Source organism: Pleurodeles waltl, chromosome 6, assembly GCF_031143425.1.
Source record: "Pleurodeles waltl isolate 20211129_DDA chromosome 6, aPleWal1.hap1.20221129, whole genome shotgun sequence".
Classification (NCBI taxonomy): domain Eukaryota; kingdom Metazoa; phylum Chordata; class Amphibia; order Caudata; family Salamandridae; genus Pleurodeles; species Pleurodeles waltl.
Genome location: NC_090445.1, coordinates 903,600,835 through 903,745,013, shown reverse-complemented (window position 1 = coordinate 903,745,013; position 144,179 = coordinate 903,600,835). Strand labels below are relative to the sequence as shown.

Sequence of the window (144,179 nt, the reverse complement as noted above, 5' to 3'; positions counted from 1 at the left end):
GAAGCTACAGAGAAGGAACACAACAAAACTTTAAGACAAGTGTGTTGTTTCTTAATGCAGTTTTAATACTAAATACTGAGAAATGTGAATTCAACGACAAAACTAAAAAGTTCTTAAGTCATATCTTTCCTGATGGAGGCATGACACTGATCCAGCTAAGGTTCAAGTGTTGTCAACTGTCAGTACCCCACAAGAGGTTTCCATGTTATGTTCATTCCTTGGCGCGGTTAGTTACTGTTCCAGATATATACAAGATTGCCAGTGTGAGGGCTCCATTGAGAGAGCTGACAAACAATAACGTTTCATGTGACATGATTAGCAAATGTAAGGAAATGCCTCCTTGGCATGGTTACCCCCTGACTTTTTACCTTTGCTGATGCCAAGTTATGATTTGAAAGTGTGCTGAGGCCTGCTAACCAGGCCCCAGCACCAGTGTTCTTTCCCCTAACCTGTACCTTTGTTTCCACAATTGGCACACCCTGGCATCCAGGTAAGTCCCTTGTAACTGGTACCAAGGGCCCTGACGCCAGGGAAGGTCTCTTAGGGCTGCTGCATGTCTTATGCCACCCTAGGGACCCCTCACTCAGCACAGACACACTGCTTGCCAGATTGTGTGTGCTGGTGGGGATAAAATGACTAAGTCGACATGGCACTCCCCTCAGGGTGCCATGCCAACCTCACACTGCCTATAGGTATAGGTAAGTCACCCCTCTATTAGGCCTTACAGCTCTAAGGCAGGGTGCACTATACCATAGGTGAGGGCATAAGTGCATGAGCACTATGCCCCTACAGTGTCTAAGCAAAACCTTAGACATTGTAAGTGCAGGGTAGCAATAAGAGTATATGGTCTGGGAGTCTGTCATGCACGAACTCCACAGCACCATAATGGCTACACTGAAAACTGGGAAGTTTGGTATCAAACTTCTCAGCACAATAAATGCACACTGATGCCAGTGTACATTTTATTGTAAAATACACCCCAGAGGGCATCTTAGAGATGCCCCCTGAAACCAGACATGTTGCTGGCCACATGTGGAGAGTGCCTTTGTCACTCTGTGGCTAGTAACAAAGCCTGTACTGGGTGGAGGTGCTTCTCACCTCCCCCTGCAGGCACTGTAACACCTGTCGGTGAGCCTCAAAGGCTCACCCCCTTTGTTACAGCACCCCAGGGCACTCCAGCCAGTGGAGTTGCCCGCCCCCTCTGGCCACGGCCACACTTTTGGCGGCAAGGCCGGAGGAGATAATGAAAAAAACAAGGAGGAGTCACTGGCCAGACAGGACAGCCCCTAAGGTGTCCTGAGCTGAGGTGACTCTGACTTTTAGAAATCCTCCATCTTGCAGATGGAGGATTCCCCCAATAGGATTAGGGATGTGCCCCCCTCCCCTTAGGGAGGAGGCAAAAAGAGGCATCTTACCTCTAAGGGCAACCCTTGGACTCTGTGCATGCTATTTCTTACTTTGAAATAGTACATACAGAGCCAACTTTCTACAGCAAAGTTTCAAGAGAACTAAACAAGCTACAGAAAACATCACTGAAATGGCATATCATGATCCAAAGATACATGCCAAAGTTGTGTTGGCAGTAGGCGCTATCCTTGCATAACACAGTAGACAGCTCAAAGATGTTTTTGGCCTGTGCAATTAAAGCTTTGCTGAACATGCTTATGCAGTGGTGTGGGCTTGTGAACATTTTCATGTGTTCCTGTATGGAAAAGCCTTCATGCTTGTGAAGGATCATCAAGCACTGCCATCTTTGGCAATCCAAAAGCAGATTCCTCCGAGAACTGAACATTGGGGTTTCCAGTTTCAAGAGAACAGCTACACAATTGTGCATCATCTAGAGAAAGATCAAAACCCTGCTGACTACTTCTTAAGAGTGCCTATACAATGTCAATGTACCCCACCTAAGACTGCTGAAGCCAACATAAATTTCATTGTGAAGTCAAGCACACCAGCTGCCATTTCATTGGAACAAATTGTCACTGTTACGAGTCAAGACTGTGAAATGTTAACATTAAAATACATTACACAACTGTCATGGAATCGACATACTCAACCTCTTACCAGTGATGGCAAATAACAGATACAAATGTCTCCAAGAGAACTGCACAAGATACAAGACAGAATTATCCAGAGGAGTTCAAGAATAGTCATTCCAGAGAGTCTGCGACAGCAAGTCATTGAAGTAGCCCTTGAAGGATATCATAGAATAATTGCCATTAAACTAGCTTTCTGAGATAGATTCTGGTTTCCTCATCTAAATGAGCAAGTCAAAAACTCATCTGTGTTACTGTCAATCATCGAAAACTACTCAACACCTCTTGAAAATGTCAGAGTTGCCAAAGCATGCCTGGGAAAGTATTTCTGTTGACTTTTTCAGTACACTTGACTGGCATCAGCTGATGGAGATTGTGGATGAATACTCTCAATTCCCATTAATTGAAGATCTCTCATCTATCACTCATGACAGGGTCATTGAGCGATTAGATGGGATCTCTGCCACAGTGGGGCATTGCTACGATATTGAAAAAGGACAATAGCCGATCAGTCAATAGCAGATACTTCCTCAATCTGCTTGAAGTGAAGTATCAGAGCAGCACACCTCTTTGGACACAAGCTAACAGCCTTGTTAAACATTTCATGTTTAGGTTAAAGAAAGCTGTTCAGAATGCTACATTACAGAAGGTCAACTTCAAGACTGTCTTGAATTATACTTTGAGCTTACCGTTCAACTCATCACTCAACCACACGTGAAAACACTGATGTTCGAATAGAGCCTTAATGACCAACTGGCTTCAGTTGACTAACAACATATAGAAAGACATACAACAAACTCGAGTCTAAAAGAAAATGAAGGCCTATGTTGACATAAGGCATTTTCTTAACACAATGAGATCAAGTGTTTGTCAGCCCAGACAACATAAATCTGAAACTGCTTTGGGTGCCGTGCCATTTCATGTTGTAACCAGCAAAGGGAGCATAGTGACTGCCCAGCATCCCAGAAATCTATCACACGAGATTCCTTGCACTTCAAACATGTGGCTCAATGCTTGTTAGACACTGTCAATATAGAGACTGGCTCAGCAAGAACAATTGGAGATTTCTGAGACTGACGAACAAGTTACTTACCTTCGGTAACGAGGTATCTGGTAGAGACTCGGGGGGTCATTCCAACCCTGGCGGTCGGTGATAAAGCGGCGGCCAACCAGCCAACAGGCAGGCGGTCAAAAAAATGGAATTCTGACCCTGGCGGGAACCGCCAACACAGGCCGCCACTTTAACACTCCGACCGCCACGGCGGGACAGACAAACAGCGCGGCGGTCACCGCCAACAGACAGGCGGCAGACAATGTACCGCCCACCCTATCACAACTCACCAATCCGCCACCTTTTCCGGGGCGGGAGCCCCGCCGATAAAAACACGGCGGAAACAGACTACGAACAGGAAAGCGCTCACCTCTACACACTCCACGAGGACGGAGGACAGCATGGAACCCAAATTAAACATCCTACCAGCTATTGTCTACCTGCTCATCTACCACGAGTACGAATGCCGGCGCAGACGACAATGGTGAGTACTGCACCTACGACACAGGGGAGGGGGGAGGAGGAAAGCTTACGGGCACACACATATGCCATACACCCACCCCCCCACCCCAAATACCTACACACCAATGCAGAGCAACAAGTCAAAGTGACACCCCCCAAACCCACCGGGAGAATGCAAAGACACAAATAAAATGATCTTTAAAATATATGTATAATATAGCTCCATTGAAGTTATGGGGAATATGCAATATGAAAGATACAAAATAAGGAATGAACATAGTAAAAAATATATACATAGGCAATAAGTCCTGCCCATTCTGTCAAAGTTCCATAGTCCGTGGGCCAATGTGCACAAACACAGGGGCAAAGCCCACACAGGAGACCAGATACCATTGGAGAGAACACTGCTGGGGCATCAGATGATAAAACTACAGGCACCTCAGGGGGAAGGGAAGGGGGGGCACCTCAGCCACATGAGTCCACGACGCCAGATCCACGAGGGGCCTCCATGCCCACTGTGCCAACCTGGGGAGTACAAAGCCACAGTCTCACAAGTCTCTACAGTGGGTGGCTTGCCCACTGTGCCATCCTGGGGAGTGCAAAGCCACAGTCTCACAAGTCTCTACAGTGGGTGGGTTGCCCACTGTGCCATCCTGGGGAGTGCAAAGCCACAGTCTCACAAGTCTCTACAGTGGGTGGCTTGCCCACTGTGCCATCCTGGGGAGTGCACAGCCACAGTCTCACAAGTCTCTACAGTGGGTGGCTTGCCCACTGTGCCATCCTGGGGAGTGCAAAGCCACAGTCTCACAAGTCTCTACAGTGGGTGGCTTGCCCACTGTACCATCCTGGGAAGTGCAAAGCCACAGTCCATCAGATGGATTACCGACTCCACTGTTAATGGAGTAGGCATGGTGCCCAGAGTGCTTCGTGAAGCCCTGCTCGACACAGAACCGGCACTGTCAATGGGCCAGCGGTGCTTGAGACGGCGGTGGCCAGCGGAGCGGTGCTTGACAGGAAGGGCCCAGCAGAGCGGTGCTTGAGACGGCGGTGGCCGGCGGTGGCCAGCGGAGCGGTGCTTGACAGGAAGGGCCCAGCGGAGCGGTGCTTGACAGGAAGGGCCCAGCGGAGCGGTGCTTGACAGGAAGGGCCCAGCGGAGTGGTGCTTGAGACGGCGGTTGCCAGCGGAGCGGTGCTTGACAGGAAGGGCCCAGCGGAGCGGTGCTTGACAGGAAGGGCCCAGTGGAGCGGTGCTTGAGACGGCAGTGCCCAGCGGAGCGGTGCTTGAGACGGCGGTGGCCAGCGGAGCGGTGCTTGACAGGAAGGGCCCAGCGGAGCGGTGCTTGAGGCGGCGGTGGCCAGCGGAGCGGTGCTTGTCACGGTGGGCCCCTGTTCAGCGGTTCTTGTCACGGCGGAATGGGGCTGGTGGGGCCCTCCTGGGCAGCTCGCCTGCTGCCTGACTTCTCCGCCCTGCTGCCCTTGCCCTCCTTCGCTGAAGCTCTGTGGCCCTTGCCTCCCTTTGATGATGTGGCAGGTGACGGGGCAAGGCTACTGTCCTTGGTGGCAGCCGTCTCAGGCTTGTCGCGCCGGCCCTTAGTTTTTTTTGTCCTCTTCCCAGGGGGTGGGCTGGCTGTCCCCTTGCTGCTGGCCGATGTTCCTGCCCTAGGAGCTGGTGGACTCCAATAGCCCTGCACTATGGTCATAGTAGATGCAGGGCTGGTGGTGGCTGAGGTGCTTTTTTACTCTTACCAGATGGAGGGGGTGGGTCAGTGGTTGGAACGAGGTCAAAGTTGGAAAGGAAAAGCACTTTGGAAGGACAGGGACGGGTAGGTGTAGTGGGTATGGGAGTGGAGGAAGAGGATGTGGTTGTAGGAGAGTCAAGTGTGCTGTCTTTGGGTGCAGGTGCTTGTGACGGAGGCTGTGGTGAGGTGGATGGCTGTTGGGTGGGTGGCTTCCTGCGTTTGTGTGGTTTGGAAGAGGGGGTGACAGACACACTGGGAGAGGACACAGTGGACGTGTAAATGGCAGTGGGGTTGGTGACTGCACGTGTGCGGACTGTAATGGAGGGTGTGCTGGTGATGGAAGTACTGGCTGATGGTGGTGTGCATGCAGGTGTGAGTGGAGACGTCACAGGGAGGGAGGAGGGAGATGAGGAGGTGGGGGACACAGAGGTGGTAGTGACTGTTGGCATGTCTGCATCTGGATGTTGCTTGGGTGAATGCTTGTGGGATCTGTGGTGCTTATGTCTGGATGAGCTGCCCTTGGGTTTAGAGGTGTGTGCAGGCTGGTCTGATGGTGTGGATGGGATAGGCAGAGGAACAGGAGACTGGGACTGGGTGGAGGGAGTCAGAAGAGGGAGGCTGGAGACAGGGACAATGGCTGCCGTCAGTGCTGAGGCCAGAGCGTTGAACGATCGCTGATGGGCAGCCTGACCCGAATGAATGCCCTCCAGGTATGCATTGCTCCGATGCACCTCCCTTTCTACACACAGGATGGCATTCAAAAGGGTAGACTGCCCAACAATGAGCGTCCTGAGGAGGTCAATGACCTCCTCACTGAGGGCAGCAGGGGTAACTGGGGCAGGGCCTGAGGTGCCTGGGGCGAAGGAGATGCCCGCCTTCCTGGGCGAGCGGGCACGGAGCGAAGGCTGAGGGGCTGCTGGGAGGGCGGCGCTGGTGCGCTGGGTGGCGGCTGTACCTGTTGTGGCTGTGGGCACGGATGTTGCCGCCACCGCAAGGGAGCTCCCTTCCGAGGACTCTAAAATTTGCTCTATGAGACATGGACCTTTGTGATACTGTCTATTTATCATATTAATTTATACATGGTTCTATAAGAGGGGACCCTCACTGTGTATTGTGTGTGTGTGTGTGTGTGTGTGGGTTTTATATTGTGTTGGGTGTGTGGGAGTGGTGTTAGTATGTGTATCAGGTGTGTGTGTTTCAAAATGACCAATGTGGCTGAGTTTTCTATGTGTGTGTGTATTTTGAGCGCGGCGGTGTGTACCGCCAATGGAATACCGCGTTTGAAAGACCGCCGCGTGGATTCGTGTGTCGTGATAGTGTGGGCGTATTTCTGTTGGCGTGACGGTGGAGGTTTGGTCATCGCCATCTTTTCGCTGACCTTTGGTATGGCGGACTTTTGTGGATGTTGGGTTTTTGGAGGTTTGCAAGTTGCGGGTCAGAATGACCGTGGCGGTTTACCGCGGCGGTGTTATGGCGGTCTTCTGACCGGCGGTAAGCGCCTTTTACCGCCGAGGTCAGAATGACCCCCTCTATCTAGCTGCAGATTCCTTACCTTAGAATTCACTGGCGTCAGCTTCGAATCCAGAGTTTTTTCTGAGCAGTACCCTGCGCGCGCCTTCGGGCGGCGTAGTTCGGATCCACGTGCGCCGACCAGCTCCGCGTGCGTCGTCAGAGCAGTCTATGACATCACGGTTGTCTATATAGATGCAGTCTCAGCGTGCGTACGTCAGTTCTTTTCCACAACTTCCCACGCCAGGAGCGCAGAGTCATGGAAGAAACAACAGTTCTGGATTTTACCTCTTTGACTGTTTGAAGTAACAATTCTTTCATGCCTTTAAGAAAGGCAAAAATGCCAAAATCATATGTATACATATGTATATATATATATATATATATATATATGAAAGAAAAGATGTCCTGATCTGCGTGTTACGGCGCACTTAATTCTCCGGTGGTGCTGGTTTGAGGCAGGACAACCATATTTTCAAAAAACAAGATTCTCTTTCTGTTTTAGCAAGAGAAAACCGCACTCTGTCGTTGTGCCAAAAATACCTTAACTTTTAATACATTAGTGAGATCATAAACAAACAAACAGGAATCCCCTGACGCGTTTCGGTCTCACCAGACCTTGTTCACAGGTGTTTCCTGTGTGCTAATTTCGGCGCTTAAAATAAAGTACTCCAAAGTAACAGAAAAAATACTCAAGTTACACCACTTATCAAGAGTTACTCCATAACATCACTAAATATATATACTTTAACAAAGAAAAATTAAACGTTTTTCTATATACATATTTACCAAATTGTAACAGTGTTTTGACTACAATCCAAGGTGTTTTTCACTGAGTTCCACATTGCATTCTGGTATATGTAGTTTATAGCATTTCATTAAATCAAATTATATTTAACCCCTTCCCCGCCACGGACGTAATGGTTACGTCCATGGCAGCGCCCGTGTGGCGCCATGGACGTAACCATTACGTCCTGAATGCTGCCCTCGGGAGAAGCGCTAGCGCTCCTCCCGAGGGCCGCCCCCCCACCCCCCTAGGTCAGAGCTGACAGGGGAATCCCTTCCCCTTCAACCCCCGACCCCCCCCCCCACCCCCCCTGTGACGTCAGCGCGCGCGCGCGCGCGCGCTGACAATCACACAACCTCCCCCATCGCGCTGGAAGCAGAGCTTCCAGCGCGATCGAAAGAGAAATGCTCAGCATTTCTCTTTCGATCACGTGGGGGAGGCCCGGAGGGGCTTCAAAGGGAAGGAAATGTATTTCCTTCCCTTTGAAGTCTCTCCGAGGGTTTCAAAAGCCGGATTGCTTGCAATCCGGCTTTTGAAACCCCACTAGACACCAGGGATTTTTTTTTTTCTATGAAATTGACAGAAGGGAGCGACCCCTTGGGCAAGGGTCGCTCCCAGGGGGTCATTTTTTTTTAAGGCCTTTTCTGCCCCCCATGGGGGTAGATCAGCCTATTTTTATTAGGCCGATCTGCCCCCACGGGGGGCAGAAACCACTAGGCACCAGGGATTTTTGTTGTTGTTGTGTTTTACAGATGGGGAGTGTCCCCTTAGGCAAGGGTCGCTCCCCTGGAGGGGCAAATTGTATTTAGGCCATTTCTGCCCGCTTTGGGGGCAGATCGGCCGATTTTAGGTCAATCTGCCCCCAAGGGGGGCAGAAACTACTAGGCACCAGGGATCTTTTTTTTGCGCCGTCACGCAAGGGGAGCGACCTTGTAGGCAAGGGTCGCTCCCCGGGGGGGGTGAGGGGGCAAATTTATTTTAGGCCATTTCTGCCCCCCCTGGGGGCTGATCGGCCTATTAGTATTAGGCCGATCTGCCCACAGGGGGGGCAGAAACCTCTAGGCGCCTGGGCAAATAGTTTTTTTGTGTTTTTTTTTTGTTTGTTTGTTTTTTTAGAGATGGGGAGCGACGCATTAGGCAAGGGTCGCTCCCCTGGAGGGCAAATTGTATTTAGACCATTTCTGGCCCCCTTGGGGGCAGATTGGCCGATTGTAGGTCAATCTGCCCCCAAGGGGGGCAGAAACCACTAGGTACCAGGGATCTTTTTTTTGCGCCGTCACTCGAGGGGAGCGACCTTGTAGGCAAGGGTCGCTCCCCGGGGGGGGGTGAGGGGGTCAAATTTATTTTAGGCCATTTCTGCCCCCCCTGGGGGCAGATCGGCCTATTGGTATTAGGCCGATCTGCCCACAGGGGGGGCAGAAACCTCTAGGCGCCTGGGCAAATAGTTTTTTTGTGGTTTTTTTTTGTTTGTTTGTTTTTTTAGAGATGGGGAGCGACGCATTAGGCAAGGGCCGCTCCCCTGGGGGGCAAATTGTATTTAGACCATTTCTGCCCCCTTTGGGGGCAGATTGGCCGATTGTAGGTCAATCTGCCCCCAATGGGGGCAGAAACCACTAGGCACCAGGGATCTTTTTTTTGCGCCGTCACGCAAGGGGAGCGACCTTGCAGGCAAGGGTCGCTCCCCGGGGGGGGTGGGGGGGGCAAATTTATTTTAGGCCATTTCTGCCCCCCTGGGGGCAGATCGGCCTATTGGTATTAGGCCGATCTGCCCCCGGGGGGGGCAGAAACCTTTAGGCGCCAGGGCAAATATTTTTTTGTGGGGGTTTTTTTTTGTTTGTTTGTTTTTTTAGAGATGGGGAGCGACGCATTAGGCAAGGGTCGCTCCCCTGGGGGGCAAATTTTATTTAGACCATTTCTGCCCCCCTTGGGGGCAGATTGGCCGATTGTAGGTCAATCTGCCCCCAAGAGGGGCAGAAAACACTAGGCACCAGGGATCTTTTTTTTGCGCAGTCACGCAAGGGGAGCGACCTTGCAGGCAAGGGTCGCTCCCCGGGGGGGGTGGGGGGGACAAATTTATTTTAGGCCATTTCTGCCCCCCTGGGGGCAGATCGGCCTATTGGTATTAGGCTGATCTGCCCCCGGGGCGGCAGAAACCTTTAGGCGCCAGGGCAATTTTTTTTTTTTGTGGTTTTTTTTTTTGTTTGTTTGTTTTTTTTAGAGATGGGGAGCGACGCATTAGGCAAGGGTCGCTCCCCTGGGGGGCAAATTGTATTTAGACCATTTCTGCCCCCCTTGGGGGCAGATTGGCCGATTGTAGGTCAATCTGAGCCCGTCTGAGCTAGAGGCCAAAATACACAGGTAGGCACTGTTTTCTATGAAAAAATGTGATGTGTCCACGTTGTGTTTTGGGCCATTTCCTGTCGCGGGCGCTAGGCCTACCCACACCAGTGAGGTATCATTTTTATCGGGAGACTTGGGGGAACGCTAGGTGGAAGGAAATTTGTGGCTCCTCTCAGATTCCAGAACTTTCTGTCACTGAAATGTGAGGAAAACATGTTTTTTTAGCCAAATTTTGAGGTTTGCAAAGGATTCTGGGTAACAGAACCTGGTCAGAGCCCCACAATTCACCCCATCTTGGATTCCCCTGGGTTTCTAGTTTTCATAAATGCGCTGGTTTGCTAGGTTTCCCCAGGTGCCGGCTGAGCTAGAGGCCAAAATCCACAGGTGGGCCCTGTTTTCTATGAAAAAATGTGATGTGTCCAGATTGTGTTTTGGGCCATTTCCTGTCGCGGGCGCTAGGCCTACCCACACAAGTGAGGTATCATTTTTATCGGGAGACTTGGGGGAACGCTGGGTGGAAGGAAATTTGTGGCTCCTCTTAGATTCCAGAACTTTCTGTCACCGAAATGTGAGGAACATGTGTTTTTTTAGCCAAATTTTGAGGTTTGCAAAGGATTCTGGGTAACAGAACCTGGTACGAGCCCCGCAAGTCACCCCTCCTTGGATTCCCCTAGGTCTCTAGTTTTCAGAAATGCACAGGTTTGGTAGGTTTCCCTAGGTGCCGGCTGAGCTAGAGGCCAAACTCTACAGGTAGGCACTTCGTAAAAAACACCTCTGTTTTTTTCCAAAATTTAGGATGTGTCCATGTTGCGCTTTGGGGTGTTTCCTGTCGCCGGCACTAGGCCTACCCACACAAGTGAGGTATCATTTTTATCGGGAGACTTGGGGGAACGCTGGGTGGAAGGAAATTTGTAGCTCCTCTCAGATTCCAGAACTTTCTGACACAGAAATGTGAGGAACATGTGTTTTTTTAGCCAACTTTTGAGGTTTGCCAAGGATTCTGGGTAACAGAACCTGGTCCGAGCCCCGCAAGTCACCCCTCCTTGGATTCCCCTAGGTCTCTAGTTTTCAGAAATGCACAGGTTTGGTAGGTTTCCCTAGGTGCCGGCTGAGCTAGAGGACAAAATCTACAGGTAGGCACTTCGCAAAAAACACCTCTGTTTTTTTCCAAAATTTAGGATGTGTCCACGTTGCGCTTTGGGGTGTTTCCTGTCGCCGGCGCTAGGCCTACCCACGCAAGTGAGGTATCATTTTTATCGGGAGACTTGGAGGAACGCTGGGTGGAAGGAAATTTGTAGCTCCTCAGATTCCAGAACTTTCTGCCACAGAAATGTGAGGAACATGTGTTTTTTTAGCCAAATTTTGAGGTTTGCAAAGGATTCTGGGTAACAGAACCTGGTCCGAGCCCCGCAAGTCACCCCTCCTTGGATTCCCCTAGGTCTCTAGTTTTCAGAAATGCACAGGTTTGGTAGGTTTCCCTAGGTGCCGGCTGAGCTAGAGGCCAAAATCTACAGGTAGGCACTTCGCAAAAAACACCTCTGTTTTTTTCCAAAATTTAGGATGTGTCCACGTTGCGCTTTGGGGTGTTTCCTGTCGCCGGCGCTAGGCCTACCCACGCAAGTGAGGTATCATTTTTATCGGGAGACTTGGGGGAACGCTGGGTGGAAGGAAATTTGTAGCTCCTCTCAGATTCCAGAACTTTCTGCCACAGAAATGTGAGGAACATGTGTTTTTTTTAGCCAAATTTTGAGGTTTGCAAAGGATTCTGGGTAACAGAACCTGGTACGAGCCCCGCAAGTCACCCCTCCTTGGATTCCCCTAGGTCTCTAGTTTTCAGAAATGCACAGGTTTGGTAGGTTTCCCTAGGTGCCGGCTGAGCTAGAGGCCAAAATCTACAGGTAGGCACTTCGCAAAAAACACCTCTGTTTTTTTCCAAAATTTAGGATGTGTCCACGTTGCGCTTTGGGGTGTTTCCTGTCGCCGGCGCTAGGCCTACCCACGCAAGTGAGGTATCATTTTTATCGGGAGACTTGGGGGAACGCAGAAACTACTAGGCACCAGGGATCTTTTTTTTGCGCCGTCACGCAAGGGGAGCGACCTTGTAGGCAAGGGTCGCTCCCCGGGGGGGGTGAGGGGGCAAATTTATTTTAGGCCATTTCTGCCCCCCCTGGGGGCTGATCGGCCTATTAGTATTAGGCCGATCTGCCCACAGGGGGGGCAGAAACCTCTAGGCGCCTGGGCAAATAGTTTTTTTGTGTTTTTTTTTTGTTTGTTTGTTTTTTTAGAGATGGGGAGCGACGCATTAGGCAAGGGTCGCTCCCCTGGAGGGCAAATTGTATTTAGACCATTTCTGGCCCCCTTGGGGGCAGATTGGCCGATTGTAGGTCAATCTGCCCCCAAGGGGGGCAGAAACCACTAGGTACCAGGGATCTTTTTTTTGCGCCGTCACTCGAGGGGAGCGACCTTGTAGGCAAGGGTCGCTCCCCGGGGGGGGGTGAGGGGGTCAAATTTATTTTAGGCCATTTCTGCCCCCCCTGGGGGCAGATCGGCCTATTGGTATTAGGCCGATCTGCCCACAGGGGGGGCAGAAACCTCTAGGCGCCTGGGCAAATAGTTTTTTTGTGGTTTTTTTTTGTTTGTTTGTTTTTTTAGAGATGGGGAGCGACGCATTAGGCAAGGGCCGCTCCCCTGGGGGGCAAATTGTATTTAGACCATTTCTGCCCCCTTTGGGGGCAGATTGGCCGATTGTAGGTCAATCTGCCCCCAATGGGGGCAGAAACCACTAGGCACCAGGGATCTTTTTTTTGCGCCGTCACGCAAGGGGAGCGACCTTGCAGGCAAGGGTCGCTCCCCGGGGGGGGTGGGGGGGGCAAATTTATTTTAGGCCATTTCTGCCCCCCTGGGGGCAGATCGGCCTATTGGTATTAGGCCGATCTGCCCCCGGGGGGGGCAGAAACCTTTAGGCGCCAGGGCAAATATTTTTTTGTGGGGTTTTTTTTTTGTTTGTTTGTTTTTTTAGAGATGGGGAGCGACGCATTAGGCAAGGGTCGCTCCCCTGGGGGGCAAATTTTATTTAGACCATTTCTGCCCCCCTTGGGGGCAGATTGGCCGATTGTAGGTCAATCTGCCCCCAAGAGGGGCAGAAAACACTAGGCACCAGGGATCTTTTTTTTGCGCAGTCACGCAAGGGGAGCGACCTTGCAGGCAAGGGTCGCTCCCCGGGGGGGGTGGGGGGGACAAATTTATTTTAGGCCATTTCTGCCCCCCTGGGGGCAGATCGGCCTATTGGTATTAGGCTGATCTGCCCCCGGGGCGGCAGAAACCTTTAGGCGCCAGGGCAATTTTTTTTTTTTGTGGTTTTTTTTTTTGTTTGTTTGTTTTTTTTAGAGATGGGGAGCGACGCATTAGGCAAGGGTCGCTCCCCTGGGGGGCAAATTGTATTTAGACCATTTCTGCCCCCCTTGGGGGCAGATTGGCCGATTGTAGGTCAATCTGAGCCCGTCTGAGCTAGAGGCCAAAATACACAGGTAGGCACTGTTTTCTATGAAAAAATGTGATGTGTCCACGTTGTGTTTTGGGCCATTTCCTGTCGCGGGCGCTAGGCCTACCCACACCAGTGAGGTATCATTTTTATCGGGAGACTTGGGGGAACGCTAGGTGGAAGGAAATTTGTGGCTCCTCTCAGATTCCAGAACTTTCTGTCACTGAAATGTGAGGAAAACATGTTTTTTTAGCCAAATTTTGAGGTTTGCAAAGGATTCTGGGTAACAGAACCTGGTCAGAGCCCCACAATTCACCCCATCTTGGATTCCCCTGGGTTTCTAGTTTTCATAAATGCGCTGGTTTGCTAGGTTTCCCCAGGTGCCGGCTGAGCTAGAGGCCAAAATCCACAGGTGGGCCCTGTTTTCTATGAAAAAATGTGATGTGTCCAGATTGTGTTTTGGGCCATTTCCTGTCGCGGGCGCTAGGCCTACCCACACAAGTGAGGTATCATTTTTATCGGGAGACTTGGGGGAACGCTGGGTGGAAGGAAATTTGTGGCTCCTCTTAGATTCCAGAACTTTCTGTCACCGAAATGTGAGGAACATGTGTTTTTTTAGCCAAATTTTGAGGTTTGCAAAGGATTCTGGGTAACAGAACCTGGTACGAGCCCCGCAAGTCACCCCTCCTTGGATTCCCCTAGGTCTCTAGTTTTCAGAAATGCACAGGTTTGGTAGGTTTCCCTAGGTGCCGGCTGAGCTAGAGGCCAAACTCTACAGGTAGGCACTTCGTAAAAAACACCTCTGTTTTTTTCCAAAATTTAGGATGTGTCCATGTTGCGCTTTGGGGTGTTTCCTGTCGCCGGCACTAGGCCTACCCACACAAGTGAGGTATCATTTTTATCGGGAGACTTGGGGGAACGCTGGGTGGAAGGAAATTTGTAGCTCCTCTCAGATTCCAGAACTTTCTGACACAGAAATGTGAGGAACATGTGTTTTTTTAGCCAACTTTTGAGGTTTGCCAAGGATTCTGGGTAACAGAACCTGGTCCGAGCCCCGCAAGTCACCCCTCCTTGGATTCCCCTAGGTCTCTAGTTTTCAGAAATGCACAGGTTTGGTAGGTTTCCCTAGGTGCCGGCTGAGCTAGAGGACAAAATCTACAGGTAGGCACTTCGCAAAAAACACCTCTGTTTTTTTCCAAAATTTAGGATGTGTCCACGTTGCGCTTTGGGGTGTTTCCTGTCGCCGGCGCTAGGCCTACCCACGCAAGTGAGGTATCATTTTTATCGGGAGACTTGGAGGAACGCTGGGTGGAAGGAAATTTGTAGCTCCTCAGATTCCAGAACTTTCTGCCACAGAAATGTGAGGAACATGTGTTTTTTTAGCCAAATTTTGAGGTTTGCAAAGGATTCTGGGTAACAGAACCTGGTCCGAGCCCCGCAAGTCACCCCTCCTTGGATTCCCCTAGGTCTCTAGTTTTCAGAAATGCACAGGTTTGGTAGGTTTCCCTAGGTGCCGGCTGAGCTAGAGGCCAAAATCTACAGGTAGGCACTTCGCAAAAAACACCTCTGTTTTTTTCCAAAATTTAGGATGTGTCCACGTTGCGCTTTGGGGTGTTTCCTGTCGCCGGCGCTAGGCCTACCCACGCAAGTGAGGTATCATTTTTATCGGGAGACTTGGGGGAACGCTGGGTGGAAGGAAATTTGTAGCTCCTCTCAGATTCCAGAACTTTCTGCCACAGAAATGTGAGGAACATGTGTTTTTTTTAGCCAAATTTTGAGGTTTGCAAAGGATTCTGGGTAACAGAACCTGGTACGAGCCCCGCAAGTCACCCCTCCTTGGATTCCCCTAGGTCTCTAGTTTTCAGAAATGCACAGGTTTGGTAGGTTTCCCTAGGTGCCGGCTGAGCTAGAGGCCAAAATCTACAGGTAGGCACTTCGCAAAAAACACCTCTGTTTTTTTCCAAAATTTAGGATGTGTCCACGTTGCGCTTTGGGGTGTTTCCTGTCGCCGGCGCTAGGCCTACCCACGCAAGTGAGGTATCATTTTTATCGGGAGACTTGGGGGAACGCTGGGTGGAAGGAAATTTGTAGCTCCTCTCAGATTCCAGAACTTTCTGCCACAGAAATGTGAGGAACATGTGTTTTTTTTAGCCAAATTTTGAGGTTTGCAAAGGATTCTGGGTAACAGAACCTGGTACGAGCCCCGCAAGTCACCCCTCCTTGGATTCCCCTAGGTCTCTAGTTTTCAGAAATGCACAGGTTTGGTAGGTTTCCCTAGGTGCCGGCTGAGCTAGAGGCCAAAATCTACAGGTAGGCACTTCGCAAAAAACACCTCTGTTTTTTTCCAAAATTTAGGATGTGTCCACGTTGCGCTTTGGGGTGTTTCCTGTCGCCGGCACTAGGCCTACCCACACAAGTGAGGTATCATTTTTATCGGGAGACTTGGGGGAACGCTGGGTGAAAGGAAATTTGTGGCTCCTCTCAGATTCCAGATCTTTCTGCCACAGAAATGTGAGGAACATGTGTTTTTTTTAGCCAAATTTTGAGGTTTGCAAAGGATTCTGGGTAACAGAACCTGGTCCGAGCCCCGCAAGTCACCCCTCCTTGGATTCCCCTAGGTCTCTAGTTTTCAGAAATGCACAGGTTTGGTAGGTTTCCCTAGGTGCCGGCTGAGCTAGAGGCCAAAATCTACAGGTAGGCACTTCGCAAAAAACACCTCTGTTGTCTTCCAAAAATGTGGATGTGTCCACGTTGCGCTTTGGGGCGTTTCCTGTCGCGGGCGCTAGGCCTACCCACACAAGTGAGGTATCATTTTTATCGGGAGACTTGGGGGAACATAGATTAGCAAAACAAGTGTTATTGCCCCTTGTCTTTCTCTACATTTTTTCCTTCCAAATATAGGAGTGTGTAAAAAAGACATCTATTTGAGAAAAGCCCTGTAATTCACATGCTAGTATGGTCACCCCGGAATTCAGAGATGTGCAAATAACCACTGCTCCTCAACACCTTATATTGTGCCCTTTTCGGAAATACAAAGGTTTTCTTGATAGCAATTTTTTACTCTTTATATTTCAGCAAATGAATTGCTGTATACCCGTTATAGAATGAAAACGCACGTCAGGGTGCAGCTCATTTATTGGCTCTGGGTTCCTCGGGTTCTTGATGAACCTACAAGCCCTATATATCCCCGCAACCAGAGGAGTCCAGCAGACGTAACGGTATATTGCTTTCGATAATCTGACATTGCAGGGAAAAGTTACAGAGTAAAACGTAGAGAAACATTTATGTTTTTTTCACCTAAATTTCAATATTTTTCTTTTTCAGTTGTTATTTTCTGTAGGAAACCCTTGTAGGATCTACACAAATGACCCCTTGCTGAATTCAGAATTTTGTCTAGGTTTCAGAAATGTTTAGGTTTCTGGGATCCAGCATTGGTTTCATGCCCATTTCTGTCACTGACTGGAAGGAGGCTGAAAGCACAAAAAATTGTAAAAATGGGGTATGTCCCAGAAAAATGCCAAAATTGTGTTGAAAAATTGGGTTTTCTGATTCAAATCTGCCTGTTCCTGAAAGCTGGGAACCTGCTGAGTTTAGCACCGCAAACCCTTTGTTGATGCCATTTTCAGGGGAAAAACCACAAGCCTTCTTCTGCAGCCACTTTTTCAAATTTTTTTGAAAAAAACACAATTTTCCCTGTATTTTGGCCAATTTCTTGGCCTCTTTCAGGGGAACCCACAAAGTCTGGGTACCTCCAGAATCCCTAGGATGTTGGAAAAAAAGGACACAAATTTGGCTTGGTTAGCTTATGTAGACAAAAAGTTATGCGGGCCTAAGCGCGAACTGCCCCAAATAGGCAAAAAAAGGCATGGCACAGGAGGGGGAAAAGGCCTGGCAGCGAAGTGGTTAAATATATGTCATAAAATCTTGTTTCAGCGACTAATGGAGACTTCAAAACAATTTCTGAGGTGTGTTAACAAAATATAGGGGCCCTCATTAGTTTTTAATTTATATTCACATTGGATTCATATTCATGTATTGCATGTTACCTACAATAGCACAATCCCCAAAGTTTCTTCTAAACAAGGCCCTCGCTTGAGGTTAACACACCTCAGAAATTGTTTTGAAGTCTCCATTAGTCGCTGAAACAAGATTTTATGACATATATTTAAAAATAATTTGATTTAATGAAATGCTATAAACTACATATACCAGAATGCAATGTGGAACTCAGTGAAAAACACCTTGGATTGTAGTCAAAACACTGTTACAATTTGGTAAATATGTATATAGAAAAACGTTTAATTTTTCTTTGTAAAAGTATATATATTTAGTGATGTTATGGAGTAACTCTTGATAAGTGGTGTAACTTGAGTATTTTTTCTGTTACTTTGGAGTACTTTATTTTAAGCGCCGAAATTAGCACACAGGAAACACCTGTGAACAAGGTCTGGTGAGACCGAAACGCGTCAGGGGATTCCTGTTTGTTTGTTTATGATCTCACTAATGTATTAAAAGTTAAGGTATTTTTGGCACAACGACAGAGTGCGGTTTTCTCTTGCTAAAACAGAAAGATATATATATATATATATATATATCTGTACAAAAAAATATACGCAGAGCGGGGAGGCTTGTGTGGGTGTAAGGAATCTGCAGCAAGATAGAGTCTCTACCAGATACCTCGTTACCGAAGTAACTTGTTCATCTGATAGAGACTTCTAGCTGCAGCTTCCTTACCTTAGAATAGATACCAAAGCTATAACCCCTGGCGGTGGGTCTGAAGGAGATTTTTACACTAGGAAGTCCTGCAAAACAGACTGGGCAAAATGCCCCTCTCTTCTCAACTGGCTATCCAGGCAGTAGTGTTTTGCAAATGTGTGCAAAGAAGCCCACGTTGCAGCCTGACAGATGTCCACCACCGGTACGCCACGTGCTAACGCAGTGGTAGCAGCTTTCCCCCTAGTAGAATGAGCTCTCAAGCCCTCGGGAGGCTGCTTCTTTGCCAAAGCGTAGCAGATCTTTATACAGAGAACGACCCAGCACGAAATGGATCGTTTCTGCACCTCCCGACCCTTCTTTGCACCAACGTACCCCACAAAGAGTTGGTCGTCCACCCGGAACTCTTTAGTGCGGTCAAGGTAGAACAATAACGCTCTTTTTGGGTCCAGCCGATTGAGACGCTCCTCTTCCTTAGAGGGATGCAGTGGTGCAAAGAAGGTGGGCAGGGTGATACTTTGACCCAGATGGAAAGGGGTCACCACCTTGGGGAGGAAAGAGGCACGAGTTCTTAACACTACCTTGTCAGGATATATCATGAGATAAGGTGGCTTTGAAGATAAAGCCTGCAGCTCACTCACTCTCCTGGCAGATGTAATTGCCACCAAAAAGGCTGTTTTAATAGTGAGAAGCCGGAGAGGACAGTTATGCAAGGGCTCAAAGGGAGCACACATAAGGAAGGTAAGAACCAAATTAAGATCCCACTGGGGCATAACGAAAGGCACAGGCGGGAACAGATGCACAAGCCCTTTCAAAAACCTCTGTACTATAGGTGATTTAAACAGAGAAGGTTGATCGGGCAACTGAAGAAAAGCTGATAAGGCTGCAAGATAAACCTTGAGAGTCCAAGGAGGAACCTGGCTGGGCGAGAGACAATATAAACAAAAGGATGTTAGACCGAGAAGAAGAAAGAGGATCAATAGACCTCTCTGTACAATATGAAACAAAACGTTTCCAACGGCAGGCGTAGATCGACTTAGTAGAGGGACGCCTGGCTGCCAGAATGACATCACTGACCTCGGGAGGGAGGTCATAAACCATCAACTGTCGCCGCTCAATCTCCACGCATGAAGACGCTGAGTTGACAGGTTCGGGTGGAGAACCTTCCACTGCTGCTGTGACAGAAGATCCTCCCGAGGAGGCAGCCTGATAGGAGGACCGATGCTCATTTTGAGAAGCTCTGGATACCAAACTCTCCGTGCCCAATCCAGAGCCACTAGGATTACTTGGGCCCGGTCGTTCTTGATTTTCTTGAGAACTCTGGGCAGAAGTGGTATAGGCAGAAAGGCGTACAGGAGGCCTGAACTCCACTCGCGCCAAAAAGCATCGCCTAGCGATAGCCCCCTTGGAAACTCCAATGCGCAAAACTGCTGACCTTGCACGTTCTCTACGGAGGCGAACAGATCTAACCAAGGCTCTCCCCACTGCTGAAAGAATCCTTGCGCCACCTCCGGATGGAGACACCATTCGTGATCCTCTAAGCATTTTCGGCTGAGCTCGTCTACCCTGGCGTTCAGAGAACCTGCCAGGTGTTGAACCACCAGGGTCATGCCCTGCTGTTCCAGCCATGTCCAGAGACGTAAAGCCTCTTGACAAAGGGTCCATGACCCCACACCGCCCTGCTTGTTGCAGTACCACATTGCAGTAGTGTTGTCCGTGAACACCTGCACCACCTTCCCTTTCACAACAGGAAGAAATGCTTTTAATGCTAGCCGGATTGCCCAAAGCTCCAGCAAGTTGATGTGGAGCCCAGATTCCGCCGGAGACCAGTGACCTCTGATCTCCACCTCCCCCAGATGGCCGCCCCATCCCAGAAGTGACGCATCTGTCACTACCGTTCGATCTGGATGGGGAAGGGAGAGGAGTCTGCCTTTAACCCAATCGCAGTTCACTAACCTCCACTGCAGATCTTTTGCAGTCCCCTCCAATATCTGAACCACGTCGGTAAGATTTCCCTGATGCTGTGCCCACTGGAACTTCAGGTCCCACTGCAGAGCCCTCATGCGCCATCTGGCATGCTTGACCAATAGGATGCAGGAAGCCATGAGTCCCAACAGCCTCAGAGTCTGTCTCACCGAAATCCAGGATAGAGGCCGAGACATCGGTATCATAACCTGAATATCCTGGACCCGCTGTTCGGGAGGATAAGCCCGATACTGCACTGTGTCCAGAACAGCTCTGATGAGAGTGAGCTTCTGAGAGGGAGTCAGGTGTGACTTCAGCACATTTATAGTGAATCCCAGCGAATGCAGGAGGTCTGTCGTCGTCTGGAGGTGGGTGACGAGAGCCTGGGGCGTAGAAGCCTTCAACAGCCAATCATCCAGGTAGGGGGAAGACTGAAATCCTTGACCTGTGCAGATGAGCTGCCACCACCGCCGTCACCTTTGTGAACACCCGAGGGGCACTGGTGAGACCAAAAGGAAGTACGGTAAACTGAAAGTGCTCATGGCCCACCTTGAACCGCAGGTAACGCCTGGGGGCTGGCAGGATAGGAATGTGGAAATACGCATCCTGCAAATCCAACGCTACCATCCAGTCTCCTTGGTCTAGGGTAGACAAAACCTGAGCAAGAGTGAGCATCTTGAATTTCTCCTTCTTGAGGAAGAGATTGAAGTACCTTAAATCCAAGATAGGGCGAAGGCCTTTGTTCTTTTTGGGAATCTGAAAGTACCGGGAATAACAACCACCGCCTACTTCTGATATCGGGACTCTTTCTACGGCTCCCTTGGCCACGAGAGCCGTAACTTCCTCGCGGAGCAAAGCTAGATGGTCCCCCATCAGCCAGTCCTTTGTCGGAGGGATAGAAGGAGGGAAAGACTGGAAGGGAAAGGAGTAGCCCTTCCGTATGATCTGCAGGACCCACTTGTCCATGGTGATGGAAAGCCAGTGAGGGAGATTAAAACGAATCCTCCCTCCAACTGGACGGACGTGATCCCGCAGAACCATACTAGGAGGGCTTAGGCGCAGAGGAGGGGGGCTGTGTGGCCGCCGACCTCTGGTCAGACCCTCTGGGTCTGATGGTACCACAACCACGTCCTCTTCTGGGATGTTGTGAAGCCTGAGGACGGTGGCTGAACTGTGGCTGGCGTGGTACCACGCCCCTTCCGAGGCCTCGAAAGGGGCGAAAGACAGTCTGCTGTCGTGCTGGCGCTGAAAGGCCCAAGGATCTGGCTGTGGCTCGAGAATCCTTGAACCTCTCAAGCGCGGAGTCTGCCTTTTCGCCAAAAAGGCAAGAGCCATCAAAGGGCATGTCCATCAATCTGGACTGGACATCCCCTGAGAAACCAGTAGAACGTAGCCAGGCATGGTGACGTAGGGCCACTGACGATGAAATCGCTCTGCCCAGCGAGTCGGTCGTGTCCAAACCACACCGGACCTTAACAGCCTGGGTGAGAGTGTCCTGTACGCCCTCCGGGACCTAGGGAGGCACCTGTGCCACCGTATCCCATAAAGTATGGATCTCAATGCCAGGCTGGTGGAAGAAAACATCTTCTTCTCAAGCTGATACTGCCTCTTGGATTGATCTGGACCGAATTGGCTCGGTCAAAGTCGGAGTCGACGTCGTACGGCGTCGCTCCGGCTCCTGATCATCTGGAATAAGGATGGGGCTGCCACTGGTGGGCGCCGGTGGTGGAATCGTTGACGCCGGACCCGGCGCCGAAGGAGGTCGACTGTGAGGCATTGAATCCGAAGGGGCCCCTGCTGACCCTGCGGGGCCCAAAGACCCACCCAAGGGTGCAGCCTGCTCAAAAACAAGATGCATGGCCTCGTAAAACTCTTATTTGAGCGGGGTCGATCCGGTCCCCGGAAAGGGGGGGAGGGGGAAGACGTGGAGTCGACCCTGGCGACTGCTGTGCAGAACTGCGCTCGGAACGTCGACATTCCCTAGATGCCTCTTCGGCCGACGGGCATGACGAAGACGAAGTCCGCTTGGACTTCTTCTTCTTGGGCCTCTTACCGTTCAGGTGACCTCAAATGCGAGGAAGAGGACTTGGGGCTCAGGGAGCGGTTCCGCAACCTCCTCCTACTGCGGGACCGTGACCTCCGCGGAGTCGCGCCGACCGAAGACGAATGTTGGGCCGCAAGAAGCTTAAGGGATCTCTCCCTCAAGGCCTTCGGTGCCATGGCCCACGAGGTGGAATCGTGGTCCTTTTCCAGGCACCAACATGGTGCGATGACATGCACCACACGGCTTGAACCCTGTCTTTCTCGAAGAAATGACTTCAAACAGTTAAAAAAGCGTTGACAAACCGTCAAAGAAGGGTAGCTCTTTCCGGAACTGCGCTTAACCGGCATGGAAGGAAACGAACTAACGTACGCGCACCGAGACGGCGTCTATATAGACAACCGTGACATCACAGACAGCTCCAACGACGCTGACGACGCACGCGGAGCTGGTCGACGCACGTGGATCTGAACAACGCCGCCCGACGGCACGCGCATGGTACTGCTCAGAAAAAACTCCAGATTCAAAGCCGACGCTAGGGAATTCTAAGGTAAGGAAGCTGCAGCTAGAAGTCTATCAGATATTGCTCCCACATCACCAAAGCAGGTCTTGGATACTGATTCCCAGTTTCCAAAGACAGCATCCAGACGAGTCAAAGCACCAATGCAGCTCATTGAAAAGTTATAATCTGTATATGTTGTAAAACGTAATTTTTTATGTAACAGAGGAGGGGGATGTCATGTCTTGTGAGTATGTTTGATGGAACGTTTTTGGATCCTGAAAGACTCCACAGAATCATGAGGTACGTTTTAGAATGTGACAAAGGGAAAGAAGGGTTAGAAAGTCGAGTTTGTGCTTACATGCTGAAAAATAAAGACACGTTATACACAGCTCTGTATGCTATGTAGTCATTGGAAGGTACCCAGGCTGTCCTGTGGCCAATCTCTTCCCTGCCACATCAACACGTTTGCTCACCTTATCAGGAGGTGGTGCTTCCCATGAACACTGATGCAGCTTTTTTTTACATGCTGTAATTGCCACTAGAATTCTGCCGCTGAGTGTCCTCTGACGTAAAGGGTGCCAAGGCAAGGGCCTTTATTTTCTCTGAATCCTATGCATAGGCACCCTTGATTTAACTGGATCCTTTAAAAAAGGTGATACTTTAGGCACGGATTCTATCGTTGCCAGGTATTGGACTGTTCTATCCTGGAACGTGTTTCCACAAGGAAACGTTACTTCCTCAGTGGTGTGCATTGGTAGTTTGTGAAATTCTATTGCCCTTTGAATTATGTTAAGATACGATGAGGTATCATTCGGTAGGGATGCCTTAGCTGGGACATGTGGTTCGAAGTCAGTGTCTGGGAGGACCACATCATAGTTGCGCCATGGGTCAGGCTATGTGCTGTGTCACCTAGTGAATCAGTCATAAGTCTCATGATCTGAGCGATCTCCTCTCCACATTTCTTGTGTAGGAGAGGATGCCCTGGTGCGTGGTGATGATCAAATTAATTGCATGGGGCTTGTGGCCCCATGCTAAGAAGCTACCTTTGTTGGTAGTGGCTTAAACATCCAAATCTTGTGCTTTAGATGTCCCTTTAGGACTCTTCTACAACCCCCCTCCAAATAGACCTTGTGGCTCAAAAGGGAGCGCAGGGGGTGGGGAGTGGTGGAAATCATATAATCCTGTCTCTGCTACAAGGAATGGTCTCAGTGTCTACCAAGCATGAGGACTGTGACGTGGAAGGGCCAATTTATGTTTAATCTTTTTGGCACAGGGAGGGTCAATTGTACTGGCAGCCCTTGGAGTGGTCTTCACCCTGGGTCCAGTCTGGGGGCACTTGGACTTACTCACATGCTGGACTTTTCCCTTGCTCAATCCATCGGAGGTGATGTAGTGCGGGTTGGTGATGGCACCCCTCTCCACGAGTCACCTGTGTCTAGCTCAGGCTAGCCCTTGATCTTGTCTGCTTCTTTGTGTCCTCTTATTTTTGAAAGAGGTTGCACAAAGCACAGTCCTGTTCCCTGTGCTCTAACAACAGACCGATTACAGACCTAGCGTGAGATATAATACAACTATTCAGACATTCCTGGAGAGCACCTCCCGAATAAAATGTCTTTTTATTAGCCTCCATTACCCCAAGACAAACATTTGACAGGGGTGGAAAGAGAATGTGGAAGTAGACTGCTTTCATTCTGTTTACACGGTTCTAACATTTGCAGGAATAGTGTGTTCTTCTCCGTTTGTTGATTTTCGATCCATAAGTCATCCTTTCCGTATGGGTGTCAAAAACTATAGAGCTCTGACAGTTTGTCCAAAACAGGTAGCAGGAAAAAAAAAAGAAAAAAAAGGAACCGTCAAACATATGCATTGCCTCAAGGAGATATGACGTCCACCATAAAAAAATCTTCAAGAATCCCAAAAACCCAACACTAGATGGCATGAGCATCTACAGCCAACACATACTATGAACAATGAATTCTTAACTTAAGGGATGAAAACAAATGATTATTCCAACCCCCAGAGTACTAGTGTTGTCAGACCATAATCTAAAAGGTGTGGCAGTTCCAATAGGGAGATCTCTTCTGCAGCAAAGAAGCATCTGTTTAAGAACAGTGAAGCAGACATGCTGCTGTCCTCTAACAGTGAAAAGTATTCATTTGGGACCACCACGTTGCCTCAATTTCCCATCAATAAGGGACCTCTACATCCTTGCTGGATAAGCCTCGTGCTTAAGCAGAATTAAATAATACTTGTGGGTACTCCTTTCTGACATTCACAGTTTCCAGTGTTTTTGTCTATGTAAAAGACAAAAGCATGAGCTTTTATTTGCCACCAAGAAATTATTTTTCCCTTTGGAGTTGCAATTGCAACCCCCAATGAGGGACTGCATCTTGCTGTCAGTGCCCAGAAGACAATGCTGAATTTTATTACCTATCACACCACACAGATACAGGCCTGGTTAGCTAGTTGCAGAAATAACTAGTTTTTATTTACTTTCAGTAACTATTTTACCGGTGGATACTCCGATACAGTAAATTATTCCCTTAGAAATGCTAGGTGCCATACTGCATCCATCGTATTCTTTAGCAGTGCTTCTCTGTGAAACTAGGTGTAGCTCCACATGAGTCCGTAGTACTAGTCTTCTGCTTTCACACATTTTGAATAATTATATATGCGCGCAGGCAACATCTAGAAACCTTACAATGTAGGATTCTACAGACCAGGGCGTTGAAAGAGGAGTGAGGAACCTGCTATTTACTAGAAAGTGAATAAGATAAGCAAGATCATTGGCTGGATACTTTTGACAAAATTTCTCACCTTCCAAAAAGTTGAGGATCAGGTGTGTACTCAGATGAGGAAATCATGCGAATTGGTAAAGAGACCCTTCTGTCAGACCTGGCTGTCAAGGCAGTTGTACTTCATGAATGTGCAGTGATGCCCATTTTACAGCCTAGCAACTTTCCAGAATCCACACATTCAGATCCTTGCCAATGCAGTTATAGTGGTCTTGGTAGAATTAGTCTGCAGGCTTTCTGGAGGTCCCTCGGGGGCCAGCAACATCAATGCAGAGGATGCATCTGGTTAACGTGATCTTCTGCACCACCTTGCTATGTTGTTTTTAAAGAATCCCATAAAAGCCATTCACAAACAATGATCCTCCATGTAGTGAATGTAGAAAGCTCAAAGCCAGTTGAGAATAAACCAACTGGAGCTTCTTTTCAAGCATGAAAAGCAACAAAAAAACCTGTGGAGCAAGACTGAACATAAAAGACTGTCAACTTTGGTACCAAAGACTCAGACAACCTTTGTGCCTAACTTCTCTGAAAGTTGCAGGGTAGTTGGACAGAGCTCCTCTCACAGAAGCAGCACACGTGATGGCTATAAAAACACCACTTTGAACGTCTGTAGACAGTGAACAATTCTGCTTTGGCTCAAATCACATCCTTCAGTAATGCTAGCTGAGCTCAAAGCATTTCTTTACAGTGCTGGCCCCAAGAGTATACAAAAAATGTGATAACTAAATCAAATACATGCTTAGATCATAAACCTGTACAAATAAACAGCTTGCTTCAGTGGCAGAGAATTATTTTAGAGAGCTGTACTGTAAACTAGCAGTCAAAGGGTTTGAGCTTCAGGAGCCTGGGCCAACCTTTTAAAAAAACAAAGTAAACCTGAAACCTTATTACACTCAACCCAAATACATTCTGGCCATCAGGCAGTAGGAATTCCACACCCATATAACATGACTGGTTATCAGAAGGTTGTTCTGCTGGTCAAGCTACCACCAGTCTCCTGACATGAGATTCAGGATCCCAGTACAGCACAACAACGTTGTTGCAGTAGCACATGGTGAATGCTAGGCTTTTTTTTTTTCTTGTTGCAGCTCCCCCCTCACCCCCACTCACCCCTCAACCAACCAACCAAAATAAATTACAATTGGAAAATCCTTTAGCATCCTCTGTAAGTCCCTAGTAAATTGTACCACTGGTACCTAGGGGCCTCTGGTGCCAAAGAGCATCCCTTAGGGCTGCAGCACAAACTGCCACCATAAGGGACCCCTCATCAAGCACATAACAGGCTGCCAATGCAGGCTGTGCGTCTTGGTGCAACCAAAAGTGAAACAGGACGTCACACATCCCTGTGTGCTATGTCACCTAACACTGTATGCGATATGAATAAGTCACCCCTATAGCAAGCCTGACCGCTTTAACCCCCTCGGTGCCTTGGACAAGGTGGTCTCGTCCAGGCACACAGCCCACCCCCCACAAGTCGAGGATGGAAGGGGAATCCCCTTCCAACCCCTCGGCAATATGATGACGTCGGCGCGCTCATAGCCCGCCGACGTCATCAGAAGCTGCTGAGGACGCGCTGGAAGACATTTGCTTCCAGTGCGTCGGCAAGAGGACTTTTAAAGGTAAGTTTCTCTCTTTTGAGGGTTTTGGGGAGGGGGGGGGAAAGGAAAGAGTTTTTCCTTTCCCCCTGTGCCTGTTTTCAGTGGATTCCTGGTCCACGATCCCGGGCGGGGCCAACGATCGTGGACCAGGAATCCCCACTAGGCACCAGGGTTTTTTTTTTCAGGTTTATTTGCGGGAGCGACCCCTTGGGCTACGGTCGCTCCCATGAGGGGCTGTTATTAATCCTATTTCGCCCCCCCCCCCCGTTCCCCCAGGGCAGATCATCCGTTTTATCAAAAACCACTAGACCACCAGGGATTTTATTCTTCTTTATGATTTTGGGGAGCGACCCCTTGGGCAAGAGTTGCTCCCCTGGGGGTCGATAACTAATCCTATTTCGCCTCCCCCCCCCACCCCCCTCCGGGGGCACATCAGCCATTTTTTCGGCCAATCTGTCCCCCGGGGGGCTGGGGGATTGGGGGGTTCGAAAACCACTAGACCACCAGGGATTTTATTTTCCGTATGTTTTTGGGCAGCGACCCCTTCAGCCCCCCCCATCCCGACCCGGGGGTCAAAACCCACTAGAGCCAGGGATTGTTTGGTGTGTGTGTGTGTTTTGAGTGGTTGGGGGCACCCCTTGGGCAAGGGTCGCCCCTCCCCCCCCCCAAATGGGGGAAGTTAGTATATGCCATTTCGGCCCCCCTTGGGGTCAGATCGGTCAATTTATTTTACACCCATCTGCCCCCAAGGGGGGCGGAATCCACTTAGGCACCAGGGAGAGTGGGAGAGGGTGGGAGAGGGTGGGAGAGTGGGAGAGAGTGGGAGAGGGAGAGGGACAGAGAGACAGAGAGACAGAGAGAGAGAGAGCGAGAGAGAGAGAGAGAGAGTGTGTGTGTGTGAGTGAGTGTGTGTGTGTAGCACCTTTGGCAAGGGTCACCCCACCCCCCCCCAAAACGGGGCACGTTACTGATGGCCATTTCTGCTCCTCTTGGGGGCAGATCGGGCTATTTTTTGTTTTAGGCAAATCTGCTCCGAAGAGGGGCAGAAGGCACCAAGATGTCAGAGATTTTTTTGGTTCCCTTTGTTTTTTTGTGTGCTGGGGGTGTCCCCTTTCACAAGGCCCCCCCCCCCCCCCCCCCCCCAAAGGGTGGCAAATTACTGATGACCATTTCTGCTCCCTTTGAGGGCCGATCGGGCTATTATTTTTTAGGCCCATCTGTCCCCAAGGGGGGGCAGAAGCCACTTAGGCACCAGGGACAATTTCCAAGTTCTTGGTGGCGGAGTGTTTGTCAACTGGCGAAGTATTTGTATTTGTTATTATAACAGTTTATTTCTTCTTTTTGTTCTAGTTCAAAGCTTTTGCTTCCTTTGCTGTGGATCCTTGCGGTTTTGGCAGTAGTTGTCCTGGGGTTTGCATAGTTGATTGTTTTAGGTAAGTGAAAGCAATTTTCTCCAAAAGAGTATTGCTGACATGCATGAATTACATGTTTGTAGGTGGTGTACTAAATGTAGTATTGTGTGTGAAATTGCCCTTAGATTTGGGCACAATGATATTTGTGTTGTCATATGTCTAATTTGCTTTTTTCTTTTTAGTGGGAGATCATTGTTGATTGCTATGTCTGTGCAGAGTAGTTGCTGGTGAGTAGCTTTTTCAGGCAAGTGAGTGGTAAAGTTTTTTTTTGTACATAACTCTTTGTGATAAAGCTAAACTTTTTTTATTACTTATTTTAGTGCTGGTGGTTGTTGGCAATCCATTTGTTGTTAGTGAGGATCATGGCTAGCCGCAGAGTGACCGCTCAGCAGGTTGTTGGACTGCTTTTGAGTCTTCTTCAGACCATGATTACGAGACGGACTCTGCATCTGAGGCAGAGAAGGAAGTGAGAGATTCTGGCAGTGAGTTTTCTGTCCAAGAGGATTCTTCTGATGAGGAAGCCGATCTCAGTGCAGATAAAGGGCCTGTTTTAGAGGAGGACATTGATGTGCCAAGAGTGCAGCAGCCTGAGGCTGGAGGGTTTCCCATTAGAAGATGTGAAACCTGGTCTGCCCCAAACATGGAGCAGCCAGTTACCTGCATTTACTGGTCTCCCAGGATGTAGAGTCAATACGAAAAACTTTTTGCCTGTCAATTTCTTTCACGTGTTTATGGACAATGTATTTTTGGAAGAGATTGTGGAGCAGACTAATGTGTATGCGGAGCAATATTTGAGGGACAACGCTGCCAGACTTAGGCCTCAGCCTAGAGCTACTCAGTGGGTTCCCACATATCTGGAAGATATGAAATAGTTTTTAGGTTTGACTTTTTTGATGGGGTTGATAAGGAAGCCATCACTTGCTTCTTATTGGTCTACTAGTCCCTTGATGGCAACAGCTATATTTCCTTCAACCATGACTCGTAATCGCTATTTGCTTCTTCTTCGTATGCTGCATTTTGTAGACAATTCCCTAGCCTTGCCTCGAGATCACCCTGATTGTGACCGCCTTTTTAAGATTAGGCCGGTCATTGATCATTTTGTATATCAGTTTTCAGAGGTCTATGTTCCAGGCAAAGAGATAAGTGTGGACGAGTCTTTGGTCCTTTTCAAGGGGCGTTTAGTTTTTAAGCAGTACATTCCTAGTAAGAGGGCATGGTATGGGATTAAATTGTATATGCTGTCAGAAGGCAGTACAGGATATGTGTAGAATTTCCAGGTCTACACTGGTAGGGATTCCAGTACTGACCCTCCTGGTTGTCCGGCCACTTTTGGCATTAGCGAAAAAATTGTGTGGGAACTTGGTAGACTGTTTAACAAAGGTCACCATTTGTACGTATATAATTTCTACACTGGAGTGCAGTTGTTCAAGGAGTTGTTCAGAGTGGACGCTGTTGCTTGTGGAACAATCCATTCTAAACGGAAAGGCTATCTAAGGGAGCTTGTCATTAAAAAAAAAAAATAACTTGAGGGGATAGTGCAGTGCCTTGCGGAATAATGAGCTGCTAGCACTTAAATTTTCAGACAGGAGGAATGTGTACATGATATCTACCATCCATGCTGAGAGTACGTCCCCTGTGACTGTTTGGGGTCAGGTTGCTGAAGTGCGCAAACCTGCGTGCATTTTGGGCTACAATAGGCACATGGGTGGTGTTGATAGAGTAGATCAGAGGTTGGAACCTTACACTGCTCTGCGTAAGTCTTACATGTGGTATAAGAAGTTGGCCCTACATTTATTTCATTTAGCAACTTTTAATGCCTTCATTGTGTTCAAGGATTGTTCACCTGAGTCAAGGATGACATTTGTTATATTTCCGGAGTCTGTGATAGAGAGCCTTATTGTGGTGGAACAGGCAAGAGTTCCTAGAGTAGCAGTGGTGAAGGATGTGGCTATATTGAAAGATTGCCACTTCCCAGATGACATTCCTCCCACTCCGTAAAAAGACTTACCCACTAAGAAATGTAGAGTATGTGCCCGAAGAGGTATCCGGAGGGAGAGCCGGATGTACTGCCCCGATTGCCCTTCAAAGCCTGGGCTCTGTGTGCCCGGCTGTTTCAGAAATACCACACTAAGAAAAATTGAGGAAATACCGTGAGCGTAAACTGCCTATTTTATATTTTCGTATGTTCAGTTTCACGGTTTGCATTACTGTCATGTATTTGGTTAGAGCTTTTTACTTATTTTAGAATGTTAGTGGTTTCTTTGTTGTTTATAAACGGGGAAAAAAGCGATGGCGGTGTGCGTGGGGTGGCGCTTGGCTGGCGGTGTGCGTGGGGTGGCGCTTGGCTAGCGGTGTGCTTGGGGTGGCGCTTGGCTGGCAGTGTGCGTGGGATGGCACTTGGCTGGTAGTGTGGCTGAGATGGCACTTGGCTGGTAGTGTGGCTGAGATGGCACTTGGCTGGCGGTGTGCGGCTTGGTTGCCGGTGTGCATGGGGTGGCACTTGGCTGGCAGTGCCAGCCAAACGTCAGTCCACACACTCCCATCAGCTAGTGTGACTGCTGTTTCAGGTAGGTGGGCGTATGTAAGTGATGTGCCCTTGAGTGGCGCTGTCTGTCAATGAGAGTTTTGTAATGTGCTGGGCCCGTGGCTGGCAGCGTGAATGGTCTTGTGCAGGTCATGTATGAAAGGTGTATGAATGGACTGTAAAACGGTTGGTGCATTGACGCGGCTTTACAGCTCACGAGCTGTGAGTCATTGGTTCATTTTTTGGGCCTTTGTTATTAAAAGTGCATTTCACTTTTGTGAAATCTCGTTAATAAAATTTTAATCTACTGAACCATCGCTCACCCTTGTGCCAAATCCAACCAGTATGTGTGGTACAAATGACAAAACCTGCTCCACTGTAATCAGGTGTCGCGGCACACTTGTGACACGCTAGGTGTCTCAGGTGGGACCCCGATGAAGCATGCCACCAACTTGATTGGTGGATAAGGGGTCTTTTTCACATAACCTAAGTGCGTTTCTTTTCACAATTTTAGTGTTTGGCACATCATGGACGTACGTGGACACATCAAAATGATATATTGCAAAACTACCTGTGTTTGGAGGGGGCACCTATGTTTTTGGTCATGGGTGCAGCCTTCATCTAGGAAAACCTACCAAACCCAGACTTTTTTTATTTTTTAAACTAGACAACACAAGGAGTCCAGGGAAGTGTGGCTTGCATGGATCCCCCAACATTTTCTTACCCAGACTCCTCTGCAAACCTCAACATTTGCTTAAAAAACTAATTTTCCTGACTTTTTAGTAGGCTCACCGCTCCAGAACAAAATTCCTACTCCCCAGCATTCCCCTCAGTCTCCCAAGTAAAATGACACCTCACTTGTGTGGGTCCCCAAAGCTGAGTCAGCCTAAAGATGTATAAAAGAAGACTATGTACTTTCCAACTTGCTGTGCTATCCCCTCTATCTCTACAAGTTTTTGGCCATATTCTGTTGCAGGCACCTGGCCCACCCACACAAGTGAGGTATCATTTTTATCAGGAGACTTGGGGGAACGCTGGGTAGAAGGAAATTTGTGGCTCCTTTCGGATTCCAGAGCTCTTTGTCACCGAAATGTGAGGAAAAAGTTAATTTTTTTTAGCCAAATATCGGTTTGCAAAGGATTCTGGGTAACAGAACCTGGTGAGAGTCCCACAAGTCACCCAGTTTTGGATTCCCCTAGGTCTCTAGTTTTCAAAAATGCACAGGTTTGGTAGGTTTCCCTAGGTGATGGCTGAGCTAGAGGCCAAAATCCACAGGTAGACACTCTGCAAAAAAGAAAAAAAAACTACGTTTTCTTTGAGAAAATGTGATGTGTCCGCTTTGTGTTTTGGGGCATTTCCTGTTGCAGGCACTAGGCCTACCCACACAAGTGAGGTACCATTTTTATCTGGAGACTTGTGGAAACATAGAATAGCAAAACAAGTGTTTATTGCCCTTGTCTTGCTCTACATTTTTTCCTTCCAAATATAAGGTGTGTAAAAAAAAAAAAAAAAGATGTCCATTTGAGAAATAGCGTGTAATTCACGTTAGTACGGGCACCCCAGAATTCAGAGATGTGCAAATAACCACTGCTCCTCAACACCTTATTTTGTGCCCATTTTGGAACTACAAAGATTTTCTTGATACCTATTTTTCACTCCCTATATTTCAGCAAATGAATTGCTGTATACCCGGTATAGAATGAAAACCCACTGCAAGGTGCAGCTCATTTATTGGCTCTGGGTACCTGGGGTTCTCGATGAACCTACAAGCCCTATATATCCCCGCAACTAGAAGAGTCAAGTGGACGTAACAGTATATTGCTTTCAAAAATCTGGATCTGCAGGAAAAAGAGTAAAACAGAGAAAAATGGCTGTTTTCTTCACCTCAATTTCAATATTATTTTTATTTCAGTTATATTCTGCAGGAAATCCTTGTAGGATCTACACAAATTACCCATTGCTGAATTCAGAATGTTGTCTACTTTTCAGAAATGTTTAGATTTCTGGGACCCAGCATTGGTTTCACACCCATTTCTGTCACTGACTGGAAGGAGGCTGAAAGCACGCGCGCGCGCACACACACACACACACACACACACACACACACACACACACACACACACACACACACACACACACACACACACACACACACACACACACACACACACACACACACAATGGGGTAAGTCCCAGTAAAAGGCCAAAATTGTGTTGAAAAATTGGGTTTTCTGATTCAAGTCTGCCTGTTCCTGAAAGCTGGGAAGCTGGTGATTTTAGCACCGCAAACCCTTTGTTGATGCCATTTTCAGGAAGAAAAAAAAAAAACACAAGCCTTCTTTGGCAGCTCTTTTTTCCCCCATTTAAAAAAAAATGTCACTGTATTTTGTCTAATTTCTTGGCCTCCTTCAGGGGAGGCCACAAAGTCTGGGTACCTCTAGAATCCCTAGGATGTTAGGGAAAAAAAAGGACACAAATTTGGCGTGGGTAGCTTATGTGGACAAAAGGTTATGAGGGCCTAAGCACGCCCTGCCCCAAATAGCCAAAAAAAGGCCTGGCAGCGAAGGGGTTAAGGCAGGGTTTCATTATATTAAATGTGCGGGCATATCTGCATGAGAAGATATGCCACTGTTAGGTTTGTCAATTCTCAGACATAGTAAGTGGCCAGGAAACCCATTTCAAATGGTGCTGGACACTTGTCAAGACGAGATCACCCAGCTACATGACAGCTTCACTAAAAAATAGGAATGTTTGCTATCAAACATTTTATTGGTGAACCCACACTGATGCCAGTGTTGGAGTTACCAATACATACACCCAGAGGGCACCTTAGAGGTGACCCCTGAAAACCTACCAGCCTCTGGCGTGCTTGCTGACAGGTTTCTGCCAGCCTGCCATCCGAGACACTGATCTAGGCCCCTAGGGTGAGCACCTTTTGCTCTCAGGAAGTCTAGAACAAAGCCTTTCTGGAAAGAGGGTGTGACACCCCCTCCCACAGGAGGACCTGCTGATTACCATAAGGCAGCAAGCCTCAAAGGGATGCCACCTTTGAAATGTGTATCTGGCTCCCCTTACACAAATTCTGGGACTGGTTTATGCCCACTTTCCACAGGAAGTGGACATCTAGTGACCAAAGGTTAGTAGCACATTGGCTACTAACCTACACCACTAAATTTAGTATTTAAGGAAGCAGATCCTGACCACCTAATAAGTCCAAGGACCCTGAAGAGCTGAAGAAGAGAAAGCAGCAGCTGACCTGGTACCTACTCCTCCAGCCTGTCTTCATCTACCGAAAACCTGCACCCAACTCAACACATCCTGCAATTGTGGCACCTGAAACCTGCAAGGACTGCCTGCCTTCGAAAAATACCCAAGATCTCTAATGAAAAGCAGGCCTGTTCTCCGGCAAATTCCAAAGAAAGAACTCTGAAGCCTCTGGAACCACCAAAACCAGACACCTGAAGTCACCACTGCACCCACCGTCTACGACCAGAGTTGAAGTGGACTACCAGTGCCAACAAGGTTCCCCAGTCCCCCAAAGTCCAAGTCGATAGTGGTTTCACCCCTCCTTCTGCACACAGCTCCATGTGACACCACCCACCCCCCCCCTACAACCACTCCAGTAAGAAAAACCAGACCTCTGCACCAGTCACCCCCTGAGCTGTGGCGAAGAGGACCAAAAGTCCATACCTGCGCCCAACATTGTGAGACCTGAGCTCCGCTGGTAGTTCAGCCTGACTGACTTCCTGGCCAGAGCCTGCAGGCTCACTTATCGCAAGGCCTGTTCTCCATTGAAATGCATTGGGCACCAGATGCTGCTTTGCACCCTGCCACCAGTGGTGTACTGCTGGTGCTGCCTAGGATCTTGCCCACTATTCACCTTAACTCCTTAAAATTGCTCTTGTAAGTTACTGTACTCTGTTTGCAAAGCTTTTTTTTTTTCCTCCCATAAGATAACATAACAGAACTCCAAAAATGCACTGCATCCACTTTTGAAAGTGAAAAAGAATTCCTATTTAAAAACATACTTACCTGAACGATTTTTCTTTGATGCCTAAACATATGGAAAATGTCACTTACCCAGTGTACATCTGTTCGTGGCATGTTGTGCTGCAGCTTCACATGCTATGCAGATCGATTCTGACATCTAATGTCGGGCTTGGTGTGTTATAAGTTGGTTTTCTTCTAAGAAGTCTTTTGGAGTCACGGGATGGTCCTCTTGGTTCCATTGCGCATGGTCATCGACTCCATTGTTAGATTGTTTTCCCGCAGAGGGTGAAGAAAGGAGTGGTAGAGTATATAAGAGAAAAGAGATGTCCATGCAAATGTAAATAAATATGTACAAATTTTTTAACAAACTACTACAGGCTTCCGGGGGGGGAGTGAGGGTGCATGTGAATCTGTAGAACAACATGCCACAAACATATGTACACTGGGTAAGTGACATTTTCCGTTCAATAGCATGTGTAGCTGTAGATGCACGCTATGCATAGATTACAAAGCAGTTAGTCCTCCCAAAAAAGCAGTGGTTAGCCTGTAGGAGTTGAAGTTGTTTGAAATGTTCTTAGGACAGCTTGTCCTACAGTGGCTTGTTGGTGTGATAACAGTGTTTAGTAAATGTGAGGGTTGACCGTGTAGCTGCTTTACATATACCAGCCATTGGTATGTTACCCCCCCCAAAAAGCCAATGTTGCACCTTTCTTTCTTGTAGAATGTGCTTTAGGAGTGACTAAAAGTTGTCTTCTTGCTTTGATAGAACATATTTGTATACATCTGACAATCCATCTTGCAAAAACTTGTTTGGATATAGGATTGCCTGTAGGTGGTTGTTGGAAAGCTACAAAAAGGTGTTTTGTTTTCCTAAACTGTTTAATTCTGTCTATGTAATACATGAGAGCTATTTTAAGATCTAGGGTATGAAGAGCTCTTTCTGCCACAGAACCTGGATGTGAAAAGAAGACTGGCAATTCCACTGTTTGATTGAAAAGGAGATACTATTTTTGATAGAAATGTTGGATTTGTTCTTAGTACAACCTTATGTTTGTGTACCTGGAAAAAAAGGTTCAAGAGTGAATGCTTGTAACTCACTTAGTCTTCTTAAAGAAGTAATAGCCACAAGGAAGGCAACCTTCCATGTTAGAAATTGAATTTGGCAAGAGTGCATGGGTTCAAAAGGTGGTCCCATTACAATATTTTAATTCCATGATTAAACTGGTGGTGTTCTTGGTGGAATGATGCATTTTATCCCCTCCATGAAGACTGTAATAACAGGAATTCTGAATAAAGAGCTCTGTTGAATTGTTTGTAAAGAACGAGTTACTTACCTTCGGTAACGACTTTTCTGGTGGATACATTAGCTACCTGTGGATTCCTCACCTGATGAATACTCCCATGGCGCCAGCATTTGACGGAAATCTTCTTACTAGTCTCTGCACGTCGACGAGGACGTCACTCTAGCCCACGCGACGCCGTCTGACGTCATACAGGCAATAAGAAGTCCTCACCGACGTGCCGATGACAGTACCAACATTTTTTACGTGCATGAGAATAATAATAATAACCCAATGCAATGAAAGAGCAAAGCAACATCTCTTAATATTGTAAATCACACAACATTGCAATAAAATAGCTGTAGATTTAATATAACCTTTTTTTTTTTTTTTTTTTTAAACAAATAAATATATTTATACATACGAATCATGTATATACCCAATATATATATAGATTTATATATAAATATACACATATATACAAATATCATACATGCAAAATGTATTGCAACTTTGAAGACCAAAAGGAGCACACTCAAGGATTGCTTGGAGAGACCAAAAAGGCAACGGGGAGGCGGGTGGGACCGTGAGGAATCCACAGGTAGCTAATGTATCCACCAGAAAAGTCGTTACCGAAGGTAAGTAACTCGTTCTTCTGATGGATACAACTACCTGTGGATTCCTCACCTGATGAATAGAGTCCCAAAGCAGTACCACGCCCGGCGGTGGGTGCCTAAATGGTCAAACCAAGAAATCCTGCAGCACTGACCGTGCAAAATGACCGTCCCTTCTGACCTCAGAGTCCAAACAGTAATGTTTCACAAAAGTGTGAAGGGACGACCAAGTTGCGGCCTTGCAGATGTCAACCACAGGAACACCCCTGGCCAAGGCCGAAGAGGCCGACTTAGCTCTGGTGGAGTGAGCTCTAATGCCCTCAGGCGGATCCTTCTTTGCCAAAGAGTAACAGATTTTAATGCAAAGAACAACCCACCTGGAGAGTGTTCTCTTGTGGACTGCCTTTCCTCTCCTCTTGCCCACGTATCCGACAAACAGCTGATCCTCCAGCCTGATATCCTTCATTCTGTCGATATAGAAGCTCAACGCCCTTTTTGGGTCCAGGCGATGTAGTCTTTCTTCCTCCTTTGAAGGATGAGGCGGAGGATAAAACGTGGACAAAGTGATTGTCTGAGCCAAATGGAAGGGTGAAACAACCTTCGGAAGGAAAGCAGCCTTGGTCCTCAACACCACCTTATCCCCATAAAACGTTATATAAGGGGGTTTAACCGATAAGGCCTGCAACTCAACTCACTCTCCTTGCAGATGTTATAGCTACCAGGAATACTGTTTTAATAACCAAATACCTTAAGGGGCAAGAATGCATAGGCTCAAAAGGGGACCCCATAAGGAAAGTCAGGACCAAGGACAAATCCCATTGAGGCATAACGAATGGTTTTGGAGGATATTGATTCAGAAGACCTTTCAAGAATCTGAGAACAATAGGGGATTTAAATAACGATGGTTGGTCTGGAAGACAAATGAAGGCTGACAAGGCCGACAAATAACCCTTAATGGTAGCTACTGCACAACCTTTCTGCGCTAGAGACAGTGCAAAAGACAAAACATGTGACAGATGAGCATGTAAGGGATCAATCTGTCTCTCTCCACACCACATAACAAATTTAGACCACCTATTAGCATAGATAGATTTAGTGGAGTGTCGCCTGGCCGCTAAGATAACATCCACTACATCAGGTGGGAGAGAGAAGGAACTCAGGTTGCCCCGTTCAATCTCCAAGCATGTAGGTGCAGACTCTGGAGGTTGGGGTGTAAAACCTGCCCCTGCGACTGCGAGAGGAGGTCTGCCCTGAGAGGGAGACGGAGCGGAGGGCACAGTGAGAGTTGGAGAAGGTCGGAGTACCATACCCTCCTTGGCCAATCCGGAGCTATTAAGATGACTTGGGCCCGGTCTTGGCGAATTTTCCTCAACACTCGAGGAATCAAGGGTATGGGGGGAAACGCGTAAAGCAACTGGTCGCACCAGGTTATCTGAAACGCGTCCCCCAACGCTCCCTGCATCGGATACTGGAGGCTGCAGAATAACGGGCAAAGCGCGTTCTCCCGAGTGGCAAACAGATCTATCCGAGGAAACCCCCACATCTGGAAGATTAAACAGACTTGATCTGGATGGAGACGCCACTCGTGGTCTGCCGAGAATTGACGACTGAGACTGTCCGCACGTACATTCAAGACCCCGGCCAGATGATTTGCCACCAAGCAAATCTGATGGTCCTTTGCCCAGGACCATAGCCGAAGAGCTTCTCTGCAGAGAAGGTACGACCCTACTCCTCCCTGTTTGTTTATGTACCACATCGTGGTAGTATTGTCCGTCAGGACCTGTACCGACTGACCACGAAGGGATGGGAGGAAGGCCTTGAGAGCCAAACGTACAGCCCGTAACTCCAACAGATTGATATGAAACACCTGTTCCTCTGGAGACCAAAGCCCTTTGATCTCCAGATCCCCCAGATGAGCTCCCCATCCTAGGGTGGAGGCATCCGTTATTACCGTGGCCACTGGTGGCGACTGCGCGAACGGCTTCCCCTGTGAAAGATTGTTGCCCGCAATCCACCACTTCAATTCCACAGCAGCATCTCTGGAGATCTTGACAGTACCTTCTAAATCTCCCTTGTGTTGAGACCACTGCCTTCGGAGGCAACACTGAAGAGCCCTCATGTGCCAGCGAGCATGCGTGACCAACAGAATGCAGGAGGCGAACAGACCGAGCAGACGAAGGACCTTGAGGACTGGAACTACCGCTCCATTTCGAAACATTGGAACCAATTCCTGAATATCTTGAATCCGCTGAGGCGGAGGAAAGGCTCGACTCAATGTTGTATCCAGTACTGCCCCTATGAACAGGAGGCGCTGAGAGGGCTCCAGGTGAGATTTGGGCACGTTCACCGAAAAGCCCAGGTCGAACAACAACTGGGTTGTTGACTGCAGATGATGCGACACAAGCTCCGGGGACTTGGCTTTGATCAACCAGTCGTCCAAGTAAGGGAATACTGCTATCCCCTTCCTTCTGAGCTCCGCCGCAACCACGGACATCACCTTTGTGAAGACTCGAGGTGCTGAAGGAAGACCAAACGGGAGGACCGCAAACTGATAGTGCTGCGACCCTACCACAAACCGGAGATACTTCCTGTGCGACTTGAGTATCGGGATATGAAAGTAAGCATCCTGCAAGTCGACAGACACCATCCAATCTTCCTTGTTCAACGCCAAAAGCACCTGTGCTAGGGTCAGCATCTTGAACTTTTCCTGTTTGAGGAACCAATTCAAGATCCTCAGATCCAGGATTGGTCTCAACTGACCATCCTTTTTGGGAATCAGGAAGTATCTTGAGTAACAACCTCGACCCTTTTCCTGCTCTGGGACCAACTCTACCGCGCCCTTTGAAAGGAGGACTTGAACCTCCTGTTCTAGCAACAGGAGGTGTTCTTCTGAACAATAAGATGGGCGGGGCGGGATGAGGTGCGGGAACTCCCGAAAGGGAAGGGCGTAGCCTTTTCCCACAATGCCGAGAACCCAAGTGTCCGTTGTGATAGACTTCCACTTGTGGAGAAAACGCTGTAATCTTCCCCCTACAGGAGAGGAGTGAGTGGGAAACGGTGGAAGCCTAAGGCTGCTTCCCCTGCTGCACCCCTCCAGAGGACGAGGAAGAGGCAGAGTGCTGTTGAGAGGCTCCTCTGGTACGGACCCCACCCCTCCCCCTCCCTCTAAATGACCTATAGGGGAGGGAAGAGGCGGGTTGCTGGAACCTCCCCCGAAAGGAAGAGGAATAAGAGCCACGCCCAAATCCCCGAAACCTCCTGAAAATTCTAGAAGAGGCAGAGGAAGAAGGAGCTTGCAGTCCTAACGATTTGGCTGTGGCTCTGCTCTCCTTAAATCGTTCCAAGGCTGAATCTGCCTTGGCTCCAAACAGTCTGTCCCCATCAAACGGGAGGTCCAGCAGGGTCGACTGCACATCCGCAGAGAACCCTGAGTTTCGGAGCCAGGCCTGTCTTCTTGCCACCACAGCCGTGCCCATCGCCCTGGCCACCGAGTCGGTCGTGTCCAGCCCAGACTGGATAATCTGGGTCGCGGCAGCCTGGGCGTCCGAGACCACATCCAAAAGACCCTGGGGAAGCTCCGTGAATGAAGACGAAATATCATCCATCAGCGCATGGATGTACCTCCCCAGAATGCACGTGGCGTTGGTGGCCTTCAACGCCAAACTGCATGACGAAAATATTTTCTTGGACTGCGCATCCAGTTTCTTGGAGTCTCTGTCTCCAGGCACCGTCGGGAAGGAACCAGGCGCTGACTTTGAGGAACAGGAGGCTTGCACCACCAAGCTCTCCGGCGTAGGGTGTCTAGAGAGAAAGCCAGGGTCAGATGGTGCAGCTCGATACCTCCTGGCCACAGCCCTATGAACGGCCGAGGAAGACACCGGCTTCTTCCACACCTCCAACACCGGATCCAGCAAAGCCTCATTAAATGGCAAGAGAGGCTCAGCTGCAGCAGAGGCCGGATGCAATACCTCTGTCAGCAAATTCTGCTTTGCCTCTGCCACCGGCAAAGGCAGGTCCAAAAAGCTCGCTGCCTTCCTCACCACAGCATGAAAGGAAGCAGCCTCCTCCGTATATTCCCCTGGAGATGAAAGGTCCCACTCAGGGGAAGTGTCCAGCCCACTGGCTGTATCCAGACCATGCAGTCCGTCTCCAGAGTCCTCAATCTCTCCCTCCTCTAGGACTCGCTGGTACTCTTGCTCTTCTAAAAGACGGAGAGCACGCCTCCTCGAATGAAGTCTCTCCTCGATACGCGGAGTCGACATGGCCTCCGCCGACGTCGAAGAACGGCGCCGATCTCCAGAAGCATCTGACGCCGCGTCCGGCGCCACAGGCAGCTTCGGCGCCGAGGCAGGAGCCGGAGGACGAGGTCTTGGAGCCGATGGACCAACCGGAGTCACAGGGCAAAATCCTGACTTCGACGGAGGGGCAACCTCCGGGGCCGAAACATCCGAAGCCACCGGAGCGGCCACCGACGCCGGCACCGGCGCCGAGCCCACATTCCCAAAAGGGAGAAAGGGCATAAAGGGTGCCGGCCGAAGAGGCGCAGGATCACCCAACGAAAAGGCCAAGGGCCCCGAAGGACCAGCCGGAGCAGCTCCTGGAGCCATCTGCTGAAAGATGGTATACATCGCATTAAGAAACGCGGTACTATCAGCTCCAGGAGTGGGAAAAGCCGGATACTGGGGTGCCTGGATCGAGGGCGACCCCGACGCCGGCCTCGACGCCGGAGAAAACACAAGAGGCTGCACCACCTCAATCACTGACGCCTGACCAGGTGAAGTCGGTGACGCCGGAGAGGGCAACGGCGTCGATGGATGCGGCGTGACCGTGGGGCTGACCTCCCAAGTCCTCCGACGCCGAGCCGAAGGTGACCTCGAACGAGACTCCTTGCTGGAGTGACGTCGTGAGTCTCTACGGCGCCGGGAGTCTCGATGACGCCGGTGAGACCTTGGCGAAGAAGACTTCTTATGATGTTTCTCCTTCTTTGACTTTGCCATAAATAACTTGGCCTCGCGCTCTTTGAGGGCCTTCGGATTCATGTGTTGACATGAATCGCATGTCGAGACGTCGTGGTCGGAGCTCAAACACCATAGACAGTCGGAGTGAGGATCTGTAACTGACATCTTGCCCCCACACTCTCGACAGGGCTTGAAACCCGACTTCCTCTGAGACATTGTTACCGCAGAGAAGACTACGCAGCAGACAATACACTGTAACCACGAAGGTAACAGTAACTCCCTCGAAGATAACCGTTTCGAATGCACGGAAAAAAGGGAACTGTCATCGGCACGTCGGCGAGGACTTCTTATTGCCTGTATGACGTCAGACGGCGTCGCGTGGGCTAGAGTGACGTCCTCGTCGACGTGCAGAGACTAGTAAGAAGATTTCCGTCAAATGCTGGCGCCATGGGAGTATTCATCAGGTGAGGAATCCACAGGTAGTTGTATCCATCAGAATATGCAGATATTGCTGCGAGATGTACTTTTAGAGAAAAAAGCTAAATTAGATTTTTGTAAATGAAGTAACATAAAATATCTTGTATTGATGCTGTAAGTGGATCTATGGTTTTAGATTGACAATAGTAAACAAATATTTTCCACTTGTTTGCGTAGCACTCTCTAGTAGTGGGTTTTCTTGCTTGTTTAATGACTTCCATACATTCTGATGGAAGTTTTATGTATCCAAATTCTATGGACTTCAGGAGCCAAATCGCTAGATTGAGAGCATTGGGATTAGTTTGGATGCCTGACTTTACCTTTGTTTTGTGTCAACAAATCTGGCCTGTTTGGAGCGAGGTACTACAGATCGGTCCAGTAGGGTTGTGCACCAAGGCTGTTGTGCCCATGTTGGTGCTTAGAGAATCATGTTGAGTGATGTTTGACACAATTTGTTGACTGGAAATGGTGAGAGAAGGGGGGGGGGGGAGAAAGAGACGGGAGGAGAAGAGCGTAAGCAAATATCCCTGACCAATTGATCCATAGAGCATTCCCCCTGGATGCGAAGTTACAGCATTTTGGGTTTTCTGTTGCGAATAGTTCTTAGTCTGGTGTTCCCCACTTTTGAAAGCAATGGGGGGGGGGGGGGGGGTAGGGAGAATATCCTATTTGTGTTTGTTGGTGATTTCTGCTGAGGACATCGGTCAACGGTCCATCCCTGGAATGTACTGTGCTATTATGTGAATTTGATTGTGAATTGCCCACTTCCAAATTGTTTGGGCTAGAAGGGATAGCTGAGATGAATGTGTCTTTATAAGAACATTCTTCTGTTTGAGAAGAGGTTGAAGTGATTTTAGAGCAAGGAATACAGCTAATAAATTTAAGTGGTTTATATGGAGCTGTTTCTGTCTGACATTGTCCTTGAAAGGTGTGATTGTTTAGGTGAGCTCCCCAAACCAATCATGAATGCATCTGTTGTGATTATGGTCTGGGGCAGTCTTAAAACGGCAGCACATTTAAGTGCTGTTGTAGGAAGTTGGCTCTGTATGCACTATTTCAAAGTAAGAAATAGCATGCAGAGTCCAAGGGTTCCCCTTAGAGATATAGTGGCAAAAAGATCATTCTAATGCTCTATTTTGTGGTACTGTGGTCGAGCAGTAGGCTCATCAGAGGGTAGTGTTAAGCATTTGTTGTAGACACACAGGCAATAAATGAGGAACACACACTCAGACAATTCCAGGCCAATAGGTTTTTATATAGAAAAATCTATTTTCTTAGTTTATTTTAAGAACCACAGGTTCAAGATTTACAAGTAATACTTCAAATGAAAGGTATTTCACTCAGGTATCTTAGGAACTTTGAAACACCACAATATCATGTACAGTTTTAGCAAAAATGGCAATAAGCTATTTTAAAACTAGACACCGTGCAATTTTCAACAGTTCCTGGGGGAGGTAAGTATTGGTTAGTTTTGCAGGTAAGTAAACCACCTACAGGGTTCAAAGTTGGGTCCAAGGTAGCCCACTGTTGGGGGTTCAGGGCAACCCCAAAGCTACCACACCAGCAGGTCAGAGGCAGTCAGGTGCAGTGGTCAAAGTGGTGCCCGAAACACATAGGCTTCAATGGAGAAGGGGGTGCCCCAGTTCCAGTCTGCCAGCGGGTAAGTACCCGGGACTTCGGAGGGCAGACCAGGGGGGTTTTGTAGGGCACCGGGAGAGGGAGGGGGGGGGAGGGTGTTTGGAACAAGTCAGCACAAAAAGTACACCCTCAGTGGCACGGGGGTGGCCAGGTGCAGTGTGCAATGGGTTTCAATGGGAGACCCAGAGGTCTCTTCAGCGAAGCAGGCAGGTGGGGGGGGGGGGGGGGGTCTCCTCGGGATAGCCACCACCTGGGCAAGGGAGAGGGCCACCTGGGGGGGGTTGCTTCTGCACTGGAGGTCGGATCCTTCAGGTCCTGGGGGCTGCAGGTTCAGTGTCTTTACCAGGCATCGGGTTCTTTGAAGCAGGCAGTCGCAGTAAGGGGGAGCCTCTGGATTCCCTCTGCAGGCATCGCTGTGGGGGCTCAGGGGGGTGGGTGTCAACTCTGGCTACTCACAGGCTCTCAGTCGCCGGGAAGTCCTCCCTGTAGTGTTTCTCCGCAGGTCAAGCTGGGGGCGTCGGGTGCAGAGTGGAAAGTATCACGCTTCCGGCGAGAAACATGCAGTCCTTTAAAAGTTGTTTCTTTGTTGCAAAGTTGTAGTTTCTTTGGAACAGGGCTGTCCTCAGGAGTTCTTGGTCCTTTTAGATGCAGGGTAGTCCTCTGAGGCTTCAGAGGTCACTGGACCCTGGGGGAATGCGTTGCTGTTGCAGTTTTTCTTGAAGTGGGGAGACAGGCCGGTAGGGCTGGGGCCAAAGCAGTTGGTGTCTCAGTCTTCTCTCTGCAGGGCTTCAGGTCAGCAGTCCTTCGTCTTCAGGTTGCAGGAATCCATCTTGTTTGGTTCTGGGGGCCCCTAAATACTCAATTTAGGGGGTGTTTAGGTCTGGGGGTTAGTAGCCAATGGCTACTAGCCCTGAGGGTGGCTACACCCTCTTTGTGCCTCCTCCCTGAGGGGAGGGGGATACATCCCTAATCCTATTGGGGGAATCCTCCATCTGCAAGATGGAGTATTTCTAAAAGTCAGTCACCTCAGCTCAGGACACCTTAGGGGTTGTCCTGACTGGCCAGTGACTCCTTGTTTTTCTCCTCTGGCCTTGCTGCCAAAAGTGGGGCCGTGTCCGGAGGGGGGCAGGCATCTCCACTAGTTGGGATGCCCTGTGGCGCTGTAACAAAGGGGGTGAGCCTTTGAGGATCACTGCCAGGTGTTACAGTTCCTGCAGGGGGAGGTGAGAAGCACCTCCACCCAGTACAGGCTTTGTTACTAGCCACAGTGACAAAGGCACTCTCCCCACATGGCCAGCAACATGTCTGGTGTGTGGCAGGCTGGCAAAACTAGTCGGCCCACACTGGAAGTCGGGCATGTTTTCAGGGGACATCTCTAAGATGCCCTCTGGGGTGTATTTCACAATAAAATGTACACTGGCATCAGTGTGCATTTATTGTGCTGAGAAGTTTGATACCAAACTTCCCAGTTTTCAGTGTAGCCATTATGGTGCTGTGGAGTTCGTGTTTGACAGACTCCCAGACCATATACTCTTATGGCTACCTTGCACTTACAATGTCTAAGGTTTTGCTTAGACACTGTAGGGGAATAGTGCTCATGCACCTATGGTATAGTGCACCCTGCCTTAGGGCTGTAAGGCCTGCTAGAGGGGTGACTTATCTATGCCATAGGCAGTGTAAGGTTGGCATGGCACCCTGAGGGGAGTGCCATGTCAACTTAGTCCTTTTCTCCCCACCAGCACACACAAGCAGTGGGTCTGTGCTGAGTGAGGGGTCCCTAGGGTATCATAAGATAAGCCCTTCCCTGGCATCAGGGCCCTTGGTACCAGCTACAAGGGACTTATCTGGATGCCAGGGTGTGCCAATTGTGGAGACAAAGGTACAGGTTAGGGGAAAACACTGGTGCTGGGGCCTGGTTAGCAGGCCTCAGCACACTTTCAAATCATAACTTGGCATCAGCAAAGGCAAAAATGTCAGGGGGTAACCATGCCAAAGAGGCATTTCCTTACAGCTGTGATTCCACCATTGATGGGACACGTGTTTGGCAGTCCAGCAACACTAGATCTTTAAGTTGACCATTTGCCTGTGACCATTGTTGTGCAAGGCACTGTTGTAAGGGCCTCAAGTTTAATCTTGCATGTGGGACTATTGCTATGCAAGATGCCATCATTCCTAAGAGCTTCATGACAAATCTCACGGTATATTGTTGATCTGGCTGTATAAGTGGGATTAGATTTAGGAAAGCTTGTATCCTTCGAGTGTTTGGATAAGCTAGAGCTAGGTGAGTATTTAGGATAGCACCTAAATACGGTTGTATTGTGCTGGTTGAAAGCAACACTTTTCGTAGTTTATAGAAAATCCTCGTGCATGCAGTGTTACTATTGCGTAATGTGTTTGTTTTTGGCATTGCCTGGATTGATTTTATTAGCCAACACTCTCGGATCTGTTACACCAAAAAGGTAACACTTTGAACTGGTAGTGTTTTCCATGTATGACAAACATGATTCCTTGAGCTGGGTGGATGGGTATGTGAAAATACACATCCTTGAGGTCTAGGGGTATCATAAAGTCTTGTTTTTGTAGCAGTGGGATAACATCTTGTACCACCATGTGAAAATGTTCTGATAAAATGTAAAAATTGAGGGGCCTAACGTCTAATATTGGCCTGATGGTGCCATCTTTTTGGGAATTAGAAGTATACTGAGTATACTCCTGTTGATACTGTGAACTAATTATATTGCTTGTTTTAGTAGTAGAGATTGAACCTCTTGTAACAGAACTGTATGTTCTGGGGATAACTTGGGATATCTTGTAATATTTGGAGGGCTATTTATCAATTGTTGGTAATAGCCATTGTGGATAATTGATAATACCCAGTTGTCTGGTGAGTTTGCCAATGTGAGTGGAATTGCTGTAGTCTTCCCCCCCACAGGAGACGTGTGGTGTGGAAGGGAGGAAAGGAAGTCACTGCTTTGGTTGTGATGTTTGTTTAGAGGTTTGGAATCTACCTCTGGTGTAGAGGGACATATGGAGGCCAATACTCTAGAAGTAGAGGTCTCCAAACTTTTTAATGCCGTGCCCCCCCAGTTGAAAAATAAAAATCATGGGCCCCCCTCAGAATTTTTCACAATTATTTTATAAACATGGAAATGTGTAAATATGTCTAAACCTATTTAAACATTACAGTTAAGTACTGTTACCTTTTTAAAACTGCAATAACATGCTTCTGCTTAAAAAAAAAAGCCTATTATCTGTATATTTATTTTGACCAGAGTCTACCCCCCCCCCCCCCAGGATCACTCGAGGCCCCACTAGGGGGGCCTGCCCCCCAGTTTGAAGACCTCTGCTCTAAACCCACCTTGTTGGTACTGGGTTTGATATATTGGTCTTGTTTGTGAGAGTGAAGCCTCTGAGGGTTGAGGTCTAAAACCTCCACTAAACTGAGGCTTACTAAATCTCCCCCCCCCCCCCCCCCCCCCCCCCCCCCCCAAACCCCCCTTATATGGTGTAGTATACAGAGCACTATTGTACTGACCACTGCTGGGCTCAAAAAGTGTGTTTTTTTTGGTTTGTTTTTTTAAATCAAAAGGCATGTTTAACACAGCCTGTTGGATTTCTGGTTTAAAACCAGAAGCGCAGCCACGCAGGTCTCCTGATGGTAATGGGTGTGTTAACGCTCCTTGCAGCTGTATCAGCAGCATCAAGGGCAGACCTTACCTGATTGTTACTGATGGCTTGCCCTTCCTCCACTACTTGTTGTGCCCGCTTTTGGGAGGTGCTTGATGATATCCTGCATCTCATCCCAATGAGATGTATCATAATGGGCTAGTAGAGCTTGATAATTAGCTATTCTTCACAGATTTGCCGCTTGAGACGCAACTCTTTCCTACAGCGTCAAATTTCCTGTTCTCTTTATCAGGAGGGGTGCATCTCATGAAGACGGTCTATTTGCCACACTAACCACCACTTAATCTGGAGGCACCGGATGGGTATAATATAATCCGGGTCAGAAGGTGTAGGCTTATATTTCTCTTAAATCCTAGGTATAATTATTCTGGATTTCACAGGCTCATAAAAAAATTTGGTCTGCGTGTTTCACCTTGCCAGGCAACATTGGGAGGCATTGGTACCTAGAATGTGTTGAGGAAAGTGTACTAAACAAACAGAATCTTCATCCAGTGGTTCAGTGCGCATTGTTACCCCATGATATGCTGCAGCCCTGCCGATGACCTTGTATATGGCGGTATCTTCAGGCAGAGATGGTTTGGATGGGTAGGCATCTGGGATGGGATCAGGATCATCAAGATCCCATGGATCTACAATGTCTTCTTGCGAATAAAAAAGTGTGTTGGAGAAGGCATTGGTGGAGGACTGGTGTAAGGAGAGACAGGTGTGGAGAAGAAAACTGAGGAGGTACTGCATTCTTTTTGCTTTTGCACTTTAGCTTGGGGCTGTGCAGTGCCCAGTTCTTCTTGGAACAACTGTTTATAGAGGAGGTGCTGTAATAATTCTCCCCGTTTTATGGATGTGTATCCTAGACTGTCTCTCATTCATGACTTGTAGAATAGGCTCAATGTCTGCCTCTTCCTCAGAGGTTTTATGGCTTTGTTTTTTTTTTTTGTTTTTTACTGTCTTTGTTCCTCTGTGTAAATTGTCTTTTTCAGTTCTGAAGTTTGCTGCTTTTTCCGGTGTCGAAAGTGCCGTGGTAGGACTTTGCTCTGAAACTGCCTTTTGAATTTTTGGATGTTTGTGTGGGGGTGCAGGGGTAGACATACTCACATGCTGGCCTGCTCTGATGGGTCTGTCTTCAGATTCCTGCTCCGAGTGTCTGATAGAGACTGCTGCTTGCGCCTGCTCTTCTTTGGTGATGCTGAGATGTTCTGCTCTTCGATGCCATTTCAAGCCTTCTTGCTCTTCGATCTCTCAGAGTCTTTCTTGATTGGAACGCTCAACAAGCCTCACAGTTTTCCTCCAGATGGTCTGGAGAAAGACAGGTTGCAAACCAAATGGTCTGTGTATGGGTATTTGGCGTGGCACAGAGGGCAGAATCGGAATGGAGTCCGATCCATCAGGCTCTCCACGCAGTCGGCCCGAATTGGGCGCACACTCCGAAGGGCGAATTAAGTTACCATCAGACGGGACTACCGGTTTGATGCTAGATTGAGAACGCGATCGAGACAATACCGACGAAAGGGAAGGTTTTCTAAACTTTTCCGAATCGAAATCTCAGAGCAAGAGGAAACGCGTCCTAACCCGATGGCGAAAAAAAAAATAACAATGGAGTCGAAGACCATGTGCAATGGAACAGAGGAGTCACTCGATCCCGTGACTCCAAGACTTCCTCCAAGAAAAACAACTTGTAACACTCCGAGCCCAACAGTAGATGTCAGAATAGATATGCATAGCATGTGTATCAGCAGGTACACATGCCATCGAACATAAAGATACTTGCTATATATATATTTTTTTTAATGGGGGGGGGCAGAGAAATCGATCTCCTTGGAGTGGTCTGACTATTGCGTATTTGTAGATGTCTTGCACGTTCAAGTGTTAAGCTTAAGGCTGCTCGACCACACTACCTCCAAATAGAGCACTTTGTGATTGCAAAGCCAGCCCTGTCCACTCATTGGGTAACTGCTAGACTCCTTACATGGTATTAACATCACAAAAGGGAGAATTTCCTACAGCAATTGTGTGGACAAGGACCTGCAACCACCTTCCCCATGAATAAAAGGCTTTCAAGGTAAGCCTCTGCCACAGTGGTTCTTCTGACTAATGGTCAATAGGTTTTGTATCAGCTACATGAATAAAAATGACTGCTTTGGTTTTAATAGCTTAGTTTCTAGTACTGCCATCTAGGAAGGTACGTAGCTACAAGCACTAGGCATCTGCCATAACTGCCTAGAGTATCAAATTTCGTAAAGGCGGTCCTCCAAAAAGCAGGCTTATGATCTATTAGGCTCACGACAGTCATCTGTAGCCCGAAAAAAAAAAAAAAATGCCCGTTATCTGGTTGGCTGACTTTTATGAAATAGTTTAAAAGTATGAAAAAACTGAAGATCGCTTTCTGATTGAATGTTGGCTACCTGACAGCATTTTGATTAAAAAAATATATATATTTAACTACCTCCAGAGGATTCAGAAGCATTACAACTCTATGAAGGTTCTAATGCTAGCAAACCTAACCATCTGGAATTCAACACTTTCCTGCCCAGAACATCAATAGTCAACACGGTCACTGGCCTCTAACCTTAGACTACTACACCAGGATCCAGAGAAATGATCTCCCATTGAATCATTTTGACACTGGGACCATTAGTGAGACAATACTAATCCTAGAAAAGGGAAAATAATTTTACTCTAGATTAGTGACAAGTATTCGCTTAAATAATCTATGAAAGAGACAAATGAAAGCAAGACACAAAATAAGGAGCATCTCAACGGAGTACACATCAATTCAGACCCTAATAAGTACGTATGCGCTCTGGAAGCAGCTCTCATTTGCTGAGACAGCACTACTGCACAACCATTCTAGACCGAAACACACTAGGGAAATTGCAAGCACAGCAATGACGTACAATATTAAAATCATAAGTGCACAAGCTTCCCTTTAGACAAAAAAAAAAAAAAATCAGCTTGCAGCTGCACTGGCCAATAAAATTCAACTAGGCTTCCTCTCAGAAGTCACCTAGAAGGTAAGGTTATGCTCAAATGCTTATGAAGCATAGTCAATACTACCATGCACATGGTAAAGAACCCATAGGGGAGGTATCCAAGGGCATACTGATTTCCATGCAAGGCAGCATGCATCACACGAAGTTCAGGGCTCCTTTTCATCAGGTGGTTTCATTCCTAAATGCCGTACACTGGCAAATTTAAAATACAAAGAATGTCGAGCTGGAAATATTGTGAAAATGTATTTAAAGGGAAGTAATTTCCCTTATATCAAAAACATTGGAGGGCGTTTTACTGACCTTCACAGAAGCCCATAAAGTGAAAGGGGTGACATGAGTAACCGAGGAAACATGGGGACAGATTAGGAATCTGAACAGTCCATCGAAGAACATGCTCAGATGAATTATAGGACAACCCCTAGGAGGTTGGATAAACTCAAAGATCCTCCTCTGCAACATATGCCCACAATATGCACAAATAAGAATGTATCCCCCTCACTTAGCCAAACATTGTACATTCATTCAAGAGCAGGGGAACTTTGGTTTCTCTCATGAGCATACACATCTGCTAAGCTGGTTGAGGGGTTTATTACAAGGTCAAAGGAAGCCTAGCTGAACCCAGAAAACCAGCCAAAACAAGGAGTCTGAAATGGGGATAAAGCTCAACTGTTTGAAACTATTACATCCTGGTGCTGTGGCAACGATAAACAACAGTAATAAAACATTTGAAAAACTAAACGTTTGAGGTATTAACTGCACAGAGTGACTTTAAGTTGACTAATTTTTAATTACTGAGCAAAAACCAACATCAGGCAGTGTGAAATATACACTACATACATGAAGAAATTGGCTGCATCCGCAACATGGTGGCCTGGGTAAATGTAAACCTCCTCAATAACTGGCAACCACACTTAACAGTTCACAAAGTAATTTTTTTAACTGCTCATATGCCAATCCTTTAGTTTCACCAATTACCCCAATTTATTAATTGAGGATAATTACCCCTCATGAAAAATATGAAATTAAATGAGTTAATCTTGAACAGAGTTATGGGGAAGAATAAACATTGTTGGTTATGCTTTTTATCACTTAGAAGATATCAAAGGGACACTGCCACAAGTCAACATGACATCTATACAAAATTTACAATCCTGAGATTTAGTTTCCTCTTAAAATATTTTGATACAATATGAACAGAGCCACACCCCATTTCAACGCCAACCATACAAACATTTGTCACACAAAGGATAACAGCATCACCAACTTGTTACTTCCATAGACACTGTAGTAGGTCAGTTGTACATTTTCTGAAATGTCGAAGACATGCTGTACTGTTACACCGTTATGTTCTCAAAGTTAAGGACTTACGAAATTAAGATGAGCCATTAGCCCATGAGCCTTTTAAAATATGGTGAGGCTAAACTGTACTCCACTTAAAAATAAATAACACACTCCCTTGGATATACACACATACAAAAATCAAGGTACAGACTGTTGTGTAATTGCAGATTTTTTTTGAATGAAAATCATACAATGACTTGAGGGACCGAACAGCATCAATTCAGAATGAAGGTTAGCTTGCTCAAAAATATTCGAGACACTGTTGGTAAAAGCTTAAAAAGTCCTATTTGGAGTGATCACAAACTTTAATAATGGTGATAAAACGTGACCTTACTCAACAAGCGATAAAAATGCTGTCATGTCCCCATATTAACACGAGTTTAAGACATCAAGGTTAAAAAAAAAAAAGCCACAAAACAAATCATAATTTACCAAATTTAATGACTGGCATCTACTTAAATTTTTTGCATACAAACAGCAAATTTGTTAAAATAATGCTGGTTCACACATAACAGCTACCTAAAACACTATTAGAATAAAATTAAAACAATGGAAAATATTTACACTTTTGAAAAGGAAGAATTCCCCCCCCCCCCCCCCCCCCCCCCCCCCACAAGTGGAGGGGAAAAAAAAGCTTAAGAGCAACAGCCCCATGTCCCTTCCATACCTCAAACTGTCTAGGAATAGAATCAGACTGAAATTGCTAGTCTGCCTTCAATAAGTGCACATATTCATTTACAAAAAAAAGGCAAACTGAAGTCTATTTTCTTGTTCTTGCTCTGGTTCTCTTCATTTCAATGTCAGGAGTAACTTTTCTTTCATTTGACAGCCGCCGCTTTTCTCTTCTCAGTCCTCTTGCTTTTAAAAAAGTACTGTCACTAACTTCTGCAAAAAATAAATAAAAATATAATATATATATAAAACGGAGTACATAAATCATTACAATGTTAAAAGGTAATTACTGTTCCACATTGCGACCTTATATTAAACATAGCAAGACATACGGTCATTTGGGGTGTCACATTTACTGTAACCAGTTTAAGGCAGGTCCGAAATGAAGAATTTCCTCTGAATGGATTTGAAAGAGTTTTCTTGACTTCCCATCTCTAGAATTCCGTCCCCCATACTAACTAGCCACTCTCCAATTTTTCAATATACTTCTGACCTCACACTGCACCCAATTTCCAAAATCGTGTCCTCTGAAACCTTACTTTCCCATGAGTTCTTAGTATGCCTGCCACAAATTCTTTCCCCTTCAGTTTGTCAAAAACAAAACAAAAAACCCACGTTTGAAATTATTCTCAGCACAAGTTCAAGCTGTATAAAGACCTTGCTGTGCATAATCTCATCTACTGGTTGGGTCAAAAAGCAGAAAACTGATAACGTTTCTTACTCTGGGTTAAGTTTGACAGTGAAGTCGACTCAACTCCACAATGCCCCCAACGTGACCACCAACTAATCGTCAAAAGAGGGGGTGGCAAATGAATCTAGAAGACAGAGAAGCGGTAAAAAACAAGTAATGAATTTGTTTATTTTGTAGTATAAAGTGTCTAAGATGCACATGCTATGCATAGCAGTATTTACCTCTCCTACTTGGGGGGGGGGGGGGGGGGGGGGGGGGGGGGGGAGACTAAAGAGTAAATGGATAAGATAGGCCTGCAGCTACCTCTGTGTGGCAGTCTATACAATAGGGTCAAAAAAGTGTTCTGGAGACCACGTTTCTGCCCTGTACATTTCCTCTGCCAATATGTTGAACATGAATGCCAGTGTGAACCTTTTAGTGGAATGAGTATTGGCCCTTGCATCTAGTCTCATGGGTCCAGTTTTCTCAATATTTCTGTAACTGTCCACTCCTACGGCCTGCAGTGAGTGGCCCTTGAAATACGGAACTTTTGAGTCTCCTGTATAAAGTACATGAGCACAACAGATTACCAGATACCCTTGTTTACAGATCGGTCTTCCTCTTGCACCATCAGTGCTAGCAATTCTCTACCCAAGAGATGAAATAGGTACTAAACCAGTCTAATGTTAGCGATGAATGAATCTTTGATTAAACAAATTTCTTAAGCGCACTACTCACCCGGTAGGGTCTCAAGGAGCATTTACTGGTCAAAAAGCCATGTTGATTAAAACAGCTTAAAAAATTACACAAAACTAAGTACATCCCAAAAAAAGTGTGTGCAGTTAAAAGCCAAACAATGAGTGAATCTAAGAAAATCCACCAAATCAAAGTTAATTTTACTGGTCACTCAATTGCCAGAAAGTTCAGTCATTGCTGCACAAAGGAGGGTTCCTCACTTACCAGAATCTAGGGGACACATACTTCCATGTTCAGATAGATTTCGAACATAGGTAATATCTGTAACAGTGCAGCTTCAAAGTCCGCCAATTTGCAGGGGGGTGTCCCCAACACTCCATCCTACCAGAAGGCAGTTATTCCATGGCAAGATACTTTCCAATTGGAAACCAACAGTGGCAGATTTTTGCAAAGTGAAAGCGAACAAATCACTCGTAGGGCTGCTCATTGTGTATACTGTTGAACTCCATCTGTCAACAAATGAATCTGGTATAGCATGAGCAGCAGCTACAGAATCATTGACATACCTACTTAGTGCCACTGCCAGATATCTGCATCTTTCTCTGGTTAGGAGCAGACATTACACAGTGGCAGGTAAGAAACCACTGCGGAGTAGCTGAACAGCCGATGTCCATTAAAGGATGTGGACACAACCCAGAACTTCAGCGCCATCCTCGGCCATTTTTTTTTGGCTGGAGCAGTTGGTTGGAGGAGGCATAAGTGCCTTTTCTCAGCACAAAGCCACTTTGACTTCCCCCACTTTTTTTTAAAAAAAGAATAAGTTGGCAGGTCTGATCATAGAAGGCTGTGGTAAAGTCACCCAACACACTACGCAAGAAGTGCAGCAATTCTAGATCGGAGGACCCAGCCTTAAGACTTAATTTCTAGATTTACCCCCTTACTAGCCAAGTAAGGCAACTAGATATTACTAGGGATGACCGTGAATTACAGGACTTTGCCAAATAAGTCATGTGTCTTAATTTAAGACATCCTGGAACTACAAGTTGTCCTGGAACTACAGCAACTCATGCAAAGAAAGCTGAACCAACCAGTGCTTATAGCAGACAAAATGACCTAAGCAGTACATCGCCAAGCAGTTAAGTCAGAAAATGCCTGGAGTGGAAAAAGGGTCTGGAGGAGATTGTGAAGCTCCTCGATGTGGACTGTTCTCTGCCTCGACCTGTTTTGTTGATTGTGATAAATGTCAATGCCTCTACGTCGGTAAACATCTCAAAGGCAATCTCCTATGGAGTCTCAACAGTGACATGGTTGACAGCGAGAATCGTGGTGGTGAACTCAGTTGCGAGAGGTCTTGCTCTTGACACCGATGAACCCAGTCTCTACAGTGAACATAGTTTCCTCGCTGGCGAGTCACAGATGGACAGGCAACATGTATGGGACATACCTCAGACGTTGTCCAAGAAATTTGCCGTTTTCTGTCTGGGACACTCCCCAGATACAGATGAGCTCTGGGAGAGGTATGAGCATCTCCTTGCTCCGAGGTCCCTCTTACAGACTGCGCCTGTTGCTTTCTCCTTTCCTCTGTTCCATGGAGGCAAATCTTCTCGGTCTTAGAGGGAGCACCTGAGGACATACTATTCAGTGCTTAGGACTATGAATGGAAATCCCCTATGAAAGAATCTGGGGTGTTACCAACAAATTTGGCAAAGCAAGTAGTGGCCGAAGCCACTTCCCATCACAATGTTATGAAAAGGTACTACAACAGGACGTGCAGTAGAAGTCTTCAGGTGGTAGGCGTATACCCTAACTGCCATTTGCTCTGTAGTTTTTAAGAGATTTACGGCTTATACTAGCAGACATGCAATTTGAGTGCCAGGTTCTGCTCCCAGAAACTGGATCTTTGTGGTGCCAATGATTTCTCCCCGGTGAGAGAGAAACCCGTGGATGCTTCAGCTTTTTCTCTGGCTGGCACTTTGACTAACCAGTCAACCAACATGGGAACACCTGATGACCTCTCCTGAGGTGAGAGCGCTTTGGTGAATATTCTTAGGAAGGATCTGAGCTCACAAAGGGGGCACCGTGAACTGATGATGCTGACCTGCTACTGAGAAACAAAGCTACTTTGATGAATAGGGATGTGGAAGTAGGCACCCTGAAGGACCAGGGAGGTAAAAAATATATACAGGGAGTGCAGAATTATTAGGCAAATTAGTATTTTGACCACATCATCCTCTTTATGCATGTTGTCTTACTCCAAGCTGTATAGGCTCGAAAGCCTACTACCAATTAAGCATATTAGGTGATGTGCATCTCTGTAATGAGAAGGGGTGTGGTCTAATGACATCAACACCCTATATCAGGTGTGCATAATTATTAGGCAACTTCCTTTCCTTTGGCAAAATGGGTCAAAAGAAGGACTTGACAGGCTCCGAAAAGTCAAAAATAGTGAGATATCTTGCAGAGGGATGCAGCACTCTTAAAATTGCAAAGCTTCTGAAGCGTGATCATCGAACAATCAAGCGTTTCATTCAAAATAGTCAACAGGGTCGCAAGAAGCGTGTGGAAAAACCAAGGCGCAAAATAACTGCCCATGAACTGAGAAAAGTCAAGCGTGCAGCTGCCACGATGCCACTTGCCACCAGTTTGGCCATATTTCAGAGCTGCAACATCACTGGAGTGTCCAAAAGCACAAGGTGTGCAATACTCAGACATGGCCATGGTAAGAAAGGCTGAAAGACGACCACCACTAAACAAGACACACAAGCTGAAACGTCAAGACTGGGCCAAGAAATATCTCAAGACTGATTTTTCTAAGGTTTTATGGACTGATGAAATGAGAGTGAGTCTTGATGGGCCAGATGGATGGGCCCGTGGCTGGATTGGTAAAGGGCAGAGAGCTCCAGACTGACTCAGACGCCAGCAAGGTGGAGGTGGAGTACTGGTTTGGGCTGGTATCATCAAAGATGAGCTTGTGGGGCCTTTTCGGGTTGAGGATGGAGTCAAGTTCAACTCTCAGTCCTACTGCCAGTTCCTGGAAGACACCTTCTTCAAGCAGTGGTACAGGAAGAAGTCTGCATCCTTCAAGAAAAACATGATTTTCATGCAGGACAATGCTCCATCACACGCGTCCAAGTACTCCACAGCGTGGCTGGCAAGAAAGGGTATAAAAGAAGGAAATCTAATGACATGGCCTCCTTGTTCACCTGATCTGAACCCCATTGAGAACCTGTGGTCCATCATCAAATGTGAGATTTACAAGGAGGGAAAACAGTACACCTCTCTGAACAGTGTCTGGGAGGCTGTGGTTGCTGCTGCACGCAATGTTGATGGCGAACAGATCAAAACACTGACAGAATCCATGGATGGCAGGCTTTTGAGTGTCCTTGCAAAGAAAGGTGGCTATATTGGTCACTGATTTGTTTTTGAATGTCAGAAATGTATATTTGTGAATGTTGAGATGTTATATTGGTTTCACTGGTAATAATAAATAATTGAAATGGGTATATATTTTTTTTTTTGTTAAGTTGCCTAATAATTATGCACAGTAATAGTCACCTGCACACACAGATATCCCCCTAACATAGCTAAAACTAAAAACAAACTAAAAACTACTTCCAAAAATATTCAGCTTTGATATTAATGAGTTTTTTGGGTTCATTGAGAACATGGTTGTTGTTCAATAATAAAATTAATCCTCAAAAATACAACTTGCCTAATAATTCTGCACTCCCTGTATATATATTCCCTGCATCAGACGACCCAATATCTGCCTCCATTTACCAACCTTTATTAAGAAGGCTGGAATAGAAACATTGATTCCCTTTGGGATTTGGGGGGCAGTTTCTATGGCTCCTTTGGAAAGGAGCATGACTATGCCTATGTGCAGCTCCTTCAATTTAGGAGGACGCTCTCTTGGTGGTCCAACTGGCGGACTGATTAAATGTCTATGTATAGCCTGAGCTGACAATTTGGAACACACACTTGTCTGATGACCAAACAAAAAGGGAGAACGAGGTGGAAGTCAAGGTATCTTCTCATTACTGGTTCATACATGTGAAGAACCTTTTTCTTCCTGCAGATCTCTCATTAGCTTGCCTTTGATGTAGATTAAAGGAATATCCTTGATTAGATCTAGATTGTCTGAGGGTAATTAAGGCATCCCTGACCTCCATACTGAGTTTATCCAGCTCTGAAATTATCTGAGCCACGACAAGTAGAATTCCCAAATCTGCAATACTTTGCCGTCAGTTTTAAGGCCTTGCAGAGCATCATCAGCATGTTTACCAAAGAGTTACCCATCAAAAGCGTGTGAGAGAACTTAGATTGGACATCAGTACAGAAGGCTGCGGATTTTAACCATCCTTGCTACTCAACTGGCAAAATCCTGTATTTAAAATCATCCACTACTGCATCAATAATGAAAGACTAGCTCCCCTTCTTTTGAATAACTCTTGCAGTTCCCCCATCCTCAGGAATAAGATTCAGTAATGACCCCCCCCCCCCAAAAAATAGAATCACCAATGGTCTTCGGTATGCTGCCATAGAGTTAATCTGAGCCCAAATTGGCAATATGTTTGCTATCCTTGCCTGACAGACTAGGATGACAAGCAAGGTTGTCTTGGTCTAGGTCTTGGTTCTTCTTTGGGCCGCTGAAGCAGTTACTGAATTCGATCTAGCATGACCAGTGAGGCAAGCTGGAGCTGAATACAGAGCCTTGTATTTCTTTTCCAGAGAGGATCACAGCTGGAACGGTAGCAAGTGTCAGTCATTTCAGACCAGACCAGACAATAAAATTGGTATGATTGAACCATTGTGATTGCTCTTTAAAGACAAAGAAAACGATGGTGATCTACCGAGGTCATTGGTATGTTGAATTTCTTGGCTGCTCTTTCAATTAACAAATGAAATTTAGATATTATCTATACAATCTAGTAGAATTGCCCCGTTTGCACTTGGGAACATTTTTTTGTCCATTATCATTCCTTACATTACTATCTGGTGGCAGTTCACTTTCCTCTACTCATATGCCAGAATAGGTTAAACCACTAGAGTAAACATCCATGTCTTCTGTGGACCGATCCCCATTGGCGGAGGAGGTGGTAGTGCTGATGACTAGCTATGAAGAACTAGCAAAGTTGGGGAGGCGGAAGCAGCAGATAATCCCATATTAATGTTATTAGCTGGTCCCTGCGGTAAGAACTTCGAAGTACCCATTTGTTGAAATGTTGTTGGACTACAATGGTCTCTAAAAAAATCTAGGTGGTTTCTACCAAGAATCAATTTAAGTACTTCCAGACTAACTCCAGCTGATACACATATGCATTATACGGTTCCTCACTATCCATTGCTTCCTCTTCAAAATCTGGGGCATATTACATCAAACTGCGTTGGGCTGGAAGCTGTCAGTGAGGCATAATCACCAACCTCTTCCCGGTTTGAAAGCATTAATTCATCTGGTAGCACATACACGACCTTTAAAAGGCTGGAAAGACATTTCCTCCTGTGTTTGACTGCATAGTTCTCAATAGCGATGTCGTTGGAATGTTTTGCCGCGTATGGTACAGTAGTAGTCAGTCCCCCTCGCCGGAATGGCCACTGATTGGGGAATAGGAGCACGGACTAAAAAATGTTTCTAGATAGTGGGCACATGGAGTATCTTCTAATGGGAGGACTCTCCAGTTAGAGCTATCCATCATAGTAGACTGATCAATGCTGAGAATCTAACATGCGAGTCTTTTAAGGGCAAGAATCCTTTCTGCGCATCTCAGCTTTGCTAAAACATCCAGCAAAAGTTAAATTTCAGCACAACATAAAGGCACTACACATGCTGGATCACCTGCAAAGTCTAGTTTAGGATGAAAAGTGACAGGACTTGAATACGCTGGTCTTAAGTATTGGTTAAAAAAGTGAGCATGCTCCCGGTCCACCTGATGTGGAAGAAAATGCTATTTAGTCCGCATCATCTGTGGTTCAAGCAGCAGTAAGTATCTTCATGAGATTTATTTTTGCGTTTCACCTCTCTTCTGGTACGGATACCTAGTCTCATCTGAAGCAGGTGTATTACATGTTAACTAATCCAGAGTCGTATGCTTCTAGAACAAGGTAGACATCTGCTCGAGCACCCAGGTTGTACCACTTGGCTGTCATTTGTGAACACTAGTGGTAGATTACTAATACAGTGTAAACATGTTAAAGCATGTGGTGTACCTCAGTATCACTGAACCAATAACAAATGACGGGGCAAAGAAGGCTGCCATTCTGAGCGTGATTTGGTTTGAAGACTCAAGAACTCAAGACAACAACCAGGGAATAACGATGCATTCTTCTGGCTTGTACGGGAATTAGAAAACCTGTAGAATTTAACGTGTAACTAAAATCCCGCTGGAAAACAAGAGAAATGTTCCCAACCTTCCTGAGAAGGTGACTGGGACAGTGAGAAAAGAAAACTAATTCAAGAGTGAAAGTGTCCAAACCAGTGACATTGGCTGCAAAGTAAGAGGTCAGGCATAAAAAGCTTAAACAAGTACATACTGGTAAAGTGTGCGCAATTTTCTAAACCGACAACACACAAAACTAGAGGCAGAACTAGTAGCAGTACATGAAAACATTCCTTTTAGAAAGTGTGCAAACCTAACATTTCATGGCGCAACCTGCACTGAACGTTTAAGTATTAACAATGTAATTAAATTCTTACCCATTTTAGGTTTTTTGGGAGAAGTGTTACTCTCCGTCAATGTGAGAGCAGGCTGTGGTTCTTTGCCAACTTTTGGTTTTCGTTTCTTTGCAATTTCGTTTGCAGGAGACGGCACTTCTGGACTTCCAGGTACAATTTTAGCTTTACTTTTGCCCACAGTTTTAGTACTTAAAACATTTTGTTCTCGAATAGTGGTCTCACTCATATTTTTCACTGGGTCCTCTGGCGCCGCATCTTTTTTTGTGGCACTCTCTCTTACATCAACTGCAGTTCTGAGAGCTTTAGACTGACGGGAAGCTCTTAGCAAAACCTTTGTGGGTAAAGACTCCAGCTGCTTTTCAGTTTCGCTTACTAATAGAGTTGCAACTTCCTTACCAGTGAGTTTTCGTTTAACACCACGTCTTTGATCTTCCGATGGAGTTTCATCAGTTTCTGGCAAAATACCAGCTTGTCCTCTCCTACTGACACGTGTAGATACAACTACAGTAGTGGTCTCAGTTCTTCTCAAACTCTTTTTGTTGATCAGTTTCTCCTGTGGAAGCTTTTCTCCATCACCACTGATATGATTGCTTTGATTGGTTCTGCCCCGTCCAATTTGGCGACTGCTCTTTTCATTTGCCGTGGATGTTTTATCAAGCAGAAAGGTGGACTCTAAATCACTTAACGTGCTAGTATTTGCTGAGGAAGATGCCAATGACTGTGAAGATGTATTATCTGTCACTTGCTTCCTTCCAGTTGGTCGCTTTTTTGTAGATTTTGCATCAGTGTTTGATTCTGCTATCTGGACGTTTACAGTATTTGCCTCATTTCGTTTACTTCGTGTTGTAAAGGAATCATTTACTGTACTCTGCTTGGCGACCGTCTTATTTTTGCCTTTTCGAGGGGTAGCTGCAGTGGACATAAATTCTGGTCCTTTTGGCTTCCCCAAGGCTGCATTTTCTTCATCTTTTACAGATGTTTTTTCCGCCGAATATTGAGTATCTAAACTAGTTGCTTTGATATTTGAAGAAACTGATGCCTTTGGTGGGGACATTTGAATTAAAGGCTTAGGTTGTTTTCCACGTGCAGTTTTCCTCTTACTCGAATACTTCTCTGCATGTGTTTCTTCAGTGAGTGCTTCTGCAACAAGGACGTCTGCAACACATGCCACGTCATATGAACCAGAACCGATTGAGTTGCTCTGAGAATCATGTAAACGTACTGAACTAGACAAGTGTTCCAATTTACTTCTTCCTCTACGAGTATTAACTATTCCCGATTGAGACACTTCCTCCACTAGTACTTTGTCTTTTACCACAATGCCATTAGGCACACCGTCAGGCTTCTCTTCTGTTGAAACCTCGTTAGCTGTCCTTCTTGACCTGGCAGTTCTAATCCTATTTTGATATTTTTCTCCAACTGCTTGCTTATCTTCGGTATTTTGGTTCTCAATATTTGAGCTTTCTACTGGCACATCTGCAGTCACATTTTCCTCTTGGGCGGGCTTCTCAAACTCACTAACTGTACTCCTGGTTTCATTTTTCCTCCTTCCCCTGGGACTAGTGGACACATTTTTTTGCATTTTAAGGTCTTTGGATTTTTCAGCTGCATCCTTTTCCACAAATAGTTCAACTGTAGACAGGGTAGACTCCCTTGAAGGAGAGGCCTTATTTGCTTGTTTCCCTCTAGCAGTTCTAGTCCTACTAGAATTTTCAGTTTGAATCTCTGTTGTCCGACTCCCACCAGCCAAAACTTTAGTTGCTGCAGGGTCACTGACTGAAATGTGCAGGGTTTCTAATTTGTTCTTTCTTCCTCGTCGTTGATTTATTAATCCAGACACTTCAACAGCAACTTCTTTAGTTGATGCATTTGTAGTTATTTCTGTCAAAACGCTCTTACCAATCCTTGTTCGTTTTTCAGAAACAAGCTCTTTGACAGAAGATGGAAGATTACTACTTGCCACTCTACTTCTGGTTTTTTTTGCTGGAATTAAGGTCTCTTCAGCTTCCACTGCAGGACTTTCAGCGGACACCATTACAACATTGGGCAGTTCAGTTTGTGTCTCTTTTGCACTTTCGGGATTAGATGGTGTAACATCAGTCACGAGAGGGTGCCACTTCACAGACTTCTTCACTTTGGCAGGTATGCTTGGCTTCTCTAAACTGTTAGTTTGCTTCTCCGAGTTATTTGGAATAGGCTTCTCCAAGGTTTGCAAACCTCCTATACTTGCAGTTTGCGTTCTGAGCCTCCGAGTTGATGGCAACATTTCTATAGTCTCTTTATTCTCCACGAGCAATGCTTTGTTTCTACCTCTGGTGGATCTTTTAGAATCTTTAACTTCCATTGGAATTTCATCCTTTTTCCCATGAACCCTTGGAGTTGCAGGAAGGTTTCTGACATCTGCATTATTAACCCGTTTTCCTCTACCTGTTTTAGTCGGAGCTACATCTGCCACTACCTGGTCTACAGCAGTAACATTTTCATGTAAAACTTCATGCGAAGTATCCTGTCCCGACCGGCCCTTAAGAGCTCCTCTTAATCTTCCTGTGCCACGTTTTAACACTGCTTTCTTTGTGACTTTATTTAGCAAGGAAATGGGCATCTCCAGTAGCGTGGGTGCCTTTTCAGTAGGGAGCGATTCCATGACTTTTACTTTCGGATTTTGGGCAGGTTGTCTTTGTTGCAGCGTGGATGGAGTTATTATTTTAACTAATTCAGAGACTATGGGTACATCCATTTTACACCGACTTCTTCCTGATCTTAAAGGAGCTTTGGCAGTTTCTTTTACAGCAGGCTTCTTCAAACTTCCAGCCACAGAGGTTGTTGCTTTTCCGAAGGCCTTTTCAAGTTCTGCTGCCAATTCTTCATTTTTGGACGTGCTTGAATCTAAAACGTAAACACAAATGATTACAAGCTCACTTTAGAGTTTCTACAATTTCCTAAGAGTTCCTAAGAATTAGCTCTTTAGAATGTATTCCGTCATCTAACTACTTTTAGTGCTTTACCCATCTGTCATCAACTATCGCTTGGAGCACCAAAATCTACAACATCACACTGAGGTTGTTCGAAGGCATTAACCCACACCCAGGGTCTAAATGGGGGGGAAATACCTGGAAGTGCTAACAATCATAACGCACGTATAGTTGAGCCACAGTGTTAACCCATTTACACCTTCCTAATTTTCCTACAAATATAAACTTTAACAGTAGGCGCTCAACCCCGAAACGCAACTTAAGAAACATCCATAATGCCAACCCAGAAAGAGGGAACGTGAAAGTCTAAAGCTAATCTGGCAAGTCTATTCCTGAATGAGGCATGACCTTCCAAAACACCGGCTTCAAAAACCTGAATTGAAACAATAGACTGAATACATATTTCAAGGGGCTATGGATGAAGGGAAAAAACCGACACAGCCTGAATAATCCTCCAGCTACAAAGAAGCATACAGTTTAGTTTCTAGTATGGCTGTGCAAATCGTACTGTTTATTAGCAAGATCTCCTGTGTACCCCCCGGGTCTATGAACTAACCAGTCTAGTTGAGCTGAATGAAAAAAAAAAAAGTAATGGACTCTGGATGATAGCCAGCCTAACAGGTTGTTACAATTGTAACAGGAAACCATAATGGGTTCCCAGTTGCCTAGATCTCAACCCTTTTGTCCGAAGCAATGGTGTCAGAGAAGCAAACTTTCATATCTGGTACACAAGGGCACCAGCACAGAGCAAGCATGTGTATAGAAAGCCCCACATTACACTGCTGAAAAGAACAGCATACTTCAGACAAAAACATTCACCCCTTCCATGACAAACTTTAAGCTCATCTTTGTTTCATATGTAGTAATGACCCAGAAACTTACTCTAATAAAACCACACAAGAATCAGGAAGCAGTAAGGTGCAACTAGACTTGTGAACGGCACCACCCAAAGCTCCACAGAACATGTGCATGGGCGTCTAACACGGAATGTACTGTGAAATTTGATCAGTTAAGTGGTACAATTACACAGGCATCAGAAGCGGTTCCTGGGACTTGAACATTTCATAGGTTTCCTCTTATAGCACCCAGAACAGGAGGCTTTCCCAAGTCAGAATGCAACATCCACTGGTGTTGTGCAAAGGCGGCATTCGGGTAAACCCATTTGCTGGTTGTATGTCCCAGCAACTGATGGATAGAAAGCTGCACGTGGAGCAAGCTGACTAGACTACAGCTGTGCACACAACTTACCAAAAGTACAGCCGGTCTCCACTAGTGTTGTCAGTCTTTGCCACATCACAAGGCTTAGATAGCGAGCCTAGTAATTGGCTGGAGTTTTAGGATGCTAAGTAGTTCCCTCCCCCCTATACCACTGACAAGAGGCAGAGCGAGATCCAAGAGTGCTGATCAAATCACCTCATTCAAAACTTAAACCAGTTGTCATACTACTTTGCTGAAGTGCAAAGCATACTGCAGCCTCTGTTCTATACAGAAGTTACAATTTTTTTTTAAATGAGGATCAAATAAACTATCTACTCAGAGGGCAGTGGGAACTTCAGAAAAGAAATACCACTGAAAGCATGTATTTTACGGCAAGAAACCTTGTATTCATAAGCAACATACTGCTTTGTGAAGCAGCTGAGGGGAAAAAAAAAAAAAAAAAAAAAAAAATGACTTGGTCACAGATCTTTTGACTAAATGACACAGCAGGCAAAAAACTCAAAACAAGAAAGTGCCCTGGAATGTTTCACCAAATAAGATCAAACTGCTACCAGCTACTCCAGTGCTGAAACCCAACTGAGGAAGACTAAGCTCTCCGCTAGGCTTTGACGAAATTAACATGATCGATTTGCACAAAATTATGCCAGTAAAAGCAATTCTATATCAGGACCGGAGGCGAGGATTATGCAGATCTTTCTTCACTTGTTATTAATTAGCAAGTTCAAAGTTAAACACAATATGAACAGAAAAACTACAAGTTCCATGAAGCCGCCGCCATGGTAACCAGCATCCAATGAGGACCCTCCAATCACGTCCATATAAATATTCCCAGGTGCGTCAACCGTCCTCTTTCTTCACTGCTACGAAGTCAGATAAGTGCCGTTTTTCTGCCTCTGAGTAGAGTTTGGTTTGAAGTTAATGTTTGTTTGCTAGCGTGTTAGCCTATTTGCTTTCAGGGCTTCGCACGTTGTTTTCCTTCGTTTCTATTATTATTTATAAATACACGTCGGGCCCACTAGAGGGCGCCAGAGGTGTATTTTTGCAGCGTTTTTTCGGGATTCGAGTGTTTTAAACTCGACGCTCGAAATTACAAAGGTTTTTCCAATTTTATTCACAGTTGTTTGTAACAAAGTTGTAATTGCTTGGTTTTCCCTGCCCTGTGACACCTCATTGGTAGGATATTACCCCGAAGGGAAGTAATTTTGTTTTTTTCTTGTGAAAATAATTTATAATACGACAGAGGGGGTAGGGAATTACCCTTTATAAAATCTATAGGGTGTTTTCTCTGTCATTATTTTGTTTTCGTCTGAACCTCAGTATGCACTCCTCTCAGGAACATGAACCTTTCACCAACATGTCCCCAGGGGAGGGTCCCTCGCACAGTGCCCTTCCCCCTGGGATGGACGCTTTGTTTTCACAGGCAATTTCACATGCGTTGGCCCCCCCTTAGGGACACCGTCGCTAAACTAACGGAACAAGTCTCCAAGGGGACGGGCATGTTTGGTATGACGGGAGTGGAAGGTACTACCTCTACCCTTCCGGCTCCCAAGAAACAGCGCAAGCGCGACGCGGGGCACCTGGAGGATAGTGAATTTCTATCTCACTCCAAGAGTGCGCGCGCATAAGCGTTTACCCTCCCGGGAGGGCCGTTTGCCCGGAGCAATGGGTGATTTCAGTCACCACCTATGGAACCCTGATAGCGGGTCACCTAGAGGCATCTTAGAAGGTTCAGACGACGGGTCCTCTGAGGCTGATGACTCAGGCCGTCCTTGGCGTCCTGGCGCTTCGATACCAGATCCTTCGGAGCTGGGGGATTCGGACTCTGATATGTTTGAACCGGAGGGTATCTATCACCCGCGTTCATCAGAGTGGCATCCTGACCACAGGGTGGCCGACTATGTGGCCAGCAAGATTAGGCAACCTTTGGACAAGGAAGTGCGTGCCCGTTTACGGGCGGAATGCCCACGCCCTTTTCTTTCCGATAAGGTTGCTTTTACTCCGGAAATAGACCCGAAAATGTGTACATTTTTTGCCAAGTACACTAAAGATCCCAAGAAGGGAATCGACCGCTCCTGGAGAGCATGCCAGGATAAACTTCTTGATATACTGTGCCCCCTCACTCAGATTATGCAATTGGCGGAACGCGCCAAGCAATCAAACACTCCCCTTCAAACAGACATTATCGCAGGGTGGGCCCAGAGAGCAGTCTGTCTTCTGGGCAATGCGAACTGTGCCATTTCGGCAGAAAGACGCAGGTCTTTATAAATCAAGATAGACCCCAAATTAGGGGAACTTTCTCACTCTGAGGCAGGGGCTGTTGCCCAGGGCAATTTATTTGGTGACCCTTTTGTTAAGGAGTTGGGCAAATTCGTGGCTACGTTTTCGGCTCTCGATAAGGCCCAATCATCCATAAAAAAGATTTTTCCGAAGAAGGTTTTTGGCGGGGCCGGGCGAGGCAGGGGTCGCTCTTCCGGCCGTCCTTACCAACAAGACCCCGGTGCCTCCCGAAACAACGGCTGGCGTGACGGCAGACAGGGAACTTTCTTCCCCAACAGGGGAAGAGGGAGAGGCAGATCCTCTAGGATCGCACGTGGAGCAGCCAATGCCCCAGGAGGTCCCTCTGGTAAGGATTATCCTTTTTTCCCCTCGCGATTTCGGAGGGAGATTGCGTTTTTTCAAGAACAATTGGAGGCGCATTACATCAGATGCATGGATTCTACAGACAGTATCAGGGTTCCAGATAGAATTCTGGGGTTCCCCGTGTCAGGATTCTCTGCCAACACCGATAGTGTTCTCAGCAGAAAACTCCAGGCTTATAGACTTGGAAGTTCAAGATCTTCTGCACAAGGGCGCCATATCCTTAGCGTCCCTTCACCCCACAGGTTTCATAAGCAACATCTTCTTGGTAGAAAAGAAAGACAAGGGGTTTCGGCCTGTTATCAATCTTCGGGCCTTCAACGATTGGGTAATTTACAGACATTTCAAAATGGAGGGTATTCATATGCTCCGAGACCTCCTCCTGCAAGGGGACTGGATGGTGCGTCTAGACCTCAAGGACGCATACCTCACAGTCCCTATATTTCCCCCTCATCGCAGGTTCCTGCAATTTTTCTGGAACGATCAGGTCTTCGAATTCACCACTCTCCCTTTCGGGCTATCCTCAGCACCGTGGTGCTTTACCAAACTCCTCAAACCGGTTGTGGAAACCCTGAGATCACAAGGCATACGTCTCATCATTTACCTGGACGACATCCTTTTAATGGACCAATCCAGGTCTCAACTGTTATTCAATCTGAACACAACTATTGCTCTGTTCCAGGATCTGGGTTTCGTCAATCAGCAAAAATCGGAGCTCTCTCCGACCCAGTCATTAATCTTCCTCGGTTTCCGCATAGATTCTCGGTCAGCGTCCCTCAGTCTTCCGACGACCAAGATATCCAAAATAAAAAAGGAAATCAGGAAAGTCCTTCGTCGCGACAGCATCTCGCTACGGCAATTAGCCAGAGTGGTCGGTCTGCTTTCTTCCTCAATTCAGGCCATTTTTCCAGGTCCCCTGCATTACCGGGCCCTACAGCGCCTGAAGGCCTTTCACCTTCGTCGAGGGGTAACGTATTCCGAGCTCATCTCCCGGTCTCAGGAGGCAAGCACGGAACTACGTTGGTGGCTGGATCACATGGAGGCATGGAATGGCAGAGCCATTTTCGGGGCCGCCCCAGACCTGGTAATAGAGTCGGACGTCAGTCGCCAGGGATGGGGAGCTCGATGCGGGGACATCTCGTTTGGGGGACGCTGGACCCCGCAAGAACTGACCATGCATATCAATTGTCTGGAGCTCCTTGCGGGATCGTTTGCGATCAGGTCTCCGACGAGGGACAGGGTCTCATGTGTAGTGCTACTACGGATGGACAATATATCGGCGGTACAATACATAAATCGCTTAGGGGGCACACGATCGAGAGCCTTAGCGGAATTGGCAAAGGATTTTTGGCATTTTTGCCTTCAACATCAAGTCTCGGTGACAGCGGAATATCTCCCAGGAGCCCAGAATGTTCTGGCGGACTGGAATTCCCGGTTTCTCACGGACTCCAGCGATTGGCAACTACATCTTTCGATTTTTCAGGCGATCATGGCCCGTTGGGGTCCTTGCTCAGTAGACCTCTTTGCTTCCAGATGGAATGCTCATCTTCCCCTATACTTCAGCTGGCGCCCGGATCCGGGAGCAGCGGCAGTAGATGCGTTTCTCCAGCACTGGGGGACGCTTCAGGGTTATGCTTTCCCACCTTTTCTTCTTATCCCGCGGGTCGCAGGTGCGACGTCAGGAGGCGACAGTGATTCTAATAACCCCCTGGTGGAGATCTCAGGCGTGGTTCCCAACTCTACTGGAACTCTCTTGCGAGTGCCCTCTTCGTCTCCCGGTTTTTCCATCGATCCTCAGGGATCCGTCGGGGCTTTATCACCCCCTGGTCCTTCAGGGTCATCTTTTCCTCATGGCCTGGAAGATTTCAGGCATCGTTGGCAAGACTACCGACTTTCGCAAGCAGCTAAAAACTTCATTGCGCAGGCATGGGCCCCTGGGACATGCAAGCGCTATAGATCTGCATGGAACAGATGGGCCAGTTGGTGTGTGGGCAAACACTGATCCCGTGGGGGCCAGTATTACAGACATCATGAATTTCCTAGCAGAATTAGCGGAGTCTGGTCTAGCTTATTGTACGATCAACTCTTTTCGTTCAGCCATCTCTGCGGGCCACCCCCCTCTGAACAATCACCCTATTGGGGAACACCCCTGGATTTGTAAACTTCAAGGGTATTAGACTCTCTAGGCCTCCTCAACCCAGATACGCAGAACTATGGGATGTCAACACAGTTCTTAATCTGTTAACCTCTTGGCAGGATAATCACCTTCTGTCGAGAAAGGAATTGTCCGCCAAATTAGCCATACTTTTGTGCCTCATCTCATGTAAGCGGGTATCAGAGCTCTGGATGTTTCATCTCGAATCTTTACCCCAGAGGGAGTCACTTTTACTATCTCACGGAGAACGAAGAATCTTACCAGGTCAGTATCCTATCCAGCTTTCCCTGATTCACCAAAATTATGCGTCGTTAGATGTCTTAAAGTGTATGAAGAAGTGACCGTGAATCTTAGGCCTGCAGGAGAAAATCAATTATTGATTTCTTTAAAGAAACCATTTAAGGCGGTTTCTTCTCCTTCCATTGCCAGATGGGTCAGATGGATCCTGTCTGAGGCAGGTATTAATATTCAGGTGTTTGGCGCCCATTCGACTCGAGGAGCCATGGCTTCAAAGGCTGTACAGGTGGGTGGTAGATTAGAAGACATTATGCATGCGGCTGATTGGTCTTCTGAATCTACTTTTGAACGTTTTTACTTTAAACCAATTCATGATGCAGCCTCTCTGGTGGTGAGTAAGCTTAGAACCTGCATAATCCTCGCCTCCGGTCCTGATATAGAATACGAAATTTCCTAGCTATCGTGAAGGAAAGTTTCAATTCTATTAAGGACAGGAAGCTAGGAAATTTCGTATTCACATAACTGCATGTCACTCACAGCAACTGCACCAGAACGGAATGCATGCAGTTTGTGTGCAGCGCTTTTGTTTAAATGCACCCATGTGGCAAAAATGGAAGACCACTTTCACGCTAAAATCTAGTGTGAAGAGACAGATCTTGCAGAAACTAATTACGCAAATTTCGCACACCTCGGCCCCTCCACTGTTTTGGATGAAGATCATGTCATAACCGAAAGTAGAATGACTACTGGTAATTTATGGTGGCTTTCAATGTTAATTGCTGTATTACAATCCTGCTGCCAAGAGTCCCAGCTACACAATTCGAACACTGGAACCAAAGAAAGACAGTGGTGCACGTCAGCATTATCATATGTGCCTAACGGTTCTGAATTGGGAGGCAGGTAGGTGTGAAATGTGCAGCGACTAAGAATGCTTTTGCAATGGTGAAATGAGCTTTGAAGCCCCGAGAATTTTTTCTTGGCAAAGGCATAACATTTTGAGAGGGCTATCTAGAAACTATACACTTCTGAATCACCATGGCCAAAGAAAAAAAGGATCGAGACAGACCTGTGACGACTGTTGTAACAGAGCCCTCAGGGGATCCAGACCAGTCTGAAAAAGTCATCCTTTTTGCCCTGATGACCCCTTTTTTGAGTGATACTGGTGGTTACTGATTGGACCCGGAGCACGGCAAACAAGGCGGGAGGAGAGAGGGGGGGGGGCACTTTCCTACAAAGGGCATAAGGACCAACTTGGATGGAACAAGTCACTAAGCTCCTTACCAACAGACACAGGAGGGTGAGGATATCAGGTAGTGCAAATTTAAGTGTGTAAAAAAAAAAAGGGCAGTGAATGAGTGCTTAGAAGAGCAGATGTCGATTGAACGACCTCTGGACTAAGACATCATGCATGGTTAGCAAGGTAATACAGACCAGAATGCTGATATGGTCCACCCACACTGTAAGGGAGTTCACTAGCAGAAGGACAGCTGAACAACTGTCTGGCCCAATCTATTATCTTCAATGCCTTCAGGCACAGTCAAACCAATCTCACGCCACCTTGCTTAAGGTAATGTCTGCAAGGACCTGGACAGACTGCGAATGGAACACCAGAATGGCTTGAAGGTCATGCAGATTGCCTTCTACTCATGTCGACCTCCATGGCCAAGACATCCCCACTCCAACCGATCAAGGAGAAATCGGTCACCACCGTGGCCAATGCGGGCTGCAAGCAAGATGCTGTATCAGTCTGCACTGCAAGTTCCAATTTGCCTGTGTGAAGATGTTAAAAAAAAAAAAAAAGGGAAGTCTTGGGCCCAATGAATTCAGAGGCTCTAACTTGCGTGAGGAAAATGGTGGATGCAGCAGGTCAGCAGCCCCTAGGTATACTTGGAGGGAGAGTATATCCAATTACCTTATGAGGGGTTACATAAGCTGGTGGTGAGATCTGGGTAAGGTGATGGAAACGCACAAGCCAAAAAGAAAGGAGATCAAAACTAGCTGAGGCTATTATACCCCCAAGGAGCCAGTCACCACAGAAGAATGCATCTCCCTCCCACCTCACCTTTTGCAAAGATAAGCACAACTAGGCATAGCAGTGAAAATCCAGGTTTGGTCAAATATCATGGGTATAGTGCACACCCTATTACTTATGCTCTTTGGCCTCCACACCATCTGTACTGGCTCAGCTTTAACCATTAACTGGCCATTATGCAGGCATCTGGCAGTATATTTGCTATCCATGAAAGCAGGTTGCTCTTCTCAGGGCAAAGCAGCAAAGTGTCATGCAGGGCCAGATACGCAAGCCTGTAGAGCAGAGGAATTAAAGTGGCCCAACGGTAGTGCCTGCACGAGTCACCTGGCATTTCGTAATTAAAAGGGTGGAAAAGATCAGGAGACCAAAAAGCGTCAGAGCAATCCTCCAAGACCCAGGATATCACACTCAGTTTGGATGAGTGACTCGCCTCAGTGAAATCAGTGCCAAGAATTGACTTAATGACTTTGCCATCATCCAATGAATCTAATTCCAAAATGTGCTTTTTGCAGAGTTCACTGATTTCTCCAGACGTAGTCCACGACCAACTGCAGTGATACCAACTTTAACAGCCAGATAAGAGCCTGAATAGAAATGCAGTAAATTAGAAGCGTTCCCGGCCGAGCTTTCAATGCAGGTGACACCTGTGGCACTGCAAGGTGGATATATGAAAGTATCCATCCTGCAAGTCTAGATACACTGTTCAGCCTCCCAGGTCCAGGGCCTATCAGCATTTATCTCCGTGCTCTTGCTCACAAAAGCTTCCCAATCAATGGCATGCATTTTTGTAGCCCAAGAGATCCCCCTGCAGCAGAAAGGCCAGATGCTCTACCAATTTTGTTGCTAGTGAGGGGGTAGACTGAAAGGAATCTTAATGTAGGACATGGCCCCTTTGAACAATCAAGAAGGCCCATCTACTGGACAGCATTGATTGCCAACCTAGGAGGAAATAATAAACGCTGCCTCTCACCATTAGGGCATGGGTCATTCAGGACAACCTAAAGAAGCTTTGCAAGATTATCTGCATGGGATTTTGAGACCTAGTGTACCAGTCATGTGCAGGGTCTGCTGGTGCCATGTCCGCTGACCCCAAAAGGCGTGGCACATGGCATATTACCACCTAGGCAAGCTGCCATTGTTTACAGGCTGTAACCGCTCCTAGAATGGTCCCTGCATTTGTTGAACTGATGGAGAAATAGTTACCCCAGGACTCAATAACCCACAAGGAACCATCTTTAAAACTTCTCAGCGTGGATTTAAACCTTTTCCATGAGTATGGACCAGCTAACAGGCATGTCCATCAGTGATTCTTCAAGGCTGCCTATCAGGCATGCCTTAGAAGAACCACTTGTGCCAACTACTCTGTCAAAGCATTCCATTGTGTCCACACCTTTGCAGATAACTCATTTGCCGAAATAATCAATCTTTTTGGGTTCTGTATCAGTAGGAACGGTCATAAAAGGTTTAAGACAGGGCAACTGGAATAATATGCTTAAGCGGCTGCAGCGATTTTCGCATAATTATATAGATTTGACACAATTCCCACATATTCCATCATCTGCCCCATAATCGGCAGTATTAACAAAAAAAAAAATTCTAGCTCAAGAGGTTAGAAAGTTACTTAAAATGCAGCAACATGTGTTGACGCGCAATCGAAGGCCCTTTAACATTACTGGTCAACTTTCTGGGGCTTATTGCTATATTTGGGTGTTGAGGGGCAGCCAATATCCAGATAGTGTCCCCAAGTCAAAATGATAAAATAATGAAGTAATACCATTACAAAATGTGCCGAATTAAGCTATTTAATTGGCCTCTTGCTACAATTTATTCAACCCCGACGTATAATTTGACCATCTCCTACCCAACAATTCCAGTGGCCCTGGCCTTATGGTTATGATTACTTAAAGCCTTCACAATTACACTTTAGGGTAGAATTCTTTATAAGCCCTCTGCGGCCAGCTGACTAATTAGCATACAAGAAAAATGTAGCCATTTAGAAGAGTCACTGATTGAAAGGAAGGGCGCCACTGTCAGAGAATCTCAGAACATGTGCCTTAGCCTCAAGGGAAGACCACTGCATTTCTAGTATTTCAACTGCCATCAGAACCACCACCAAAAATGAGGCACTCCTCTGTTGGTAGCCCATGTAGATAATCAAGCTCCGTTTCATAGGTGTGAAGCCCACTAGCCTTTTTTTAATGTCAAAGTATACAGCATAATCAGTACGAGGAAGAAAGTCATCATACTACTCATCATAAGCAGTATCCAATGGGGCTCCTTGTTCTAGTGTAGAATAACCTAGGAACCAGAAAGAACAAAAGCTTCAGGCAGAAGGAGCCTGGTTAGAATAAAGGAGCATGATAACTGAATGTGCTTTAGTAACTTTGTAGGGCGTCGAACAAGCTCCTGCTGCTGTCGGAGGCTGGACAATGGCACCGGTGAGGTGAAAGCCAGTATGGACCATGTGGCTGCCATCAAAGCTTGCAAGTGTGTCAGGAACAGCCCAGTGTTGTGCCCTAAGTGAGCATCACGGGAGCACTGATTGCAATCATACAATCGAGACCCTATGGGGCCTGAAAGCATACCAAAGTGAGCCAGAAACAGAATTGCACCATGGCCTCGTTGAAGGCCCAACATTTGCTGCAATGGTAGATGACAGCCCAGGGAACTATTGGCAAGTTTGGACCAGGAGAGATATAAATTCAATGAATTCTACATGTGCAATTTGCACATGGCCGTCCTTGGCCTTCTCTTTGGAAGGAGAGTGGCCAGAAGGGTTCAAGCCCGCTCTGCTTTTGGTGCAGAAGATTGGGGTTTGACTTACCCAAAGAGATCCATCAGAAAGTGAAGTGAAGTGTTTGTAGGATCGAATCACTACTTTGACTCGAGTTATTACTACTCCTGCTCCACGATGTACTGCTTCACCTCCCAGTTTCAGATTGCCTTGGGGCGCATTAGGGTGCACTGTCCACACAACTTGGGGAGTCATTACTGGTGCACGCCGGCCCCAAAGACTTTGTGGGGACCGTGACTGACAGACTTGCGGCGATTTTTGGCACAGCTTAATGCCTGTTTTTGTAGGGATTTACTCCCTAGCACACTGTTAGAAAAACAAATCTGAAGCTAGGCTAGACAATTGAGTAAAATTTCCAGATCCACATGGGTCGGTGTGAAAATGAAAGGAACTGAAATCAGTGCGTAGGGATGTCATTTATGCACTGCTCCAATCTAGAGGGATAGCGAAATCAGTCAGAACCAGCTGGGGGTGATATCCCAGTGATGAAGAATCTGCGACTAGAAGAATTCCTCAGCAACCTGTAACACTGATCTGCTCCCAGCAGTACTATTTAACACCGATATTCTGACCAAGCACTCCAAGCCTGTTGGGGAAATTACTATGTTAAAAACAGTTCCACATGGTCTCACCTTTATCTATGGAAGAAATGGGCTCCACAGATCCTCTGGGTAGCCTCCCTCTTCTCGTCGGTGTAGAGTCAATTTTATGAGTTAACAAAACGGACTTGTGTTCAGTTAGTGAAGTCCCAACATCCTCCATTTCAACAGGAAGCGATTTCTTGCTTGTCTGACTAGTTTCAAGCTTTCTTCTCAATCGCCCAGGGGTTTTGTCTTTATCTTCTGCGTTTAAGGTTTCTTTTCCTTCTTTTTCAGTCTTCTTTGTACTACTCAACATTTTGGACCGTGGATGCGGTAAGTCATTTTCTAAAATTAAAATTTCATTTGTGAGCACTAGAAAGTGTTTCATAAACAAAATGATACTTAAAAAAAAAAGTCACACTAACGGAAACAAAGCAATCGCACGTCTTGCTTGAACAGTGTGCCATCTATTCTCAGACTAGCTTATGTTTGCAGTTCAAACCTAAAACTAAAATTAGGGAAAGCGAACGAATATGATCCAGAAAATACATATACATGCACACGTCAAATAATTACCATCTGTCGATGCCCGAACAGTGGAACTTCCTGTTAAGTTCTTTGTGGGTTTCATCTATTAAGAACAAATGAAACAGTACGTTAAAAGCAAAAATATTTAACTTCAAATCGCTCCACACTTCGACAGAGATGGACGTTAATAAAAAGTGCTACGAATAGATGCCTGGCTTTTCTTTAACAGAGCTGATACTAAGAGCTTGGTTGCAGTGCAACAAGAGTGACCTTCAAAGCTCGGTAGTTCGCAAACTAGTATTAACAATGATTGCTGCATTCTGCATCTTGTTCACCACGATTTTTTTAATAAATTGAGGGGGGTCCTGCAGTTGAAACCATGCTGCAAGCTATATATTTGTTAATGTTTAAAAATGGTCTTGAAAATTTTTTTTTTTTTTAAAAGTGTAAGCAATCATGGCTTGCTCACTAGCGAGTTTTAAAAGGTCCCTAAAATTATTTGCTTTCTAACCACTATATTACCAGAAAATCTCGCAAAGCAAAAAAATTTAGTCACCAAGAAAAGACGCGCACAGCATATGGATCATTAACCAATATGCTTACAAAAAGGCACATAATGCCAGGTATAAGAAAGCACAACATACTGAGGATTGTAAAAGCCCAGTACCCTCAAAATTAAAAGCAGATATAAGGTAGGGAAAAGAACCAGGTCTCAGGACCCTAGAAAGTACCATGTACTGTCTCTCATTGAGAGAACGTTTCCCTACATCGCTGGGGAAGCCATCAGATATGAAAATCAAAAGGTTAGATACTGTAGGAAACTAGGTCACGAGAGGAGAGTGTACTTAATGACATACTCCTCATTAAGCAGGTTCGTGCGGAGTAGTCAAGAAACAGACATAAGATCAAATATGCGATATCCTACTGGAAGTACTTACATTGAAAATTTGGACCTCAGCGATGCTCCCCTTAAAAACCAACGGAAGATTTGCAAATAACTAGAGTGAGTGACGAATACAGTGTTCCCAATACGTCTCACTGTCAGCTGCACTTCTAAGGGCAGTGTAAGGAAATGCCTCCTTGGCATGGTTACCCCCTGACCTTTTGCCTTTGCTGATGCTATGTTTTGATTTGAAAGTGTGCTGAGGCCTGCTAACCAGGCCCCAGCACCAGTGTTCTTTCCCTAACCTGTACTTTTGTTTTCACAATTGGCACACCCTGGCATCCAGGTAAGTCCCTTGTAACTAGTACCCCTGGTACCAAAGGCCCTGATGCCAGGGAAGGTCTCTAAGGGCTGCAGCATATCTTGTGCCACCCTGGGGACCCCTCACTCAGCACAGACACTGCTTGCCAGCTTGTGTGTGCTGGTGAGGACAAAACGAGTAAGTCGACATGGCACTCCCCTCAGGGTGCCATGCCAACCTCACACTGCCTATGCAGTATAGATAAGTCACCCCTCTAGCAGGCCTTACAGCCCTAAGGCAGGGTGCACTATACCATAGGTGAGGGCACCAGTGCATGAGCACTGGGCCCCTACAGTGTCTAAGCATAACCTTAGACATTGTAAGTGCAGGGTAGCCATAAGAGTATATGGTCTGGGAGTCTGTCAAACACGAACTCCACAGCACCATAATGGCTACACTGAAAACTGGGATGTTTGGTGTTAAACTTCTCAGCACAATAAATGCACACTGATGCCAGTGTACATTTTATTGTAACATACACCCCAGAGGGCACCTTAGAGGTGCCCCCTGAAACCTTAACCAACTACCCGTATAGGCTGACTGGTTCTAGCAGCCTGCCACACTCGACATGTTGCTGGCCACATGGGGAGAGTGCCTTTGTCACTCTGTGGCTAGTAACAAAGCCTGCACTGGGTGGAGATGCTTATCACCTCCCCCTTGCAGGAGCTGTAACACCGGCCGGTGAGCCTCAAAGGCTCACCCCCTTTGTTACAGCACCACAGGGCATTCCAGCTAGTGGAGTTGCCCGCCCCCTCTGGCCACGGCCCCAGCTTTTGGCAGCAAGGCCGGAGGAGATAATGAGAAAAACAAGGAGTCACTGGCCAGTCAGGACAGCCCCTGAGGCAACCTGAGCTGAAGTGACTGACTTTTAGGAATCCTCCATCTTGCAGATGGAGGATCCCCCCAATAGGGATAGGAATGTGACCCCCCTCCCCTTAGCCACCCTCCGGGCTAGTAGCCATTGGCTACTGCCCTCCCTGACCTAAACACACCCCTAAATTCTGTATTTAGGGGCTCCCCTGAACCTAGGAACTAAGATTCCTGCAACCTAAGAAGAAGAGGACTGCTGAGCTGAAAAACCCTGCAGAGAAGATGGACACCAACTGCTTTGGCCCAGCTCTACCGGCCTGTCTCCCCACTTCAAAAAGACACTGCTCCAGCGACGCTTTCCCCAGGACCAGTGACCTCCGAATCCTCAGAGGACTGCCCTGCTCTAGAAGGACCAAGAAACTCCCGAGGACAGCGGCTCTGTTCATCCAAGACTGCAACTTTGTTCCCAAAGAAGCAACTTCAAGACAACTGCGTTTCCCGCCAGAAGCGTGAGACTTGCTACTCTGCACCCGACGCCCCCGGCTCGACTTGTGGAGAAACAACACTTCAGGGAGGACTCCCGGCGACTACGAGACTGAGTAGCCAGAGTTGCCCCCACAGCGACGCCTGCAGAGGGAATCCCGAGGCTCCCCCTGACCGTGACTGCTGACTCCCAGATCCAGACGCCTGGTAAAGACTCTGCACCCGCAGCCCCCAGGACCTGAAGGATTGGAACTCCAGTGCAGGAGTGACCCCCAGGAGGCCCTCTCCCTTGCCCAGGTGGTGGCTACCCCGGGTAGCCCCCCCCCCCTGCCTGCATCGCTGAAGAGACCCCTTGGTCTACCATTGATTTACATTGGAAACCCGACGTGTTTGCACACTGCACCCGGCCGCCCCCATGCTGCTGAGGGTGTACTCTGTGCTAACTTGTGTCCCCCCCGGTGTCCTACAAAACCCCCCTGGTCTGCCCTCCGAAGACGCGGGTACTTACCTGCTGGCAGACTGGAACCGGGGCACCCCCTTCTCCATTGAAGCCTATGCGTTTTGGGCACCAGTTTGTACTCTGCATCTGACCGGCCCTGAGCTGCTGGTGTGGTAACTTTGGGGTTGCTCTGAACCCCCAACGGTGAGCTACCTTGGACCCAAACTTGAACCCCGTAGGTGGTTTACTTCCCTACAAAAACTAACAAATACTTACCTCCCCCAGGAACTGTTGAAAATTGCAGTGTCTAGTTTTAAAATAGCTATATGTGATTTATTTGAAAATTATATATGCTATTGTGATTATTCAAAGTTCCTAAAGTACTTACCTGCAACACATTCATTCAAATTATTACATGTAAAATTTTAACCTGTGGTTCTTAAAATAAACTAAGAAATGAAAATGTCACTTACCCAGTTTACATCTGTTCGTGGCATCAGTCGCTGTAGATTCGCATGTTTTGCATAGCTCGCCATCTGGTGTTGGGTCGAGTGTTACAAGTTGTTTTTCTTCGAAGAAGTCTTTCGAGTCACGGGACCGAGTGACTCCTCCTTTTGTCTCCATTGCGCATGGGCGTCGACTCCATCTTCGATTGTTTTTCCCCGCAGAGGGTGAGGTAGGAGTTGTATTGTAGTAATAGTGGCCATGCAATGGAGTGACTAACTATGTACCTATTTAAGGTTAAAATAATATATATACAAATAGTTGAAGGTACCTTCCAAACTGCTACAGGCTCCCGGGGAGGTGGGTGGGCACATGCGAATCTACAGCGACTGATGCCACGAACAGATGTACACTGGGTAAGTGACATTTTCAGTTCGATGGCATCTGTCGCTGTAGATACGCATGTTTTGCATAGACTAGTAAGCAGTTATCTCCCCAAAGCGGTGGCTCAGCAAGTAGGAGTGGGAGTAGTCTGAAACAATGTTCTTAATATGGCTTGACCTACTGTGGCTTGTTGTGCGGATAACACGTCTACACAGTAGTGCTTGGTGAATGTGTGAGGCGTAGACCATGTGGCTGCCTTACATATTTCTTGCATTGGGATGTTTCCTAGAAAGGCCATGGTAGCACCTTTCTTTCTGGTTGAGTGTGCCCTTGGTGTAATGGGCAGTTGTCGTTTAGCTTTAAGGTAGCAGATTTGGATGCATTTAACTATCCATCTGGCTATACCTTGTTTTGATATTGGGTTTCCTGCATGAGGTTTTTGGAATGCAATAAATAGCTGTTTAGTTTTCCTGATGCTCTTTGTTCTGTCAATGTAATACATTAATGCTCTTTTGACATCTAAAGTATGTAGTGCCCTCTCAGCTACGGAATCTGGCTGTGGGAAGAACACTGGAAGTTCCACTGTTTGATTTAGATGGAACGGTGAAATAACTTTTGGTAGAAATTTAGGATTAGTCCTTAGGACGACCTTATTTTTGTGTAGTTGTATAAAAGGTTCTTGTATTGTAAACGCCTGAATCTCGCTTACTCTTCTTAGAGAGGTAATGGCGATGAGAAATGCAACCTTCCATGTTAGGAACTGTATTTCGCAGGAGTGCATGGGTTCAAAAGGTGGACCCATAAGTCTAGTTAAGACAACATTTAGGTTCCATGAAGGAACAGGTGGTGTTCTTGGTGGAATAATTCTTTTAAGGCCCTCCATGAATGCTTTAATGACTGGTATCCTATATAGGGAAGTTGAATAGGTAGGCTGCAGGTATGCAGATATTGCTGCAAGGTGTATTTTAATGGAAGAGAAAGCTAGGTTAGATTTTTGTAAGTGAAGCAAGTAACCCACTACATGTTTTTGGGTTGCGTGTAACGGTTGGATTTGATTAATATGGCAGTAGCAAACAAACCTCTTCCATTTACTGGCATAGCAGTGCCTGGTGGATGGCCTTCTGGCTTGCTTTATGACTTCTATACATTCTTGGGTAAGTTGTAAGTGTCCGAATTCTAGGATTTCAGGAGCCAGATTGCTAGATTCAGCGATGCTGGATCTGGGGGTCTGATCTTTTGGTTGTGTTGTGTTAACAGATCCGGCCTGTTGGGCAGTTTGATGTGGGGTACTACTGATAGGTCTAGCAGCGTTGTGTACCAGGGTTGCCTTGCCCAAGTTGGTGCTATTAATATGAGTTTGAGTTTGTTTTGACCGAGTTTGTTTACCAGATAAGGAAGGAGAGGGAGAGGAGGAAAAGCGTAGGCAAATATCCCTGACCAGTTCATCCATAGGGCATTGCCGTGGGACTGCCTGTTTGGGTATCTGGATGCGAAGTTTTGGCATTTTGCGTTCTCTTTTGTCGCAAACAAGTCTATTTGAGGTGTTCCCCAGAGCGTGAAGTAAGTGTTCAGAATTTGGGGGTGAATTTCCCATTCGTGGACCTGTTGGTGATCGAGAGAGATTGTCTGCGAGTTGATTCTGAATCCCTGGGATAAATTGTGCTATTAGGCAAATTTTGTTGTGAATTGCCCAACGCCATATCTTTTGTGCCAGCAGGCTCAATTGCGTTGAGTGCGTTCCCCCTTGTTTGTTTAGATAATACATTGTTGTCATGTCTGTTTTGACGAGAATGTATTTGTGAACTATTATTGGTTGAAAAGCCTTTAGTGCTTGAAAAACTGCTAGCAGTTCTAGGTGATTTATATGCAGTTTTGTTTGATGTACGTTCCATTGTCCTTGTATGCTGTGTTGATCGAGGTGTGCTCCCCACCCTGTCATGGAAGCATCTGTTATTACGTATTGTGGCACTGGGTCTTGGAAAGGCCGCCCTTTGTTTAAATTTATATTGTTCCACCATAGAAGCGAGAGGTAAGTTTGGCAGTCTATTAACATCAGATCTATAAGGTGACCCTGTGCTTGTGACCACTGATGCTAGGCACTGTTGTAAGGGCCTCATGTGCAGTCTTGCGTTTGGGACAATGGCTATGCATGAAGACATCATGCCTAGGAGTTGTAATATCTTTGCTTGTATTCTTTGTGTTGGATACATGCGTTGTATGATGTTGAAATTTTGAATTCTTTGTGGACTTGGAGTGGCTACTCCTATTGTTGTGTTTATTATGGCTCCTAGGTATTGTTGTACCTTGCATGGCAGAATGTTGGATTTTGCGAAGTTGACTGTGAACCCTAGTTTGTAGAGGGCTTGTATGATTTGATTTGTGTGGTGTGAGCACGTTATTAACGAATGGGTCTTGATTAGCCAGTCGTCTAGATACGGGAATACATGTATTTGCTGCCTTCTGATGTGTGCAGCGACTACTGCTAGACATTTGGTAAAGACTCTTGGTGCGGTTGTTAAACCGAAAGGCAGTACCTTGAATTGGTAGTGTATTCCTTTGAATACAAACCTTAGGTATTTCCTGTGCGATGGATGTATTGGTATATGGAAATACGCGTCTTTGAGGTCTAATGTTGTCATGTAGTCGTGTAGTTTCAGCAATGGTAACACTTCTTGTAGTGTGACCATGTGAAAGTGGTCTGATTTGATGTATGTGTTTAGTATTCTTAGGTCTAGGATTGGTCTTAGCGTTTTGTCCTTCTTTGGTATTAAGAAGTACAGTGAATAAACTCCTGTGTTTATTTGTGTGTTTGGTACTAACTCGATTGCATTCTTTTGCAATAGTGCTTGAACTTCTATCTCCAGGAGCTCGGAATGTTTTGATAAATTTTGTGCTCTCGGTGGTATGTTTGGAGGGAATTGTAGAAATTCTATGCAATAACCATTTTGGATAATTGCTAGAACCCAAGTGTCTGTAGTGATTTCCTCCCATGCTTTGTAATAATGACCTATTCTTCCCCCCACTGGTGTTGTGTGGAGGGGGTGAGTGACATGTGAGTCACTGCTTAGTTGTAGGGGTTTTGGGGCTTTGAAATTTTCCCCTATTCCTAGGGAATTGCCCTCCTCTATATTGGCCCCGAAAGCCTACCCTGTACTGTCCCTGGTAACTGGATGTTGTTGCCTGTGAGATACTGGCTTGTGTGGCCTGACCCCGAAACCCCCCTCTAAAGGGTGTTTTGCGGAAGGTGCTGTAATTTCCTCTGCTCTGCGGGGAGTAGAGTGCGCCCATGGCTTTAGCAGTGTCCGTGTCTTTTTTAAGTTTCTCAATCGCCGTGTCCACTTCTGGACCGAACAGTTCTTTTTCGTTGAATGGCATATTGAGAACTGCCTGCTGAATCTCTGGTTTAAACCCAGACGTTCGTAGCCATGCATGCCTTCTGATGGTCACAGATGTATTTATTGTTCTTGCAGCTGTGTCTGCTGCATCCATGGAGGAGCGTATCTGGTTGTTTGAAATGTTCTGTCCTTCCTCAACCACTTGCTTTGCCCGCTTTTGTAGGTCTTTGGGTAGATGTTCAATGAGATGTTGCATCTCATCCCAATGGGCTCTGTCATAGCGCGCAAGTAGTGCCTGAGAGTTAGCAATGCGCCACTGGTTTGCAGCTTGTGCTGCGACTCTCTTTCCAGCTGCATCGAACTTGCGGCTTTCCTTATCTGGGGGTGGTGCATCCCCAGATGTGTGGGAGTTGGCCCTTTTCCTAGCTGCTCCTACAACGACAGAATCTGGTGGCAGCTGTGTAGTGATGAAAATAGGGTCTGTAGGAGGCGCTTTATACTTTTTTTCCACCCTTGGTGTGATTGCCCTACTTTTGACCGGCTCCTTAAAGATGTCTTTGGCGTGCCGAAGCATACCAGGGAGCATAGGCAGGCTTTGGTAGGAGCTGTGGGTGGCAGAGAGGGTCTTGAATAGAAAGTCATCCTCGACTTGTTCTGAGTGGAGGCTTACATTGTGGAATTGTGCTGCTCTAGCCACCACCTGAGAATATGCAGTACTGTCTTCTGGTGGTGATGGCTTTGTAGGGTATGCCTCCGGACTGTTATCTGACACAGGGGCGTCGTATAAGTCCCATGCGTCCTGATCCTGGTCACCTTGGCTCATGGTGGTGTGAGCCGGGGAATGTGATGGAGTTTGTGCTGGTGAGACGTGAATTATAGGTGGAGGAGAGGGTGGCGGAGTAACCTTTTTCACCATTTGTTTGTGGTGTTTGGTCAGTTTGAAATTCCAGTCTTCTCTTTCTCCTAATAGGGGGAAGGGTGCTGATCTTTCCTGTCCCCTGCTGTATAATGAAAATGTCACTTACCCAGTGTACATCTGTTCGTGGCATCAGTCGCAGTAGATTCGCATGTTCTGCAATAGCTCGCCATCTGGTGTTGGGCCGGAGTGTTACAAGTTGTTTTTCTTCGAAGAAGTCTTTCGAGTCACGGGACCGAGTGACTCCTCCTTTTGTCTCCATTGCGCATGGGCGTCGACTCCATCTTCGATTGTTTTTCCCCGCAGAGGGTGAGGTAGGAGTTGAATTGTAGTAATAGTGCCCATGCAATGGAGTGACTAAGTATGCACCTATTTAAGGTTGAGATGATACATATATAAATAATTGAAGGTAACTTCCAAACTGCTACAGGCTCCCGGGGAGGCGGGTGGGCACATGCGAATCTACTGCGACTGATGCCACGAACAGATGTACACTGGGTAAGTGACATTTTCAGTTCGATGGCATCTGTCGCTGTAGATACGCATGTTCTGCATAGACTAGTAAGCAGTTATTTCCCCAAAAGCGGTGGATCAGCCTGTAGGAGTGGAAGTAGTTTGAAATAATGTCCTTAATACGGCTTGACCTACTGTGGCTTGTTGTGCGGATAACACGTCTACACAGTAGTGCTTGGTGAATGTGTGAGGCGTAGACCATGTGGCTGCCTTACATATTTCTTGCATTGGGATGTTTCCTAGAAAGGCCATGGTAGCACCTTTCTTTCTGGTTGAGTGTGCCCTTGGTGTAATGGGCAGCTGTCGTTTAGCTTTAAGGTAGCAGATTTGGATGCATTTAACTATCCATCTGGCTATACCTTGTTTTGAAATTGGGTTTCCTGCATGAGGTTTTTGAAATGCAATAAAGAGTTGTTTAGTCTTTCTGATGTTCTTTGTTCTGTCAATGTAATACATCAATGCTCTTTTGACATCTAATGTATGTAGTGCCCTTTCAGCTACGGTATCTGGCTGTGGAAAGAACACTGGAAGTTCCACTGTTTGATTTAGATGGAACGGTGAAATAACCTTTGGCAAAAATTTAGGATTGGTCCTTAGGACGACTTTATTTTTGTGTAGTTGTATAAAAGGTTCCTGTATAGTAAACGCCTGCATCTCGCTTACTCTTCTCAGGGAAGTAATGGCGATGAGAAATGCCACCTTCCAGGTTAGGAACTGTATGTCGCAGGAGTGCATGGGTTCAAAAGGTGGACCCATAAGTCTAGTTAGGACAACATTTAGGTTCCATGAAGGAACAGGTAGTGTTCTTGGTGGTATAATTCTCCTAAGGCCCTCCATGAATGCTTTAATGACTGGTATTCTATATAGGGAAGTTGAATAGGTAGTCTGCAGGTATGCAGATATTGCTGCAAGGTGAATCTTAATGGAAGAGAAAGCTAGGTTAGATTTTTGTAAGTGAAGCAAGTAACCCACTACATGTTCTGGAGTTGTGTGTAATGGTTGTATTTGATTAGTATGGCAGTAGCAAACAAACCTCTTCCATTTACTTGCATAGCAGTGCCTGGTGGATGGCCTTCTTGCTTGTTTTATGACTTCCATACATTCTTGGGTAAGTTGTAAGTGCCCGAATTCTAGGATTTCAGGAGCCAGATTGCTAGATTCAGCGATGCTGGATCTGGGTGTCTGATCTTTTGGTTGTGCTGTGTCAACAGATTTGGCCTGTTGGGCAATTTGATGCAGGGTACCACTGATAGGTCTAGCAGCGTTGTGTACCAGGGTTGCCTTGCCCAAGTTGGTGCTATCAATATGAGTTTGAGTTTGCTTTGACTGAGTTTGTTTACCAGGTAAGGAAGGAGAGGGAGAGGAGGAAAAGCGTAAGCAAATATCCCTGACCAGTTCATCCATAGGGCATTGCCTTGGGATTGTTTGTGTGGGTACCTGGATGCGAAGTTTTGGCATTTTGCGTTCTCCCTTGTCGCAAACAAGTCTATCTGAGGTGTTCCCCAGAGTTTGAAATAAGTGTTCAGAATTTGGGGGTGAATTTCCCATTCGTGGACCTGTTGGTGATCTCGAGAGAGATTGTCTGCGAGTTGATTTTGTATCCCTGGTATAAACTCTGCAATTAGGCGAATTTGGTTGTGAATTGCCCAATGCCAATTTTTTTGTGCTAGCAGGCTTAACTGCGTGGAGTGCGTCCCTCCCTGCTTGTTTAGATAATACATTGTTGTCATGTTGTCTGTTTTGACGAGAATGTATTTGTGAACTATTATTGGTTGGAAAGCTTTTAGTGCTTGAAAAACTGCTAGAAGTTCTAGGTGATTGATATGCAGTTTTGTTTGATGTACGTTCCATTGTCCTTGTATGCTGTGTTGATCGAGGTGTGCTCCCCACCCTGTCATGGAAGCATCTGTTGTTATTACGTATTGTGGCACTGGGTCTTGGAAAGGCCGCCCCTTGTTTAAATTTATGTTGTTCCACCACAGAAGCGAGAGGTAAGTTTGGCGGTCTATTAACACCAGATCTAGAAGGTGACCCTGTGCTTGAGACCACTGTGATGCTAGGCATTGTTGTAAGGGCCTCATGTGCAGTCTTGCGTTTGGGACAATGGCTATGCATGATGACATCATGCCTAGGAGTTGTAATACCATCTTTGCCTGTATCTTTTGTGTTGGATACATGCGTTGTATGATGGTGTTGAAATTTTGAATTCTTTGTGGACTTGGAGTGGCTACTCCCTTTGATGTGTCTATTATGGCTCCCAGGTATTGTTGTACCTTGCGTGGCAGAATTTTGGATTTTGTGAAATTGACGGTGAACCCGAGTTTGAAGAGGGTTTGTATGATCTGATTTGTGTGATTTGAGCACTGTATGAACGAATGGGCCTTGATTAGCCAGTCGTCCAAATATGGGAACACATGTATTTGCAGCCTTCTTATGTGTGCAGCGACTACCGCTAGACATTTGGTAAAGACTCTTGGTGCGGTTGTTAATCCGAAAGGCAGTACCTTGAATTGGTAATGTATTCCTTTGAATACAAACCTTAGGTATTTCCTGTGCGATGGGTGTATTGGTATATGGAAATAAGCATCCTTGAGGTCTAAAGTTGCCATGTAGTCGTGTAGTTTTAGCAATGGCAATACTTCTTGTAGTGTGACCATGTGGAAGTGGTCTGATTTGATGAAAGTGTTCACTACTCTGAGGTCTAGGATTGGTCTCAGCGTTTTGTCCTTCTTTGGTATCAGAAAGTACAGTGAGTAAACTCCTGTGTTTATTTGTGTGTTTGGCACTAATTCGATTGCATTCTTTTGCAATAGTGCCTGCACTTCTATCTCCAGGAGATTGGAATGGTGTGTTGTTAAATTTTGTGCTTTTGGTGGTATGTTTGGAGGGAATTGTAGAAATTCTATGCAATAACCATGTTGGATAATTGCTAGAACCCAAGTGTCTGTAGTGATTTCCTCCCATGCTTTGTAATAATGACCTATTCTTCCCCCCACTGGTGTTGTGTGGAGGGGGTGAGTGACATGTGAGTCATTGTTTAGTAGTAAGGGTTTTGGGGCTTTGAAATCTCCCTCTATTTCTAGGGAATTGCCCTCCTCTATATTGTCCCCGAAAACCTCCTCTATACTGTCCCTGGTAAGTGGACGGTGTTGCTTGTGAGGTGCTGGCTTGTGTGCTTTGACCCCGAAACCCCCCTCGAAAGGGCGTTTTACGGAATGTGCTGTAATTCCCTCTGCTCTGCGGTGAGTAGAGTGCGCCCATGGCTTTGGCAGTGTCCGTATCTTTTTTGAGTTTCTCAATCGCTGTGTCCACTTCTGGACCGAACAGTTCTTTTTCATTAAAAGGCATATTGAGAACTGCTTGTTGAATCTCTGGTTTAAATCCAGACGTTCGGAGCCATGCATGCCTTCTGATAGTTACAGATGTATTAATTGTCCGTGCAGCTGTATCTGCAGCGTCCATGGAGGAACGTATCTGGTTGTTGGAGATGGTCTGTCCCTCCTCAACCACTTGTTTTGCCCTATTTTGGAAGTCCTTGGGCAGATGTTCAATGAGATGTTGCATCTCGTCCCAGTGGGCTCTGTCATAGCGCGCAAGTAGTGCCTGGGAGTTCGCGATGCGCCACTGGTTTGCAGCTTGTGCTGCGACTCTCTTACCAGCTGCATCGAACTTGCGGCTTTGTTTATCTGGGGGTGGTGCATCTCCAGATGTGTGAGAGTTGGCCCTTTTCCTAGCTGCTCCTACAACAACAGAGTCTGGTGGCAGCTGTGTAGTGATGAAAACCGGGTCCGTAGGAGGCGGCTTATACTTTTTTTCCACCCTTGGTGTGATTGCCCTACTTTTGACCGGCTCCTTAAATATGTCTTTTGCGTGCCGGAGCATACCAGGGAGCATAGGCAGGCTTTGGTAGGAGCTGTGGGTGGAGGAGAGTGTGTTGAACAAGAAATCATCCTCGACCTGTTCTGAGTGGAGGCTTACGTTATGAAATTGTGCTGCTCTAGCCACCACCTGAGAGTACGCGGTGCTGTCTTCTGGTGGAGATGGCTTTGTAGGGTATGCCTCCGGGCTGTTATCTGACACTGGGGCGTCGTATAGGTCCCATGCGTCCTGATCTTGGTCACCCTGGCTCATGGTGGTGTGAGCTGGGGAGTGAGATGGAGTTTGTGCTGGTGAAACGTTAATCACGGGCGGAGGAGAGGGTGGTGGTGTAACTCTTTTCACCACTTTTGGTTGTGGTGCTTGTTCCGTCTGGAACTCCAACCTTCTCTTTCTCCTAATGGGGGGAAGGGTGCTTATTTTTCCTGTCCCCTGCTGAATGAAGATACGCTTTTGCGTATGGTCCACATCAGTTGCTTGTAGCTCTTCCTCAAACCTATGCTTTTGCATTTGGGAGGTTAGCGAGTGCTCTTCTGTATAAGAGCCTGAAGCTGGGTCGCTTGCAGTTTGTTTCGGCGTCGAAACTTTGTCTGCGTGTTTTTTCGGCTCCGAGGTGACTTTTTTCCTTTTCGGGGCCGAAACCTCTCGGCGTCGATCTGTTTCGGTGCCGCTGTCTCGGCGTCGAGCCGTGTCCACACCGGCATCTCGGTGTCGAGGCTTGTCTCCAGCACTTTCTCGGTCCCGAGAAGGCTGCGTGCCGGTGTCTCGACCGGAGTCGGACGATCTCGGCACTGTTTGGGCCTTTTTCGGTGCCGACGGTCGGTCACCGAATTTATGGGTCGAGCCATGGCCTGGTGGCAGTGGCGTCCCCTGGGCCTTGTAAATGTTTCTTTGTGTGGTTTTCGACGTCTTACTCACGGTTTGTGTGTCGTCGAATCCTTCGGAGTCTGAGTCTTGGATCGAGAAGGTACCTTCTTCTTCCTGTTCCTCGAACTCCCGTTGGGCTGTCGGTGCGGACGCCATTTGAAGTCTTCTGGCTCGACGGTCTCGGAGTGTTTTTCGGGACCGGAACGCACGACAGGCCTCGCAGGTGTCTTCGCTGTGCTCAGGTGACAGGCACAGGTTGCAGACCAAGTGTTGGTCTGTGTAAGGGTACTTATTGTGGCATTTGGGGCAGAAACGGAACGGGGTCCGTTCCATCGGCGTTCTTCAGCACGCGGTCGGGCCGACCAGGCCCCGACGGAGGATCGAAAAACTACCCCGAAGGGCACCGGAGCTCTTCGATCTTCGATGCGGTGTGGAATCTAAGTACGCCGATCCCGAACGCAACAATACCGACGAAAATCTTCCGAAATTAGCTAATTTTCCGTTCCGAAACTCGGAGCGACAGGAACACGTCCGAACCCGATGGCGGAAAAAAAAAACAATCGAAGATGGAGTCGACGCCCATGCGCAATGGAGACAAAAGGAGGAGTTACTCGGTCCCGTGACTCGAAAGACTTCTTCGAAGAAAAACAACTTGTAACACTCCGGCCCAACACCAGATGGCGAGCTATTGCAGAACATGCGTATCTACAGCGACAGATGCCATCGAACAAATACGTTTCTGCGTATGGTCTACATCGGTGGATTGCAGGTCTTCCTCAAACCTATGCTTTCGCATTTGGGAGGTCATTGATTGCTCTTCTGTATAAGAGCCTGAAACTGGGTCGGTTGCAGGTTGTTTTGGCACCCTGTCTGCGTCTTTTTTCGGCTCCGAGGTGACTTTTTTCTTTTTCGGAGTCGAAACATCTCGGCGTCGATCTTAGTCGGTGCCGCTGTCTCGGCGTCGAGCCGTGTCTACACCGCTATCTGTGTCGATGTATGTCTCCAGCACTTTCTCGGTCCCGAGAAGGCTGCGTGCCGGTGTCTCGGCCGGTGTCTCGACCGGAGTCGGAAGGTCTCGGCACTGTTTGGGCCTTTTTCGGTGCCGACGGTCGGTCACCGAATTTATGGGTGGAGCCATGGCCTGGTGACAGTGGCGTCCCCTGGCCCTTGACAATCTTCTTATGAGTGGTTTTCGACGTCTTACTCACGGTTCGTTGATCGTCGAATTCCTCGGAGTCCGATTCGTGTATCGAAAAGGTTTCTTCCTCTTCTTGTATCTCGAACTCTCGGTGGGCTGTCGGCGTGGACGCCATTTGAAGTCTTCTGGCTCGACGGTCTCGGAGTGTTTTTCGGGACCGGAACGCACGACAGGCCTCGCAAGTGTCTTTACTGTGCTCAGGTGACAGGCACAGGTTACAGACCAAGTGTTGGTCTGTATAGGGGTATTTGTTGTGGCATTTGGGACAGAAACGGAACGGGGTCCGTTCCATCGGCGTTCTTCTACACGCGGTCGGGCCGAGCAGGCCCCGACGGGGGATCGAAAACTACCCCGAAGGGCTCCGGAGCTCTTCGATCTTCGATGCGGTGTTGATTCTAACTACGCCGATCCCGAACGCAACAATACCGACGAAAATCTTCCGAAATTTAGCTGTTTTTCCGTTCCGAAACTCAGAGCGACAGGAACACGTCCGAACCCGATGGCGGAAAAAAAAAAAAACAATCGAAGATGGAGTCGACGCCCATGCGCAATGGAGACAAAAGGAAGAGTCACTCGGTCCCGTGACTCGAAAGACTTCTTCGAAGAAAAACAACTTGTAACACTCCGACCCAACACCAGATGGCGAGCTATGCAAAACATGCGTATCTACAGCAACAGATGCCATCGAACATATATTTTTCTATACAAAAACCTATTGGCCTGGAATTGTCTGAGTGTGTGTTCCTCATTTATTGCCTGTGTGTGTACAACAAATGCTTAACACTACTCCTTTGATAAGCCTACTGCTCGACCACATTACCACAAAATAGAGCATTAGTATTATCTCTTTTTGCCACTATCTTACCTCTAAGGGGAACCCTTGGACTCTGTGCATACTATTCCTTACTTTGAAATCGTGCATACAGAGCCAACTTCCTACAGGAAGTCTGTAAACTTTTACCTAGAGAAGCCAAACAGTTAAAACGTTTACAAGGTTTCCAAACAACCACTAGAAGCTGGGATATGGGGCAACTTGTGACTTTAGCAACAGTTCAAGCTGAATAACGTTGTAGCAGGACTTCTAGGGTGAACTACCCCTAGTAAGGCAGGCAAATATTTGTGATTTAAGGCAGCCAACAAGTATTAAAAAAATAAAAAATAAAAGTCACCCAACACTGGCAGTTTGGCCATTTCCATTCTAGACCAAGGTAGCTGCATCATTGCTCTAAATTTAGGCTATACATGTAAGCAAATGCAAAAGGTATACACTTCACGAATATGCTTATAAATGTTCTTAAGGCCATCTGATTTAATAGCCCAACTGCTTGACAGTAATGATCGGTTAACATTCGGAAAACATTCAATGACCACACATTACAAGCATACAAGGAGAGGGTCATGGGAATATGCAAAATGTCACATTCAGTAACTCAATGTAATTACAATGTGTGCCCACTACATAGGAGGAATGGGACAAAGCTGTTTCAGTGCAGAGGGCCTTCAGTACAGGGCACCAGAGAACACTTTGTTGAACAGGTCAAAATGCCCCTAAATTCAGTCAAAACTTTGCACGACGCAATAGAGAACCTTTTGATAAGTGTGCTGGATCTCTTGTAGCCACCTCTAGCTATTGAGTTGCATAAGCCAATACAGAATATCTTTTTGGGTGACCAGTCAAGTGATGTGGTAAAAACGTGCACACTACTGCTCCCACTGTGGTGCCCAAGCTCCCCCAAACTTCTAACCAGGAGGACTCAAGCAAAGAACTGCACATAAAGTGACTATCTAATTCAGGAGATAAAAAGAAATCAGTTCTTCAGGAAGACAAACTGGTATTTTGTACTAACCTTGAGGTAAATATATTATTACCAAAGTAAAGCGAAAGTTAAAAAAAAAAAAAAAAAACTCCAGGATTTTACCTTGTTTTCCTTGGGTGTTTCAAACATCTCTTTAATGCCACTGTAGTTCAATTCGACATCCGAGAGCATAGGTTTAATTTGTGTGTTCCTTCTCACCGAGGGAACCACTCTTTCTTTCGGTGTCCTTAAAAGCCTTGATATTCCTCTGAGATTTTCTAAAGGCAAAGACTTCTGTTTTGGTGATGCCATTATTCTTTTAATTCCTATCATGTCCTCGACTGGTTGAGTTTTATTTTTGGGAGTTTTCATAATGCGGCTAATGCCAATCATGTCTTCAACTGGTTGAACCTTTTGCCTGGGAGTCTTCGTGGCATGCGTGCTATATTCTTTGGGAGTCCTCATCAATCGGCGGATCCCCAGACGGGACTCAACAAGCTTTCCTTTTTGCTTGGGAGTTTTCATAATGCGGCTTACTCCAGCCATGTCCAATACTTCTTGCCCTTTTTGTTTAGGGGTCTTCATAAGCCGTTTAATCCCTACTAGATTTAATTCACTCTTGTCTGATGTATTTGTAACTGCAGCAGCTAGTTCATGTATAACAGACTGTCTCTTCGGTCTTGGAGTTCTCAGTAATCGTTTTAACGCAACTGAATCCAGCACAGATTTTGCCTTCTCCTTTGGAGTTTTCATTATTCTTCGAAGACCCAGAGAGTCATTCAATAACCTAGATTCTGTAACTTCTACTTTTGAAGTACGACTTCTTGCAGACTCTGGTGTTTTGTAAGTCTCCTTTACATTTTCCAAATTTACTGCCTTTGGTGACTTTCCTTTAGACATCCTCGTCAACTTGTTCTCGCTGCTACTTTGACTCTCATTACCTCTCAATAATCTAGAAACAGCATCTTGACTATATTGCCTGTGCTTCTTTGTAACTGGTGTGCTGCTCAAAGGGGAAACAATCATCTCTCCTGTGGCATATTAAAACAAAAAAGCACAAAAACAGTTAATGTACAAAGTGACCAAAATAAAACATCTGATAAATTCTGACGGCAGTTCTCTACAATTTTTTTTTGTAAGTAGCTATCAAGGCTGAGATGCCTGAACAAGAATCCCCCCAACTAATGACCAGTCAACCAACGAAAGTGGGATGACCCCTTCTGGTTTTAGATAACGCAAGTTGAGTGTCCCATTTTAATTACTTCAGAGGGAACAAGGACTTTTTTTGTCTTTTTTTTTTCTAAAGAGTCTACTTAAAACACATGAGCCCACTGTTTAGTAGAGGCTCTTCTTCTACTCAAGTGTAACTAGGTTTGAAGCTTGCTTTTCATACGCAATAAGGATGTGTAGGAGCAGAATTGGCAAGTGCCAAGATCAAAATACCGAGCTTTCAGCAACTCCAAAACTATAAAACATGCCCTCATTTCACTCCATTTCTAGAGACATTCAACAAGGTAAGAAGGAATGGATGATTAAGTTCTCACTTAATTCTACTTAATGGCCACATGGCACAAACAAAAATAAAAACCAACCAGATTCCTCAGGTGTGAGCATCACGGACAATTCCTCTGCTGGAGCTTTTGCAGGCGTAGATGAGCGTGAAGCTTTATGTCCCCCCTTAGGAGTTGTGAACATCTCAGTCATTCCTTGAAAAATTAATGTACAAATTTAGCAATTTATGATGCAGTTTCTATTATAATAGGTGTCTAGACAGTAAATGCAACTTTGCATATTTATAGAATAGGCAGTGTCAATTTTAAGACGACAAAAAGATTACAGAATATTCCCTGCAGTTCTTAAAGTCTATTAGGCTTCTCCACGGGTAACTCAGGAGATATGTTGTACTTGAGGAATTCTCAGCATGCGGGAAATGCCAAGAATACCAATGACTGGAATGGTCAGCCGAGGGAGCTCCTGATTCCTGTGCCCAGATTCAACTTAGACAATAAAGAACAAGTAAACAATTACCTCAGTCTGGTATCGTGACTGGGGAACAAAGGATCTCAACATGCTACGGGGAGCTCTGCAGCTACCTGGAAGTAGCTCTCCTGTGTGGAGTCTTGCCTACTAAATTAAAAGCTTTTATTTCATTGAATTAATATATTTATTCCAATAATTGAAGTGTGTATTTAAGATGAAATGCATATATTTCCAGATATCGATATTTGGAGAAATAGCTTTCCAAATTATATTTAATGCTGACAAAAGTGATAAATCATGAAATATTACTGACATTACCTTGGTTTTGTGGGCATTGCAGCTATGTCATGTATTACCTACTTAGAGGCATTTGAAAGTGTAAAGTATTTTTACATTACTCCTGTCAGCCATGACTCAATTGCTACAAGTACTTTCATGTAGTGGCCCCTAATGTAATCGTGTCTGGCATGGTCACCAAAACAACACTTAGTTTGGGATGATTCATTGAACTTAATTAGCACTTACTACATAAAAATTGATGGCCTATTTTAAGGGATGGAAAGTCTCAACTATGGACAATGGACCTCCTCCATCCCCCAAGGAAATGTTATGGAAGGCCACCACAAAACACGCACAATGTGATGTTTGACCTGGACAGATAGTCTTCGTGAAGTAGCTATTAAAACGTCTCAAGCACATCTGGTCTTGTAAGTACACACGGTTTTTGTACCAGAACCCGGCAGCACATACCGTACACTCTAGGTCAGAGTATTTTTCCAGAGAAAAATTAAAAAAAAATACTCCTTTCACCAGGAATAGCCAGAAGGTAGTACTTATCTGGGATACCCTTACAAGCCTCTTGCCCTTTGCCTAATTTGCTACTACCACCACCTCGCCGAGCCACATACCCTAAGAAGGTGAGAACTTCTTCCTTTTAAAAGCACAACTCTGACGAATGGTACCGATAATGGAAGAACTTCCCACCTGTACGGGGCTGAAGGTATTTAATGGAGAGAGAAAAAAAAAAACCACAAGATATAAAAGATAAAATGTATTAACCAGGAAGAGGCAATAGAGCCTAGGTTCTCACCTGTAAAACTCTCATTTGCATCCATTCTTTGTATTAAAGAATAATTTTTAACAACTCGTGGAGCCTGTCCTGCCAGCGGTACAGTACGAGAATGAGCTTTTCCAATAACTATTGTAGCTGGAGAATCTGCATGGCCTGTGCTGACATGGCCCTTGACTTTACGTGCTGGTGTCTGTTTAAAAGGTCAAACATATCATTAGTTTCTGGTAAGATTGTTAAATGATTAAAACTAAATCAAATACTCCACACCAAAAAGTGAATTGTATTGAGTTCTTCACACATCTTTCATAAACCGGCATGCTTAATACTACTGTTGTCAGACTGAAAAACACCCGTGACATTAAGAAATTCGTAGAACCACCCTTTCAACACAGCAGTCTGCGTTGGACTGTCATTTATCCCATTACAAAAAAAAAAAAAAAAAATGCACGCTAGACTTGAGTCCCCTCAAACCATCCATGCTAAACCGATTTTAAAGTAACAGTGCTAAAGAATAAACTGTTGCACAGGAATACAAGTTTGCAATGACGGAAAAGCCTAGCTAGTAGCAAGTAATTATTTTCAAACGCAAAGTATTTCAGGGATTCAAATGCTACAATTAATGCTAACAAGCAGTACAATACATCAAAACAGAGTGGAAAAAAACTCCAAGGTCTGAGAGCAATCGATGGTTCTCTTCCAACAAGTAAATACAAGTAAGATCTGGTGAAACGGACAGCTTTTTTCACACGCATCCACGTATCTAGGCTCAGTTTAGAAACCGGTTAGTTCTCTACTGTAGTAAGTGTTGGTTAAGACGTCAGATGGAACTAGTTACCTAAAAAGGTACAGCAGGAAGCGTACATTTTCCGATTACACAGATCAGGAGCCAGTCAGATTTGAGACTGCATTTCGCTTTTACTTTTAACTATAATCCCAGGTTTGCCGTGGATTCAGTCACCAAGGGCGGCTTCTCCATAGAGGCCAAAAGGGCAGAAACCACCCCGGTAAAACGCCCTCAACCCTCTGAGGTATTCAAATATTACAGCTTCGATCTCACCTTTCATTTGTGTAAAGGATGCAATACCGCCTTTCAACACAAGATGGCTCCCCTGAGCTGCATTGTGTATGTGCAGGACTATCGAACATGATGCACTAGCGTCACGCAGTGCAGCATGTCCGATAACGGTGAAATGGGGCACGTCATTCATGCACCCTTATTGTTCCATCTGAAGCCACGATACATGGAAAAGGACAGTCTGCCATCTTATTAGAGCTTCTGATAAGGCAGAATGGTCTGAGCCTCGCTCTGGTGCCTGGTTTATTCCATCTGAAAGTTGGGGATGACGTCTGGAGAAAACTGCGCTGAGGACTACCCCGGGTAGCTCTCCAGTTGTGTAAGATAAAGCATGTTTATGCGCCTTTGTGCAAGCGTGTGCGTATGTCTTGACTGCCGTTTTATAAAAACTATTGTTGAGATGTTGCGAGCGTATTCCACCAGAACGCCCTTTTCGTTGGACAGCCCCACCACTATATAAAATGACCAGCCGCCACTGCAAGTCACTTGCGAATTGACAGAAGGGGCGTCTCCGTCTAGACCCTGCCACTGATTAGGAATAGAATTGCCTGCAGCAACTGTGTGGATGAGCTCAAACCGTGACCCAATCCACGTGAAAATACAGGTTAGGTTGAAAGTGGTTTGGTCACCAGTGAATGCGATCTCCGAGCTCACGTTGACAATCACCAGCTGCTCTGAAAATAGGACGGCAACGGGCCTTCAGTAGTTCAAAATGAATCCTTACTGAAAAACATCAAAGACCTGAGCCGGCTAATGAAGATAACGAACAAAGCTATGTACATTTAGCTCTAGTCCTCCAGTATTTGCATCTTTCATAGATGTACATGCCTGAATTATTCCGGTCATCCGACTGTAAACCCTTGCTAAACAATGTGCAAGCTGCATTTTTAAATAACCCAAAATCAAGCACAGATTTCAAGATTTTGAACATTCAGTGGGAGGATACCGCTGGAGGTATCGCCAAGGGAATACTTTCTTCAGCATTAAAATGCTGCTTCCAGAAACAAGTGCCTTGGAAGATATACAGGAGTAAATCAGAAGCCAGAGGTGCACCCGTCTATTGGAGACATAGGCAAGGCTGCTTGTCACTCAGACGGGGTATACACCAGCAAGAAAGGAAGCAATGTCAACTTTGCTTATACACAAGTCAACAAAGTAAACCATGGTTAAGTTCGACTGCATCAGACAGGATAATCACAGTAGACACCTCAGTTGTCAAAAAAGCCTGGCAAGTATTCCTGCTCACACGAGGAGCTCCAGATTATTTCGGTACTAACAGCATCAATTTCTACAGCTGGCAGGTGCCTTAATTTCAATAGTGCACCAAAGCACCACATCAAGATTTCCAACAGAATCACTTGTGTGCTTTACTATTTAACCACTTCCCTCAACTATGCCTCTTCAGACACGGATGGTGTCAAGAGTAACTTGCATCCACACTGAGGCTTTAACATTGCTGCTGCTGCTGCGCCCCCCCCCCTCCCCCGGCAGAAGGAAGAGGCTAGAACAGATCTTGACGAGACCGACGCCTTCAGGAGTGAAGTATATCACAGAAGAGTGAGGAGGTGCTACAAAACCCAGACTGCAACGTGGCAACATGGAAATCGTTACTTACCTTGTAAACATTGGTTTGTAGCAAGTAATGATGTAGAGTTCATATTCCTGTGATTTCGTGTTGAGCTTGGGTTTTTGCAGTATGTTTTTCTACAAAGAAGCCTTTCTAGTCACAAGGTATAGTGGTCCTCCCTTAGTTGGCAACGTGCATGGGCACCAACTCCATTGTAGATTGTTTTTCTGCCATTGTGTTGGGACTTCTGCAAACAGGGCTCGGTTTCAGCAATTTCTCTTTTCATTGGGCCCAGTCCGTCGTTTTGGCTGAAAAGATTCTGCTTATGTTTACCCAAATATGGTTTCTCGGACACAGACCTACCATTGACGCCTAACAGCAAGGGCCTCGGGCCGTCTCTGGGCTGCATACCCCTCACCAAGGAGTGGTACGAGTAGGGAGTGAATGCAATATAGTGCAAGTGCTTATTGAGAAAAGGGAATAGAATAAGAAAGGAGAGATGTGATCAGAGCCACACTTCTGGGGAGGGTGATTTTGCACTAAAAACTGAGGCTTACAGGGTGAGTAAGCTTTCCTGCCTGTACCATGTGACCTTTAACATATAGCCTATGAAGAGCTCTTTGCAATCAAGTCTGGTGGGGGTAGGGAGGAGACTGGGGGCATGGATAATGGAGACCACCTTAAGGAGGAACTTGGGATTAGTTTTGAGTACCACCTTTTTTTTTGTACTCCCCGGTCCTAGTGAACCTGAACGTATGGTTCCTTAAGTGTACAGGCTTGCAGCTCACTAATAAGTGTAAGTGAAGTTATTGCAACAAGGTGGTCACGTTCCAGGAAAGGTGGCATCGGAGTAGAGGAAACCCTGGGTAACAACCCCGTTGATAACACCCATAAAGGTATTAAGTCAATGGAATATGCAAGACAGAGGAATGCTATTTATTTTTTCCATGCAAACTAACGGTTGCTAGGTGAAGTCATATCAAGGTATAGACCAAGTCTGATGTTTGAAGATGAATTAGCCAACAGACGAGGTCCTAAATTGCATGCTTTAAGAGGGCCAATTTGAGAATGCAGCAGTAGACCTTTCCACTTTGCAACGTTTCAGGCATGTGTGGTTGGCCTGCAGCATTCTCATCGGATGTTCATGTATTTCTGCAGAAGGCATCGGTAACCAAATTCTAGAAGCACATATGGAAAGATCACCAGGTTAGCTGCTTTGGGGTAGACTGCCTGACTTGACCCTGGTTACTGGTGAAGTCTGGCCAGTGGGGAGCTTCTCCTGTGGACTGACTGGCATTTCACAATGTTGATAACCAAGGATTAGGCACAGGTGGGGAGCTACTAGAATGAGAGTTTGACGTTTACTGCATCTTCCACACAAAGGAAAGAAAAGGGAAAGGCAGAAAATATCGGACCAGTTTATCCATAGAGCATTGCACATGGACTGCAAGTGCCTGGCAGCAAGGTTACCGCATTTTATGTTCTCTGGAGTGGCAAAGGTCGCGTGAAGAGTTCACACTTGTGGGCTTGTTGATGCATCCTTCTGAGCAGGTCCTACAAGTCCTTGCTCACACTCAAGGGTACTTGACCATCAAACAGATGCATTGCCAACGTTTCTGCAAGTAAAACATGGCTGTCATGTCTAGGACCACGGTCCCAGAGGAGTGGAAAGGCAGACTTAAAAGGATTGCCCCCCACTCAGCTCAAGAGACCATGGCAATGGCAGCTTGTGGAATAGTGTCTAGAAAATGCCTGCCCTGCAACATAATGTTCCTGTTCCACCACCGCAAAAAGCAATTCAGTGGCTTTTACCAACACTAGATCCACCGTCTGACACTCCAAATTAAACCTTTGTGCCAATAGGCAATGCTGCAGCAGGCACAAATCTAGTCTGGTTTGGGGCATAATGGCCATACACGAACACATGTAGGAGGAGCATTATAGTTCTGACGGAAATGATGTGGCTAAAAGATTTACAAGCCTTTGGAATATGGATCCCTTTGCTGGCTGGTTTAGTATTTGCCTGTGACCGATACTGCACCTAGGAAAGGTCGGTTCGAGGGGCCAATAGGTGGGATTCAGCAGCATTCATGGTGCATCATAGGCTGTGGAGGAGACCAATGGCAGCCGTGTTTGTGCTAGGCATTGTTGACTGCTTGTTCTCTTGATCACCCAGTCGTTTCAGTAGAGACTGCTTGTCATTTCATGAAGACACCTTGGACAGATGGCGATGAACAGATTCTCACGGTACTGTAATGGGCATCCACTTAGCACAAGTTGTGCCAGTGGGTGAGATGAATGGGGATGCGGAGGTAGGCTTCATTGCGGTCTAGGGCCGCCATGAAGTTGCGTTGGTACATCAAGGAGAAGACATCTTATAACGTGACCATGTGCATGCGATTGGAGACCTTACTGGCTAAGAGGCCCGAGATCCAGAATGAGTGAGAGTCACCCTTCATTGGGATGACAGTGGGCAACCACTGTTTTTTAGCTCTTTTTTGAAGGAGCGCATGGACCAGTTTCTCCAAGAGGCAGAGAAATACTCGGAGGGTCTGTGGGATGTGTGTAAAGAAATGGCTCCCTGTTGCAGTTACCCCCCACTTTTTGCCTGATACTGATGCCGACTTGACTGAAGTGTGCTGGGACCCTGCTAACCAGGCCCCAGCACCAGTGTTCTTTCATCTAAAATGTACCATTGTTTCCACAATTGGCACAACCCTGGCACCCAGGTAAGTCCCTTGTAACTGGTACCAAGGGCCCTGATGCCAAGGAAGGTCTCTAAGGGCTGCAGCATGTCTTATGCCACCCTAGGGACCACTCACTCAGCACAGACACTGCTTGCCAGCTTGTGTGTGCTGGTGGGGAGAAAATGACTAAGTCGACATGGCACTCACCTCAGGGTGCCATGCCAACCTCACACTGCCTGTGGCATAGGTAAGTCACCCCTCTAGCAGGCCTTACAGCCCTAAGTCAGGGTGCACTATACCACAGGTGAGGGCATAGGTGCATGAGCACTATGCCCCTACAATGTCTAAGAAAAACCTTAGACATTGTAAGTGCAGGGTAGCCATAAGAGAATATGGGCTGAGAGTCGGTCAAAAACGAACTCCACAGCTCCATAATGGCTACACTGAATACTGGAAAGTTTGGTATCAAACTTCTCAGAATAATAAACCCACACTGATGCCAGTGTTGGATTTATCAAAAATGCACACAGAGGGCATCTTAGAGATGCCCCCTGTATATTACCCAATTGTTCAGTACAGGACTGACTGGTCTGTGCCAGCCTGCTGCTGAGAGACGAGTTTCTGACCTCATGTGGTGAGAGCCTTTGTGCTCTCTGAGGACAGAAACAAAACCTGCTCTAGGTGGAGGTGCTTCACACCTCCCCCCTGCAGGAACTGTAACACCTAGCAGAGAGCCTCAAAGGCTCAGGCTCCGTGTTACAATGCCCCAGGGCATTCCAGCTAGTGGAGATGCCCACCCCCTGGACACAGCCCTCACTTTTGGCGGCAAGTCCAGGAGAGATAATGAGAAAAACAAGGAGTCACTGGCCAGCCATGACAGCCCCCAAGGTGTCCTGAGCGGAGGTGACCAACTTTTAGAAATCCTCCATCTTGCAGATGGAGGATTCCCCCAATAGGATTAGGGATGTGCCCCCCCCCCCCCCTCAGGGCTAGTAGCCATTGGCTACTAACCCCCCAGACCTAAACATGCCCTTAAATTTAGTATTTAAGGGCTCCCCAGAACCTAGGAACTCAGATTCCTGCAACTTAAGAAGAGGACTGCTAAGCTGAAAAACCCTGCAGAGAAGACTGAGACACCAACTGCTTTGGCCCCAGCTCTACCGGCCTGTCCCCCCGCTTCTAAAGACACTGCTCCAGAGACGCTCTCCCCAGGGACCAGCGACCTCTGAATCCTCAGAGGATTGCCCTGCTCTAGAAGGACCAAGAACTCCAGAGGACAGCGGCCCTGTTCAAAGACTGCAACTTTGAAACAAAGCAGCAACTTTGAAACAACTTGCGTTTCCCGCCAGAAGCGTGAGACTTGCTACTCTGCACCAGACGCCTCTGGCTCGACTTGTGGAGAACAATCACTTCAGGGAGGACTCCCCGGCGACTGCGAGTAGCCAGAGTTGCCCCCTCTGAGCCCCCACAGGGACACCTGCAGAGGGAATCCCGAGGCCCCCCCCTGACCGCGACTGCCTGCTCCTCAGATCCAGACGCTTGGTAAAGACTGTGCACCCGCAGCCCCCAGGACCTGAAGGATCCGAACTCCAGTGCAGGAGTGACCCCCAGGAGGCACTCTCCCTTGCCCAGGTGGTGGCTACCCCGATGAGCCCCACCCCCTTGCCTGCATCGCTGAAGAGACCCCTTGGTCTCCCATTGATTTCAATTACAAACCAGACGCTTGTTTGCACACTGCACCCGGCCGCCCCCCGTGCCGCTGAGGGTGTACTTTGTGTGGACTTGTGTCCCCCTCCCCTCCCCCCCCCCCCCCCCCCCCGGTGCCCTACAAAACCCCCCTGGTCGGCACTCTGAACACGCGGGTAATTACCTGCTGGCAGACTGGAACCGGGGCACCCACTTCTCCATTGAAGCCTATGCGTTTTGGGCACCACTTTGACCTCTGCACCTGACCGGCCCTGAGCTGCTGGTGTGGTAACTTTGGGGTTGCTCTGAACCCAACGGTGGGCTACCTTGGACCCAAACTTGAACCCCGTAGGTGGTTTACTTACCTGCAAAAACTAAAAAAACTCTTACTCCCCCAGGAACTGTTGAAAATTGCACTGTCTAGTTTTAAAATAGCTATATGTGAAAAGTGTATGCGCTATTTTGCTAATTCAAAGTTCCTAAAGTACCTACCTGCAATACCTTTCATTTAAAGTATTACATGTAAATCGTGAACCTGTGGTTCTTAAAATAAACTAAGAAAATATATTTTTCTATACAAAAACCTATTGGCCTGGAATTAGTGTGTGTTCCACATTTATTGCTTGTGTATGTACAACAAATGCTTAACACTACTCCTTTGATAAGCCTACTGCTCGACCACACTACCACAAAATTGAGCATTAGTATTATCTCTTTTTGCCACCATCTTACCTCTAAGGGGAACCCTTGGACTCTGTGCATACTATTCCTTACTTTGAAATAGTGCATACAGAGCCAACTTCCTACAATGTGGCTATGAGATTGTTTAGGCAGTAGCAGGTCACTGCAAGGATCAGTTTAAATGTCACATTCTACTAGGGAAGGGTGAAATCCGGTAGCCTGTCTCAATAGGTGTTTTGTGATGAGGGAAGAGGCAGGGGCATCACTGCTCGTAGGTGAAGGCCCCGTTACCAAAACCTCCTGCACCCGACCCGACCCATGGTGACAACTGCTGGTAAGAGTGCATTTGGCTCCGATAGGAGGGGGTAGGGGATGGGAAACTGGCCTTGGGGCCTGCCCTATACTACAGGGAACATTTAGTATGGGCAGTGACAGTCCTTTACATTTTCCAGCATCTAATCAACCTTCAGCCCAAAGAGTTGTTTGCCAGGGCAGGTGGAGCAGATGCTGCTCTCTCTCTGGCATGCCTAGTTAAGCATGGCATCTGGCCAAAAAAAAAAAAAAAAAAAAAAAAAAAAAATAGTATAGACTCCTCTGGCTGTGGTGTCAGTCAGTATAGGGCATAGCAGACTGACTATTCAGGATAACCTACTTTCCATGGGCTCCAAGCAACATCAGTAGTGGGTGGGATACAGTGGCTTTGGAGCCAGTGGGATCTTCGGCAGATGAGTTGGTCCAAGGCGCAACAATGAACGGTGTGGCCTTCCAGATTCTCAAAGCAGTGATAAAGAAGCAAAAAAAAAAAAAAAAAAAAAACACACAAACACACGAGTCCTTGTGAAAGATCTTAGAATACAGCCACCCCTGGAGTATAGCAGAATGCACTATAAATGCTGAACTCCATGCAAGACATGATAAAAGAAACATACAAGATATCAAAGGTCACCAACCTCGGTTAATCTGCTGTCAAAGCCCAAATCCGTTGTCCAGCCCACAACCCAGTGTGGTTCCTTATAGGGTGCACGGCTTTTGCACGTTTACCATACACTTTTTGCCCCCATTTCGAATGCTAGGTGAACCCTGCTAAACAAGACTTACCCTTAAAAGGGTGTGCGGTTAAATGGCTGGTCCCTACTTCGCGTAACCAGACTTACTTTTAAGTCCTTAGCATACAGTACCAGGAGCATATAGGACATTGCGTCTTAGACTACAGTGCTAGTTGTGCACCTGAGTAGCACAAGGTAAAACATGGCCCCTACCCTGCCACTGCAGACTGGAAGGGCTGTCTACACTGATAACTTGACCCTGCCATTTAAAAAAAGGTAATGGCGAAGCCTAAACGCTCAATTTTTAATGTGCCTGCCATGCCCTGCTCACGGAGAAGCTGTCTCCAGAGCCCCGTTCACAGCACAGGAACACAACTGAGCAGTCTGCTGGGGCAAGTTGGGAGCCGAAAGTCTTTAAGCATCTACCACTACTGCCATGCAGCACCAGTGACCAAGACCAGAGACACAAAACTGCACCAGAGCTTGATGAGCTAAGGAGAACTGCTGGGACCCTCAGAATGTAAATTATCGACCCTGAAAGGACTGGCCTGTGATCACAACAGTAGGTGACTGAAAGTCTGGTGGCAACTGGAATTAAGCTAGTCCAGTCTACTCTGCAACTACGGCCGCCGGCAGAAGTATTGCATCCACAGCACCTTAGTAGCAGTCAACATCCTTCATCCCTCGGATCAGAACCAATCCAAAGGAATCCATTGCGATACAATTAAAGTGCCTGGAACTTCTGTGGATATAGCCGTTACTATGGACCTTACTGCTCCCTCCAACTGTCTCCCCAACAGTGTGGTCATCCTGTGTTTTTCTAGCAGACCGCATGAAAAACTTGAGTCTTTAATTATCAAATTTGTTGAATTCGCCAAGGTTTGGTTATGGATGAGCGAAAATGTTTTGGTGTATTATTGTGTATCTTCTAACATTTCTCGTAAAATCTATCTCCGGAACACTCCTGTGGATTTTTTTTTATTTTTATTCCAGTGTCTAAATTCTTACAAAAATACAGTCTGTTATAAACGGTGTCAGATCCCTTGCGTGTTTCGATTTCCTCTTCAATTGTTTTGGCCATGTTTACATACTTAATATTGTCTCCTCTGAGTAAGCCTTGCTGCTCAGTACCATAGCTACCCAGATTTGAGTGGAGTATTGAACAGACTAAACCTACGAAGCCTAAAGGGGTGAAGTGTAGTAGACAGTGAGGTCGCACAACCACACCCCATTTCCACACAAACCATACCGGCGATTCCACAACCTAAACTAACAATGTATGAATTTTCACCAGGATAGGGATTATCGCCAACAAAACATGCCTAAACCGTAATAGTAAGCACAGCAAAAAGACTGGTGTCTCACCTTCTTAGACATGACCATGGAGGTAAAAGGGTACATTGGTAACTGTTTGGATGATTTAGGATTACCTGCAGTGATTGAGGATGCAGAAGTATCAGCAGATTGCCCAATGACACCAAGAAAAACTGAGTGGAATCAGTTATCGATTCCACATGCCACAAGCCCAGACCTAACACCAAGGGATTTACCTCTAAACAGAAAATTTGGGGGCGGGGAGGAGAAATAAATGCAAATACAGCTTCCTGAATCTCAGTCCAAGATCATGGACAAGATTGTTTTCATAAAGTGGTGGTAGCCCTGCAATCCATCAAGGTCGAGAACTGAACAGCAAAGCCTTAAAGAGTACTGGAAAAACAGACAACCTTATACTTGGAGACGACAAACAAGACTTCAACAAACTGTCTTTTCAAGCAATATAGATCATGTGGACAACAGTCATGGCAGATTCAACAGCGCAGCCAATCAAGTAAGTAGGCCAGTGCTAAAAGGGCAGTACATTTTAAATAGGATAGAGAAATGTAGACAAACTTACCTAGCAACACCACGTCCCCCCGATGTGCTAGTAGTGGGCCCTGAAATCTTTAACACGAGCTAGCGATAATGGCCAGAATAGCCTGCTTTGGGTGGGGATGCTCTAAGGCTTTACTATATTGTTCATAAATACATCCATAGCCACTTGTGGCCTGCAATAGCTATTGTGTCATCCACTGGAGTGACGCTGAAAATATGGCTGCAGGCTGTGAACCCCGTCTAAATAACCCTTTTTTAAAGGCAGACCTCCCATCAAATATTAGTGAGTCACTCCTATGACTGCATTGTAGCCCACAGGGTAGGAAATTAATGTTAATGTCCCTCACCGAACACACACACTTGACAGCCTCACGGCCCACAAAGACACCACCCGCAAATCAGACTAGCCAAAGATCCTCATTCAAAGACCGCCTAGATAACAACGCACACAACAGCAAAGAGCTCTTCAGCATCGTGAAAGAACTCTCCAACCCCAGCGTCAACGACATTCCACCCTCACAAGAGCTCTGCGACTCTCTGGCCACCTTCTTCCACCAAAAGATCACTGACATACACGACAGCTTCAACACCACGCCAGACACCACCCCCGCTCCGATTGCCTAACCTCCTGGGCCAACGTCAGCGACAGACACGCAAATTCATGAACTCCATCCACTCCGGATCACCGTCAGACCCATGCCCTCACCACCTGTACAACAAAGCAGACGCAGCCATCGCTCCCCAACTACGGAAGGTCATCAACATCTCCTTCGAAACAGCAACATTCCCTGAAAGCTGGAAACACGCCGAAATCAACGCCCTCCTTAAGAAGCCCAAAGCAGACCCCCCAGGCCCTTAAGAACTTCCGACCCATCGCCATACTTCCGTTCCCTGCGAAGGTCAGAGAAAATAGTCAACGCACAACTGACTCGCCACCTCGAAAACGACATCCTGGACCCCTCCCAGTCTGGCTTCCGACAAAATCACAGCACCGAGACCGTGCTCCTCGCCGCCACAGACTACATCAGATGCCAAATGGACAACGGCGAAACATCAGCCCTCATCCTCCTGGACCTATCAGCCGCCTTCAACACGGTATGCCATCACACTCTGAGAACCCGCCTCTTTGAAGCAGGAATACAAGAGAAAGCCCTGGAGTGGACTACATCCTTCCTCTCAGACAGAACCCAGAGTCCGCCTCCCTCCCTTCCGCTCCAAAGCCACCAAAATCATCTGCGGCGTACCCCAGGGCTCATCCCTCAGCCCAACATTATTCACCATCTACATGTCACCCCTCGCTCAAGTAGCCCGCCAATACAACCTCAACATATCTCCTACGCCAACGACACCCAGCTCATCCTCTCCCTCACCAAGGACCCACACACCGCCAAGTCCAACCTCCACGAGGGAATGCAGGCCGCTGCCGAATGGATGAGAAACAGCCGCCTGAAACTGAACTCTGACAAGACGGAGGTCCTCATCCTCGGACCCAAACCCTCCGCCTGGGACGACTCCTGGTGGCCAACATCTCTAGGAACCCCACCAACACAGACCATGCACGCAATCTGGGCTTCATCCTCGACTCCTCCCTCTCCATGTCAAAACAGGTCAACGCAGTCTCCTCCTCCTTCTACAACACTCCGATTGCTCTGCAGGATCTACAAGTGGATCCCAACAGACACAAGAAAAACAGTGACACAGGCCCTCGTCAGCAGCAGGCTAGACTACGGCAACGCACTCCACACAGGCATCCCGACAAAACACCTGCCGCGCCTCCAACACATCCAAAACGCCTCCGCCCGACTGATCCTCAACGTACCCTGCCGCAACGACATCACACCCCACCTGCAAGACCTCCACTGGCTCCCCGTTGACAAGAGGATCACATTCAAGCTCCTCACCCAGGTACACAAAGCACTCCACAACACCGGATCTGCTTACCTCAGACTCCGCTTCTACATCCCCACCCTACAGCTCCGCAGACCTCGCACTCGCCACCGTCCCCCACATCCACTGAAAGACATCCGGCGGTAGACCATTCTACCTCGCCGCCAAGACATGGAACACTCTCCCAACCAACCTGCGGCGGACCCAGGACCTACTCGCCTTCAGAAGACTCCTCAAGACCTGGCTCTTTGACCAGCACTTTTCGGCCCACAACGCAGAATGGATAATATTTAAGAGTTGAACATGCGTGCAATTAGAAATGGAATGCTGCCCCAGTGACTAGGCCAAGAACATGGTCACTGTTCAGGCTGTACCTGGTACACAGAAAAGCCCAAGTATAGATTACACACATTGAACATTGGACATGTACCAGCTACAGACTCTACTCAAAGACTTGCCTTTAGTGACCCCCAACATCCCCATAGGCTACCCGTTTGGGTTTCCACAGTTGAATTAGGACATAGACACTGCTCAAGAGGAGAATGGCTTACCCAGCTTGGGATTTTGGGGGGGGGGGGGGGGGGGGGGGGGGGGGGGGCGGCTTTACACAGCTTAAAATTTGAGTGCAATGGCCACTGTGGAACTTTTTTTTTTTTTTTAGCTTTCACATGAATCCATATTTTGTATGGGTGCTGGGTTTGAGCAGCCCCGCCCCTCACCATAGCTTTTCTGCATGCTACATGGTGTACACTTAGGGCCAGATGTACAAAAGGATTTTACCCATTCTGTTTCTATGGGAAAAAGCTTTCATACATATGGCCCTTAGTGTGGTGGAAATAAACATCTTACCTTTGATTTTGTCAGTTTCTTCTTTGTAACTTGAACTTTAACCCCTCGCTTAACCTTTTTTACTTGAGTCCTGGCAACTCCAAGTTTGACTATGTCCGCCCACGATTTTGCAACTGGAAAGAATATTTAAAAAAAATAAAAAGTCAACATATTGCACACAACTGTATCAATCAAATCATGGACTAGAATATTAAATACAAAATGGAAAAATGTAGTGTGTTGCTCTAGAAGTCTACACCAACACAAATAAGCTTTTGTGCACAAGCACTCAAAGTTGAGTATTTACAGAATGCTTGCTAAGTAATCCACCCAAAAAAAAAAAAAAAAATCTGCTGTATATAACTTCCTGGATACCAAGGGGCAATCAGGTTTTATCGTGTCCGTGCTACACCACCGTAGGTACATTTTAAAGTCAGAAAAGGGTAGTTCTGATGGCTAAGCAAAAAACTCTTCCCTTAATATATTTTTTGGGGAGGGCTCAGTAAAGGGAAAGGTTAGGCAATATTCCGACTTCGGTCTGGACAGAGGTAGGGTCTTGCCTTCGGTGAGCAGGAATCAATTATGAAAATAAGACAGAATACTATAGATCAGTGGACCTGTCCAACTTTAGATACCTTTGACCCATACTGTAAAAGAAGTGGTTGGTGTCTGATGTTGTTAGCAATTGGACAAGTCAAGGTAACACATGAAAGCATAGGCATTAGTAGAATAGCATACATAGCACCTGCGCAGCATCATTCGCCACACTACTTTTGACAGTTACCATTAAATCACTCCCTAAAAAGCCTTAGTCCATTTCCAGAGCTAGATACAAGTGGTTTTCAATCAAATAGTACCCAATGGTGGATCAGGAGTCAATTTGTCAGAAATTGATTCCAACGAAAGTGCATGCAAAACTGATTTTTTTGGACAAGTTAAAGATCACTACCTAAAGACAAGTGGCCCAAACAAAAGTCCTGTTGTTGCGCTTTCAGAAATCCCCATTACCAGTGAAGCTGAAAGAATGGGTAAATGAATTCTTAACTATGGACAAACATTAACTGCGTATATATCTCCAACTTCCATCTGAACATTGTGATGGAAACTGGATTAAGATGTATATCTAGCCAAAATATTAGCACCCAAAGAGAAATAGGTCCTGCAAAATGTTAGGTCCGCTTACAAACTTCTGAGGCGAGTCAGCAGGTCTCTGGTCTTAAGACAGTTTCAATCGTTAAGTAGTTTTACGCAAGGCAGTTCGATGCTGTGAGAAGAAAGGACCCAAAAATGACAGCATGCAACCACGCATTGAATGGTTATGGCCACATCTTCCCATAGCAGCAAAACATCGTCAATTTAGCTCAATACTTAATGCTACTAGATGATTGCACAAAATAAAATTGAAAGCATATTACCTAGCAGGTTGGCTTCTGTAGCACCACTCTTCCTTCTAGAACGAAATGCTTCAACAGCTTCACTTCTACTTTTTCGACGAGATGGGGTTTTTCTTCTTTCAACACTTTTTGGGTATTTATTTTCAGACTCTTGAGCTGCTTGATACCAAACATTTTCAGGTTTCTGTACAACAATCACTTTCTGATTAGTTTCAGTCCCTGTATCTTCTTGCAAAGCGGTAGGTGTGGTAATTTTAGAGACTGAAAAACGCCCCCTGGAGTATGGAGTTTTTGGTGAAATGGACATTAAGGTACCCTTGGACGGAGTGCGGCCTGCAGGAGAACGAGAGCCACCCTTGGACGGGGTGCGGCCTGCGGGAGAACGAGGTGTACCCTTGGACGGAGTGCGGCCTGCGGGAGAACGAGAGCCACCCTTGGACGGGGTGCGGCCTGCGGGAGAACGAGAGGCACCCTTGGACGGGGTCCGGCCTGCGGGAGAACGAGAGGCACCCTTGGACGGGGTCCGGCCTGCGGGAGAACGAGAGGCACCCTTGGACGGGGTCCGGCCTGCGGGAGAACGAGAGGCACCCTTGGACGGGGTCCGGCCTGCGGGAGAACGAGAGGCACCCTTGGACGGGGTCCGGCCTGCGGGAGAACGAGAGGCACCCTTGGACGGGGTCCGGCCTGCGGGAGAACGAGAGGCACCCTTGGACGGGGTCCGGCCTGCGGGAGAACGAGAGGCACCCTTGGACGGGGTCCGGCCTGCGGGAGAACGAGAGGCACCCTTGGACGGGGTCCGGCCTGCGGGAGAAGGAATGGATGGGGTGCTAGCTAATGACATTAACAAAACTGTATCAACTTCAGCCCTTACGTTTGCTGGACTTCCTCCGCGGGAAGACATGTGACTTCCCCTGGCAAAAGCATTCCCAGATGCAGGAGAAACAGCAGGAGTCCCCATGACAGAAGCCCTTTTGGGTGCTGGAGAAGTGGCCGGACTACCTCTGGCAGATGCCCTCCCAAATGCTGGAGAAGTTGCAGGACTCCCCCTAACAGATGCCCTCCCAGGTGCCGGAGAAGCAGCATGACTCCCCCTGGCAGACTCCCTCCCGGGTGCTGGAGAAGCGGCTGGACTCCCCCTGGCAGACGCCCTCCCGGGTGCTGGAGAAGCGGCTGGACTCCCCCTGGCAGACGCCCTCCCGGGTGCTGGAGAAGCGGCTGGACTCCCCCTGGCAGACGCCCTCCCGGGTGCTGGAGAAGCGGCTGGACTCCCCCTGGCAGACGCCCTCCCGGGTGCTGGAGAAGCGGCTGGACTCCCCCTGGCAGACGCCCTCCCGGGTGCTGGAGAAGCGGCTGGACTCCCCCTGGCAGACGCCCTCCCGGGTGCTGGAGAAGCGGCTGGACTCCCCCTGGCAGACGCCCTCCCGGGTGCTGGAGAAGCGGCTGGACTCCCCCTGGCAGACGCCCTCCCGGGTGCTGGAGAAGCGGCTGGACTCCCCCTGGCAGACGCCCTCCCGGGTGCTGGAGAAGCGGCTGGACTCCCCCTGGCAGACGCCCTCCCCGGTGCCGGAGAAGTGGCTGGACTGCCCCTAGCAGACGCCCTCCCCGGTGCCGGAGAAGTGGCTGGACTGCCCCTAGCAGACGCCCTCCCCGGTGCCGGAGAAGTGGCTGGACTGCCCCTAGCAGACGCCCTCCCCGGTGCCGGAGAAGTGGCTGGACTGCCCCTAGCAGATGCCCTCCCAGGTGCTGGAGAAGTGGCTGGACTGCCCCTAGCAGATGCCCTCCCAGGTGCTGGAGAAGTGGCTGGACTCCCTCTTGCAGATGCCCTCCCCGGTGCCGGAGAAGTGGCTGGACTCCCCCTGGCAGATGCCCTCCCTGGTGCCGGAGAAGTGGCTGGACTCCCCCTGGCAGATGCCCTCCTTGGTGCCGGAGAAGTGGCTGGACTCCCCCTGGCAGACGCCCTCCCCGGTGCTGGAGAAGTGGCAGGACTGCCCCTAGCAGAAGACCTCCCGGGTCCCGGAGAAGTGGCAGGACTCCCTGTGGCAGCAGAGCTTTCTTTCATCAGAATAGTGTTGGGGCTTACAGTGGCAGCAGTTCTTCTGGGTGACTTAAAAGAGGCAGGACTCAAATTAGCAGTGGATCTAAATGGGGACTTTAAAGCCGGTAATGTGATAACAGTTTCTGTAGAAGGAGACTTTGATGCTAGTGATGTGACAGGCATTTTCTTAGATGGAGACCTTTCAGCTGGTGATGTTGAAAGTGACTTCCTGGACGGCGATCTTTTTACTGGTGACTTAACAGGAGACTTCTTGGATGAAGACAGCTTTGTTGGTGAAGCATTTGGTGAGCGCTTATCTGAACGTTCCTAAGAGATAAGATGTATAAATGAGGCACAGTACAACTACAAATTTTTGAGCCGCGAAGATTACTAATATCACAAGAGTACAAAGAAAAGTTACTTACTGGTAAGCACAGTACTCCAACATGAATAAGCTTCACAGCGCCAACAAGTGCAATCATTCCCTGTCAGGTTGTATTCTCTCATAGTTTTAATAAGTTGAATTAGTATGTATTCATGCAAGGCAGTACTTCAAGTTGCATATTTGTCCCATACTAGACCTTATGTCCCAGTGATAGGGTTAATATGCTTGCGTTGAGCCTTTCTGGTGCCAACCAATTCCAGACAGGTTTTTTGCTATGCTACCCAAGCCTGAAAAATGTGTAATACGAGTTGGGCATAAACCTATGAATGATAACGGAGAATTGGAGTAAAATGTCTCAACTGTGCATCACTGCTCTAAATAGGCCAGAAATTGAAAAGATGGCACTGTTGCCAACCATGGTTATTACTCATCCTGAAAGCAAACTTTCTGCCCTTGACCAACAACAGGGATATCCTTTAGCCTGCTAATACATTTGCTTGTTCATGTGCGATATAGATGTAGATATATTTTCCCAATATGCAAAAGCACTGTTCAAATAAAAATGCAAAACCACTTCAAATATTAAAGTAAAATAGATCTTTTATGCTATTTTCCAAGTACGTTGGATGATGGTGTATGTAGTAAACAACTAGAACTAAAGAGCTAGAACTGATGGTTTTGGGATAAAACAAGTTAGTCTTCTGAATCACATGCTTGTATTATGTGAATTTACTTCACAGATCCATTGGAGACTTTAGGTGAGAGATTAAATCACATTTGCTCTCTAACTTAAAATGTTCACAAGATTATCAATGCATATTCGAGCCTGGAGTTCATTCTTACAAAGTGAGATATAAATCAGTGACAATGACTATCAGCCAGCAAATAACTTCAAATGTTTGCTGGTCAAGTGCAGATATGTTGGATTAGGGTGAAGTGCAATACTTTGAAGACAGTGTAAATCTGAAAGAAAGATTCAGAGCAGAAATATAATCATGGTGGGCTCTTGTTGCAGAGTACATCCACAGGTTTTGTGAACAGGTGCTTTCAAATAACCTACATGCAGACCAACACATTTCAAAGCAAGATCTGAGATGCCTAAAATAGCAGATTTAGCGCTTGTATCTTCTATTATATTGACGTGGAAGAGAACCCCATAACCTGGCAGACTCTGGTTGGTGGAACTAACAAGTCTTTATTGTGCACTCCCCACTCATAGTAGTACTAGTGGGTCCTTTGCTATATGACTAAAAGGGTTGCCCTCCTGACAAGCCCCAAGTATTGCAGAACCAGACTAGGTTTACTTGTGTTCCCTTCTGGAATCCTCTTGGCAGTTGAGGGAGACGTTTCCATAAGGAGATGAGTCTGTACAGATTTGAAAAAAGGTGGGCCTTTGTGTAGACTGGCATAGTGGGCAAAAACAAGGTTCTGAAATGGAGCCCGAGAAAAATGCTAGTAGCCGAGTTCAAATCAAGCATTCCATTCATCACCTTGTTGGAGGCAGTTTTCCAAAAAGTTTGTGGTATGGAAAGCATCAAACTATGGTCTCCAAACATGCAAGATCACTGAATGAGTAAGCAGAAGGAGGCACTATACATGCACTCTGCATCCGGAGGACTAAAGTGCTTGCCAAACTAATTTCACCCTGTGATGTACACAACGGGCCTTCATTTTTTATTCTGTCCTTTACTAGTGGTGGATTGAAGCTGCAGGATTCTTTGCTGGGTGTACAACTCCTATCAAAGTCCTATTTCGACAGCCAGGTGAGCCAATACATCCATCTACTTAATTCCAGCTAAGAATTCTGACCTGGAGGCCATAATCCGTACAGGATCTTGCTCTCACAAGTAGTCACTAAAACAAAATGCTAGATATGTCCTGAGAAAGTCAATGTTGCTTTTCATCACATTTCAGAAACCTCCTTAACAGATCCATCCGGTGAACAAGATCCCAGAGAAGGAACCTCACCTACGATTATTATGTTCCTCCAACACCAGTAACCTTTTCTTAGAAAGAGAACTGTGCAAGATACAAAACAGTACCAACTATGATACAGATTGGTGTGCTATGCACAAGCATCATGTAAATCAGGAGAATGCGCTTGAGAAGCATGAGCAGATATGGGGTAAATGGTTGGGCCACGTGGAAAGACCCATAGACCATCAAATCTAGTACTTCAACTGCTGCTTCCTATTGATCAATCACTCATCTGATATGCAACGTTGTTGGTCTATTATGTAATCCATGTCCAATTCACCCAGATGTTTCACCCGAATGATTACTGTTAAGTTCAATTAAATTGGTAATATGTTTTATTTTTTAATAATCCAGCCATGGAAAACTGACACCTAACGTCAGACTTATATGAACCAATAAAACCCTCCACTGTGAGCCTATCCCTTTCCACATCAATTGTCTTGGACAAATGACTAAACTTCTTTACATCAATTCAAACGGACTTCCAGACTCCAAAACAAGCCCTTGAACTTTTGTGGAATATTCACTGCACTTCTCAAACTATTACATGTGTGATGCTGTAGTGATGGTTGGCCACACTAGGCGTGGTTCAATTATTTGATGTGCTAACTCAATGTGCAAAATGAGAATTTTTTTTATAATATGCTGCTATAGTATGTTTTCTGTTGTAGCTAAATGAACGATTGATCTTTGATGACCCAGTGTGATTAACCATCTTGGTCACTGAATAACAACATTGACTATCACAAGTGAAATATATATTCTTGTGTTTTATGGTATACTAGTGGAGTAGTCTAATCTTTCGTGACCTTTAGCATCCCAACTCGCAGCCCCCTCCCTCCCCCTTTTTTTTTAAAGGTCAAGCACAAGCATACAACCTCTTGTATACTTCTGTGGGCTTGCAGCTATTTCATTTGTCAGTTTCAATGTCATTTAAAAAAAAATCTTGCTTGCTAGTGGTCAGTCAAGCCTCTGTGTCCCTCCTGTGTGGGAACAGGGACCAACTACTGTATAATTAAGCCATGTCACATTTATCTGGTCTATAGGGGCTATTTTTCATTAATTTATTTTTTTTAAACGTATCCTGCTCCTATCCAGGGAAACCTCACTAAACAAGGAGGTAAATCACTTATCCTGGTCACGTTTGTGGTCTCTCTGCACCATTTCCTAGCTGCCTGGCTCATCCCCTTCCTTGGCTTTTCTTCATCAAGTGTGCCTGCCTTTGGTCCCCAGGGTGGAGGATTGCTTGTAATTGCTTAAATCCAAGGCACCCAAGCTCTACCAGGGCTCTGCAATCCTTAGAGACGGTGCCCACTTCTTCTACATACTGTGATCCCACTCACAGCTCCATCAGTGCAACTCAGTTCACACTCCAAGCCCTCAGCTGTGCCATGGATAGAACCACACATGCGGTCTGCCAAAGCACCTCAGTTCTTGCAGTCAGTGCATTCTGCTGCTCCAGTATTGGGATCTCGGGTGCAGCTTTATCAGTGCACCTCAGTTCACACACTCCAACCCCCTCAGGCCTTGCAAGAACCGCAGTCTCCAGAGCACCTCAGTTCTTAGTCAGTCCACTGCACTTCCAGTACTGGAACCTTGGGTGTAACTCCATCAGTGCCCTCTACTTTTACCCCAGCAAGGTCACCTAGTCTCCTATACTGGGATCCCGCTTACAGATCCATTACAGCAGCTCAAATCTAGTATTCAGTCCCACTGCCAAGCGAATACTGGAACCAAAAGAGTAAAAGACAGCTCAGCCAGTGCACCTCAAGTCTAACATCCAACACCACGGTTGATGGGGACCATCCCAGCTCTGCCAGATTCCTTCAACTCTTAACATTTAATGCACATTTCTCCCCAGCACTAAGGCTCAAACACGTCCCTCGCTTCAGTGGTCGAGAGGCAAATCTACTCCCATGATGGGCTCCATCTGCAGCTTCACCAGGGCACCTTCAGGCTAACACTAGCCAACACTGGCACGCCAATACTAGGTTCCACACATAGCTTCATTAACATACCTCACTTCTGACCTTGCGTGCCCGTCACTATCCCAGTACTGCAGCCCACACACAACTGTCAGTGCACCTCAAGCCTAACCTGCAGCTCCCAATTATTCCTATACCAGAAATTACACAACACTTTCTCATTCCTCACACGCTGCCTTTGTTATTCCAGTACTGGGCCGGGACACAGTTGTCTATTCCCCCAATCAAGAGCCCCAGTATTGCTGTATTGGGGTTCACATACAACTCTGCTACTGCACCTCACTGTTCTGCAGTGCCCCCTGCTGTTACACACTATTTCTGTTTGAGGACATGGGCAAGCCAATTAAATCTATGTCATTGCCATCTTTATTTGGGAGGGTCTGTTTCACCCATCTCACTTTATTCTTTACTTTACTGTTTTCTTCCTCCTTTCTCTTTCCAGCTCTTAAAATCCACACATTAACAGTTTTGCTTATACAACTGTTTATTGCAACTTTATTTATTTTTTTAGTTCCCTTTCCTCTCAAACAATTTCTTTCCTGGTTTCATTTTTTTTTCAGGCATTCATTCTTTCAATATGTTTCTCTTTCCTTCATTCTTTGCCTTTATTTGCTCTTTGCTTTTGACTCTGTACGTGTCCTCTCACTAAGATCTCCCTTCCTCTGGTGTCTTTCAATTCACGTTTTACTATAAATCCCTCCTCTCTCTATATCCCCCCCCCCCCGACTTGTCAGGACACTAAGTGTCAAAGTGGTTTTCCCCATTCTGTCTCTTGTGGAAACGTGTCTGTATGTACATGCCCTGGTTCTTTTGCTGCTCGTTTCCCCTCACCATCTTTTCGCCAATGTTAATTTTTCCCTTTTCACGGCATCCTTGCTCACTTCAAATACTTTTTGTAGACCTACAATAGTCAACTTTACTGCAGCCAGTGCACCGAACTGTCACCTTTTACAATTCTGTCCTCCTTCCTTTTACCACACTGATGTTTGGGACATATCGACAAGTGTCAAATGGTTTTGTAAGCAGTTAACCAGCACAATGTAGTCCCTACCATATATGAAGTGCCCAAACTCAGTACTATAAGATTTGAAACTGTGGATTGTCATGCATACCCAAGACACTGCCCACTAAGGTTGCAGCTAAACGTTTAGCTGCAGCCAGCATGGGCAATGATGAATAGCTTGGCAAGACTTGCCTGACCTAATTTGGGACGTGCAGCAAAGGTATTTTCAATAACATTTAGAAAGCACACCCTTTGACAAGGTTTACTGAAAGAAAAATTGGAATGGGAAAGCTTCCACCCCAGGCCAGGCTTCAGTTGCCAAGCAGTTTGAGCGTGTTCGGTTTATCACTTGCAACCCAATTTTGGTAGGTTCTTACTGTTTAACAAAGAATTCTTTTATGGCCTGAACTTTAGTGAGGGTCAAGTAATTTTAAATAGCTGCAGGGGTAAAGCTAGTCTGCAACAATGGGAGGAGCAGGGCCCATTGTGCAAGCAGCTGGGCCCATATTTATGCTTTTTGCCGTAAAACTGCGTTAACTCCGGATAATGTCATTTAACACCACCAGGCGCTGTAATTATTGAATGCCGCAAACTGGCACTAAACCTGTGTTTGCGTCTTAGAAGACGACGCTAGCCGGGTGTGGGTAGGGAAGGAGGTGGAAGTGCGTCAGAAAGTGACTTTAGCCTGATTAGAAGAGAGGGGGGGGGGGGAGAAACACACCCTACCCAACCTGGGGCCATTTCCTGGCGCAGCCACCCAAAACATGACTCCCACCTTAGAAAGACAGGAGTCATACCAACCAACCAAATGGCCACCACAGGGACATGTCCCCTGTGCTTGTCATTGCACCTATACAGCCCCCAAGTTGGGGTCCCTGATAGCAAAGGGGAAAAAAATAAAATAAAACCACAGCCTCACCTGGACTTATTTGGGATGGGTCACCCATCCTCCGGTGTCCCTCTTTTCGGGGTGTTCCTGAGGCTTGGAGGGCATCCGTCTGACGAAAGCGTTAATAATGGTGCAAAGCAAGCTTAGCACCATTATTTAGCACCTCCTCCCACACGTGCATCATTTTAGCATGGGGATAAATAAATATGGGACTAGCACCTTTTTTTTTTTTTTTTGATGGAACGACTACCTTGCATCTCATTGACCCAACGTAGGTGCACACATCCAAAAATGGTGCAAACTTCTATATTTGACGTTTACATCAAAATATTAAGAGACCTAGGTTTGCGCCGAATTTGCTTTTGGAAAAAAAAAAAAAATTGGTGCAACTAAAGTATAAATATGGGCCTCTTGGTTTCCAAGGAAAGCATTATGCTGAGTATCTCATTTAAGTAAGCTACCTCATCACAGACACCGGGAATGGGCAAATAGTCGCAGCACTTCTAATTGTATGTTTGTAAGCCAAACCCTAAAGGGGCAGAGCCGTAACTGGGGGACAAGCAAAGGTCATATCAAGGTCTTAAAAATCAATGTAAGCTTTTGTGATCCGCAGTAAATATTTCAAACGTAAATGAAACAGAAGTTTAAGTAGTAAGACAATTGCACAGGTACCTGAATAACAGCATGACGGATCCCAAAGCTTTTTCTTATAACAGCTCGAGGTGTGTTTGAAAACTGTAAACTCAACCTTGCTGGAGTGGCGCCCTTCCGGAGGGGAGAGTTTGGAGGTAATCTTTTATCAAATAATTCAGGACTCAGATGGCCGCCAAACGAAACCCTCTTTCTTTTCAGCGGAGGTTCAGGTAAAGGATCAAGCTCTCCACTTCTGCGCTTTTTCGGCGACTTCTTGGAGACGTCTTTAAAACAAAAAAATTGCAAAATGTATTTAACAATGTTGACAACCTATTAACAAGGACCCTTCTATAAATACATTTTTCAAGCACAGGTTGTAATCTCTAAGCTTCGAGAGAAATAGGCACCACAAACAGCCAAAAAGTTTCACAAAAGTAGAACAGCAGATTAGTTACAGAACACACTACTACCACTACCTGTGGAAATGGCAGCATTAAATAGGCAACCAGATCGGGAGGTTAATCTTGGTCATAGCAAGAACAGACTTACTGCAAGAACAGACGTTTAACTCAAGATCAATACACAACCATTACTACTGTAAATCACAATGAAAGAAAGTCTGAAAGGGGGAAGTACATAGCGAACTTGAACTGCATCTAATGAAGGGTAGCTTCATAAGAATTAAACAGAAGACAGCAATGGCCTACGGTTTGATAAATAGAACTGTTTTCAGCCAATGAAAGGGTTCATAGCAACTCAGCAGACATTTCCAAATAAATACTGGTAAATCCAATAGCTCGCCTTTTTGACCTACTGGCTTTGCCCATTTACATTCAAAGAAGGTGGACACCATTGGAGCATTAAATCGAATACATTTCCTTGCATGGAAAGCTCCGGAAAACTGAGCAGCCCGGTAGCAAATTGGAACAGTCAGCCCCTTGTGACTCAGACGAAAGGAGGGATAATGAGCAATACCAGCAGACCAGAGATAGCCAGCAAACAGCGAAGTTGGGCTCAGCATGGTGCACAAGGCAATGACCAGTCGCATTTTATTTTATTATTTTTTTTGGGGGGGGGGGGGGGGGCGAGGGGTCAGACTACAGCTCACCAAATTAACGATGGGCTTGCACGATTGGGGACATGGAGAAGGAATGTTGCTCTGTATTCAAGGCAACAGTTCTAAGCACTATTCGGCATTACATTTTTTCGGGCACCATAGATATCTTAACTGATTCCCTTGACAAAAACTAAAGGTTGAAGACAAGCGATGCAAATAGGGAAAGGGATGGGAGCAGTTGGGTTGTCTGGCCTTAAGAGAAGCTGTGGGGTGAAGTCACGTATCATGCCACCCAACAGTCCTGTGAAGAACAAGAATTAAGTAAGATGGTATTCAGAGGATTAAAGGGAAGTACAGTTGGAAAGCATGCAGATAAGAATATTTTTTACATGCGTTCAGTGGACAAGGGCAGGATATATTCAGATTTTAATAACTTATTCATTATATATTCGCCCCATATCTAATATGAGGCAACTCTCGGTGACCTCAACTGTGATGAACACCAAATTGACAAATTTAAAAAGAAACCAATAGCAACACTCACCAACTTCAGATGTATTGACACTTCCAGAATGCCTTCTTGGTGACAACCTCTTAGACTTCGCTGCACTACTTGAATCTTCCACTGAAGCAGTCACAAAGCCACCATCTTCATGAACAGCAGAACGGGACCTACGACTTGCTGAGGAGGACTTTTTTGTAGCTGAAGTAGTTTCAAGTAGATCCAATGATGTGGTTTCATTTACATTAGAACTTCCAAAAATCAGTGAAGCAGACTTAGGAGTCCTACCTGGACTACTCCTTTTTGGAGAGGAGCGTTTTCCTTCCGTTAGTGGGTTCTCATGTGTTCTTGGAGAAATTCTAAGCGGTAGAGAAAGAGGGCTTAATTCCGGAGTCTTCTGCATACTTTGTCTACCTCTTCGTGCTGCAGAGGACATATTCTGTTCAGCAGAGGTCAGATAGGCTGGCGCCAGCTGCACAGAAAGAGGTGAACTTATAAGGGCAGCAGAGATCAATTTTGGAGATTGGGCAATACTTTGCCTACCCTTTCGTGTCACAGAAAACACATTCTTCTCACCATAAGAGAACACAGTTTCGGAAGAGGCTACTAGTGGAGATTGACCTAGGCTGTTTTCAGCTTTGCGCACTGAAGATGGACTACGTTTGGGATAAGAGTTACGTGAATCATCAAAACTCAGACTTCTACTTTTAGCAGAAGGAGTTTGGTCTTCAGAAAGCAAGTTCATCTTAGTATCAAGTGTCATTACTGGTGTAGACTGTTTCACAAGTGGTGTTATTTTATCATTGGGTGATTCTTGAGCCTCAGCCTTACGTGGTCTACCCCTAGGCCTAGGAGATGGTGTCATAACTTCCACAGAATCAACTCCATCAGAATTGCTGTGCAAAGATGCATTATGTCTGGGGGAAGACAAACGACGGGGGGAAGATGAGGCATCATTAGTCTGCTTTGTGCTTTTTCTGTCCCTCTGCGTTCGAAGAGATTTTTCTGGTGTTTTCGAAGAATCAACTGCAGTAGACTGAACAAAGATTGGGGACCTTGCTTCTCGAGGTGAAACAGAAGCTGACCTAGATGTAGGGTCCGCAGACTCATTAGAATAGGGAGAGACCACAGATTTGGGAGTTTTACCCTTACTAGGTCTACCTCTTTTTTTTTCAGAGACTACATTTTCTCCAGATTCAGAAGATCGCAAAGTAGAAAGTCTCTGAGGTGACTCTGTAGTCAGAGTCCTACTTCTTCGTGTAGGAGAGAAACTTTGCTCAGATGAGAGTGCTGGTGTAGATGGCTCTGCTGTAGGAGCAGATTTGAGTGTTCGACTGGCCAGTGGTCTTTGAGACTCTGAACCAGTGTCCGGTTTTGAAAAAACCACAAGGTTGTCAGATGCATCAACACGTCTGGGGGAAGCACGCTGGGGAGAAACAGAAATAGATCTAGGGGTTTTGCCCTTGCTTGGCCTACCCCTGCCCCTTTTTACTAAGGAATTCTGAGATTCTGGGAGAACAGAATTTTGGGTTTCTACTGCACCATCACTGTGGTAACTATCACGACGAGGTGAAAGAGACGCTGATTTTGGAGTCAGAGTCTTCCGCGGTCTGCCTCTCTGTGGTGGACTATGCACTGGTGTGGCCTGCAGAGAGAGAGAACTAGGAGGTGAAATAGAAGTGAGTTTAGGAGAATTAATCCGTGGTCTACCTCGTGTTGCAGAAGACGATTTCTGTTCAGCATGGTGGTCTCCAGCTTTAGGAGTTTGGGTAATACTTGGTCTACCTTTTGGAGTTAAGGTCACACTCTTTTGTTCTACACTTTTCCGAGGTGTCCGCATTGGAGATTGGGAAGTATACTTAGGAGTCTGCCCCTCAACAAATCGACCTCTTTTTAGAGGGGACTCTTCAAAGTCAGTGGACTTCTCTGCACGCAGTTGAGAGAAAACATTCTCAAACGTGTTACTCAAGGAGGCACTTCTGGGGTGACGTTTATGCTCAGATGTGACCAACATTTTAGCATCTAGGTTAACACTTTGCCTCCCTGTTGGTTTACTTCCTGAGATTTTAGCTTCTTTAGTCTGTCCTAAACTGCTTTCTAATTCATTACCTAAAGAGAGGCTTCGAGGGTAGGCTTTACGATTTGATAAACTGGAGGACTTAGGAGTTTTCATGCTTGGTCTACCCCTCTGCTTTGGTGAAGCAAATTCTTGATCAGAAGACTCCTGGGTCTCAAACGAAAGCTGCAAAATATCTACTACATTTCCAGAGTGAGATGAATCCCCCATACTTAGTCTTTCTGGCAATACTTTATCTACAGCAGAGCTTTGCAAAGCCTCAGCGGATAATGAAGGTGTGTCCAAAATAAGAGGCGATGTACTAAAGGAGTAACTCCTACGACTTTGTGAAACTGAAATCCGTTTAGAAGTCTCACCTCTGCTCGGTCTACCTCTTTTTGGGGTGAGTGCCTTCTGTTCACCAACAGTGTCTGGAGTAGACAAACTTCCTTTTTCAGATTCTTGGCCAAGAGATGCACTCTCCCTAGGGTAAGTATTATGACTTGAGAAAAGAGGTGTCTTTGTAGCAGACTTGTGCGTTTGATGCAGGCCTGATCTTCCCCTTTGCATTACAGCGTTTGCCAACACTTCAGGACTTTCAGATACAACTAAAGATGCATGGTTGCTCCGAGACCTTCCACTTATATCTGAATATAATTCGTCTTGAATTTCAAGGACTACTTGTTGTGCGCTCAAGGACCTACGTTGACTAAGCCGCTTGCTTCCCTCTTCAGGTTTTCCATTATTCTCTTTTGAACTGTGGTCTTCCAAAATGAAATCTTCATACCGATCAGCTTGCATCTCATCTATAGTTTTCCCTGGATGTGAACAAACTGTGTTAGACTCTTCTCGTGTAGAAGACCTTGAAGTTTCTTCGGTACTGTTCTGATAATTTAGCATTCCCACAGAGCCTACTTTACAGTCGGAAACACGGGTAATGTTAGTTTTAGGTTGCCCGGTTTCTGAGAAATCTAAAATCTTTGCATTTGGAGAAGACACTCCACTTCCACGATCATCCTTGAACCCTAGTTTTGGCGTGACATCCAAACCTGGATATTGGTACTTTGACACACTTAAGCCACTTCTTAAAGGACTTCTTGCTGAAACACGCACCTCAGAGGAAAAATCAAAACTAGATTCTTCAACATTTTCAAGTGGAGTGTGCACGTTTTTCATAGACTCTGTGAAATTAGTTAGACTTTTTCGTCCAGATCTGCGTCTTGACGAGGCAGGTGTGTGGGAACCTGTGATCTCTTGAATAATACTTCCAACATTTCTTTGGTCATCTGCCTCAAAGTCTTTTCCCTTTTCGTCATCTTGCTGCTTTGGTTTGATGTCAATATGATGCTTTAGCATTTCATATAGTTCACTAAAAGGTGATTGGTCATGTTCTTTAAAAGACTTTGATCTTCGGTGCGCGGTCTTAACAGTAGAAGAGTGTAATTTGCCAGACAAACCACCAGATATCTTGTCAGTACTTTCAGTGTTCTCTTCAGCACCTCTATCACTTCCAGCACCATCATCTACACAAAACAAAGTCAAAACATTGCTATAGAACAGAACAGTGAAATGATAATGCACATACACCTTGTTACATCAAAAAGTTTACACAGAAATAGGGATAAGCAAACAGAGCGCTTGTAACTAGTGCCCACTTAAAAATGCCGTTATAAAAAGAAATAAACACTATTTTACTAGCAACTAGAGTAAAGTTGAAAAACCCAGTACTAAATTAGACGTAGACTGGACAAACCTGAAACTGGGATGACAGCAGCTCCTTGCCTCCGTGTTCGCAAAGGTTCAATTTCTGCCACCTGGTGGATAGAAAGTACCTGTAAATGTATGCAGCTTCACATAAGTGCAATATCCCGCACGTTATTAATAAAACAATAAAACGAGTAGGCTTCCTGCAAGCTGAAAACAAATACTAATGTGCCTTCTCGCCCACCTCACTGATTTAGGTAATAGGCAGGATAAGTTGATTTATTTTGGCAGGACAAGTATTTCAGGCGCACTTGGCCCCTTTGATAATTAAGGCAAATCAGCTCATGATGTCCAAGTCCTTCATACCAGTTTTTGGGTCAAACGCTTGGTGACCCTCTAAGTGGTTGGTACAAAAGTGTTTTCACTGACTTACAAAGCAAACAGCAGAACGCAACTGAAACAGACCGAATGACTGCAAACTAATAACCCGTATGCACGAATCTAGGCATGCGTTTCACCGAGTATTTATTACAGCTTCATAAGTCGTACAGCAGCAAATAAGGGCTAAGTTGGCTAACACTAGTGAGACACATCGTAATGTGTGATGTTTCAAATCCTTGGACTACAGGAAAGGAAGAAAAAAATATATATCACAAGTTAAAACCACTAGCTTCCACCTAACTGCACACGTGAAGGGTTTCAAGCAGATAGACAGATTTTGAACTAGGGAAAGAACCTCCAAGCTTTGATACATACGAACATCACGGCTAGACTGTGCTAAAAAACATGTTTACAATTACCTGCAGTAGTTCATTGTTTATGGCTGTCGAGTTTCTTTTTCTCTTCGGAGTTGATTGTGATGGATATTCAAACCTAAAAATGTTTAACAAGACACGGATCATATGGTAAGCACCAAACTTATTGATCTTCCTGCAGAGTCCAGTTTCAGTTTTTTTTTTCTGTTAACCCAGGACATTTACTATGATCTGATTTGTTCAGAAATAGTCTGTAAAACCCCAATAATTTACCACCCCTTTCCTAATTCAAGGAATGTGATGGGAGAAACGCTTGAAAATTGCCTAACCACTGGCAACACTTAAGGCGGCATGCCAAACCACATTCTCTCTCCACCCCCCCCCCCCCCCCCCCCCCCCCATGCCACCTCACATTAGAATCAGCTATGTGCAAATCTGCCTTGGTCCAGCATCAACAGTAAAGCTCTAATTGGCTCACGAGGCCCTCTGAGCAAAAATCTGATCTCAGTCTATCTGGGCCTCTTAGAGCGGGAGCGGTACGGTTCCGATGGCAGAGAGGGAGGGGCAAAGCAGATCAGCACATTGGTCAGTGTTTTCTAATGTAGAGTACTGGGCAAAGGCAATAATAAAAATAAAGTTACCCAGAGCAACTGCATGTGGTTAGACGATTTGCAGGCACTACTCTCATCACTTACCGTGTTCGGTTTCCCTTCTTCCTCCTTTCCCTAAATCTAAAAGCCTACTCATGAACAGAGCAGCACTTTAACCACTGCGCCAAAATCTGAGAGCAATTCAGTATTTAAATTTAGAGACTTTCACACAGGGATGATACGGAACGCTGTAAGAAGCACGAACAAAATAGCATCTCAGTAAAAAGGCGGCGTAATGGGCAAAAATAAATGACAGAAAAGGGTAAGAAAGCCTGAAATTGTTTACAGAGCCAAACAATTATACGGACCCTAAAACCTAATATGTATGTAACTTTACAGCAGAACAGTCCTGCAGTGATTTTATGATTAACTAATATACTTCGAATAATTGGTTTACACATGTTTACAACAGCTTGGGCAGTGCAGGTAAAAAGCGTGGCTCTTGCCCATACAATCGTCATCTTCTTAAGAGCCAGAAGAAAACCAACTGCCGAGATACTGCAGAGCAACAAACTGTCATACAGACCAAACACCTAAGAAAAAGAATGTACAAGCTGCCTGGCAGTTATGTGGGTGTACAAAGTAAGCAGAGGGAATTTGATGTCAGCAAAAATACAGGTTTATCTTATTTCACATACCTGAAAGAACGATCAATAACAGTTAAGATATCGCCATGAATGAGAGCCACGGGTTGTTCAATACAGACGCCATTCAGCTGCGTAGGATTTACAGAACTTAGATTGGTTACAATTGCCTGAAACACAAGAAACGGAGCTGGTGAGAACCAGTGACCTCTGTATGTAATACAACGATACGTGTTCAATGTACGCCACAAGTTTGACTATCTGAACGGTGATTCGTCAACGGACCGTCATTGCGGTGCACAACAGTAACTGAGTAGAGTTCAGAAGAGCTGTTCGCGGTAGACGCCAAGAATCACCGCCATACACCTCAAATGTGTGTACTATGCACTATGTTGACAAACAGGAATCACATGGATCAAGTTAAGTCCTCTAGCTACTTGAATAACAGACATTTTTCAAAAGGGTACAATTACCTCCTTATTTTCATTGACTTCAATTTTGCAGTGTTCTTTGGACACATGGGGCAACTGGATGCGGATATCACATTCCGTTTTCCTGTGGTGTGAAAAAAAAAAAAATAGGCATTTACTTTCCTCTCAAGCATGCTTCGTACAATAAACACGAGTTTGGCAACATACAAATCAAATTGTAAAAAGTGCAATACTCGAAACTTCGAAAGCCGGCAATTAAGTACTATCCTAGCGTTTATCGCCTCAGCGAGGAGAGTGACTTTGAAAAAAACCATGGCAACAGCATTCGAAATTGCAGCCTTCCTGTTCATTACACACTCAACTAAAGAGTTAAATCAGAATAGGATGCCTAACTAGGTAGAATCAAAGGGCCAACACAAACAGTATTCCATGCAATGTGCTACAATAAAAACTTACAATAGTAGCAAAAGCAAGCCTATCAAGATATCAATTCAACATCTTGAAAAGCGACTCCAGGTACTTGGGGTAGGGGTAGTGTCTTTCCTAGCAACGCCGCCGGTGACAGAAGGCAGTAACTGTCCGCATGGCGCCCTAATTGTGGTCTACTGAAAACAACTGGTGACCGAAACACTCCTCCTCCGCGCCCCCCCACCCGTTTTCGTCCTACTCCCAGGTTAAAGCTAAAGCTTCCATAGTGAACTAAATATAAATTGGGCTCCGTTGGCAACACCTATACAACCATAACAAAGTTAAATCCAAACATTAATAAATTACCTTCCAAATAAACAGCTCGATGCAGTCAATGGAAAGTGGGTTCCATCTGAACCATTTCTTTTAATAACAACAATTTTCCCATAAAGCGGCATCTTCGTAACTGGAGATCCTACCTGAAAAGATTACAAGCCATTGTGAGTAACACACGGTAAATTTTTACATAGCTCAACAGTATGCATGATTACAAGCCATTGTGAGTAACACACGGTACATTTTTACATAGCTCAACAGTATGCATGCTACATTTTTACATAGCTCAACAGTATGATGCCACAGCTGCGACCGTAGTGCCAATATAGACGGATGGTGCTCCCCGGGACCCTTGCAGCTTGAGGGGCTGTAGATTCTCAACTGGCAGCATTACCCTGAAGGACACTTTTGTACAGAACTCCAAGGACTGTCATAAGTAATGGAGGTTCTTGGCACCTGGCGCACAGCCGCCTCAGCAGCTGGTAGAACAAGGACCTTACGGCTCTGCGCCTAGCCTGGACGAGCTGGATAGTTGCCTCTAACCTGCAGCGCGGAGCTTGGGGACAACCATTAGTTTCCTGTGCGGCCCTGCATCTCCATCACCTGTCTTAGTGCCCGAATACAACGCGCGCGGAGCCAGGCAGGGATCAAGATGCAGGGATACCGAGACAGGTCGAATAAATAACCCGCACTAACCCCTAAAAGCAGCCACCAGCCGTCGGCTGCCCAAACCGCTGCTGTCAACCTATGCTGGCCGAAGTAGGCTTTTTAATAGCAGTCACACATGAACTGTTTGAACACTGAGGGCTCTCGCGAGTCTGCGCGCTAGAAGCGAGATGCAACCGCCAACGGTACCCTGCACCGAAACCCGCAACGCGCTACCGGACCTAGACAGATGCCCTCCCTCCTTGTTCTTTGGTCCAAGCACTCCCGGAGTCCGGCTGGGCTCGAGCCATCCACCATTAGAGCAGATGACAGGTCTGTGCATCTAGGGCAAAGAAAGCTTCGCAAACATACTAGTGAACAGCTCACCAGTCCGTCTACTGTTCGGTTACCCCTAGAGCGGCTACTCCACCAGTGCACAAGCAGCCTAGGAAAGGCCTCCGAAAATGTTTACCCATATCATTCTGTGTGAAGAGCTTGCCTCAACACTATTAGCATCCAACCTTACCTGCAAGAACTAATAGTGTCTCGGTACTAAGTTGATAGGAGCGACTGTCTCGATACCTCGCGCGCGCGTTTAAGAGCAAGGTTCCTAGTTACGCGATCCAGCAGCATACCAAATTTAAAAACATTTTCCCAACAAGGGATGTATTTACTTAGTGCCGGGGGGGGGGGGGGGGGGGGGGGGTAATCACCCGATATTTGCCAACACGTGTAACAAACCCAACATCTGGACCGACATAAACAAGTATACAAGTTAAACACAAGGCACGAAGATTTACATAGGTAATGCCGACTCCTAAACAATTGGTAGGAACCGGGGCCCGTATGAGAATGACAACATTACAAGAGCACCACAAGAAACAAAGCAAGTTATATGCGTGCGTAAGGCGTCTTACTCTATCCAAGGCCTGGGGTGTCACGGATATATCCAACCCATCTTAAAACAAACTTTTTCAGCGCCCTCGTTCTCGGGCGTAAGTGCCACCCCTTACTAACAATAGAGCAAATCCCCAGTGTCACCAAGAACCACCAGCAAAACAAAAAATCCAACCAGATTTTCAAAACACATGCAGCCCCACCTGTGAATAATAGTTTATCGTCGAAAATCAACAAATCCATCAAGGGCATCGGGACCCGGTAAGTCAACTGCACTGCATCGCCGACATCAGCGCGTACTCGCAGCCTTCTCTTCTAACTCGTCTAAATGCACCCTTGGCGCGCACTGCAAACCGCTGCCGCCGCCCTTCTGCGACCCAGCGTATTCCTCCGCCGCGCGCACCAAACACACAGCGGGCTACAGTGCTGAGCACAAAAGAAGTTTGTAGTAACGTCGCTACCTTCTTTTTTCTCGAATCCGAAACTGCCAGCGAGCGCTCCTCCGCTCTCACCCCGTTTGTAGACTGAGCGGCAACTTTAGTGGATTATTTCCTATGCGGATGGACACCTTGGCAAATACTTATTTTTCAAATGTGTTCCAAAATTCCCCGCGAAGCCGTTTGATTGGCGGGCGCATGTGTCGTAGGGAGGAGCAGCCAATGAAACGTTGGGGAGGGCGTGGCTGGCTATATAGTGCGCCATTTTAATATCTAGACAACAGAAGATTGTCGGGAGGAAGACCAATATGGCTTTCTGTTTTTTTTTTTTGGTAGGCACCCTATGTTATGACGAAGGGTACCGCGCGGATGGCCGGTACTGGCCTGCAATCATTCTTTTCTTATCCTTTACGTAAAGTTAGGCAACCCTTTCTGCAGTAGTGTAGTTAAGTGACGCTGAAAGTTTTGTAAACACGCTGTGGAGGAGGAAGAGGAGGAGCGTGGGGAGGGTCGCGTCTTCGCAGTGTATTTGGCGCTCGTATTTCAGGGAGGAACTGTCCTGGTAAAATTCCGTTTACGCAGTTGTTTCCGTCTTTTGAATGTGCTGGTTTTGCACAACGAAAACAAAGTTGGTAGTACGCACAAAAGATATATCGTTCAGCATTACATACCCGTTAAAGTCTTTTTGTCTACTGTACCGAACGTCTTTTTAATTGTAGCGCGTTGAAGACAGTTTTTATTTCGTTCCATAACCCAACAAATTTGTTTTCCGCATTCCGGTCGGTGGGATTCTGTGTAAATATGCCCACTACAGAGCATTTCTTAACCGCGGCTCCTCTCTCAAGCTGTTAATGGCCGTTTCTACAGTCTTATCGAAGAAAAAAACGTTTTCATTTCTATATTTATTTTCTAGACGATTAAGACACTGGTCCCGGTTGATTTTTGTTATTTTTTTTTACTATATAAGAGGGACTTATTTTATGTTGTGAATTAGAAAATCCAACTGTTATACTTTCGGATATAATGCTCCTTTCAACACTCCGACGACCTGAAAGAGGATTTTAAGTAATAATGTCATTTATAAATAATAAAATAATTTATAAAGAGCATGGCTACTCCAACGGAGTGTTCCAGCCTCTAAAAGCGGAAACGGCAGCTCCCACACCCTAGGCCAAGAATAGTCATTGTATGTTTCAACTTTACTACAGTGCGTTAAAGCCTGCAATAACTGCACGCGAGTCACTAACTAATTTCCATATCATATTGTGATTATGACTTGGGTCCTCACCTGTGCTGTAAAAAAATTACATTGTTTTATCTACTGTAGTATCTGATTACAGCCCATTTGTCACGTCACCGTACGACTTGTAGGAATGTGAAAGGCGTGTGTGGGTAAAATTACAACTGTTTGAGTAAATGTAAATTAACTACTGATTACTCAATTATTGTGTTTATTGAGCACATTTAATTCACTTTAAGAAATCACACATCTGCAAATAGCCGTGTGCCAACCTGGAACACGTATTACAGTGACTCCAAAGATTTATAGCAGTGGTTCCCAACCTTTTGACTTCTGTGGACCCCCACTTTATCCTTACTGGAGCCCGGGGACCTCCACTGAATTTTTATTGGAATCCAGGGACATATTTTAATATCTGGTTGGGGTGCCATATAATCACAGAAGTTGTATATAGTACCTCAGATCATGTATATACACAATAGCTTCAAAAATGCAGGTTTTAATTGTTCTATTAAACAGTTACTGGGTGGTATAATCTTTGTCCCTATGTCCTTAATAGAATTGAAAATTCTTGTTCACAAATGCTAGATGTGGGACATAAGACCCCCAAATTATGCATGTTTCAAGCTTGTCCACCACCATACAAAAAGGGTTACTTACTGGTTTATGATAGAGCTCTTTAAACATTGAATCTGAAAACCAATCAACCATGCAGATAATTTCTCTCGTGCTCCCACTGCGAAAGATTTCGAAGCCATGGCACCTTGAACTAAATGAGCCCCAAAAATTGATGTATCTATTCCTTTTTCTGAAAGTAGCCATTTAATCCTGCTTGCTATCCCAGAGCAAGACACCCAGAGTATAAGGTTGTAACATCGAAATCAAGACTGGACCAGAAGGGGGACCTCTGAGGGAGGTAGTTACTTTCTCATGCTCTCGTAAGCATTAATCCACACAAAGCTTCTTGTCTGTTGGAAAAGCTGGAAATACAACCTGTGTGGGTATGGATTTGGTGTGCTTGGGGATCAGGACTGTAGCCCCTTCCATCTCATTTGAAACAAATTGGGGCCCATTGTCCGTGAGAATGGTGTTCGGCAAACCTTCACGGCTGAAAATTTCATCAAAGAAATTAATCACTTTAGTAGTCTCCATGCTACTACCAATTGCTATTTCTGCCCACCTTGAAAATTGGTCCACTAAGACTAGAATATAGTTGCAACCACCTTTACCAAATATAGGTTCTACTACATCCACTGCCACAACATCCCACGGCTTAGAGGAACATTCACGAGTACACATCGGCGGAATTCTGGTTTTATAAACCTTATCACTGTTACATCAATCATAACATTCCCTTACTCTCCTTTCGATCATAAGATCCATTCCTGGCCACCAATAATTAAGGCGAATTCTTGCTTTTGTTTTACTCATCCCTTGATGACCCTCATGTGCTAGGTCGATAATTTTTTCTCTCAACGATACCGGGACCACCAATTTTGTTCCCAGCAGCAAAATTCCATTCTCCATAGATAATTCCTCTCTCACCTTCCAAAATCCGCCTAACTCTTTATCCCCCTTGACAGATGAACTCCATCCCTCACTATGTTCCTTACACACGCGTTCTAGCACAGCATCTTCCATAACCGCTCTCAACCACTCATTTTGTTCAACAATACCTCTTGTCACATTACACACACTAATGACATCATCTTGACTTTCTTCTGAACTGCTCTCAACTTCAGTACTCAATCTTGATAGGCAATCAGCAATCCTATTGCTTGGACCTGGTACATAAAACACCTTAAAAGCAAAGTCTTGTAGGCCAACAGTCCACTTACTGATTCTTCCAGAGATCATATCCAGACCTCTTTTCATGAACACTTCTACCAGGGGATTGTGATCAGTAAAAATCTGAAACTCTTTTCCCCACAGGAATTTTTTTAATTTATTAATTGCCCAGAACACACTCAAAGCTTCCTTCTCTATTGTCGAATAATTCACTTCTGCTCCTCGCAGAGTTCTAGAGCAGTACAACATAGGTCTTAAATCTTGCTCCCCAGGTCTTGTAAAAGTACCACTCCTAACCCTTTCATACTCGCATCGGTCATGATCACACACATTTTCTTAGGATCAAATGAGCTTAAACTTCCAACTGATGTCAATTCTTTTTTTATACTCACAAACTCCACTCTGCACTCATCATCCCACACAAACTCCTTCCCTTTCTTCAACAATTTCCTCATGTTTGTGGTTTTGGATGCTAGATTTGGCAAGAACTTTGCCTGAAATTCAACCATTCCCAAAAATGTTAACAGTTCCTCCTTTTTCTCAGGTTCCCGTAGGCCCAAAATGTTCTTAATAAGTTCTTCCTTAGGATACACCCCATTGGGAGTTATTCTATGACCTAAATATTCTACCTCCGGTCTAACAAATGAACACTTCTTAACTTTAAGAGTCAAACCATGTTCTCTTAAAATTCCCAAAACTTTCCTGATTATTCTTTCATGTTCCTCTTCAGTCTGAGCATGTATCAAGATATCATCCTGAAAACATTTAACGCCTGGTTCTGAGTCAAAACATATTATACATCAAACGCTGGAAAACAGCAGCAGCTGAAACCAGACCAAAAGGCATCCTTTTGAACCTAAAGATGGGTAGGTATTGACCCTTTCCTCCCTTTCTTTCTCTCCCACCCTCTTTTCCTGTCCTCTTCTGTCCTTGTGTGCATCAGTATCATCAGGCGAAGGAGAAGGGGAACCGGCGAGTGGGGAAGCTGCAGCCCACGAGAGTCCACTGATGCCAAAGAGATCAGTGAGACAGAGGGCGAGGGGTGCTCCACGGGGGAGACCGGTACACCTACATCATCTTCAGATTCGTCCTCCGATTGAAGCTCCCTGGCGGTGGGAGACCCATCTGGGTCCATCCCAGCACTACCCTTGTCCACCACCCCCCTTACCAGCACCGCCCTCCCTGTAGCTCCCCACCCAGTTGTCGGTGCCTGCTCACCCAGGAAGGTGGGCGTCTCCTTTGCTGGAGACACCTCTGCCCCTGCCCCAGTCAGCCCTGCTGTCCTAAATGAGGAGGCTATTGACCTTCTGAGGTCCATCTATGTGGGGCAGTCAACCATTGTGAATGCCATCCAGGGATTGGCATCCCAGATGCAACAAAGTAATGCCTACCTGGAAGCCATTCAAGGTGCCTTGGCTGGCCTGAAGTGGACGTTTCAGGCTCTTGCCCACTCTTTGACGGAAGCCAGTGTCATCTTCCGTCCCCCTCCAGTTACCTGTGTCCAGTCCAACACCCCTCACCCATCCAGAGCACATACGGACCAGCATTCACCCACTACAACAGACAAGGTGCGCAAAGACAAATACAGGCACCACAGGACATACCACCAGCATGCACACAGTCAACACACACCTGCAGACACAACAACAGCCACCCCCTATACTGTCTCCCTCTCCACCTCCTCCATCACAGTCACATCACCACTCACGTCTGCTATCACTACATCAACACTCCCTGATCCTGCTACCAGTCCTGTCATACCCACAGACACCACAAGAGCAGACCAGCAGACATCCACCTCACACACCACATCCACACCTTCACGACCACATGCAGCACATCCACCTTACTTGCCACCACCCCAACATACACTCACATATCTTGCATACCTTTTACCTGCATATCTTCCCCCTCCCAAAAAACATAAACACCCTCACTCACCCACCCAACATACACCCACCACACACAAGCACACTTTGCGCACCTGCATATACGTTGAGCACACCAACACCTCCTACAACCACTCCCTCTACCTCCACTCCTAAACCTTTTACTCATGACCGCCCCTGTGCACCTAAAAGAGTTTTCCTTGCCAGTCTTGACGTGCTCCCTGTTCCTGTTCCACCCTGTGGTGCCACCTAGCACCATCTATCCCTGCATCAACCCAGACCTTCCAACTCCCAGTCCTCTCATGCCCCCCCAGTAGTGCCCATGCCCCTTCCCCTGCAAAGAAACCACCCTCTCCAAAGCCTATGGTCTCTGCTCCTACCCCAAAACCCTCACCACAATCAAAATCTAAGCCTAAACCCCCCTCCCAAACCTAAACTCAAGGACCCCCCTTCAAGCCCAATCTCCCCCCCACCCTCCCCTTAACCCTTAGGTGCCTGCCTGCCCCATTGATGCCCCTGCCATGTGGAGGCCAATTGGCAGTCAGGAGTCAGGTTGGGGCATATCACTGTGCCCAATGTGCCTGGGACACACAAGACATTTGGACTGCCAGTAGGCCTCACTTGTACCTTGTCTGGATGTCTGTACTATTTATGTGATTGTGTGTTGTTGCTACCATTGCTGCCCCTTTGTGTTGTCAGGTGGAGTTGTTTGATGTGTCTTTCTGACAATGCGTTTGCATGTTTGTGACGTTGACATTGTGTGATTGTGGGGTGCTGTGTATGGATGTGTTTGACAGTGGCGGTAGTGTGCGTACGTGGTATGCTATATGAATGGCATGTCCGTTGGCCGCGGTGTGTGTATTTATCGTATGCATTTGTGTAGTTACTGTGTGCGTATGTGTCTGTAGATGTGTGTGTTGATACGGGTGTTTTTTTGCGTGTGTGTGTGGCCATCGCTGTCCGTGCCGGGTGTATGTGGGTCTGTAATACTGCCTTCCCTGTGTGCTAAGTGGTTGTACTTATGGTTGTCGTCTTCGTCGTTGTTGCTGGTCCTGGAGGTGTGTGGCGAAATACAGCAGTGGGAAGACTTTCAGTTCGGGTTCCATGGCGGGCTCGGATGCATCTGTGTACTTGGAGGTGAGTGTTTCCTTTTATACTGGCAGTTTCCGCCAGGCTTTTCGTGGTGTACACAGTACCCCAGAACTCCTGGCGGTCTGCTGACTCATTATATGGTGGGTGGTGAATTGGTCCTTGCCGGCCTGGAGAAGGCTACCGCCGTCGGCACCAGTCCGACCGCACTGGCGGTGACTTGGCTGTGTTGCAGTGGGATCACTGCGTGGTCGTAATGTGGCAGTCTGCACCGCCATCACCGGCGTGGCAGACCACTGACCGACTAACTCGTAATGAGGGCCTCAGTGTAACAGACTTATACCTCAACAGGCCCTTTAATGCCAACTAAAAAAAAGGTATGCGACCATTACAGCAGCATGTATGATTTACAAAAATATCCCAAAACAAAGGGTGAATGGGCATTTAATATTCCAACGTTTTTCCAATCATCTTTCTACTCGAAATGCATCTTTAATGACCCAGGGTATACCAACCAGTAGCACCGTGTGTATGTAGCCTGTATCAGTTGTCTCCCTAGAAATGTTAATCCAGTAGGGAAATTCTATCTGGAGATCAGTTATATTTTACTGTTACATTATCTATTCGTTTTTTATTATTACAGTGCAAAAAACGTTTTATTTCTCATTCACATATTGTAGATTAATGTATGCCTTTCTACCAAGACTAGTAGGTATTACTTACTGTTTTTTTTTTCTTTACGGATCTTTTCCATGGAGAAGAGTTTTCTCCTCTCGTCATTCCTGATGTACACTGTGGTGGTGGTGGGTTACAAAGCTACATTTTTTGGTATTGTTTTACAACTTTTAATTTTTTTGTTTACCTTTCTTATTTACCAGCACTAGCAGGAAAAGGTATGGTCTAATGCGGGCAATCATTTTATACCAAATTGGGCCTAATTACACTCTGCTATACTCAATAAACTCTGGAGGTTCATCTTTCGCTGTTCTGCTTCCAAGCCATGGTATGTTACCACACTACATATAACACAGGATGTCCTTAATTTTAAACAGCTTGTAAACATATTCCACTTCAACGTTTTAAGCAAATCCAGTAGTTATTGTTAAGGAATTACACAATCCTAAAACAACCACACATGACAAACCCTACTCAGAATATTGAGATGCTATCTTTAAATGTAAAACAGATCAAGCAACTGATTAAAAAAAAAAAAAAAAGGAAAATAATTGTCTACTTATATAAAGCTCGAGGGGATATTGTACTCATCCAGGAAACCAAGGTTGCCTCCACGCACATCACTCAGAAATAATCAGTTTTCTGATGTAGCTTGCTCAACCACAGTTGGAAAAAATGGAGTTCTAACATTGATCACTAAGAAGTCAAATATAAACATGGTGTCTAGTCCTCTCTGACAAAGAAGGGAGATGGATCATCTCTAAAAGTTCCTAAAAGAAAAATGAGTTCTCTGTGGTCAATGTCTATGCACCTACATCAGACAAACCATACTTCTGGAATGAGCTCTCTGCCCAACTCAAAATGAACCTGTTGGACTTTTTTTTCTTATGCAGGGTCATCCCCAATCTTTTTGCCTCCTATTATTGTGACCTGTTGCTGTTGGCTTTTGAACTCTGAGACCTTTACCACTGCTAACCAGTGCTAATGTGCATATGCGCTCTGTGTAAATTGTATTGTTGATTGGTTTATCCATGATTGGCATATTTGATTTACTAGTAAGTCCCTAGAAAAGTGCACTAGAAGTGCCAGGGCCTGTAAATCAAATGCTACTAGTGGGCCTGCAGCATTGGTTGTGCCGCCCACATTAGTAGCTCTGTAATCATGTCTCAGACCTGCCACTGCAGTGTCTGTGTGTGCAGTTTTAACTGTAAATTCGACTTGGCAAGTGTACCCACTTGCCAGGCCTAAACCTTCCCTTTTCCTACATGTCAGACACCCCTAAGGTAGGCCCTGGGTAGCCCCAAAGGGCAGGGTGCAGTGTATGGTTAAGGTTGGACATATAGTAATGTGTTTTATATGTCCGGACAGTGAAATATTGCTAAATTCGTTTTTCACTGTTGCAAGGCCTGTCCCTTGCATAGGTTAACATCGGGGCTACCTTTAAATCTGATTAAAGTGTAGATTCTCTTTGGGAGCGGATGGACATGTGGAGTTTGGGGTCTGTGAGCTCACAATTTAAAAATACATCTTTTAGTAAAGTTGATTTTAAGATTGTGTGTTTGAAAATGCCACTTTTAGAAAGTGAGTATTTTCTTGCTTATACCATTTCTGTGACTCTGCCTGTTTGTGGATTCCCTGTCTAGGCCAGTTTGACAGTTGGGCTGGTTGCACCTCACACTAGACAGTTACACAAAGGGAGCTGTGGTGTAGTCTGCATTTCCTGATGAGCCATCTTTGCTAGGAGGGAGGTGAGGAGTGGTCACTTACACCTGAAAGGGCTGTGCCTGTCCTCACACAATGCAGTCTCCGACCCCATGGTGAGTGTCTGGGGCCGGGCCTGGACAAAGCAGGATTTCACATTCATAAGAGACTTTACTTTAAAGTAGCCCTACTTCAAAGGAGAAATTGGGTATAAGAAGGGCACTCAAAACCACAGACTTTGGATCACTCCTGGACATCAAGAGGAACCTCTGCCTGGAAAAGAGCTGAGGAGAAGTTCTGCCCTGCCTGTGACTGTGCTTTGTGGAGCTATCCTGCTTTTGCTGCTTCTGCCAGAGTAAGAGGGCACAGACTGGACTTTGTGTGCCTTCCATCTTGTGAAGAAATCTCCAAGGGCTTGATTTAGATCTTGCCTCCTGTTGTTTGAAGTATCAGAGACAGCAAATACTTCTCTGCCAGCACCTGGAGTCTCTGGAGAGACTCCTACTCTGCCCTGTTGTGCCCATCCAGTTCCTGGGACCCTGAAAGGATAAGCTGGCAGCATACAGACAAGGAAATCCACGCACAGAGCACCGTGCGGGTAAAAGATTGACACAACTCTGATCTGCAGCTGAAGAAACAACGCCCCGCCAGCTCTGCAGCTGAGAAAAGACGCTCGCAGGAAACGCGACCGAAGAACCGACGCACGGAGCAGGAGAAATGACGCGCAGCATCGCTGACGGAGGCTGGGAGATTACAACCCGCGTTGCGGGGTTTTCGGATCATCGTGCTGCTGGATTTCCGACTCAAGTACCGATGTGCGTGGAAAATCAACGCAAACTCTGCCCGGACCCGAGAGTGCTGACCGGCTCAACACATCGCTCTCCTGCGGAGAGAAGAAATGACACGCCCGACCCGTCAAAAGGAGAAACGACACACGGTCCCGCTCGTGAGTGGAATCAACGCCTCGCAAGCCCTTTTTAATGCACACTCGCCCATGCAGGGTTATTTTTTACGCACACCAGGTACATTTTCATGCTAGCAGCGCTAGTGTGTGTTTAAAACTACTTAAAGACTCTTTTTGCATTTTTATTGATAACTTGACTTGTGTATTGTGGATTTTTCTCGTTTTGGTCTTGTTTTGTGTAGATAAATATTTCCTATTTTTCTAAACTGGTGTTGTGTAATTTTGTAGTGTTTTCATTAAGTTACTGTGTGTGTTGGTACAAATACTTTACAACTAGCACTCTGAAGTTAAGCCTACTGCTCTGCCAAGCTACCAAGGGGGTAAGCACGGGTTAGCTGAGGGTGATTCTCTTTTACCCTGACTAGAGTGAGGGTCCTTGCTTGAACAGGGGGTAACCTGACTGTCAACCAAAGACCCCATTTCTAATAGAACCCAAACTCACCTATGATCATCTTTGCAGGAGACTTTAATTTACCAATGGACCCTACATTAGACAGAAACTCACAATTTTCATTCCGCTCTAACAAAATCCGTGAAGCTTTTAAGAACCTATGCTCTAGATATAATTTTATTGATGCCTGGAAAACGCAACACCCAAATGAAAGGGATTATACCTTTTACTGATTCCCGAACAGGCCATATTCTCGGATTGACTACTTATTAATCTCAGGTCACTCCATTTGATAGGTTTACCAAACAACAATTGAGCCAAGAGTGATATCAAACTATTCCTGTATAACTATGTGTGTCGCTGATCCGTCTTCAGACTCAAAACAAACACAATAGAGGTTCAATGACGAAATACTCAAACACCACAATAATGTACAAATCATTGAAGACTCAATTCAGAACTTCCTTAAAGACAATAAAGAAAACACATCTTCTGATATCACTGAATAGGAAGCCACAACAGTAAGAGGTGTGCTTATTAAAACTAGATCTAATATGAACAAAGAATCTAACAGCAAGCTCTTAGAAATAGAGAAAAAAATTACTGATCTACAAAAATGCCACATCTCCCCTAAAGACAATCTCATACTAAATGAGATAATCAAGAAGAAATACAAGTACAACAACATTAAAAGCATAAGAGCAGATATCTGGGTCACCAAACTAAAAAGCATCAGACTATGTGAGGCTAACAAAGAGGGCAAAACCCCTAGCATCATACCCAAAACATAGATTGCAAAGATATTCTATAACCGCCCTTAAAGATAACTAAGGCCTTGTCCACACTAACCCTAATAAAATTGCGGAGGTGTTTAAAGATTTTTATCAAAACCTTTACAAAACAATACTACCCTAAATCACAAGACATATAGCGTATATCTACACAAGGCCAACTTACCCTAACTACCAGAGGAGGAAATGAGAACGATTAATGGCCCAAAAACTAAAAAAGAAATAGCCAGCAATATCAAAAAAACTCAAAACAGGCAAGGCCCCCGGCCCAGAAGGATATACTGCACATTTGTTTTAAATATTTCTCCACAAAAATTATCCCACCTTTAGTAAATCCCTATACCCACTTTGCCTACTCAGGTCAAGTCACAGGCACTCCTGTGTAAACTATCATATATGACCTCGAAGGAGGGGAACAACACCTTGCTTCAAAAAAACTATAGACAAATTTCATTAATTAATTTGGGTTGCAAAATATAGACCATTATACTCTTCATAAGGTTCCAAAAATACATTTCTGATGGATACAACTACCTGTGGATTCCTCACCTTATGAATTTGATCCTTGCGCCAGCATCCGACGGAAAGTCTTCTTCCTAGCTGTCTACGTCGACGAGGACGTCATAATGGCACGGCTCCACGTGACTCCGTCTGACGTCAACGTGCCAATAAGAGGTCCTTGTCGGCGTACTGACGTCAGTTTTCCTTTTTTCCGTGCCTTCGACGCCAACGGTTTTTCTTCCTGGCTCGTTGTTAACTGTTACGATTTTTGGTGGTTACAATGTCGCCTCCGAAGAAGTCCGGTTTCAAGCCGTGTAGAGAATGCGGGGGTCAGATGTCAGTGACCGACCCCCACTCGGACTGTATTTGGTGCCTTAGTTCAGAGCATGATGTGGAATGTTGCTCTTCATGTCAGAGCATGAATCCAAAAGCTCTGAAGGAGCATGAGGCGAAGCTCTTCTTAGCCAAAGCAAAGAAGAAGGGCCATAAAAAGGATTCCTCCCATGCTTCTCCCAAAAAGCATAAGAAGCGGCATCATCATGATTTTCGGCGCGTCATGACTCTCGGCGCCGTTCGGAGCAGAGCCGATCGAGGTTGAGGTCTCGATCTTCACGACGCCAGAAGACATGGGAGATGAGTCCTACTGTCACGCCTCAGCAGGAGAGTCCGGAGTTGTCACCGGCACCTTCAGTTTTTGAGGTCGCCCAACGTAGCCCTCACTTTTCGCCGTCGCCGAGGGATCCTGATGTTCAGCAGACATCTGCACAACAGTACCCGGCTTTCCCGGTTCCAGGGACGGATCCGGCCGCATTTTTGAATGCGATGTATGCCGTCTTTCATTCCATGGCCCCTGTTGGTGCACCGGCGGGTCCCACGGGCCATTGGCGTTCAGTTTGGGCTCACCGGCGTCGTACAGGGCTGACCCATTCATGCCCTTCTGCCGTACAGAGACTGGAGGTTCGGCGCCTAGGGTCTCCCCTGACAGGAGTCCTCCACCTGTGTCTGTGGATCCGCCAGCACGTCAACCGACTCCTTCTCCACGCCATCCGGCGTCGTTGTTGTCTCCATCCAGACCGGCTCCATCACCTTCCAGCCAATCGACTTCGAGAAGGTCATCAGCCAACTTTGTGTCGGCACCGGTGCCGGATGAGCCTAGGAGCCTTCCTGGCCCTGTTCGGGGTTCGAGATCGTCGGCGTCGATGGATTCTTTGTCGACGCCGGCCCTGGAAACACATCTTAGATCTCAGAGGAAGGCATTGAGACTTCTGGAGGAGGAGGAGTATAGACAGCTTGAGGAGGGTGAGCTCGAGCCTTCTGATGACTTCCAGGGTCTTGCCACTGCAAGTGGTTTGGATACTTCCCCGGAGTGGGACATTGCGTCTCCGGGGGAGTTTACTGAAGAGGCCGCTTCCTTCCATGCAGTGGTGAGAAAGGCAGCTGAGTACCTGGATTTGCCTTTGTCCGTGGCAGAAGTAAAAACTAACCTGCTCACAGAGGTACTTCATCCCTCTTCATCCAGTGCTGACCCTTTGCTACCTTTCAATGAGGCTTTAACTGAGCCTATTTTGGACTTGTGGAAAAAGCCAGTGACAACTCCTGCTGTGAACAGGGCAGTGGCGAGGAGACATAGAAGTGTCTCCTCAGGAGATCCATTTTTTCTGTCTCGGCACCCGACTCTGGAAAGTTTGGTATTAGAACAAAGGCACATAGGAAGAAAATCATAGGATTTGGGCGCTCACAGTGAGTCCATATGGTAAAATTCGAATTCTAAATGTGGCACGGTGCTCCTGGCAAGAGGATCTTCCTTACTCCTCCAATGTTTCAAGGGAAACTACCAATGAAAAGGCCAGCTGTCAGGGCACTCATGATTAAAAGTTAATACGGTATAGAGACTTCAGCTTTGGACTGGCAATAACACCATAGAGAGTTCATAAACCATTTATTTTTGCAGTACAAAGTTCGCCATCAATATAAAACAAATCATCCTTAAATTTGGATATTCGTGCAGTAGCCAAAGCTTTAATGTTCATGTAGCAACCATAGCCAACACCTGTTTCGTCCTATGAGAGAGTATTCTCACGGACTTCATCAGGGCTTGATTCAAAATAAGTTTTATATAAGAAATCAGTCCTAGTAAGACTCTGTAGAAAATCTATAATAAGTACAAAACATTCCATAATGCGTCGAATAATAAAGGAATCTTCATGCGTTCCTTAAACGCGCAGTGCGGGGAGAAGAGTAATCGATAGCTAAGAGTATAGCTGGGAAACCTATTTTCAAAGTAAATATCTATATCCAAGAGAGACACTCCGTGGTACGATAATCCCACTAGGCTCTCAGTAACCGTTACTGTTACCGTACCGTTACTGAGAGCCTAGTGGGATTCTATATCCAATGGATATCCTATGGAATATCTATATCCAATAGAGACACTCTGTGGTACGATAATCCCACTAGGCTCTCAGTAACCGTTACTGTTACCGTACCGTTACTGAGAGCCTAGTGGGATTATCGTACCACGGAGTGTCTCTCTTGGATATAGATATTTACTTTGAAAATAGGTTTCCCAGCTATACTCTTAGCTATCGATTACTCTTCTCCCCGCACTGCGCGTTTAAGGAACGCATGAAGATTCCTTTATTATTCGACGCATTATGGAATGTTTTGTACTTATTATAGATTTTCTACAGAGTCTTACTAGGACTGATTTCTTATATAAAACTTATTTTGAATCAAGCCCTGATGAAGTCCGTGATAATCCCACTAGGCTCTCAGTAACGGTTACTGAGAGCCTAGTGGGATTATCGTACCACGGAGTGTCTCTCTTGGATATAGATATTTACTTTGAAAATAGGTTTCCCAGCTATACTCTTAGCTATCGATTACTCTTCTCCCCGCACTGCGCGTTTAAGGAACGCATGAAGATTCCTTTATTATTCGACGCATTATGGAATGTTTTGTACTTATTATAGATTTTCTACAGAGTCTTACTAGGACTGATTTCTTATATAAAACTTATTTTGAATCAAGCCCTGATGAAGTCCGTGAGAATACTCTCTCATAGGACGAAACACGTGTTGGCTATGGTTGCTACATGAACATTAAAGCTTTGGCTACTGCACGAATATCCAAATTTAAGAATGATTTGTTTTATATTGATGGCGAACTTTGTACTGCAAAAATAAATGGTTTATGAACTCTCTATGGTGTTATTGCCAGTCCAAAGCTGAAGTCTCTATACCGTATTAACTTTTAATCATGAGTGCCCTGACAGCTGGCCTTTTCACTGGAAAGTTTGGTAGTTCAGGCGTCATGTTCTGCGAAGACTGCCCCTGGAACATTCACTGGAGTTCCGACTTATAGGGAATCCAAGAGGATGGAACAGTCTTCAAAGAAGATTTTTTCATCTTGCAGCTTGGCCCTTAAAGCTACTAATTCCACCTGTGTGCTAGGCAGATACGTCCATGCCCTTATGGACTCTGCTAAGGAAATGCCAAGGGATCTGCCACAGGAGATGCAGAAATCGTTTGGGTCCCTTTTCTTGGATGCTCAAGCTGCAGCACAGCAGATTATACAATCTGGCCTGGATACCTCGGATTCCATTGCCAGGGCCATGGTAACATCGGTGGCTACAAGGAGGCATGTCTGGCTAAGGTCCTCTGGATTTTCTTCAGACGTACAATCCACCTTAATGGACCTTCCATTTGATGGGGGAAAGCTGTTTGGGGACAAGGCAGACTCTGCCCTTGAACGGTTTAAGGACTGTCGGGCTACAGCTAAGTCCCTGGGACTACAGACCTCTACTACAATGCCTTATAGACCTTTTCGTAGGTTTCGAAGGTTCATTAGAGGTTCTGCCTTTTGAAGGTCACAGTCTTTCGCCCAGCAACCTGCCAATCCGCCCTATCG

The 144,179-nt window shown here is 46.3% G+C and overlaps 1 protein-coding gene across 2 annotated transcripts; it reads right to left on the bottom strand.

Moving 5' to 3' along the window:
* Positions 1–52,547: 52,547 nt before the first annotated feature.
* MKI67 (marker of proliferation Ki-67) lies at positions 52,548–129,387 on the bottom strand. Of its 2 annotated transcripts, none has more exons than XM_069239720.1 (17): positions 129,266–129,387; positions 127,293–127,405; positions 126,561–126,642; positions 126,142–126,257; positions 124,899–124,971; positions 124,148–124,208; positions 120,381–123,917; positions 118,819–119,063; positions 109,894–112,234; positions 108,500–108,612; positions 95,168–95,339; positions 93,690–93,803; positions 92,221–93,128; positions 75,841–75,895; positions 75,316–75,609; positions 60,660–63,524; positions 52,548–52,812 (listed from the first exon to the last, which is right to left on the bottom strand). In XM_069239720.1, exons 2-17 carry the CDS (start codon positions 127,382–127,384, stop codon positions 52,688–52,690), a joined length of 11,193 nt encoding a protein of 3,730 aa, XP_069095821.1. In that variant the 5' UTR covers positions 127,385–127,405; positions 129,266–129,387; the 3' UTR covers positions 52,548–52,687. The 2 variants fall into 2 exon arrangements, with proteins under 2 accessions (XP_069095821.1, XP_069095820.1); XM_069239719.1 differs by lacking the exon at positions 129,266–129,387 and adding an exon at positions 129,008–129,193.
* Between the last annotated feature and the right edge of the window lie 14,792 nt (positions 129,388–144,179).

What these genes read in the sequence shown, in the direction of transcription:
- MKI67 (XM_069239720.1), bottom strand. Translation starts at nt 127,384, where the DNA reads ATGCCGCTTTATGGGAAAATTGTTGTTATTAAAAGAAATGGTTCAGAT. An exon ending in GCTCACACCTGAGGAATCTG is followed by an intron (nt 93,129 to 93,689) that starts GTTGGTTTTTAT and finishes AATATGCCACAG; the next exon opens with GAGAGATGATTGTTTCCCCT. An exon ending in TCCCAAAAAACCTAAAATGG is followed by an intron (nt 52,813 to 60,659) that starts GTAAGAATTTAA and finishes TATTTTTTGCAG; the next exon opens with AAGTTAGTGACAGTACTTTT.